We start from the raw sequence: 144179 nt of genomic DNA, 5'->3' as shown, positions 1-144179 counted from the left end.
TGAGGCCCTCTGTTTTAAGGATGAAACAAAAGATGATGCCATTACTACTTTTATCAACAGCCCTAACTCCATTTCTGATTCAACCCGCAAGCTATTAGAATCTATTATGAGTTGCAATGTTCAGGAAGCCATTAAACGAGAGACTGATGTTGACATTGTTCCTATAATTGTAACCCGTAACAATATTCCTGTAGAAATTGAACCAGGGAAGACATTGAACGTTAATTCTGACCTTTCACCTTCCCAATCTGAATGGTTACTGAAATTCCTTCGGGAACAGAAAGAAGCCTTCACTTGGGAATATACAAACATGAAAGGAATCCTTGCTAACTTATGTACTCATCACATATACATTAAAGAAGAATGTTGACCTGTTAGGCAACCATAGAGAAGAATGAATCTTTATTTAAAGAACATTCTCAAATATGAATTACAAAAACTATTGGATGTGGGATTTATTTACCCAATCTCGGATAGTCAATGGGTGTCCCCACTAGTCATTGTTTCGAAAAATAATGTAAAGTGGTGGATTTGTGTTGATTACAGGGAATTAAATAAAGCAACTCAGAAGGATCATTTTCCCTTACCTTTAATTGACCAGGTCCTTGATGCATTAGCCGAAAAGAAGTTTTTCTTGTTTCTGAACAGATTTAGTGGGTACAACCAAATCGAAATAGCTCTAGAGGATCAAGATAAAACTACCTTCACATGCCCTTGGGGAACCTTTGCATATCGAGTCCTCCCTTCGGTCTCTGTAATGCACCTGCTACCTTTCAATGGGAAATATTTGGAATTTTTTCTAATATAGTCTATGATACTGTTGAAATCTACATGGATGACTTCACCCCATATGGGGATTCTTTTGAAGAAGTTATAGAAAACTTCGAAAAATTACTTAAAATATCTAAGCAAACACATGTTTCTCTTAGTACAATAAAATTCCATATGATGATGAAGGAAGGAATAGTGTTGGGACATCTACTTTTAGTTGCAGGAATTTGGGTTGATCTTGCCAAGGTAGAGGTAATATTAAATTTTCCTACACATAAGACAACGACACAGGTGCGTAGTTTCATCGGTTATGTTGGCTATTATAGACGTTTTATAGAAAAAAATCTAAGATAGATTTTCCACTTTTTCAATTGTTACGTAAGGATGCAAAGTTTCTGTGGACATATGAATGTGAAACAACCTTTTTGAAAATCAAAGAACTAGTTTGCAAAGCTCTGATATTACGTGGTCTTGAATGGAAGCTCCCATTTCATATCTCTACAGATTCTTCTCAGACAACAGTAGGGGCAGTCTTGAGACAACAGGAGGACACGAAACCATATTGATTTATTACTTCAACAAGAATCTGACTCCTGCTGAACTGAACTATACGGTAAATGAAAAAGAGTTTTTGGTTGTTATTTATGCTATTAATAAGTTTTGGCATTACATTACAGGGTATCCCACTTTCGTGCACATTGATCATACAGCCATCAGGTATCTGATGAATAAACCAACAACTCTTGGTCGTATTACGAGATGGTTATTATTAATTCGAGAATTCGATATTACCATTATAGATAAGCCAGGGAAGGATAATGTAGTTGCAGATTTACTATCTAGGCTAGATACTAGTGATGAAGGTGCACCTGTGGAGGATAATTTTCCAGATGAACATATTTTTGCAATTTCTACTCACACTCTGTGGTATGCAGATATTGCTAACCATCTTGCTATAGGAAAAGTACCTCAACACTTACCATATAGAGAGCAGCGAAGGATTATCCATCATAGTGCCCGCTATTCGTGGATAGAGGGATATCTCTTTTATAAATGACCTGATCAATAAATCTAGTGCTACATAGGTGAAGATGACATCTATGATGTCCTGAAATCTTCTCACGATGGCCCCTGTGGAGGTAATTTTCCATATAAAAGGACATGTCATAAGGTGTTACAGATGGGATACTATTGGCCCTCTATTTTTTGTGATGCAAGGAGATATGTATGAGGGTGTGATAGCTGTCAGTGGATGGGACAACCTGGTTGGTCAGATGAGAAGTTGTTACAACCTCAACTAGTTCTTGAGCCCTTTGAGAAATGGGCTATTGATTTCGTTGGGCCATTCAATCCATCCTCACATTAGAAAGTCCACATTTTGGTCTGCACGGATTATGTGAAAAAGTGGTAGAGGTCAAGGCTGTTTTGAAAGCAACAGAACAAGTTGTCTCAAACTTCTTATTTGAAGAAATTTTCACTTGGTACGGAGCTCCTAGAGAGATAGTTTCAGATGGAGGGGTGTAGTTCACATCACATATGATAGAAGGACTTATTAAGAAGTATGGAATCAAGCACATGGTGACATCTCCATATCATCCTTAGGCAAATGGTCTAGTCGAGAGTACAAATAAAGTGCTGGAGGATATTGTTACGAAAATTGTAGCAAACCATTGCCGAAACTAGGCCGAAAATCTTCCTAAGGCATTTTGGGCATATAGAACAACATGGAAAAACACAATAGGATTTTCACCATACGAGCTTGTCTATGGGAAATCCCCTTTGTTTCCAGTGGAATTTAAAATTAAGATTCTCAAGACAAACCTTGAAGTAGGTTTGGATCTTTCAAAAGCCCAGAAACACCGACTGGAATAGTTAAATGAGTTAGATGAAATTCGTTTGGTAGTTGTCCAGAACATTGCTGCAATTCAACAGCAACGAACTAAATGGCATGATAAATTTATCAAGAAAAGGTGTTTCAAAGAGGATATTGGGCATTGCTCTATGACTCTCGATTCAAATATTTTAAAGGAAAACTTTGTTCTAGATGGATGGGACCATATGAAGTTGACACGGTGTTTGATAACAAGATTGTTAGACTCGTAACAATCATTGAGGCAAATACTCCCCTGATTGTAAATGGACATCACCTCAGATTGTATCACCGTCTAGTTTCCAAAGACTCCTTTATTAAACATATCTTTGATAATTCTAGTTTTGAAATTGTTAGTGCAGAGAATTATTCCTTTGCACCTCTTATATATATATATATATATATATATACACACACACAATAAAATTTTGTTACTAATCTATCATTATTTTTCCTACAAGTACTTCGCTGGTGCTACTACTCCACTGGTGTTGTTACTACTCTAGTGTTGTTACTCTGCGAATGTTGATTTCATATAAGTACTTCACTAGTGTTGTTACACCACTGGTTTTGTTTCCTCCAGTGTTGTTACTCCTATGGTACTGTTACTCCTCCAGTGTTGTTACTCCGTCAAGGTAAGTCACCAGGTACATCCCCAACCAACTTCGTGGATTTGATTGACATTTCACCTATGACATGACTAGACATGACTGTGGACGGTCATCCCTTAGTTGGGGGGAGGTATTGTATTAATGTTAAACATGTCATATTTAATAGCAATGATGATCCATCATTATTGTTGTTGAACCTTGCGCCAACTCGTACATTCCACATCATCATTCTGATCCCCACCATACCTTGTGCATTTATCCATATGCATTGGAACTTGAACTACATATGATTGTATTGAATTATGGTCCTTTCCAATGCATTGTAATAATTACCATTATTTACCATAATCCACCATGGATTTTTCCCATGATATCCGTCGGCTTCTCCCTTCACCACATTCTTTGCAACTGCAATCCCTGTCATCGCAACTTTACCAGCTAATGCTCTCCTCAACGGTTTTGTTGCTACTCTGAGTGCTGCTATAGAGAAACTTGTAGAATGGGTGGGAAAGTTGTTAGGCATGAACTTGAAGACACATCACAGGTCCAACGCCATCCAGATGTATGACAGGTTTTTCAGAATGCGGGGTGGCATACCTATTTTGATAGGTTGCAGGGATTCGATGAAGTCGTTCAGTAAAATTTGCATTAAAATTTGACGGGAATTATTCCAGAGTTCGTGGGTTGGACATTCCTGTCACAGAGAAAGTTATCTTGACTGTTAGCAGGTTTCCACAAGGTGGGCAGAAATGGTTCGCCTAGAAATCACCCTTACCAGAATTTTTGGAATTATTCTTGTAGGTAGGAGAAACTGTGGTTCAAAAGGGAAGGAGATACGATCGGAAATCCTTGCCACATCCATGGGATGAGGTCACGTATTTTGTGGTGTGATACATCACTTGTGAAGGTCATCTCGCTACCCTGTTCGAATACCATTTTAAACTTATTTCATGCCTTCGGTTTCATCATGTGCATTCTCTAGATATGCCATATTTCTTATGGAATAACCATCAGTTAATGGCACGGTCTTCTCTTCGATCGCATCAACCATTGGTGGTCCTCACAAACCATGGGCTTGTCAGACTACCAGTAGTGCATGCCCTGTCACAGAATTTCATGTCTTAGCCATAATTCACTGAATTAGCAGAAGAGGAACTTGCGGCCATGATGTCGGTAAGAGAGGAAGAGGAATTAGTGGAAGAGAAAGGAGTCACAGATGATGTTGTTACACAAGAACCAACATTGTTTGCCGAACAATTGGAAGAACTGGTGATAGATCAGGTTGCAGCAGAATCGCCAATAGAGGAAGGGGTCGAAGATGATGTTGTTACACAAGAACCAACATCGACTGCTGACCTGGAAGAAGAGGAAATGGAGGTATAAAGGGGTGCAAGCAACGCTACTACATAGGAACCAACGTCGACTACCGACTTGGAAGGAGGAGAAATGGAAGTGGAAGGAAGTGTAGTCGACATTATTACACAAGAACCAGCATCGACCACTAAACTGATGGAAGAATTTTCGATAGTGGAAGAAATTGCAGGCAATGTTGTTACACAAGAACCAGCATCGCCTACCAAAGTGATGGAGAAACCAGTGGAAGAAGTGGAATTTGTAGTCAACGTTGTTACACAAGAACCAGTGTTGACTACCGAGCAAGTGGCCGAAATGGGAAAACAGGTGGCACGGGAAGAAAAGGAGAAGGAAAGTGCAGAACATCCAAGGGAAGGAGAAGGAATTGAAACAGTAGGTGCAGAAAGGATGGAAATCGAGGAGGATATCCCTCATTCTCCGCTTTCTGCCTCCCTTCCAAGAGGGGCAAGGAAATTTCACACCCCTAGACATTCAATGAAAGAAAATATCTCTCCCCCGATACTGAAATTTGTAGGGACAACTAAGGTCACCACCGTCACATAAGAACCAGTGTCGACTAGTGCACAAATTGGAAAAATTGAAGGACTAGTGGTCGAAAATTTTACACAAAAACGAGTGTCGACCGAGGGGCAAGTTGAAGAAAATGTGGCTAGTGTTGTTCGCAAAGAGCCTTTGGAAGAAAACATTGCTATTGGTATCGACCCGCAAGGGCCAGAACTAATTTTTGAGCAAATGGAGGAAGATAATCAAGCAAAAGAGCAGCCAGAGAATCCATAGAAGAAAGGTTTTGGAAATATTACTTCGCAAGGGCCTTTAGTGACTCTGGAGTCATTTAGGGAAGATGTGGACATTCCAAGACCTGCGGAAGAAGATGTTGGGGCCACCCCCCGAGTTGAGGAGCAGAGAGAGGAAATAAGGGTGAAACAAGAACCAATGGATGCATTTCCTGACATCAACCCTCCAAACCCAACACCGATCATGAGACCAGTGGAGGAGGTTGTTATCAAGCAAGAATTTATTGAATAGTGCACAAATAGAAGGGCCCCCATCTAAGAAAGGTATCGGTCACAATTTAAATAAAATATGCAATTAAAATTGGAGATTATTAAGTTAAGGAAGTAGGTGTTACACTTACAAAGACGGGTGAGGAAGCATAAGAGGAATGTCGGTCGGGTTGTTGCGAATCCTAGAGCCGAAACCACTTTAGCAGTAGTACAGACCGAACCATTTTTGCATCTGTTTGAGTCGCGGGAATTCTTGTTCACCGCTGAAATTTAGAAATGGCAGGCTACCGCATCTTGCCTTCAATGGGGTTCTATCTCTTGGAAGCTCATCGGGAAGGAGTGAGAGGAATTCAAGAACAAGCTGTGAGAGTAGGGTCAAATGTTGGCAAAGCAGAAGTGGTGTGCTAACATGCGTACAAAGAAATTTTTTACTTGTCAGGAGGAGGCTCGAACCGGCTATCAAAAACTATGGGTTTTGTCATCAACTGCAATAATGATACGCGAACCTTTTGGGGCCCCTAATTTTGTTCGATCTTTGGACAGAATACCACGATATATTGCATATATTCAGACCAGTGGGACCCGATGGATGGATATGAGATTTTGTTTTCCCATTGTTTGGTTGCCAGCTGAGCAGCACACACCAACTTACGTGGTACATAAGGATTGGTGGAAGTAAGTCCTTCACAGAGATGATACAAGGTTACTAGGACAAAAATGGCTCCAAAATATTACCTTGCATATCTCCATGCTGACCACAGTGGATCTAACACAAATATGCGCAGGAGAGGAGTTGCATGAGGACATGTAGAAAGGCTCGTTGGGGGGAGATGTTGGTTGCTAATTTTTCCCACTTTTTACCCACCTTTTTGTTGCTTTCCTGTATTTATTTCATGCCTTGTTGGTCAATTTATATTCTAAATAGCGAATGTACACCTATTGTCATGTATTTGTGAATTGTTAATCAATTAAGCATATTCGTAGGGGATTATTGCCTAAAGCAACTTGCTAACTTAAGTTTTCATGCAGATTTGGAGGAATGATGATCAAAGGCATGATTCAGCGTATGATGACTATTGAGCTGGCAATGTTATCTTTGGATATCAGCTGCACCGGTGGTCCAACATATCGACCAGCACAAGTGTTATCTTTGTATTCTATTATATCTCAAGAATCTCTATGTAATTGTAGGTAGACAGTTGTCATAATCTTAGGCACTCTTAGTTGTTAATGAAATGTATAAGTAGTGATTACAGGGTTGGGAAATCCACCGCTAGGAGATGTTTGATATTTCTGAGTTGTAACAACAGACATCTATAATGACATTTTGATTAATATAATAGTTGACCTTTTGAGTATTTTATAGATCTTGATCCTTCCATAGTCCTGATCAGGGAGTTGGGCCCACTCTCCTAAGCAGGCGTTGTTGGATTAGATGTGTGCGTAGGTTTATTTTCTGATGTGCTATCTCTTTGATGTGTAATGATTTCAATGTGTTGTTGTGAGTCTTAACTTGTTGTTACTCTTATTATTGTTATAGTTATAACTTGTTGTTACACATTGTTATGTTATGATTAAATGGTCAATGCTGGGTAGGGAAACTATGGCCTGCATAGACCTTACATGATAGCCTTCAAATAGCCAGTCAAGCCTTGGGTTGACAATTAATGTGGAATTGGGTGAATTGTATGATTCATATCTGAACACCAACACACCCACTCTAACTACCATTTTAAAATGTTGAAAGAGAAAGAGAAGTTTTTTTAATAAGGGAAAAGAACGTTGAATGAAGTGGATTGTTCCATTGACAAAGGTATGTTTCATATCAAGGAGTTACAGTTGTATCACACAGAAATATCAGAGCAATTTTTTCCTTAGGGTGTTTTCCCTAACATTGATAATACACATTCCACCAAGGGGTCGAGTTTCTTCCTTGTTGGATGAGTTATGCTATTGATTTAAGGGGGTCGAGTTCTATTCAAAGTGACTGAGTTAGCTTACCAAGCTGGGGACAAGTTCTGTCACTATTTTTGTGAGTTGAGTTTCATCCTTTGTGGAACAGGTTCATCTTCAATGTGTTGGTTTAGTTTCCTTGTAATTATGGTTGAGTATTCACTTCCCAAAGAGGGTTGAGTTTGGTTATTCAGGACTGAACTGTAGCTGCTAACAGAGGCCACAAATCTCCTCATTTACTGGTTGAATATACCTGTGGGGAAAGAAGGGTCGAACTGTTGCCATAGAGGGGTTGATTTCTTCCTTTGTGGGCTACGTGAGTCCCTATAACCATCAATATTAAGAGGCCAAGTTCCTTGTTGTTAGAATGACTATTGGGTATACATATTTGGGATGAATATTAAAGATTGTTGCTATTGTTATCAAAGGAGGCCAATATCATCCCACTGTTGGAACACACTCAGGTTCTATGTTTCTTTAGTGTGTCTACAATATTTATATCAATTTATAAATCTGAAGTAGAGCTCTTTATTTTCTTCAAACAATGAGTTTATCTCTACATAAAGGCCAGGTCGAGTTGTTGGTTCAGTGGGTATATTTGTGGGTTGAGATCCCTTTGGAAAGAGGGTTGAACACACAGTCATTTGGGATTGATATTTCCAAATATTTTGATGAAGATTAGTATGATGTAACTGCTCATAAATATCTATTATTATCTTCCTGAAACATATACCAGGTTCCATTTTTTTATTGCCCATTGTAAACTCTTACTTCCAGTTGAAGAAATTACTATTTCTCTCAATCGTATGGCTGCTGTAAATGTTTAACCAGTGATATGTTCTATTTATGAGTGTTAAATGAATGTCATAATGCTAATTTAGAGTACTCTTATTAGTCCTTGGACACTGTGTATTACTTTTGGAATTAAAAACCATAACAATGCACCTACAACCATTGGCACTCAAACTGTTTGACAAAATGTCTTAGAGAAAAGACAATAAAAATTAGAGATCTTAGTGAGAAAATTTTGAGGTATCCTAGGAGGGTATCTTTCCTTGAGGTGTTTTCCCTAACCTTGAGAAACTCACCCTCATGGATTATAATAATCTGGTGGAGATTGGAAGATGTCCAATGACATTAACGATTATGGATGTAAGGTATTTCCATGTGTTGACAAAAATAGGGGCATTAGTGTAGTGGAATTGAGGTATATTGATGCATTGGGTATTGTTAAAACTTAAATGGGCTTTCCCTGGATGTGAGAGGGTGTAATACTTCCTATAAAGCATCTCACATAGTTGGAGACCATGGAGTCTCCTAGAAACTTGGAGAGAATGAGGGAGTGGTGGTGGATTGGGGTGAAAATTTGAGCTTATGGTAGATGGTGGTGGTTTGGCTCAAATGGGTAGTGGACTTCTGCAAGAAGAATCAATTATTAATGCTCAGAAGGGTGGCAAGTTTCTAACTCCCCTGCTTCAACCCCTCGTAGCAGTGGAGACTTTAGTTTCAGCTTGTGGCCTTACCAATCTTACTGTGGCTTTGTGATGAGCTCTATTGTTCAAGGAGAAAGAAAGTGCAGTAAACCTATGGTCCAATTGGAAATGAGACATGTTACATGCATGGAGGATGTCACAGTGTTTGTAGCCTTGTCAGCAGTAGTAGATCTAAGTATGGATGCATGCCAACTTTTTTCCAGGAAGTTGAAGAAACAATTATGTTGCATGAATGAAAAATTCTAGAGGGAGAACTATTTTTGATAGGCATTAAAAAATCATATCCAAGCATCAAACTTTCCAAGGGCCAAGTGAGAACATTGGCATCCTTTTTTAGGAGATCATATGGTAACTATATAACCTTGAAATTTTGATAATCACACAAAAGTGATCTACATCAACACCATACAAAGATATGCATTACATTTGGTATCATGTGTTTCACAATGTATGATCTGTAGTTAAATGTTAGCTTTTTTTGTGCTAATTTCAACTTCATATTTATAAAAACATGCTTGTCAATTGCTTCATGTGTAAGGTTCTCTTATACTATTTGTGATTGGAAATAGGTAAATTTTATGTCAAGTTTTATTTGAAATCATGAGAAGAATAGCATGAAAGTAAAGTGCTAGACAAATGTAAGAAAATGAACAGCAAACCATCAAGAAAAACACTTAACACAGTGTTTTGATAAAGGAGTTCACCCCTCCGGCGCTACATCTCCTTGGTCGAGCTTCCATAGCCTAGGCCTCAATATTTGCTAAAATATATATATATAGACATATATATATATATATAGACATATATATATATATATATAGACATATATATATATATATATATATATATATATATATATATATATATATATATAGACATATATATATATATAGACATATATATCTGTATATCTATATATATATATATAGACATATATATCTATATATATATATAGACATATATATATATATATATATATATATATATATATATATATACATATATATATATATATATATATATATATATATATATATATATATATATATACATATATATATACATATATATATACATATAGTTTACATTTCTCTACAACTCCTAAAATCTACTTCAATGGACTCAAAGCATCCCAAAACCTCTAAGATGACTCTTCAAGCTCTACAAATGGACTACAACTATTCTGGGCTTGACCTCCTCCATGGTAGCCGTAGGCTTCCCTAAGCTTCAATGTGGAAAAATCACATATATAAGTGCCCCATTTCCTCTAAAACCTATTCCATTGTGTTCATAATGTCGAAATCATCTAGGAACACCTTTTTATGATCCCAATTTTGTTGAAAATTGCAAAAGTTATTGCCAAAATAGTTCCTCCTAGGAATTCTCCACTAAAACTGGAGGAACTCTAGTTAGTCCCACTAATTTTGGAGGCATCTCTGGATTTGTCTGCTCTGCAAATTTCTTCGCCAATTTAACTGTGGGTTTAATAAATGGTTAAGTGTGTTTAATTAGCGATTAAATGTGATAAGCGCATAATCCATGTTTATGGTCAATCGCTAGTAGTTAAGTGTTGCAGTACTCACATGTAGAGAGGTTAAATGCTAGTGTTAGTGTTAACTCCCAACCCACGAGAAATTAACATAAATTGCTTTTTTATAAACGTGGCCACATGCAATGAACACTAGCAGTTATCGCTAGTGGTTAACCCCCAACCTCCAATGCATTAACATTAAAATACATAATGTGCTCATCATATGTTAAGAAGTAATGTTGTGGTGTAGTGATAAGATGTGTGCGGTGTGGAGAGGAGGTCACGGGGTAAAACCCCAGTACCTACAACAAATTTTTCTCCTTTGTGCGCCAAGCCTGCGAAGGCTATTGGGAGGTTCCACATGGCGGCCTCCTAGCTTGCCACATGGCATTCTCTCATTGGCCCAAAATTAACCAATGAAATTGCACCAGATAACCCACTCGAAAAGAAATCACCCAATGAAACTTGGAGAGCCCTCATTGGAATTTGGCTCTGTTGACTTGTCCAAGTCACCTTCCCAGTCACCTACACGTCAGCAGTATGGACTGCTAACGTGCAACAGTCAACGGGCTCTAACTTCCTCATACAAACTCGGTTTTGAGTGAAACAAGTTGCATTGGGATCGTATCGCCGAGACAGATGCAGTTGTTTAGCTTTTGAGTGATTCTGAGCACTTCTATTTTTGAGCTATTTCTTACCCCTAATCCATATTCTAATCACTCCTTCCCACTGACGGGCTTTTGGAACCACAAAAGTTGATTATCTTATTAGATTTGAATACTCTTCTCCTTCCCAAGTTCTATCAGTTGATTATACTTGAAAAGTCTCCATGACAACCACTTGGGTACACTAACATGCCTTGCATTGCAAATGACAATGTCCCTCAACACTGTTCTCCTTTTGTTGTTGACCCAATCCAACACTTGTTGGACACTTTCTAGCTAGAAAATACCTTTGTTTTACCACATTGATCCCTCGGTTCTTGCAAAACTGATACAATCTGATAGCCTTGCGACTGAGAATCTTGGCGTCAACACATACAACAGTCTAGAATGGCTGCAGATTTTTGGCATCTCGTCCACTTTCACTTCTTGTCTCTATCATCCTCCAGTTCAACATGTTTCTCATGTCATGATTTGAGAATGAAATATAAGCATGAGCATCTTGCTCAAGAATGGACCTTCCAAAATCCTACAACATCTTGTCACAAGAAACACCATTAAATGGAAAAACACATTATGCAAGAAATGCAAATCGATGACCTCTTCTTTTGCTCCTTCAAAGCAACAATTGTCACATCATGTAACATCACCATGTACTATTGCATCTTGGTGTCCAAAACATTTTGGTGTGTTAGTCGATGGTTTACTAAACAAGTTGACAAAAGATGATTTTTCAAGCAACTAACTTGACTTGAAAGCCAAACATAAGCATGTACAGCAACTTGATGATTCTTTGCATAAACGAAAAGAATTTCACGTCTCATGCAATAATCCAACATCTCCCTTTCATCTTTGGAGATAAAATCAACTCTTCCAAGTCGATATGACATACATGTGACAACAATCGACACAAGTCGACACTCATGCATGTATCCAAATACAATGAAACTAGCAACAATTCCACTGTTCACACACACAAACTCTCATGTATGTGTACAATTCTTCAACTCTCCCTCAAGTACAAACACAAGTACAATAAGCCCAAAAACATGTATGGGTACATAAGATCTGAATTGACAAATTTTCAGCAAATGAAGTGAGTAACATGCCCCATTTTCACACACCTTCATGGAAAAAATATGCAACATCAAGAATGCTTTCAAAAGAAATGCATTCACATACAAACTTGTAACCACAAATTGCCTTCTTTGTTGCATTAAAGTGAGTCCAACAAAACTCCACTTTCAACATCTTGCATCATAAAAGTTGCATCATACTTTCAACAGAAAGGTAATGCATTCATAAGGCAAATAAATGCACTTTTAAGGCAAAGAATTTCATCTATCAACAAAAGAAATGCAAACCTTATTTAGATAAGAAATCAAACCACCTCTTACCAAACCATTTCAATGGTGATTCTTTCAGCTACACATCATCTTGTGAATCATCTTGACCCACCTCAATTATGGAATCCTCCTTTCCATTTTTGCCAAAGTCTCTCTCCATCTTCTTCAAATGTCATGGATGACTTGTTGGATGAAAAGTCCGACACTTGTCTATGAGATGACCTTGCTTATGGCAATGAGTGAAAAAATTTGCATCTTCTTTGCAACCTGGTTTCCATTATCCAATGGACCTCTGGTTTTCTATCACGTTCATTTTGAAAGTTTCCTGTAGGTGGTCATTTTCTTCCAACATCTTGAAACATTATGGTTATTCAAACCACAAAAAGAAAATTTAAATCCTCTCCAATTATTATGTGAAGATTTACCATGTTTATCATAATCAAAAGAAACTTGATTAAAGGCAGATTTATAACTTGCACATTCACCTTTGTCACCTTCTTGAGGAGGTGTGTCATGCGGAAAGAGTCAATTTTGCGGACAAAACCGACCTCCCTAGAAGCTAAGGCTTTCTAGTGACGAACAAAACAATCAAGCACTATCTTTCCCTAAATATGCATTTAAAATACAAGCAACCAGGTGTTTAAAGCATACCTTTAGTCCAACGCTGTTTGTAGCAGCCAAGCCTCTCCGATCCAGATGAGCTCCTCCTTCTCTTTGAAACCTGCATTCACTAACAAGCAAACGATTACATAGCACCTGAATAACTCATATAATAAAACATATTCATCATAAATACCAAGGAGTATATGAAACAAATTATATATAACAACTTGTTGAGAAAAATGAACTTAATTGTATTAATTGGAAACAAAAGAAACCATTACAACCAGTGCCTTGGTGTTGTGCAGGTCCCTCCCAGGGTCCAGCAAGAGTTCTCCTTTACTTTGATCAGCTCACCCACTTCCAAATGAAGCTAAGAAAGGATGGGAATCTCTCCTCTCAAGCTCTATAAGGGAGTCCTAATTTCAGCAGCATCTACCCTTAGGAATGTTCAGCTTTCAACCCCCTCTCCCTCTGGCCCAATGCCTGTATTTATAGTGCTTTGGAGGAAGTTAATCAGGTCCACCATCAATGGGATAAGCCCCTCTTTCAATGGGATAGCTCCCCTCTTGATGGGATAAGTTCCTCTTTCATAGGGATACATGAACCATCTGGAGGCGCTCAATACACGTCAAACCATCTTCTAGAATGCTCTAGAATCGACCACAAGTAACTTTTTTGAAGTAAAACTCGCGCTTTTTGACCTTTACAGGAGTACGCACCCACCCCTTTACAGACAGAGCGTACAAGTACGCAAGTATTGTGAACTTGAGGTGCGTACACGCAGGTAAGGTTAAGAGAAACTGCGTAACCAGAGTTATATTGATTTTTAAGGACTTTCTCTCTTTCTTGGAGTTTGACATGAGGAGCAGAGGTATAAGACTTGCCAAGGAGGATAGTATGACAGTTGATGGAGCCATACTAACTGCAAATAGTCATGGTGACAAATTTTAGTGTAACAAGGTGAATTTGATGAGGTATTGGCTCTCTTCAGGATACCAACAATGGCTTCAAGGAACTTAGAGCTTTCAACATCCTCCTGTTTTCCCTTTCCACTAGTTGTATGCTTATGAGCATCTTCTTACAAAGTGGGTATACAACTTTTGCATTTTATGTCAAGTTTTATGTGAAATCATGAGTAGAATAGCATGAAAGTAAAGTGTTGGACAATAGTAAGCAAACGAACAGAAAACCATCAAGAAAAACACTTAACACGGTATTTTGATAAAGGAGTTCACCCCTCCTGGGCTACATCTCCTTGGTCCAGTTTCCATGGCTTGGGCCTCTGTATTTTCTCAAAATGGAAAAAAGTACAGTTTACATTTCTCTACAGCTCCTAAAATCTTCTTCAATGGACTCGGAGCATCCCAAAACCTCTAAGAAGACTCTTCAAGCTCTACAAATGGACTACAGTTGTGTTGGGCTTGACCTCCTCCTTGGTGGCCCTAAGCTTCCCTAAGCTTCAACGTGGTAAAATCGTATACATAAGTTCCCCATTTCCTCTGAAACCCATTCCATTATGTTCAGAATGTCGAAATCATCTAGGAACACCTTTTTCTGATCCCAATTTTGTCAAAATTTGCAAAAGTTATGGCCAAAACAGTTTCTCCTAGGAATTCTCCACTAAAACTTGAGGAACTCTAGTTAGTCCCTCTAATTTTGGAGGCATCTCTGGATTTGTCGGGTCCATCAAGTTAATTGTGGGTTTAATTAACAGTTAAGTGTGTTTAATTAGTGGTTAAATGTGATTAGCACATAATCCACATTTATGGTAAACCGCTAGTGGTTAAGTGTTGTAGTGGTCACATGCGGAGAGGTTAAATGCTAGCGGTTAGTGCTAACTTCCAACCACCGAAGGTTAACATAAATTGCTGGTATGCAGTGAATGCTAGTGGTTACTGCTAGTGGTTAGCCCCCAACCTCCAATGCATTAACATTAAAATACATAATGCGCTCATCATATGTTAACAATTAATGTTGTGGTGTAGTGGTAAGATGTGTGCGTTGTGGAGAGGAGGTCGTGGGGTCGAACCCCAATGCCTCAAAAAAAATTGATCCTTTGCACACCGAGCCTGCCAAGGTTGTTGGGAGGTGCCACGTGGAAGTCTCCGGGCTTTCCACGTGGCATTCTCTCATTGGCCCAAAATTAACCAATGAAATTGCGCCAAATCACCAACTTGAAAACCAATCACCTAATGACACTTGGCGAGCCCTCATTGGGCATTGAATTTGTTGACTTGTCCACATCACCTGCCCAGTCACCTGCCACATCAGTAGTACGGACTGTTGACTGGGCAGTACCTACAATTTTTTTTTTGTTTGGTGAAACGGTCATCGGGCTCTAACTTCCTCATACGAACTCGATTTTGAGTGAAACGAGTTGCGTTGGGATCATATCACCAAGACGGATGTATTCGTTCAGCATTAGAGTGATTCTGAGAACTTTTATTGCTGAGCTATTTCTTGCCCCTAATCCAGATTCTAATCACTCCTTCCCATTGACGGGCTTTTGGAACCACAAAAGTTGGTTATCTAATGAGAGTTGAATACTTTTCTCCTTCCCAAGTTCTATCAACTGATTATACTTGAAAAGTCTCTATGGCAACCACTTGGGTACACAACATGCCTTGCATTGCAAACAAAGATGTCCCTCAACCACTATTCTCCTTTTTCTGCTGACCCAATCCAACACTTCTTGGACACTTTCTAGATGAAAAATACCTTTGTTGTACCACATCGATCCCTCGATGCTTGGAAAACTGATACAATCTGATAGCCTTCCCACTGAGAATCTTGGCATCAACACATACAACGGTCTACAATGGCTGAAAATTTTTGGCATCTCATCCACTTTCGCTTCTTGTTTCTATCATCCTCTAGTTCAACATGCTGCTCATGTCATGATTTGAGAATGAAAACTAAGCATGAGCATCTTGCTCAAGAATGGACCTTCCAAAATCCTGCAACATCTTGTCACAAGAAACACCATTAAATGGAAAAACACATTATGCAAGAAATGCAAATCGATGACCTCTTCTTTTGCTCTTTCAAAGCAACAATTGTCACATCATGTAACATCACCATGTACTCTTGCATCTTGGTGTACAAACCATTTTGGTGTGTTAGTCGATGGTTTACTAAACAAGTCGATAAAACATGATTTTTCAAGCAACTAACTTGACTTGAAAGCCAAACATAAGCATGTACAACAACTTGACGATTCTTTGCATAAACAACAAGAATTTCACATCTCATGCAATAATCCGTCAACATCTCCCTTTCATCTTTGGAGATAAAATCAACTCTTCCAAGTCGATATGACATACATGTGACAACAATCGACACAAGTCGACACTCATGCATGTATCCAAATACAATGAAACTAGCAACAATTCCATTGTTCACACACACAAACTCTCATGTATGTGTACAATTCTTCAACTCTCCCTCAAGTACAAACACAAGTACAATAAGCCCAAAAACATGTATGGGTACATAAGAGATGAATTGACAAATTTGCCGCAAATGAAGTGAGTAACATGCCCCATTTTCACACACCTTCATGGAAAAAATATGTAACATCAAGAATTCTTTCAAAAGAAATGCATTCACATACAAACTTGTAACCACAAATTGGCTTCTTTGCTGCATTAAAGTGAGTCCAACAAAACTCCACTTTCAACATCTTACATCACACAAGTTGCAGCATACTTTCAACAGAAAGTTAATGCATTCATAAGGCAAAGAAAATCACTTTTAAGGCAAAGAATTGCATCTATGAACAAAAGAAATGCAAACCTTATTTAGATAATAAATCAAACCACCTCTTACCAAACCATTTCAACGATGATTCTTTCAGTTGCACATCATCTTGTGAATCATCTTGACCCACCTCAATTATGGAATCCTCCTTTCCATTTTTGCCAAAGTCTCTCTCCATATTCTTCAAATGTCGTGGATGACTTGTTGGATGCAAAGTCCAACACTTGTCTATGAGATGACCTTGCTTATTGCAATGAGTGAAAAACAATTGCATCTTCTTGCATTTCCATTATCCAATGGACCTCTGGTTTTGAAGTTTCTTGTATGTGGCCATTTTCTTCCAACATATTGAAACATTATGGTTATTCAAACCACAAAAATAACATTTAAATTCTCTCAAATTCTTATGTGAAGATTTACCATGTTTATCATAATCAAAAGAAACTTTATTAAAGGCAGATTTATACCTTTCACATTCACCTTTGTCGCCTTCTTGAGGAGGCGAATTTTATGAGGTAGTGGCTCTCTTCAGGATACCAACAATGGTTTCAAGGAACTTAGAGCTTTCAACATCCTCTTGTTTTCCCTTTCCACTAGTTGCATGCTTATGAGCATCTTCTTGCAAAGTGGGTATACAACTTTGGCATTCTTCATGAACACAAACTTCTCAAGATTGAGGGTATGAACATGTAAATAAATTCTCTCTTGTAACACCTTCATGAGCCTCCTTGGCTTTGGAGCATTCTCCATCATATTGTCCATAACCAAGACCCAAATACATAGGCCTTTCCTCAGCAACAATTGGCTCAACTATGTCTTGTGCATGTGTGTCTAACCCTTTACCTTCATAGCCCATTTTCATCAACAATTTGGACCCTATTCCTCTAGAGTGTCTTTCAAAAGCACGAAAACATTCATTTTCAGAGGAAATTGTAGATAAACTTGAATTGCATACCTCATTTTATTGCACATACTTGGCTAGGGTGTCCTTGGCATCATGGAGTAAATTCTCCATCTCATGCATATTTTCAAGAAGCTCTTGCTTCTCCTCCTTCATGGTCGGCAACTACTCTTAAAGTATAGAGTTATCCTTCCTATCTTAAATCATCTCTTGCATCATATCTCTCATGATGAAAAACTCCTGCAACATCTCTTCATCAAAGAATCTTGCTAAGGAAGAGAGATTAGAGACATCACTTGTTGAAGTTGCCATCTCATAAACTTGCACACTCTTAATTCTCCTTTGCACAAATCTCAAGCAATCAAGAAAATAAACCTTTGCTCTGATACAAACTTAATCTGTAGCTGAATGTTAGTTTTTTTGTGCTAATTTCAACTTCTGATTTATAAAAATATGCTTGTCAATTGCTTCATGTGTAGGGTTCTCTTATGTTGTTTGTGATTGGAAATAGGTAAATTTTATGTCAAGTTTTATGTGAAATCATGAGAAGAATAGCATGAAAGTAAAGTGTTGAACATCAGTAAGAAAATGAATAGCAAACCATCAAGAAAAACACTTAACACAGTGTTTTGATAAAGGAGTTCACCCCTCCTGGGCTACATCTCCTTGGTCCAGCTTCCATGGCTTGGGCCTCTATATTTTCTCAAAATGGAAAAAAGTACAATTTACATTGCTCTACATCTCCTGAAATCTACTTCAATGGACTTAGAGCATCCCAAAACCTCTAAGATGACTCTTCAAGCTCTACAAATGGACTACAGTTGTTCTGGGCTTGACCTCCTCCCTAGTGGCCCTAGGCTTCCCTAAGATTCAACGTTGAAAAATCACATACAAAAGTGCCCCATTGCCTCTAAAAACCATTCCATTGTGTTTATAATGTCGAAATCATCTAGGAACACCTTTTTCTAATCCCAATTTTGTCGAAAATTGCAAAAGTTATGGCCAAAACGATTTCTCCTAGGAATTCTCCACTAAAACTAGAGGAACTCCAGCTAGTCCCGCTAATTTTGGAGGCATCTTCGGATTTTTCGGGTCCGCCAAGTTAACTGCGGGTTTAATTAACGGTTAAGTGTGTTTAATTAGCGGTTAAACATGATTAGCGCATAATCCACGTTTATGGTAAATTGCTAGTGGTTAAGTGTTGTAGTGGTCACATGCGGAGAGGTTAAATGCTAGCGGTTAGTGTTAACTCCCAACCCACCGACGGTTAACATAAATTTTTGGTTTATAAACATGGTCACATGGAGTGAATGCTAGCGGTTACTGCTAGTGGTTAACCCCCAACCTCCAACGCATTAACATTTAAATACATAATGCGCTCATCATATGTTAAGAAGTAATGTTGTGGTGTAGCGGTAAGATGTGTGCGTTGTGCAGAGGAGGTCATGAGGTTGAATCCCAATGCCTCCAGAGAATTTTTCTCCTTTGCCTGCCGAGCCTGCCAAGGCTGTTGGGAGGTGCCCCTTGGCATTCTCTCATTGGCCCGAAATTAACCAATGAAATTGCGCCAACTCACCAACTTGAAAACCAATCACCTAGTGACACTTGGCGAGCCCTCATTGGGCATTGACTCTGTCAACTTGTCCACATCACCTACCCAGTCACCTACCACATCAGCATTATGGACTCCTGACTGGGTAGTACCTGCAAAAAAAAAAAAATTGTTTGGTGAAACGGTCAGCGAGCTCTAACTTCCTCATACGAACTCGGTTTTGAGTGAAATGAGTTGCATTGAGATCGTATCATCAAGACAGATGCGGTCATTCAGCGTTCGAGCGATTCCAAGCACTTTGATCTTTGAGCTACTTCTTGCCCCTAATCCAGATTTTGATCAATGTAGTGAAGATAGATTCGTCAAAGTGTAAATTTTTTCTTGATAGATCAACTTCTCAATCCTTCAAGCAACCATAAAATAATCGAGGATGTGTTTGAAAAGTGCAACAATGCAGGGGTTTCATCCAAGTTCAAGTTGTCTGGAGATTGTATGCTTGAAGGTTATTAACTGATCTTCTTGTGAAATCTATAGATGGTGTGGCTTATGTGTTTCCCGTTGTTGATAGTAATTCTTTTCCACATATCACAAAACATGGGAGAGTGATAAAATCTAGCACCAAATGTTTTCAAGCACTTGAAGCCCTATTTACACCAGAACTTATTTTTAAGATGTTATGGTTGATGTGGTTTTACATAGTATTCAAGAAATGAACACAGAAAATCATATGTCTTTGTACCAATAGATTATTCTTAGCGAAGAATGCACTTGAGTTTTGCATATGTGTAAATGGTGAAGAGTTTTGCATGTGTAGATGGTAAAGGGTATTAATGGTGTTTTCCTCATAGAAAATTTCTAATATGAAGAACAAAGCACATGGTGCAGAGTTTGAGTACACATAACGTTTGAACTTTTATAGGAAATTGATGTTGTTTCTGGTTGTCCAAATCACTGAGCTTGAATACGTCATCCTCACTCAGAGGACAAGATATAGGAAGTATCTTGAGGAGGCAATAGAAGTTGAACAGATACCATCCAAATTAAAAGAATATTTTCATAACACATTACAATAGTATAGGAAATATGAGCCACTCCCTGAGAAGAATGTTGATCCTGTATAAGTTGTTGTGAATACTCTACAGGAAATAGTCATTAAATATGATAAAAATGCATGTTGGGAGTTTTATGCGCCTTGGATTGGCCATTACAATAAATTGGTTCCACTCTGGAAGAGGTGGACATTTCTGTGAAAATGTACTCATGTGGTAATGGTTGAGATAAACATCGCAGAGTTCGAAGTTTGAAAGTTTCTTGAATTAGACCTTGAAGGATCACTCCTACTGTAAATCATGTTATTGATGAAAAGGGTGATATATAGCGAGAGTGTGTTGGATGTTGGAACAAAAGTTGGTGAGCAAATGTGCTCGTTATGACTGGGCCAAACCTATTTAGGTCTAAATGTTGATTTGAAATTAAAGGCCAACTTGTGGAATTCTTATGGCAAATTCAAGGGGCATCTTTAGGGATGGTCTTTGACCATAATTTGAAGAATGTTCCCTTTGGAAAATCTCGTTGTCCACATTGGTAGACACTTCAAGCAAAATGTTTTAAGTTTTTTATTTTTTTAGTGAGTTTGAAATTTGTTAAAATGATATTTATTAATTGTTTTAAAGACTTTTCAAGGATTTAAATTCCTTTATGTATTTCAAATTACATTTCAAAAAATAATTAAAAACAATAATATCATCAAATTTTGTATTATTAAATTTTAGTTATTAATTGTTTTAAAGACTTTTCAAGGATTTAAATTCCTTTATGTATTTCAAATTACATTTCAGATAATTAAAAACAATAATGTCATCAAATTTTGTATTATTAAATTTTAATGAAAAAAAAAAGCACTTGAAGATTTCTCTCTAAATTTTATATTATGAAATCTAAATAACCTTAAATTAAAAAATGAAAATTTTAACACAAAACATCTAACACTTTATAAATAAATATTTATTGGTCATATCTATTAGTACCTTTAAAAGTATAAAATATATATATATATATATATTCAAATTAAGAATAAATTAGTACCTTTATGCGCCTTGGATTGGCCATTACAATAAATTGGTTCCACTCTGGAAGAGGTGGACATTTCTGTGAAAATGTACTCGTGTGGTAATGGTTGAGATAAACATCGCAGAGTTCGAAGTTTGAAAGTTTATTGAATTAGACCTTGAAGGATCACTCCTACTGTAAATCATGTTATTGATGAAAAGGGTGATATATAGCGAGAGTGTGTTGGATGTTGGAACAAAATTTGGTGAGCAAATGTGCTCGTTATGACTGGGCCAAACCTCTTTAGGTCTAAATGTTGATTTGAAATTAAAGGCCAACTTGTGGAATTCTTATGGCAAATTCAAGGGGCATCTTTAGGGACGGTCCTTGACCATTTGAAGAATGTTCCCTTTGGAAAATCTCGTTGTCCACATTGGTAGACACTTCAAGCAAAATGTTTTAAGTTTTTTTTTTAGTGAGTTTGAAATTTGTTAAAATGATATTTATTAATTGTTTTAAAGACTTTTCAAGGATTTAAATTTCTTTATGTGTTTTAAATTACATTTCAAATAATTAAAAACACTAATATCATCAAATTTTGTATTATTAAATTTTAGTTATTAATTGTTTTAAAGACTTTTCAAGAATTTAAATTCCTTTACGTATTTCAAATAATTAAAAACAATAATGTCATCAAATTTTGTATTATTAAATTTTAGTGGAAAAAAAAAACACTTAAAGATTTCTCTCTAAATTTTATATTATAGAATCTAAATAACCTTAAATTAAAAAACGAAAATTTTAACATAAAACATTTAACACTTTATAAATAAATATTTATAAGTCATATCTATTAGTACCTTTAAAAGTATAAAATATATATATTTTTTTCAAAATTAAGAATAAATTAATAAACCACTAACTCCTTATTAATTCATGTCAAGCTTGTATGTTATAATTAGTTAATATCATTCTCTCTTTTTTTACTTTTCTTTTTATAATAAAAACTATTTTTTTTTTAGGTAAAAAACTATTGACATTTTATTAAATCATGTTCTTGCCAACAAAGACTATTATAATTAATTCTTATGGATTCTTTTTCTTGTCAAAACCAACTTCGCCTATTTTTCTCTCAAGCTAAACATTACTCCCTAAAATGGTCATACCTCACCTAACGAGTACTCCATGGGTAATACCTCACTTGCCAATACACAAACAACCACATCGTACCTGCCCAACACTCATCATGGACATGTGTTGTCTTTTAAAGAAGTGTCCTTGTGCACATAAATTTTGGTGAAGGGCACAACGACTCATGAGAAGAAAATTGTAGTTTAATTATTCTAAGTTTTGGAGCATATAGGTCATAATTTTCAAAAAAAAAAATATTGAAATTATAAATTTTGGTGAAGGGCACAACGACTCATGGTTGTTGAAGAAAATTGTAGTTTAATTATTCTAAGTTTTGGAGCATATAGGTCATAATTTTCATAAAAAAAATATTGAAATTAGTAGATATATGTTAAATTAAAAGTTCGAGTTATATAATTGGCAAAATTTGGGTGTTTAGAAAGTTTAAACAATCAAAAATTACAAGTTCGCTCCACATGATAGAGTGCAATTCGATTAGGTTGTATTCATGGACATTATATTTCCCGTAATATAATATATATGGTTTTTTTTCTTCTGGAAAAAAAAAAAAAAAGAGTGCAGATGTTGAGGCCCATCGATATGGCATAGTCGCCCGACCACGATCTTGATGCCAAGCAAAAAACGACATCTTACTATAAATTCAATTTTTTGTCTACCTCTTTGAAATTGTCGTTTAAATTATATATTTAAACCATTAGTAAAAGCGACCGGGCGAAAACTAATCCATTCTTTCTTGACCCCTTTCCTAATTTTCCCAAATATCTGAAATGCGAATGCGGTTAAAATTGCACGACGCCGCGCCTCGTGAGTCGTGACTTCCTTTCTAACGGACCCACCCACCGTAAGCATTTTATGTTTGACGTTATATTTAATGAAGGTTGACTGACATGAACAACGCGGAGCGGAATAAAGGAAGTTGGGCGGCCGGGGTTGACTCAATTATCCCCGTGAAGAGAGACAGAGAGGCGGCCACGTGGGATTCGCAGGCTGTTACATTTTTTTGGAGTTGTCTATAATGCGACTTTTTGAGATTCCGGTGACGGAATCCGGCGGAAGAAATTGAGCTGAAATCATGATTTGTTGCAGTTAAAATGGTTTTTTAACTGCATATTCGGATTCAGCACCCTGAAAAACCCCTGGGACAGTTTCATTGTGCAGAAATTAGTTATCAAACTTGGATTTCCATAAATCACTGCCGGATTTTCACCGGAAAAAATCGCCGGAAAGGCCATTTTTTTATCACAAGTGACGCATGCACCACGTAGCAAGGAGCAGTAGCCGTTGGCGCGCAACAGGAGAAACGTGTTTGTTTTCCATTGGTTAGTTATATAATCATATTAAAGGTTTCGTGAATTGGAAAATCTCACAAGATGATTGGCACGTGTAAATATAGTTGTAAGAGTATCCTAAGGGTTTGACATCTTTTTTGAAAGATGGATTTTTACTTCATTTTGTTTGAGAAAAATGGAATCGTCTCGAGGAATTGGAATTGTTATGATTATTAATCGAAATTTAAGTAAAAAAAATTAAAATATTTTGTAGCAACAGTGTTTGAATCATATTTTTGATAGTGGAAATAAATTCAGTACCATAAAAAATCTCGGGAGCACTTAAAATTTTGAAGTTTCACTGTGGTAACTTGGATTTACAAAATCCCTATCATATTTTATCAAAATCTTGTGGGAATTTCCATGATTTTCATGGCAAAAGAGTTGGTTAGATTATGACAATAAAAATTATTGGAATTATAGTTGAATTTATATAATCACACGTTTAAAATGATTTCTAATGTTTTGAATTCATTTTTGAATATTAAAATACAAGTTAGATAAATTTAAAATTACAACTTTATCGAAAAATTACAACAATAAATTCATGTGAAAAAGTCAAAAAATTCTACTATTTAGATCATTTTTATTGTTATCCCAGTTTAGGTCTATCTTAATTCAGGATATACAAAGTTTTATGAGAGATCAAATTTCTTTTCACTTTAAAAGAGGTTAGCATATCAAGAGAAATGTCGAACATCAGAGTACATCTCTACTATAATGGGCTGAGAGCGCCTCTCGGTGCAAAAATGGGCAGTCAAATGATTCTCACAAGTACAACACTATATATTCAAGATGAGGAATATACAACATCCATAATGTCACTTGTGAGAATTGAACCTAAGTGGGGAGGATTCCATTCTTTTTACTCAACCTCCCAAGATAACCCTTCATGACACATGTAACACGTTATATATATATACAAACTAACACAAATTCATCTTAACTTAAAATACATTAGACATTGTGATTTTTTTTTTCATTTTAATTTATTAACATTAAGTTAAGTTACACATCTTATCTACATGGGTAGTGGTGGTGGTTTTTTACATAATCAGATTATGGGTGGTGTTGGTGGCCACAGTGGCCAAATGTATTTACAAGGTTTATATTGATATAAGCATAGTTTAAATGTTTAAGGTTTTCTTTGGTGGTGGCATTTACAAGGTTTATATGACATATTTTCTTTAATAACATATTGTGTAAAAAGAAAAAAGGCTCGGATGTAGCAAAATAACAAATGGTTTAGTAAATGGGGTATTTTCTTGAACACGTGTCCCATTAACAATAAAGAGAAATTTTTTTGTTATGGATAAGTTCCACAAGTGTACTTGGGATAAGGAGCTAGGGAGAAAGAAAAAGTGTTATATTGAAGTGTTTAATCCCACTCATAATCATCAACAAAAAGCATACATATAGGGCAATATTGCTTAGAGGGCCAAAATTCTTATTGCTTAGTTAGGTACTAATTCTCATCAACTCTGTTGTGAAATAAGGCACTAGAAAAGGCCAAAAAAAGTGTGGAAGAAAGAGTGTATTTTTTGTTCTTCTGGAAAAATAGAAACAAAAAAGCATTTCATTTTAGAATACGAGGCCTTCAAAGACAACAAAGAAAGTTACACAGATATTTTGGCAGCTAACTCTTGGGATAATCTTTTTAGCGAAGGGTCTTTCGAGAAGCTATAAGCATTTATTGTGAGGCTTCACAGGAAAAGGGTCGAATACATCAACCAGATGAAGAAGCAATATGTCCCATAGGCTATCTTTAGCCTCGTAGACGTTAAAATAATTTTCTTTTCTTTCTTTATTTTCTATGGGTGTAAGCATAGTTTAAAGAGGGTGGTGGTGTCTTAGATAGTTATGATCAGATTCCCATTAAAAAACAAAAAAAATCAAACATTTAATTTTTTCTTATTATTGTGAAATGGATATTAAGCAATTTGTAGTATATATATATATATATATATATATCAAATTCATATTGTTTGGTATGTTTTGACTTAACAAAGATTTGTCTTGATTTGCAAATTGATATTTATTAATATTTTTAATATGGTTATGAAAAACAACCATTTGGTATAAATTTTATCATAATGATTTTTTTCTTTAAATTAATTAAGATGTATGTAAACAACTCACACATTTGTACAACAATGTCAACAATGTGACGCTGGTGGATAACATATTATGTGACATTTGTGTCAAATACACCGGGATTATTGTTGGTTGGTCATGTTGTCATTCTCTCATTTCACTATGACCTTATGATTTTAGCAAACAATATTTGTCAAGCATTATAGTGTTTAATAATGTGAACATTAGAATATATGTAATGTTGTATATCTTAACATAATATGCATTATTGCGCAGAGTTAGTATGGTAGAGATGTTGTAATCTAAAAGATTAATGCAATGTAATGTAAACATTTTAACTAGGTCAACATAAAATAAAAATAAAAGCAACCTTACACAAATAAAATAATAATAAAATAAAAATGATGCATGGTATTGACCCATGGTATTTATGTGGAATATAACATATTTAAAGGGGGGGATTAAACTATCCTAGATTCATCTTAAATCTAGATCTACCAAGCGTTGAGAGAGATCAAATATTTTTCACTTTAAAAAAGGTTTCCATCTCAAGATATTTGATTTCTCTTAATGCTTGGTAAATTTGGATTTAAGGTGGATCTAGGCTAGTTTAATTCCCCCCTTTAAACATGTTATGGGTCTAGGCTACTTAAATGTTACCACACTCAATGTTTTTTGTTCATGATCTATTATTTCTATGTTGATTGTTTGCAATATCACAAAGTCATCTATAGATGTATGGCTATATGTTAAAGTAGTATTGATATTGTTGTATTAAACGAAAGTGTTGTTAATAAAGGCTTAAAGATGTAATTTTATTAACGGTAGTTTTGCATATGCCCTATTCATTTAAAGAAAATTTTAAGTATATAAATTTATCTTATTAAAATATAAAAAGTTTTATAGATCTTATTCATCTTTAATATACATATTAGCTATTTTTTATAATAAAAAATTATTAAATATATTTACCTTTGAAGTAAAAACTAATATGAGTTACTACATTAATTTTAATAATAATTTATTTTGAAATTTGTAGCAATATATATATAATTTTATTTCTAATTAAAAAAAATAATCAATATGATATAATTGTTTATTATTATATTCGTTTTCTTTTTTGGATTAATGATTTTCACATTTCTTTTATACTATTTAACATTAATAAATATATGGAAAACAATCTGCTTCACTTAACCAATGTGTATTGTTTGCTCAAATGCCATAATAATAACCAATGTGTATTGTTAGCTGAAATGCCATATTAATAACCAATGTGTATTGTTTGCTGAAATGCCATAATAATATTCAATATTAATAACCATGGTGTATTGTTGGTTGAAATGCCATAATAATATTGAGAAAACAATATTGTGGATTAAAAAAATTTATACTTAACATTATAAACAAAGTTATTATTGATAATTATGACAATCAATATAAAAATATAAATGATTAAAATTTTAAATAATAGTAAATAGATCAATCTAAAATTATTTTAACTCAGATTTATTAAGTTCTGAGAGGGATCAAATTTATTGATATGCAAATCTCGTTTAGAGTGAAAAGAGATTTGATCCCTCTAGATGCTCGGTAAATTAGGAGTTTAAGATGGATCTAAACTACTTTAATTTTCTTTTTAAATAGGTTATATTCCACATGAATACCATAGGTCAATATCATGGGCCATTTTTTTTTTAGGGTTATTTTTTATTTTGTTATTTTACTTTGACCGAGTTAAAATGTTTACTTTACATTAATCTTTTTGTTTAATTTAATTTTATTTGCATGTAATATGACTTAGTCAAAATGTTAAACATTGCATTACCACATCTCTACCATACTGGGCTGAGTATTAAATTTTGACTAAAATGTAGTGAGAATAGGTTTTATGGTGTATGTTTAATTAACTAATTAAACAGGTAGATTGTATGTACTAAATTATTGATCAAATTCTTGAAAGATTCAACATGGATACATTCTTAATATTGCTTATGATGAACCTAAATTGACCTTACGCATTGTAACACATTTTAAAACCTCACTCTTGAAATTTGGAAAGTTGATTTCAAATGTTATTGCCCATACAAAATTCTAAGGGCTTGAAGATTGAGAATTTAAAATCGTTATTGAAAAATTGTTGTCATGAAAAAACACATTGTTATGCAACCAACTCACAAAATAGAATAAGAGATAGATCAATGATTTCAAAATTAGCCTCTTCAAGGGAGAAACCTCCTTTACATTACACAAATGAACAATTCTTGGATGATACAAATGACAAAACCTCCTTTCTATATATAAGAGTCTAAGGGGTCACAATATAATCAAAGCCAACATAACAATAATAATGTAAGGGCACAACAATAACAATAATGGGTTTCTATGGAGCACAATAATAATAATATGGGGACAATAGGGGCACAACAATAACAATAAGGGGTTACAATGACAATAATAATGGGGGATACACTAGCATTATAGGGATCTAACATGCCCCTTTCCTTCAGAAAAGTGTTGTCCTCAACGCCTGAGTAATTTTGGATGCTTCTATATAAAATTATCATCCTCCCATGTGGAATCTTCAGCGGGTAAGTTCTTCCACTTGATGAGATACTCCGAAATTGATCGATTTAGTAGCTGTCGAGTTCTTGTTTCTGTGACTGCTTCAGGTTCCAATATGATTTTTACTTCCTCATCAAGTTTTGGCAATATTGTTTAAACTGGGAGCTTGTCACCTATAGCCTTCTTTAAGCATGAAACATGGAAAATATGGTGCACTCGGGAAGATGCAGGAAGCTCCAATTTGTATGCTATAGTACCAATCTTTTTCAATTCCTTGTATGGACCATAATGCTTTGGTGATAATTTATTATCCTTCTTAGATTGTTTGAAGGACATTTTTTTGTATGGTTGTAGTTGTAAAAATACCCAGCCACCTACATCAAAACTTATTTTGTTGCAATGTTGATCTGTCTATTATTTCATTCTATTCTGCACCAAAGTGAGGTTATCCTTTAAGAGTTGTAGAACTTGTTGTTGATGCTCAATGTGATTTTCCACTGCTTGAACCTTAGAATTTTCTCTTAAATATGATGTGATGGACGGTGGATGATATCCATAAAGTGCCATAAATGGGGTCATTTTTGCTGCAATATGGAAGGAAGTGTCATACCACCATTCAGCTAGAGGAAACCACTTGACCCATTGTGTCTGTTTATCAAATACAAAGCAACAAAGATATCCTTCCAAACATTTTTTCACTATCTCCATTTTCCCATCAGATTGAGGATGGTAAGATGAGCTATGAGCTAACTGAGTACCGAGACAAAAAAAAAAATTATGTCCAAAAATTTCCAGTGAAAATGGGATCTCTGTCGCTTACAATAATCTTTGGGTTTCCATGTAGCTTTTGAATTGTTTCCATAAATGCAGTAGCAACTGTACTGGATTTAAATGGATGAGATAATGCACAAAAGTGTGCATACTTGATAAGTATATCAACTAGCACTATGATGACACTCTTTCCTTCGGAATTGGGCAAACCTGTGATAAAATCCATTGAAACCTCCTCCCAACATTGAATTGGAATGGATAAAGGTTGTAACAGACTCGGGATCTTAATTGTCTCAACTTTTGTTAGCAAACCAAACATTCCACCTCAAAATTTTGAATATCACATTTAAGGCCATCCCAAAAAAATTCCTTCTTAACCATGTGGTAATTTTTTAAAAACCTTGAGTGCCCTCCTAAGGGAGAGGTGTGCAATTCCAGAAGAATCTTTTGTTTAAGTCAAGAATTCTTACAAAGGTATAAGTGATCTTTGTACCATAACAAATCATTTTTCCAGCTAAATGTATTACATGTACTGGGATCTTGCTGCAACTTTTGAATGAGTTCCCACGCTTCTTAGTCATTCTTCCATTCATCCCTTGATTCGTCTATCCATTCTGATTGGATGATAGAAATGGCACAAAGCAATGATTTCACATCCTCATCATTTCTCGAGAGTGCATCTGCAACAACATTTTTCTTCCCTTTTTTGTAGATGATTTCAAAATCATAACCCAACATCTTTGTGAGCCATTTTTGCTGCTCTTCTGAAGATAATATTTGTTCTAAAAAGTATTTAAGACTATCATGATCTATTTTTACCTTGAAGTGTCTTCCCATTAGGTAAGGTCGCCATATCTTAAGTGCACGTAGTATTGCCAACATTTCCTTCTCATAAATAGCCTTGTGAAAATACTTTCCTTTGATTGGATGACTTTCAAAAGCAATGGGTCTTCCTTCTTGCATTAAAACAACACCAATTCCATTCCCTGAGGCATCACATTTCATAATAAAGGATTTTGTGAAGTCTAGTGCAGCTAAGACCGGTGCTTGGCACATTGCCTTTTTAAGATGTTCAAAGGCCTTCATTGCTTCTGGAGTCCATGAAAATGCATATTTCTTCAGTAATCTTGTTAGAGGTGTTGTTATTCTCCCATAATTCTTAGCAAACTTGCGATAATACCCTGTCAACCTGAGAAATCCTCGCAAATGCTTTATGGATGTGGGGATTTTCCATTCCTTAATGGCTTTAATTTTTCTAGGGTCTACCTTAACACCTTCATGAGATACAATATGACCCAGATATTCCACCTCCTATACTCCAAAGAAACATTTGGAGGTTTTCGCATATAATTGTTTCTCCTCCAATAGTTTGAGCACCCTGTCAACATGTTGAACATGATCCTTCCAAGACTTGTTGTAGATTAGTATATCATCAAAAAATACTAACACAAATTTTCTAACGAAGGGTTTGAAAATGTAATTCATCAAACCTTGAAATGTAGAAGGTCCATTGGTAAGGCCAAAAGGCATGACAAAAAATTCATAATGAACCTCATTAGTTCTAAATGTTGTTTTCAGAATGTCTTTAGTCTTCATTCTAATTTGATGATATCCTGAACAAAGATCCAACTTGGTGAAGTAAATTTCTCCATGTAATTCATCTAATAATTCATCAATGACAGGAATGGGAAATTTATCTTTAATAGTGAGCTTGTTGATGCCAAAATTCCTAAGTATTCCACATTAGGAATTTTATCTGTATTCTTCTGGTTTATTTCTTCTACTTGTTAAATTCGAACAAGTTATTTAAAACATATAAATAATGAAATAAACACAATACAATCTCAACATCTACAGATCAACAGCTGAAAGAAAACAAACACATAAGCGACATGGTTATTTTTGGACAAATGTCCCTAGAAAAACCCAATGCAGGAAAATCGGTGTAGCTATTATGAGGGTTTATTATTATGCAGTATTTCCTTGAGTACATCTGGGTGCCAAACTAGCTCACGAGATCGAGAAAAACAACCGGCAATAATACCTCTCTATTCAGAAACAGGTATTTATAAAACTTGTCCCACGAAACCCTCTCCAACAACTTTGAAGCACAATGTCAGCCTCTTGCTGCTCTGCGTCAGCCCTCTGGGGCACTACGCATCCTCTGGGACCCTCTACGTCACTCTTGCAGCCCTCTGCGTAGATGACGCGGGCCCTCTGGCCTCTACGTTGTCTCTGCTGGGCTCTGCGTGGCCTGCTCTGGCTACTCCGTCTCGCTCTCTACCTCTGCGCTGGTCTCTCAGCATTATCTATGCCTCTCTATCAAGTACTCACTACCCCTCACTGCTGATCACTGATTAGACTTTTCTTAGTAACCCCGCTCTAGCAAATCGAATGGCTAATCACTCTGGTGTGTCTTCCAACTGACCCTCGAGCCTCCTCTTATACTTTTCCTGTTGGTCGTTCAATGGCCGAGATTAAATCTCTAATCAATGAATAATATTAGATTTGGCTTGGTCCATGACTTTTGGAACCTTCTAACCTAGTTTTATATTAATACCCATTAATATTTTATTTTTCCTAAGTTTAGACTTAGGAACTCCATAAAAAATATTAATTATTTTATTATCTCCCAAACTGGGTACAATCTGTCCAAACCATTTTTGGGTCTTGGAGATCTAATGTGCTTTAGCCTCTTCACTAATTTTCATGGCTAGATCACATCTGATGCTACCCCAAATCAACACTCCCTCTTAGCGAGGATTGTGCTCTATTAATACTCCACACTGAGTATAACTCTGATTATATGACATCAGTACCTATGCTGATGTTAGGCCTCCCTGCCCAACATCTTATACACTACTGCTGCCCATGGCTCTGCCACTAGCATTGTTGCATCCGTACGGAAGCTCCCTCTACATCTATGTTGTTGCTGGTCCTTTCTCCCAACACTGCATCTGCATTGCAACCCCCTCTCATTATGCTGCATCGTGCTATTGTCAACTGCTACTGCACTACAACTTAGTTATTGAGAAGTAAGTGACTAATACACCCAACTTTTGACATCCATGTCAGGCTAGAAACACTCCCGATGCTGAAGCTCTCTTTGTCGCTAACAAGTGCTCCCTCTACTGACCTCTGCGCTGCTACAAAAACTCCCTGCGTCTCACATCGTTGCAAGCCTCTTTGTGCCATCCTGCACCGTTGTAACACTCTTCGTGGATCTCGCACTATTGTAGCCTGATAGCCTTGCGCTGCCCGAGGACTCTTGCACTGTAGCACTCTCTGCCGCTTCATCTGCATCTATCTCTACTGACATCCGCCAATCCTACTACTCTCTCTTCGGGGCTCCCGTAGCAAGGTATAATCCAAGAGGTTTGGTACCTCAAGGATCCTGGCCCTCATCACCTGTAGTCTTCCTGAATACAACACAATTTCTCCCCACCTCTTCTCTAGAGGTACATGAGCACTCATAACACAATCGTCATCCTCCTCTACCTCCTTTTTCGCCTTTGTTGGTGCTGCCTTAGAGTCAGACACCTCTCCCTTAGACTTCTTCTTCGGACACTAGTTCGCATAATGACCCAGTTCCCCACAGTTGAAGCACTTGACCTTGGAGAGGTCCTTTTTCTTCCTCTTCTCCTGCTTTCCCACAGATGCCAGAGTTGCATCCTCTTCCTCTTCCTTCTTGATCTAGACTCCTTTGCTGCTACTTCCCATCTTGCTCGACTGTCTGATCTCCTCTTAGCGAAGAGCCGCCCACAATTCTTCCCAATCTGGAAGATCCACCTTACCCAGTATGCTCTGGACAAATGTCTCCCACTCCTCGAAGACTACGTTAAGTGCAATCCTCACCAACATCTCCTCATCCGGCGTGGCCCCTATGGAAGTCAGTTGGTCCCAGATCCCCTGCAACCGACCGAGGAAGTGATCTATCTTCTCCCCCTTCTACATCTAGTATGACTGCATATGATTCTCAAGTAGCATCTACGAAAGTATGTTGGTATAATTTCTTCAAGGCGTCCCACATTTCCTTTTCCGTCTCCTTCTCAGAAATATGTTGGACCACATGATCCTTGACCCCATCAAGGATGATGCACTTCGCCTTAGCCATTGCCTCCTCGTACTTCTCATTATCAGTCTGATCAACTGGGATCGCCATTGTTCTCAAGGCGAGGGCCTTAATGCGATGTCTATCTAGAATGGACAGTATCCTGGCCTTCTAGACCACAAAGTTGGATTCCCCGTCTAGCCTGTACTGATCCTTTAGCCCATTCATGGCCATCTCTCTGCTCTTCTATCGACTCCTCTGAGTCTCTCTACTTCCCTTTGGAAGTTCTCTCTTTGACTCTTGCTGAGTCTCTCTACTTCCCACCTGGAAGTTCTCTGCTATAATCCATTTGAGTCTCTATTTCCCTTCTGGAAATCCTCTTGCCAAACGTCGAGTTGCACCTCTCCAATATTTTGTGCACCTGCAACACTGATCAGGATCCCTTGGCTAGAAATCTGCCTCAGTAGCAACTCCCTCTACCTCGGTTTTGCCTTGTTAGGTATTGTTCTTCCCACAGTACCCCACCAGCTTCGCTCCTGCAAACTTCCCACAGCTTCCTATGCCCTAACAACTGAAGGAATGAGCCTCTAGGCTCTGCGCAATCCTGGCACTGGCTAAAATTCTCTCTTAGCCAACTGCGTCAACCCTCTTGGTCTTTGCGTGAGCCTTTTTCTGCCCTCCTCAGCCTCTGCGTTGGCCTCTCTTTGGCCCAGATTGATGACGCAGTCCCTCTGCATCAACCCTTCTTCTGTCGCTTTCTGCAAGGAACAACTTCTACACTCGGGAAAATTGTTTCTGCTGCAAATTCTTTGTTTAGCTGATGCCTTCAGCTCTTCGGTGATCTGCAACCATGCTCTGATACCATGTTGAAATTCCTAAATATTACCCGTTAGGAATTTTATTAATATTGTTCTGGTTTATTTCTTCTACTTGTTAAATTCGAACAAGTTATTTAAAACATATAAATAATGAAATAAACACAATACAATCTCAACATCTACAAATCAATAACTGAAAGAAAACAAACACACAAGTGACACCGTTATTTTTGGACAAATGTCCCCGAAAAAACCCAATGCGGGAAAACCAGTGTAGTTATTCTGAGGGTTTATTATTATGCAGTATTTCCTTGAGTACAACTGGGTGCCAAATTATCTCACTCGATAGAGAAAAACAACCGGCAAGAATACCTCTCTATTCAGAAATAGTTATTTAGAAAATTTGTCCCACGAAACCCTCTCCAGCAACTCGGAAGCACTGCGTCAGCCTCCTGCTGCTCTGCATCAGCCTCAGAACCCTCTACGCCAGCCCTTTGAGGCATTGTGCAGCCTCTGGGACCCTTTGCGTCACTCTTGCAGCCCTCTGCTTGGATGACAAATGCCATCTGGCCTTTACGTTGTCTCTGTTGGGCTCTGCGTGGCCTGCTCTAGTTGCTGCATCTCGCTCTCTACCTCTTCGCTGGTCTCTCAGCACTATCTCTACCTCTCTGTCCAATACTCACTGCCCCTCAATGCTCATCACTGATTTGACTTTGCTTAGAAACCCCACTCTAGCAAATTGAATGACTGATCACTCTAGTGTGTCTTCCAACTGACCCTCAAGCCTCCTCTTATACTTTTCCTGTTGGTCCTTCAACGACCAAGATTAAATATATAATCAACGGATAAGATTATATTTGGCTTGATCCATGACTTTTGGAACCTTCTAACCCAGTTTTATATTAATACCCATTAATATTTTATTTTTCCTAAGTTTAGACTTAGGAACTCCATTAAAAATATTACTTTTTTTAATATCTCCCAAACCGGGTACAATATGTCCAAACCATTTTTGGGTCTTGGATATATCATGTGCTTTAGCCTCTCCACCAATTTTAATGGCTAGATCACATCCGATGTTACCCCAAATCAACAGTTGAGCTCCCTATAATTCGAACACATGCGCCATAATCCATCCTTATTGTGCACAAATACTACTGGAGTAGAGAAAGAACTTTGGCTAGGTTGAATTATACCAGCCTCTAGCATTTTTGCAACCATAATTTCAATTTCACTCTTTTGGGCATAGGGATATATGTAAGGCCTGATGTTTGGAGGAACACTTCTTGGAATCAAATGAATGACATGATCATGATCACGAATAGGTGGGAGGCCTTTGGGAGTCTCAAATACCTTTGAATGATTGTCCAAGACTTTTTGGAGATCTGGAGAAATAAATGATTTCGATGTGGGAACCTCTAGTGAATATAATTGTGCAATTACGCCCCGTTTTTCTTTATTTAGAAGTTTTGTCATGTCGTTAAAGCTGATTATCTTTCCCGGTTTCCCTGCAATACCCCTTAATTCAACTTCCTTTCCTTCCCAAAAAAAATTCAAGAAAAGTTCTTGAAAATTAAAAGCTATTGTACCCAAAGATTGTAGCCATTGGAATCCTAGTACAACATCAACACCACCCATTGGAATGGAAAGCATTGGACTATTCAATACATATTCTCCCATGGATAACTTGATATTATGGCACTTTGTAGAGAAATTTATGGTTCCTCCATTTGCAACCATCACTTGACACTCTGATATAGGAAGCAATTTAATTCCTTGGCTATCTTACAATGAATAAAATTATGGGTACTACCCGACTCAATCAACATTATTACCTTTTTCTTCTTGATATGTCCTTCTATCTTGAGAGTTTGAGGACTGGTAATTCCTACCAATGCATTACAAGATATGGTCGGATTCATTTCTTCTTTCTATAGGGTTGGTTCCTGGTGTATATCCTCTTCATTTGACGTTTCTTGTTCTTTTTCTTCACAAATTATGTAAAATAATTTCTTCTCAACACACTTCTGACCTTTAGTGTATTTTATATCACAACTGTAACAAAACCCTTTTGCTCTTTTTTCTTCCAATTGTTGTGGTGTCAACCTTGTAAGTTGTAGAAGGCTAGGGGCAACAACACTTCCATCTTTATAGTTGTGAGTGGTAGGCTTCCTTGTTGCAATAATTTTGCTTTCAATTTTTCTTGCCAACCTAAATGCCTTCTCCAATGAATCAGGTTCCCAAAAGCGAACCTCATGTTGGATGTTATCTTTTAAAGCACCTATGAACACATCAATCCTATGCTCCTCTGGAATATCAGTTACCCTTATGTTCAATTTTTGGAAGTCCTTAATGTCCTTTTTGTTTGAAATTTATCAATTGGCTAAAGAAGGTGTTTCTCTTTGTATCCTCATAATTTGCTATCATTTCCTCCGTAAAAATTGACCAAGTAACAATTTGTTTTTGAGAGTAAAGCCATCAATAGCATACAAACTGATTGGGTTCCAAATATAAAGTTTCAATGCGTACCTTTTGTGTGTTTTGCACATTATGACTATTGAAATATTTCTCCATTTGTAGTACCCATGTTACAGGATCCTTGCCATCAAACTTCCTCATATCGATCTTTGGAACATGGTGAGTCTTCAATCCAATGTTAGAGTCTATGAAGTCATGGTTACATTTCTTTTGTTCTCACCATGAATTTCCTCTACTACCTTTTCACAATTAGGAAGCCTTTCTTGTAGAAAATTTGTCAAACCTTCCATGTCTTTCTTAAAACCATCCATCTTAACTTCAATTACTTTTTGTGAGAGCGAAATTTGTTGCACTTGGTCTCATAATTTTGATATATCATGTTGCATTTCTTCTTTTTATTCATGTGTCATAGTAAAGATTTCGGGTTTCTTACTAGTTGGCTTCGTTTTATTTCTCTGGGTCATCAATTAATGATAATTATGCTTCGCAATGCCCTTTGAATCACTTCAAATTACTTTCTCATACAAAACTTATGAAAATTAAAAAAAAAAACTACATACCTTTTTTTTTTCTTTTTGTAGGAGCTCGATATTGAATCTAATGTATATCTATAATTTTGGATCTCCAAGGTCTTATCTTCATAATTTGTTCTAATTGTCATAAGATGATTGGGCATACTAACTAATTACTTTAGTATATTGATTACATGCATGCTTACATTTTTTAGTCCTACCTCAAGCTTGGTTGATTTAGTTGAATATGCCACTGTATTGAATCTTGGGATTAGTAAGTCTAGGACTCACTTCCTTTAAAAAATTTCTATATATTCTTAAACTCCTTGTCCTAGTCTCATCTTAATAATGACACTTGAATTCTTATTCTACTTGATACCTCATATATAAGAATTGGTTCTCAAAACAAGATTATTAAAGACATCCTATTTTTTAACTTAATTTTCCTTAGTAATAAATGTCCTTGGCATAAACTCTCCTATAACAATGTTTAACTATCAATCTTCAGTTAAGAGAAATAAATCTTCCTAACATCTATCAACCCAATATAATAACTAAAATAGACTTCTAATTTCCTCAACCAATTACTTGGTTAATCAAGGTTCATTTGATCATCATAAAACTTTAATTCCATGTTATCTTTAAAGTTGGAAAAACTCTCGGAAGATCATATACCTAATGAAAAGTATTCTTCTAATCCATTTGTAGTTTGTACCTTTTACTAATAAAAAGAAAGTATTTATTAGTTGTCTCTCAAACACTCTAACTAAATTCAAAGTTCAATATAACAAATTCTTCTATTGCTTACCAATTTTGTAAGTGGCTAAAAGTATTTGTTGCTCAAAGATTTTATTTGTGAATATCCATAAGTGTCAAATATCATGGTTTAGTATTTATTAATTGTCTCTCAAACATTCTAAGTAAATTCAAAGTTCAATATGACAAATTCTTCTATTGCTTACCAATTTTGTAAGTGGCTAAAAGTATTTGTTGCTCAAATATTTTATTTGTAAATATCCAAAAGTGTCAAGTATCATAGTTGAGTTTTCTAAAGCTAAATAATACATGCTCAAATATTTTATTTCTAACCTAGGCAAAAGTGTCAAGTATCATGGTTGAGTTTTATAAAGGGTCAAGTATCATGGTTGAGTTTTCTAAAGCTAAATAATAATACATGCTCAAATATTTTATTTCTAAATGGCTAGAAGCTGATTTTTTAAAAATTAAATAGTGATAATCGTAATTCCAATTTCTCAATAATAATAAAAATAATAATTTTTAATTAAACATCACTATATACAATAAGAAAATATAAATCATAGTGTGAATATGCCCAAACTTAATATATTCGGACTATTATTTTTAATTGACTTTTACATTTTAGTATTAAACTAATCTCATTACCCATTTAAAAACTCATTTGAGCTTAGGTGAATAATAAATGCTAAAAAGTTTAATCAATGATATTCACAGTAACTTCACAAATTCACAAACACCAACATTTTTTCTTATTATCCCAATTATATTAGACGCATATTCCTGATTATTACGCATATTCCTGATTATCAATTTGAAATCTCCACAACTATACCATCTTTAATCATGGTTCCATTTAGCCATATAAATTTCCACAACCATGCAATCTTTAGTCATGGTTCCACCATGCTATCTTTAATCATAGTTTCACTTAGCCATATAAAGATTTCACAAAATGATAACAAGGTCTACATAGTTTACTTTAGGTAAACAATAATATCAAGATATAAAATTTTGTTGTTGAATTGAGGCTTTTGTGATCCATATCAAGTTATGAGAAGAGTTTTCAGTATAAATCACATTATGATATATTTGTCGACACGTTTCGAACCAACGAGTGTGGTTCATCGTCAAGACAAGTTGAAGAATCAGACCATGGTTGCATGTTAAATAGGGAGAGCAGATCTTCCAACAACTAAGGTTGCATGTTAAATAGGGAGAGCAGATCTTCCAACAACTAAGTTTGACTAGAAAATGACTATTTGGGACTGAACTAATGACTATATTTGACCATATAATGGCTAACTTTGACCAGCGAATCAAACTCGATTGAATTTAGGGATAAGGACATGGACCAAAATTCTATTTAATACTATTTTAATTATAATAATTTTATTAGATAAATTTATTCAATGAATTAATACTTATTATTATAATATATTCTGGGTTCTTGAATGTTAAAATAATAATTTTATGAATACTGTTTTAATTATAATAATTTTATTAGATAAATTTATTCAATGAAAAAATACATATTATTATAATATATTCTAGGTTCTTGAATGTTAAAATAATAATTTTATGAATATTATAATGCTTACATGTCCTTATCCCTTAATCTAGTCGACTCTGATTGGCTAGTCAAGGTAGTCGTTACATGGTCAAATATAGTCGTTAGTCCCATATAGTCCTTTCCTAGTCAAACTTAGTTGTTAGAAGATCTGCTATTTAACATGCAACCATGGTATGATTCTTCAACTTGTCTTGATGATGAACCACACTCGTTGGTTCAAAAAACGTCGACAAATATATCATAATATAATTTACACCGAAAAATCTTTTCATAATCATATATAAAATCTTTTTAAAATGCTTAAAAAAAAAACTTTGTCAAGCTCTGGCATGGAACACCACACCAAACCTTGACCATAGGGTCCTCAAGGTAAAATATATGGAAAAATATTCTTGGTCCGTTAACATGTGTTTTACGTAACAAAAGTTCCAAATCATCACATACATATTTAGGCCGATAGGCCTTCCCTTTGAAAGAGACTTTCGTCGTCCCTTTCATTCTGAGGATGACACCTGGTATTTAGGTCGATAGCAGCATTTTTCGTTTTCGTCTACCTTTTGCCTGTATCTTGACACCTGTCACTTCATATGGTCGTCCGATGAGACAAATCTACAGCATGCAAAGGTTTTGAACTTTGTTCCACTTGTGTTATGTCATGGTTTTCAGTTGCGGGCGAAATTACCTCTGTTCCACTTGTGTTGCGTCATGGTTTTCAGTTACACAGTTACACGCAGAATGGTAGGCATTTCAGTTACCGAGCTGAACTCGGACTTGAGGAAGCTTGCACTGAACATGATTGTCTTCATTTTTTCATGATGGGTTTCACTCCCTAGCCTCTCGAGGTTGCTGACTGTTCCAGAGCTCACGCAGCAGATGCAAGACTCTAAGAACATGACTTGAGGAAGCTTGCACTGAACATGATTGTCTTCATTTTTTCATGATGGGTTTCACTCCCTAGCCTCTCCAGGTTGCTGACTGTTCCAGAGCTCACGCAGCAGATGCGGGACTCTAAGAACATGATATGCAAGGAAACCATGTCATGAGCTTTGTTCGTCGAGTGCAGTAGAAAGGAGAAGAGCGTAAGGTGATTGAGGTATGTGTTTTGTCTTGCCTGAGGTAGGATGGAATTTGAGAGGGAAAAATAAGGTCCTAGGAGGGGCCTATACCTCCAGGCTGTTCTGGTTCTGAAAGGGACGTCACTTTCTTGGTTTGTTTAGTTCATTTTATTTCCACCTATACAGTCGGGCAAGCAGGCGTGGGTATAGCCAGCAAGACCCTATATTCTTCAGCCGGGCGAGTAGAGACTGGATTATATATTTCAACAAGCTAGCTGGACTTGGATTGTATAGAGCAAGTTAGGTGAGATCAGGTAGGTTATTCACTTTCATCAACATTTACTACCACCTACACCGATCATTCAATAAAATTTAAAACATATGGGAGCGTTGACATACCGGCGGGATTTGGAAGAATTCGGGACCGGGCTGATGAAGGAAACGGAAACTTTAAAGGATCTGGCGACCCGGGCAGTAAAGTCTTTGCAGAAAGAAGAAACCGTCCGTACAGAGGAAGGCGGGTCGAAGGTTTCAAAATTTTCCGGTGTGAAAAATGCAGAGCAACCTAGGGTTAGGAAGGGTTCTCCATTAAATATAGGAGAATCCAGTGTTAAGTTTTCGAATTGTTCCAAGTCTGATAGAGTGAAAAATGATGCTGAAGATGAGGACGCGTGGGGCGATGCCGCTGAAGATTCGAGTGGTATTGATCCTGTAAAAAAACAGAGTGCAGCAGCAAATTCTCAGGTCCAGGGTTCGAGGGTTGTTGATATTCGGAAGATTATGAGCGCTGCTGCAGAAGATGATGAGGATCTGAGTTGGGATTTAGATGAAGATGCGGATGATGCTAAATCCTCTGAAAATCATTAGAGTTCACCATGTTATGCTTACAGGTTTTTCTGTTGTGTTTTAGGTTTTTGATGTTGGATCATTTCTAACTTTGTAGCAATTTCTATTTGCTATAGCTCTGTGGATTATGTATATATTGAATGCTGCAGGAAACTCCTGTTTGCTACCCAAAGTCCATTGAATATTGCCATAAATAGCTGCCTACATATGGCCTGTAAATTTATTAGAAGCAATCCACCCATTGCATTATATTCCCAAAATATGAAAACAAATAATATTGTTATTGCTGCTGTTCGTTTCAATAAGGCTGATGGTGGATGTGTTGATTTCAGGCCCTTTATTGGTTTAATCCTGGCCATTTACGTGGGATATCATCTATGTTATTGACTTTTTTTAGAAAAGTGTGAAACTGATTGCCATAATTCTTGAAAATATGCTGCATTGGAACATAGGAAGAATTCTCTGTCGATTTGCTTTTACCAGGGCAATCGGCTTACCGATGGGCAACAACAAATTGACCCGCTTCAGCAACGATCAAAGAGGGTGATCACTTTGCAACAATCAAAGAGGGGGGAAATTTAGTAAAACATATTTCCATAAAGGCTCTCGCAATGCGCAAGATACTGAAAACGTATGGCAAGGTCGATCTATATGGACATTAATAACAAGAATTGGTTAATTTTTTTCTGTATAATTTTCAATACTAATGATTAATCTCAAGGCAAAATACTCTGATACAGGAGTTCATGTTCTCCTTCCTCCATCTCTACTTTATACTTTATCGTACAGGGTTAGCTTTTTTGTTTTGTTATTTGTAGTTTTACTAGATGAGATTTTTATTTTATGTATTTTTTTTTCATTTTGAGAGATGCTTCAGGTATCTCCTAGGTATGAGGTTAAACTTCAACTGGGATTATGTCTGGACTCAAGTAGGGGCTACATGACTAGGTCTACATGCTACTCGTAAGCACATGATTCCACTGTAATAATTTAGGTGATGATATACAAAGGATATTGGTTTATGTGCAGATACTATCTATGTTGAAACTGCCTTTTTGAACTACCTTTTTGGTCCTTTTGTAAGGCCGTAAATTGTTTTTGATCGGAAAAAAACGAATGCAGTGCCCACCTGTACTAAGTCTGTGCAAAACCAAACACCTTTGGTAAATGAAGCTCCACGAAAGCCAAAGGCAGTTTCTTCTAAATCCAGAAAATGGAAGTGAGGAAAATACACAGTATTCATGAGCCACATTACCTCTGAAATTCAAGAGAACTGACACTTCCTCCAAAACCTTCTTTTGTGGCTGCAGTATAGAGTCTGAAAATTTGGTGGTTAAAGCTTGTAACCTTTCTCACTTGGATCAAGTCATTGGCATGGCTCCCTACTCCATATTAGATACTTTTGAAATGTCGTTGAAACTATGTTGGCCAACCCCAGATTGTCTAACCTTATTGAATGCCATAACTCTTGCAGAATCCAAACCATGATCCTCAACCAAATATTGATGTTTCTGCAAACTAGGTTTGTCACATCAATATGTCTGAGCACAGTAATGGGGAAAACAAGGATTAAAAACGTTTTTCCTAAATTTGTATGCCTATACTTGTGAAATCCGTGATCTACTAATAGCTAGGTAGCATTTGCAAGCAAATTGAGAGATACACCTATATCATTATTCTCCTGGCTTGCAGTGTTTCGAATTCCTGAACCAAGATTGGATCTACTTAAATTTGATCGACTTCTACTTTTGTTATCATATATATATGAATACTTCTATCATAAAACTGAGTGTTTGCAAGAGGTTGCATAGATTTCAGGGAGCCCATCTATTAAAATAAGAGTAGAATGGGTACGCAGTAAAGAGATAATTTTGATAAACAACATTTCACACATTGAAGGTCGAGATAGAAAGAGAGATTAGCGTTTACCTCAAAGGAATGTAAAGATATAATGAATTCATTTCTGCCCTTGAATTATTTGTAGGGAACAAGTGTTACAGGCCGCCTAAATTGGCCTGTAAAAGATTTGGGACCTTGGTTGAAGAATCGATTTGTGGAGAAGAATGAGCATTACTGACTTATAATCAAGTTGGGGAAACATCCATTTTTGAAATTTGATAAACTAGAATACTACTTAGTCCATTTCCTTACTTGAAGTCTAATGTGGGTGTCAAGCATATTTGGAAATGAAGCATAGTTCTTGCTGTCTATACCTTATGGCATCCCTAGAGGCCTTGATATCATCTTATCGAACTCACAAATTTCTGTAAATGATGAATTGGGCTGCAAGCAAAGTATTCATGTCTAGAAACGTCAGAATTGGGCTGATCTTCGGACTGACCAAAATGTCAAGTTCAGGTAACCATTATTGTTATAGAAGTTGTAGACTAAGAACAGGAATGACATGGGGAAAAGTAGGAATATGAAAAGAAACAAGAAGACCCCTCATGTCTACCTATGCAAGGTCTCAAACACCATGCCCATCTTTGTAAGTATTTCTTTGACTTTAAATTCGTGTTGTAGCTAAGGAAGTTTAATCTATGCTTGTGCTTTCAATAGTCCTAGAAAATAAAGGGAGAAGTGGGCTTCCACCTTTAAAATAATTATTTTTAAAGAAACAATGCCCTCATGTTGTGGATCTATGAACTTTGCTAAAAATGGATAAGGACTAGGCATGGAAGTTATATGTTCCAGGGTACATGTAGGACTTAGCATGGTTGTTACATCTGCCAGGGTATTGTTCTTGTAGCCAAATGAATTGTGAGCACTATGTGGTATTGTTCTTGTAGCCAAATGAATTGTGAGCACTATGTGTAATAGATTGAATTCCAATAGCTGATATGTATGGTGTGAAGAACGAAGATGTGCTATATATATTTCATTGATGGAAGACTTTAAGTGTTGTTTCTGTCCTTTTGAAATTTCCAGGAAATATATTAAAAGAAAAACAAAAAAATAATACAATGTACACATTTTACTATGCCTTTTCATTTCTTTATTTATAAATTTTTCCTAACATACTCGTGGGAATTCTATTTAAAGTATTACTCGTGGGAATTCTATTTAAAGTATTTCACAATGATGGGAAACAATTAATTTATTAAACATAATTCTAAGAAAGGGTTGAGATGGAATATACTGGATGACGCTTGCAAAGTTTTCAAACAAATGCCAGAACGAGATGTTTGTTCTTGGACTACCATGATTGCAACTTATGCAAGGCATGGACTTGCTGAGGAGGCATTGAGATTGTTTCAATTAGTGAAATACAAAATACAACTACCTACACTTTAAGCAGCGGTTGTGAACTCAAATGCCCAAATAACTGCTTTGTAAATGTCCAAAATTGAACAGTGATCACAAATTACAATTATCAGTTTCTTAAGTAGCCATGGTCTTAAATACCCAAATAGCTGCTCTTAATTGTTCAAAAGTGCAGAGTGTTTGCAGTGTCGCTATCAATGAAGGAAGAAGGTGATGAGATATTTATCCCCAAAGCATGTAACCAAGCTCTTCGAATCTTCCATACGTCTAAGAGGGAAAATTAGGTGTTTTCATCACCATTACGGGATGTATTGTGGAGTGGGGATAGATTCCCATCTTTTGCTACTGTTACCAACTATGTGTTGAAATTTCAGTATGTATTTCATGTGGTTTTCTAGATTTAAGCAATATTTGAAATGTCCGTTAAATTTGCCTCTTCTGGTTGATTTTTAATGGAAGATTGAACGTTTATGTAACTCCTCTGGTTGATTTTTAATGGAAGATTGAATGTTTATGAAACTCTAATTTTCTTGTTGCTTAGGACCTCCACCTGGAAATTGAAAACGTTGTTGGTCACATGAGTACAGCGATGAGTAATTGTTTTCTTTCCAACTGATTCTACAAATTAGTGTTCAGAGTCCAACAAGTTGAGCACATTTAAATCAGAGTCTAATGAGCACATTAAATCATGAATGGTTTCAAGGTTACCAGATTCTTACTCCAGAGTTGCAAGCTTTCTCCCACTTAAGGACCTTTACAGTCTCCCAAGTGAAATTAGGATCATCCCAACCCAAATGGCCATATGCAGCTATTTTTTGGAACCTCATATTGCCTCCCCGTCTTAGGTCAAGATTGATAGAAATCATGCTAGGGCAGAAGTCAAAATTTTCCTTGATCAACTGCAGGATTTCAGTATATAGAATCTATCCAATTCCATATGTGTCAACAAATACAGAGAGTGGCTCAGGCACACCAATGGAATATGAAACCTGCACAAGGCAGCAGCGTTCTAGCCCGGCAGCAACAACACTCTTGGCAACTTGTCTAACAATGTAGCCACCACTACAATCCACCTTGGTGGGACCCCTTCCAGAAAAGGCTCCTCCATCATGAGCACCCCAACCACCATATGTATCAATAATAATTTTCCTCCCAGTGAGTCCAACATCCCCATGGAGTCCTCCAATTACAAAACGCCTAGATGGGTTGAAATGGAATATTGTATTTTCATCTAGATATTGAGAAAGAACAATCGGCTTAATGACATACTCCTTGAGATCAACTACAATCTGATCATTGATAACAGTTCCATCATGTTGAGTAGAGATGTGAACAGTGTGAACTCTTAACAGGACCATTTCCCCTCCCTCATTTTTATACTCAACAATAACTTGGGTCTTTCCATCTGGTATCAACTAGGGGCAGGTTCTATTATTTCTTACTTCAGTCAACTGTGCTCCCAGCTTTGTTGCCAGCACATGATTGAGAAGCATCAACACTGGGGTCTCAAATTGTAGCATACCCAAACATGTGGCCCTTATCTCCTGCACAAATCTCTTTAGGATTCTTAGTAAGATGGCCATGGACACCCTGTGCAATGTCGGGGCTTTTTTGTTCAATGTTCACCAGGACCTTCCAATTATCTGCACGCAAGCCAACATCCATTGACATGAATTGAATTCCTCTATAGGTGTTCCCCTCACTATCTTCCTATAGTCTATATTAGCTTTAGTTGTGATTTCTCCAAATATCATAACCATATTTGTCTTTGTGCAAATCTCACATGCAACCTTGCCTTCAGGATCTTGCTCCAAGCAAGAATCCAAGATGGCTTCAGAAACCTGATCACAAAGCTTGTCAGGGTGTCCCTCATTGACAGAATCTGATGTGAAGAGAAAGGTGTCCATCTAAAAAATACAGGCACATAAAAAGATCAGTAGGCAAGAGAAAATATGACCAAACACTTGACTTAACATGCAAGAATCACCATTTAATATAAACTGTTAAACAACACATAGTTAGCCAGAAAACTGAAAATTGACTGTGGAGTGAGAACAACTAGTATTACATAAGTGCAGAAGTGTATATGCAAAATATTTTATGCAATATGTTGATTGCATGGATATCTTTCTTATCACTAGAAAATATTACTAGAGACAAACATTCCTATGGAGAAGTTGTTGCAGACCAAATGGTTGGAGGATACTGTGATTTACTACAATTCTAAATGAAACTTATTGAAAAACATGTTGATTCTTTGGGTAAATTTTTGGCTAAAGCCCAACCAGTCCAGCACCATTTCAATGCATTTTGATTCTTCAGATATTGTCTTTGATAAGGATGCAAGAACAAAAGATGCGCTAATAAAAGGGGTTTTGAATTGGATCCATTTCCTAGGAGATATGAAACTAGGTTTAAACAGGGTTGTAAAGGAATTAAAGGGCTTCAAGAACTTGTACATAGCAGGCAAGGTGAAAGTAGTTAATTGGCATAGATATATGCTGCTAAGCATGTCAGTACCCCTCCAAAAGTGTTTATAGTAGAGTCATCTAGCTTATAAGATGCTTCCTTTGCAAAAAGGAGGATGGATATAAAGGACCCCTCGGCATAAGTAAGGAAAGTATGTCAGCAATGTTTTTTCCAAATGTGAGAATACAAATACAGAGTATTTTATTTTATTTACAGAAATCACCCCATTTCTGGTCCAGCAAGTTGTATACTCCAGAGACATGTTGGTTCAGGGATTCTCAAAGTCCATACAACAATGCGCTGAGAATGTATTTGTGGTAAACTCCGACATATTTACAGATTTAGATCTAATTAATGTAGAAAAAATAAGATCCAGCGTGCTAACCTTTCGAATAAATAGAAACAACCAAGGAAACCTAAAGAAAAACCTAGCCTCAACAGAAGCAGCTTGAGGGATTTAAAAAAAGACAATCAGGGAAAAGTGCAAAAAAATAATTATTTGTGATGTATTGGACAGAGAAGAATTTGTTTCAGCAGGTTGGCAACGGTTGAAACTTCATATAAACATGATGTCCCTAAAAACCTTCCCCAAAATGAGCTCAAATGTTCAAAAATATTAAGTATTCATCTAATTAGTTCGTGTCCCGAAAAGGGAAAAAAAAACAAACAAACAAAAGGTTCATTAAAAAGAGATCTTCGCTGAAATGGTACCTTAGCTTAAGACGTAGATGAATGGTATCCCCTCTTTTCTCCTCCTGTGCATAAGGGCCAACAGATGAACAAGAGAGTGCACTGATAGAAGTAGAGGATCACTTTCTGCTTTTATCGTCATCACTTGTAGCATGAGTTCAATGAATCTGGATGGAATTTGTTGCTACGGGAAACAAGGAAAGGGTCCCTCTGGTAGCAGAGTGGGTTTTCCTCCAATATTGCCACTCCTCCAACCATTCTTTGCACCTCATTCAGAATCGAACTCGCTCCACTCCTCCAACCATTCTTTGCACCTCATTCAGAATCAAACTCGCTCTAGGGATTTTAGGGATTTTAGGCATACACATAGAAGAGAAATAATACACAGAAGAAAAAATAACTGAATGGGAAACTGAAACAAATACATAGCAAGAACACAACAATAGTGTTGAATGCTAGAGTGTTTTTCTTATTCAGTCTTGACAGAGAAAAATCTAAAAACAAAATTACACAACAATAGGACTTGAATTCTGTCGGAGATCGACAGAAAATTTCTGCCTCAATTTCCATGCTTAAACAACTTTAGAGATCAACCCTAATTTCTCTGCATAAAAGTGCCAGAAATCACTTTGAATCTCTTGCAACATTATGTTGTTAATAACAACAATCTGCACTTGAAAGAGGCCAGAATTGGCAAATAGCTATTTTTTTTTTCACGGAAGAGGTCTGCCACATTTTTTCTCACACATGGAAAGATTTATAAGACATATAGTTGGGTACCTGGTTGTCTTGGAGAACTATAAAATGTCTTTAAAGTTTTTTGATAACAGAGAAACCATTTGGATGCTTACGAGGTTCATTGTACGATCCCCTTAAAAGTCATTCAAAAATAAAGTTAGTCAAGCTTGATGGCTTAAAACTTAAACGCTGACAGCATTTAGAAATTTCACTTTTCATTAAGAACTACAACACCTGGATTACTGGTTAAAGATTGGCTCAATCACACTTGTTTTACATCAAGTAAAACAAGAGAATTCATCTGAACTATTGTTGTAAACTTCTTCTATGGCAGTGAGTCATTAAGAGAATTCATTGAGTATTGGTAAGGAACACAGGCTTATTTTTGACATCTGAATTCTCTTAGCAATGAATATAAAACATTATTTTGTTCTTTCTTGTGGCAGATTAGAGACGTCATCTATTCGATGTAAAATCTGAAATACAAATGCTGTTTAAAATTGCATGACACCGCGCCTTGTGACTTCGTTTCTAACGGATCCACCCACCGTAAGCATTTTAAGTCTGACGTTATATTTAATGAAGGGTGACTGACATGAAATGAGGCGGATTAAAGGAAATTGGGCGGCCGGGGTTGACTCAATTATCCCCGTGAAGAGAGACAGAGGTGCGGCCACGTGGGATTCGCTGGCTGTTACATTTTTCTATCACAAGTGACGCATGCACCACGTAGCAAGGAGCAGTAGCCGTTGGCGCGCAAAAGGAGAAACGTGTTCGTTTTCCATTGGTTGATTATATAATCATATTAAAGGTTTCGTGACTTTGAAGCTCTCACAAGATGACTTAAATATAGTTGTAAGAGTATCCTAAGGTTTTGCCTTTTTACTTTTGTATTTTTATTTTTTTATTAAAAGATTGATTTCGGCTCAATTTTTGTTTGATAAAAACTATTGGAATTATAGTTGTATGTTGTTGAATATATATAATCAGGTGTTTAAAATGTATTTTTTTTTTTTTAAGGTTTCGAATTCATTTTTGAATTTTAAAAATACAATTTAGTTGAATTTAAATTTATAATTTTATAAAAATTATAACAATAAATTTATATGAAAAATGTTAGAAAAATTTATTATTTAGATTGTTTTATTGTTATCTCAGTTTAGGTTTATTTAAATTCTAGATCTACCAAGCGTTGAAAGGATCAAATCTCATTTCACTCTAAAAGAGGTTAGCATATTAAGAGATTTGATCTCTCTTGGCAGTTGGTAGATCTATGTTGGTTTAATTTCTCTCTTTAAATAGATTACATTCCAGATGAATATCATAAATATTGAACATTACATTACATCTCTACCATATTACAAAGTACATTTATGACTATTAAATGGACATAATAGCTTACACACACACACACACACACATATATATATATATATTTCACAAGTACAATGCTATATATTCAAGATGAGGAATATACAACATCCATTATGTCACTTGAGAGAATTGAATCTTAAGTGGAGAGGATTCCATTTTTTTACTCAACCACCTAGGATAACCTTTCATGACACATGCAACATATTATACATAAGAGTAGTCTACCAAGGCCACAAATTCACCCAGAAAATAGTAGAAATTTTGACATGATTTTTGTCAAAATCTGGGAAATATGGGTTACAACAATCAAACTTCAAGATTTTGGGTGCCGAGGGATTTTTGATGGTGCTGACTCCATTTCTACCATCAAAAAATCAATTCAAACACTCCTATAAACAGATTTTTTGAAAAAATATATATATCAGATTTTGACGAAAAAAAAATTCTGACCAAATTTATGACCTGCAAACCAATACAAATTCATCTTAACTCAAAACATATTAAAAATTATGATTTTTTTTCATTTTAATTTATTAATTACGCCGTAAGGCGTTTCCCTCTTAGATTAACTCCCCAAATTGCTTTTGTGTCAAAATATGTGCCATTGGATTTTGGTGTTAGACGATTAGGTAATCCTTATCCGTTGATTTGAATTGAGCAAGGCCAGCCGCAACTGTTCGTTCGATCCTGCAATAACTGTCCACTATCTTCCTTACGAACCGTCATTTGAATTGAGCAAGGCCAGCCGCAACTGTTCGTTCGATCCTGCAATAACTGCGACTGTTCGTTCGATCCTGCAATAACTGTCCACTATCTTCCTTACGAACCGTCAACCGACTTAATTTATTATATCGATAATATTTTGCTCCATGAACAAGGGTTTTCTTCATATTTTCAGGTTATGCAGCTGGTATTTCGAAGGCAGAGGCGCATCTATTGCAGATCATTAATCCCCTGCAGCGGATCAGTGGTTTTCCGGGCTCAAATTTGTAAGGTAGATATCGTATTATTGTACTCTTACCCCCTTGCATGTGCATGACTTGCAAATGCCTGAGAGAGGATTTCGATGGAATTCATTCAATTTAAAGCGATTTAAACGTTCAGAAGGCTAACTATATATTTATGGCACTATTTTCAGCCGGTTCGTTGCAGCAGAAGTGCTAGAGAAACTATCCAGGCTTTGTGGAATAGGCAAAGCCAAGTTATGGCTAGAGCAGTTAGGGTAGAATCACCATACCGGAGCTCGCATATTAAAAGAAGGAAATCGCGAATGGGAATATTAAACGAAGTTGCAATACCTCGCACAAGTAAGCTACCTCTCCTAAAACCCTAGCAAAGAGTAACAACATGTGAGTTACTGGTCCTGAACATTTAATTCTAAGAGAATTAGCAATGAACGACTAGCCCAACCTATAATCCCTAAAGCGCAGAACATAAAGTTTCACTTAAAAACATTTCTGGACATTTCAAACAGAAATTAAAGAAAAAATAAGTTTCGCGTACTCATAAGGTTGCTAAGATGAAGGCCTATTGGTAGAGTTGCTCGAAGAATTGCTCGAAGAAGAAGGCACGACCTGTCAACTCTAGGAACTAAGAAAATAATCCTAAGGAAAAGGAAAATTTTACTTGCAAGAAGTTGAATTATCTATGAGAAATTAAAAAAAAAAAAAAAAAAAACTCAAACAACTCGAAGTGAACAACCTAGCAGTAACAGCCCAATGGTTCTGGAAAGAAAAAGACTTGTTACTAGAAAGGCATGGTTATTATTCTGCTGCAAATTTGGTTAGGGTTTGTCGGCAGCTGCAGAGGCACTATGACGTAGCAAGGGTCCAAATGAGACTGAGAACCACCAGATGGTGTGGGGTAGTTACCCCAAAACTACCCTGATGCATGACAACCGTAGATCAAACATCAATTCAACGGTGGATCAGTAGCTAGCTGTAAGATAGTTTAGTTGCCACTTATCCATAGAAGTCTCCAGAACATGTTTCCTGCGTTAGGTTAAAGGCGTGTAATGCCAAGAGAACTTCCCATCACCGGAATGGTAAAGTTGAGCTTAACATTGAAAAAAATAATAATAAAGATTGCAATCAGCGCTCATAAGTTCAATTACACAATTTCCAACGTATGAAATATGCACATGACCAACATCAAATGTATGTTTTTAATATTCATGTTGATAAATTCGAATTGTTAACAATGCCATCCAAACAACCTTGGTAGGATAATTAAGTATTTTTGGGTTATTTATTGTCTGTAAATATTTAAAATTGCTTTGCTAGGGTTCATAATTCCAATAAGCTTACAGAAGTTATTTATTTTTTTGGTTATTTATTGTGTGTTCTGACAATACTTTATTATGGTTTACCATGTACCAATAGCTTTCTTTCTTTTTGAATAAAAAAATATTAGCGATATAAAAAAACAAATAAGATAAATATACAAGTAATTTAATTGTATACATATTTATTCACTGAGCAAGAAGAAGAGAAATAGGGTATTACAAAAATGGAATATGGTGGCATCTTCTTTTGTTCTTATCACAACTATCATCGAGATTCTTGCCATAGGGTTTACCAAAATGTCATGGCACAACATGGCCTCTATGAGAATACGGGAAAAATACTCTACATTATTCTGTCCAACAACCATTTTGTCATCCAAGAGGTGGCCAAATTCTTTATGATGGGTTCTTGAAGCTACCTGTTTCGTTGCATATCACTGTATCACTTGTCGAGCTCAAAATAAGAAGAATGGCGAGGATTGTGGGATTCCCTTCTCTTCTCTGCACCACCATTCTTTGCTCTGTACAAATAAATATTCATATTCAAGGCCATAGGGCCTTCACTCTTTGCTCCCACGTTCTCATGAAATGATAAAATAAAAGAGAATAAATGCGATTATGCAACCCACTCCCCAAAATAGAAATGGAACATCATAAAATAAAAGAGAATAAATGCCATCATGCAACCCACTCCTCGAAATAGAAATGGAACTGGTGACCTCAATGTTGAAGGTACAATCACATTGGAAGTCATTGCAATATTTCCCATATCTATGTATTCTCCCACAAACCTAATTTATTTTGGTTCAATTTCGTGTCAAGTCGATACTTGCATGTCATTGTTCAACAAGAAAAATGAAACTTTCATGTCATTGTTCGGCAAGAAAAATGAAATTCCTCTATCGATATAATAGGAAATGCCTATACTAATGAATTCAAAAAACAAAACATTATTCAAATTTCTAACATGGCTAGGATGGGTGATGGAGGACGTGAGTTGATGGAGATGGAAAACACACAATTGTTATGAATTTTGTAACTAAGAAACCTTTTAGAAATCCCTAATTACATTTGTCCAATTATATACAAGACATAAGAATATTCTCAAGAGAGGAAATCTTAGCGATTCATTTAATAGAAAAAATAAAATTCTTCAACCTTAATTCCAATATAGACTACATCTGTCAGCTTAATAAGTCCACATGATTTTTCATTAAAATATTGAAAATTCTCCTTTGAAATAGAGATGATCATACAATTTGTGACTTCAATTGTAAATCACATCATCATCTTCAACATCAAAACAAGACTATTTATCCACTGAACATTTACTTTCTTTTCTATCTATGCATTAGTACAATATTTATGTGTATGGCATTATTTAATTAGGTGTTTTGATTTGGAAATTTATATCGAACTCTTGTAAAAGAATGAAATGGTTTATCATGAGCATCAGTCGGCTTCAACACCTCTGGCTTAAAGTCTTACCACTGCTAAGATCTCTCCTACAATAGAATTAGAAGAAAAGGGTTTGAGGGTCCTTCAATTTTCTTTTCTTTTTTTGTAGAGCCAACAAGGAAGACATGGAGCACCTCCTTAACTCTTGCAACTTTTCAGAGAACATATGGGATTGATTTTTGCTGCTATTTAGGCATTTTGATAGAAAATATGCAGGCCTCATAACTATTTTTTATCAATATTATCATGGAATGTTCAATAATTTTATCTTTCACAGAGATTGGGTTATGATGCCAGAATTCCTCCTATGACTCATAAGGGAAGATCATAACCTCAAGCTCACTCTATAAATTTTGTGGTTTGGCAAATCATCCTACATAGCGTTCAGGAAACAATTTTATCCTCTCACTAGAATCAACAAGATTGGGAAGCAAGCCTAAATGAGTAGCTCTTTTACCCAGACTTGAGCTCTCCCCTACTATCTCTCCCCATTTGGACCCTGTTTCCTTACATCTTGGAGTTGGTTCACCTGAAATATTTATCCCTTGAGTAGGGATTATCAAATTAAATTTTGATGGTGCTTCAAAAGGAAATCATGGCGTCAAAGGTATCTATAGCAACTATGATGGTAAAAACTTTTTGTTTACTAGTAGTTGTGAAGTAAAAAACAATAATGTAATGGAATTCTTTTCTTTGGAATCATGCATTTGCTTAGCTATTATCAATGGCTTTATAAAGCTTCAAGTCGAAGAAGACTTACAAATGGCTACTAATACTTAGAATACTCTTATTAATAGATCTTCTCCGTCAAATATCTAGCAAATCCAAATGCTTGAAAACTTCATCTCTCACATTAATTCTTTGATTCCCTAATTTCATGTCCTCCTTCCCTCACACTCTTGTCAATATGGAAATAAAGTGGTTGACTATCTTGCAAACCTGGGATGTAAGAACCAAAATATTAATCTTGATTCCCCTCAAAGCAATGAAGTATGCAAAGAGAGGTGTGACCATTCAAACATCTTCATCACCTCTGATCAATAATCCTCGATGTGTATGTTGAATTTCATGCTAAGGGATGGGAGAAGTTGGCAAGCCCATCATCACCTCGTACATTAAATAGGGGGTGTTGTAGCCAAAAAACCCCATGCATTCAAATAATACTAAGAGTAATGACACCCCAAAGCAATAAACTTAGAGCCTTATCTTCCACTTCATCTTCTTGCTTTAGCTAGTGGCTCTTTGTAGTTATATCGAGTCTTTGTTATGTATTCAAACCACTTGTAGGATGTTTCCTCCCCTTGCACTCAAAATTGTTGCAAGTCGATTGAGGAAGGTCTAGGCCCTTTCGGCATGGCCTTCCATTTTCATTCTCTCTTGTTGATTTTACGTTATAACTCTCAATTCTCATTTGTGGAGAAAGTGGATTTTTTTACCTTTGAAGGCATAATGGCATGCCCCAAGTTTCCCTCATGTCATTTTCTGCATTATCCTCCATTAAGTCATAGACACATTATACATTCACATACAAGTAAAAAACATGTTGGGAGCCATACATAGTTGCTATCATAAAATGTGCATATAACCAGCATAACAGGAACATGAATACAAGGAACATATCAGCCATCAAATCCATAAATACATCAATACCTTTACACATGAAAATAAAGGGAATGGATTTATCATTAATGAAAGCAATTAACGAACCAGAGATGGGACTACCACGTTCCACACGACCGTAGAATGGCTAGGCCAAATCTCTCTTCATCCATTCACCCTCGCTCCATATTCCAAGCATGAATGTGGGATCTCATAGAACACATAAATAAGAACTCATCCATGGCTTCCAGAGGCCGTCCACCTAAAGCCATCAAATAATGGTTCCACCTCACGATCGGACATCACCAAAAAAACCATCATCAGATTGGTTTCCATCCAAGCCTTCCATGGCTTCCATAGCATTTGTCCAACCAAGGCTTCTAGAACTAGTAACTCAACCCACAACTTATACATGGCTTCCAGGGCATTTGTCCAACCAAGGCTTCTAGGACTAGTAACTCAACCCACCAAGGGCTTCCATAGTGTTTTTCGAACCAGGGTTTCTAGGACTAGTAACTCAACCCACATCTTAGGAAACGCAGGAACTAGTCAAAACAAAAAAATGAAAGTAGATCCACAATCGCCATGGCTATCCCATAAATGGCAAGGCTAGGCAATCCATTCTCGATCCAGGCAATCCTCCATGCCAATGACAGATCACAACCAAGAAACCACATGCATATGCCATGCATGCCCAAAACTAGTGAAGAAATAATACATGCAACTCAGTACCTGCAAGTGAACTTGATGTAGATGTTGATGTTTATGCCTTCTTACGCTTTCCTACTCTTCCTTTTTCTTCTTGTTCCACGAATCCAAGTATGCCACACCCACCAAGAGTGCTCCGAGAAAACTCGAACTCTCCAAGAGTATGAGAGAGAGAGAGAGAAGGAAGAGAGAGCTCCAAAACTGAACTGACAACAAGTTCACTCTGAAATGAAGAAGCTTTCCAACTCATCCTTAGAAGCCTTTTTATTAATGAGGCCTCTATTTTTTTCATTTTCCATTATTTTCCTTCATTTTCCTCCTCACATGCAACCTATGACCTTTCAAATCCTTTTTCTCCTAATTTTCATTATTTTCATAAATACATGTGCCAAAATACCTTTTTGCCTCTTTAATGCCTTAGCCATTTCCTTAACCATAAACAACCAAATGAACACCCACTAGGATGTCCTGCCCACCATTAATCTTGGAATACGTGTCCCATCATCCGTGGTATTTAGATATTTTTACATGGAATTTTCACCAGGGCTATTATAGAACCCTCCCCCTTGGGGGAACAGAGTCCTCGATGTTCAATGGCACCTATAACCAACATGACTACTGAAAACAAAACATACAACCGATGGAGCTTTATAACACAGTTCCTTGCAATATTTACAGTGAATGACCTGCTCAAAAGAAAAACATCATGACAACATGACTAGATAAAAACCATACCACATATTGGATCTTTATAACATAACTCATTACGTATTTACAATGATATACACATTTTATTAACCAAAAAATAAAGGATACGAGGCCCATATCAATCAACAAGGGAATCCATAGGCTCACACCTCCACCATCAATGTAATACCAGGGTTCACCTCCTTCCGAAGAAGTCTAGAATCCACTACAAAGTCAAATATGCATTTGATATCCAGCTCTGCAATCCTGCACCACTTTTCCTCTCAATGAACAGTTACTAGCTCATTGTTCCAAGGTGCACTCCTAATGTGCATATGATTGCATATGGAAATGATAATGACCAAAGAAAATCCATTGGTTACCTTCCCTTCTCTACTACATAGTCCCTCGGGAATCCAGCCACCCCTTCCGTGCAGTCACTCACCTTCCAAGTTTCGCAGGCACCCCCATCCTAGAAAGTCCATCCCTTAGCAAGGCTTCCTCGCATCAGAAGATACAAAAACCAAGGCATATCCCTACCTTAAAACCATCATACCAATCATAGCATGCTCATGGCAATCAAAGGACGCTATTGGGTAGCACTATCCCACAATGGACCTGCTCCTGAATACTTTACCAGCATGCTGCTGCATGTTCCAATTTCTTTGTTGTTGCTGCTAGTTCTTGTATTTGATTTTAACCACCTAACCAGGGATTTCCGTGCTTTCCGTGCTAAGCACATAAATTCCATTAGATTCAAAATAAATTGAAATAACTTCAAATCATATGTCATTGGTTGCTCGTCAATAAGGTACATTTGCAATCAAGTTTACTTCATGTCACAACAAGTCAAACTAACTATTTGATCAAAACATCATGTATAAACATATCACATATGGTTAGCTCAAAACACAACCATCATAGATCAACATCATAAATCACATGTAACCATCATATACTAGAATCAGGCGTTTCCCTCTGAAATGAACTCCCCAAACTGCTTTCGTGTCAAAATATGTGCCATTCGATTTTGTTGTTAGACAATTGGGTAATCATTACTTGTTGATTTGAATTGAGGAATTCCAGCCGTGACGGTTGTTACTGGGTCGTTGGATCCTGCAATAACTATCAACTATCTTCCTTACGAATCATCAACCGACTTAACTTATTATATCGATAATATTTTGCTCCGTGAACAAGGTTTTTCTTCAGATTTTCAGGTTAGGCAGCTGGTATTTTGAAGGCAGAGGTGCATCTATTGCAGATCATTAATTCCCTTGCAGTGGATCAGTAGTTTTCCGGGCTCAAATTTGTAAGGTAGGTATTGCATTATTGTACTCTTACCCCCTTGCATGTGCATTACTTGCTAATGCCTAAGAGAGGATTTCGATGGTGATTTTCACGTCGGTAATGAGAGTTTTGTTTTCTTGAGCATTTTCCATTTGCTCGAAAGTGCCTCTCTGAGATGGCCGAGGTTTTGTTTTTGGTTTGGTAGATATCACTAGTTTTTTTTGTTTCTGGGTGTCGTAGTAGTCCAGCTTTTGTTTGGGGTATGACAACTCTTTTTATCATAAATCAACTAGGGTTTATATTCTTGTAGTTGCTTTTATTAATAGTAAATACTACAATAGTTATAGAATGTAATCTCCTTGGGTATTTTTTTGAGAGGGATCTGGCATCGCATGGTAACTATGTTATTACATGACAGCAGTTCTTTGGAGAAGGAAAAATGCCAAGTGGTGGGTTTCGTGTGCTGCATCTTGTGAAACCATTTCTTTCAATCTTACTAGAAGTCCAGACAGCTGAAGGAAAAGTACCCTTTAGGGAGAAGGTTCTTTAAATTGTAATATCCCTTTTAATCTTTCTCGTATGCAGTTAGTTGCCTCTATATGGAATACATTCAACAACCAGTGCGGATCCATTCTATTGGATGCGTGTAATTCTGGCATAAATGTGCGCATCAATCAATTTGATAAAAACAGAAAGAAGAAAAGAGGAGTTGGAGGTTATATTTAAGAGTGGATCAACACTAATAAATTCATTAGCGATTTTGGGATAGTGGCAGACGTAAGGAATAATTTAATGACTTTCGAGATACACGTAGTCTTGTATTACATCACGATTGATGCGGGGAGAGGTCATGCTGTCGGAGAGCAATGGCATTCATGGGAGAAGTTTTAATATCAATACCAGAACTGTGTATGCGATAATCTTATCTTGGCATCTTGTTTGTCAAGTTTCGCAATTGCGTGTGTGGACAATATGTTAAAAATGAACGTAATAAAAGCGAGCACTGGTTAAATATTGTCCAAGCGTGACAAGATGCCCTGCATTACATTCCATATATCCGTATATTCTGTATCTTTGAAGTCTGGACAACTATCACAATTTGCAAGTTGCAACTAAGGTGCATTGAATATGCTTCGATGTACTTTTATGGTCATTATCATTAATAAAACAAAACAATTACATGAGATATCGTTGACATCCATGTGGGATAATTTAAAATATAATTGAAAGTGCTAAATGGTGTTCTTAAAAGTTGTTTATTAATGATATCAATAAAAAAATAGTGAACAAGTACATGACATATCGTTGACATCCATGTGGGATAATTTAAAATATAATTGAAAGTGCAAAATGGTGTTTTTAGAAGTTGTTTATTTCGATTTCTGTTTAATTAATAATATTTCATCTATATTAAATGTATTATAATTATTAATAATTAAAAAATAAAATAACAATTATTATAATTTCCAAAGTTATGAGAAACACCATTCAATTACTTTTTATTACACTTAATATCTCATAGTACCCACTCATACATAACTTACTCTATATAATTTGGCACATTATTGCATACGTTTTTTTGTTAGTTTACTACATTTTTTTAAAATAATTATTTTAAATATTAAATTACAACTTATTATAAATTGAAATTTAAGAAAAATGATCTTAGCATGCATTATTTGAACAAAATATTGCAGCTTGAAGACTCTTGTATGTGATATGTCTCAACCCTATTCAAAGTTGTAAAGTGTGTTTTCTGATGATCTCCTTGTTACTAGTGGTAATGCTTCGAAGGACCAGGGCAGTCCTTTGATAGATAAGAAGATGGGGCAAATGAATGGAGAAAAAATGATGGGAATTGAATAAAATCAAGTGGTCAACTGAAGAAGAATGGGGTTCATCTAAGGATGGGAATGCTCTTTTTGATGGCAGGTCACATCCATTGCAACAATTTGGATATAACGAACACCCACTCTAGGATTTCGTGTTTCTTGGCTCCGTGATGAAAATAATGAAGACAAAATACATGTTAATCTGTTACTTGTGTTATTTGATGGAAGTTTTGTAATGAATGACTGAAAAATACACGGTGAGAGAAAAATGCATATTACGCTAATTAAGGAATGTTTTTCACTTGTTGAACTTGTAGTATTGAATTTAACACACTGACACTTTACAACAATGAACTAACAATCTTCATGATGAAAATAGTAATGTGGAAAATTTATTTACATAATGAAAAAGGCAATATGGGATATTCCAATCATGTTCCAAGGCATTTTTTAAAATGTGGATTTGAGAAAAGGTTGTTGTGGAAGGTGTTGTTTGTATATGGGAAAGATTTATCTACATAATGAAAAAGGCAATATGGGATATTCCAATCATGTTCCAAGCCATTTTTTAAAATGTGGATGTGAGAAAAGGTTGTTGTGGAAGGTGTTGTTTGTATATGGGAAATTTCCTGATCATGGTATGTAATCCTAATGTTGATAGATATGTCTACTTTAAAATGTGGATGTGAGAAAAGGTTGTTGTGGAAGGTGTTGTTTCTATATGAGAAATTTCCTGATCATTGTGTGTAATTCTAATGTTCATAGATATGTCTACTAAGTGGTTCCAGTTAATGGGACATTGATGTGAGCACTCAATATATTTTTATTCTTTATCAAAGTATTTTTTTGTTGTATTTGCATAATTCAATTTATGCCTTACAACGTTTCCTTTGCAACATTTAGTGCAAATGCCATTATTATATTAAATTACACATCTTAGTGTTACTTATATATAAGTAATACCACAATGTTAATAAACTAAAATGAAAAAAATGGCAATATTTAATTATGCTGAAAACCGTTCTCTCTGAGCTTGGGGTGAGAAGACACTGTTCACCCCAACCTATCGCACTGTGTTATTTTAGCCTTCCTTCCTCCCATTAAAATTTGACACGTGGACTTTGATCTCTGGGCTTTTCTGTAAGGGTTCCACTTTTAGGGCTTCGATCATCCGGCCTCTACTATCTGTTTATCTCGCCTACGAATTCCCTGTCAATTGGCATTCTTCTCATTTTAATACGCTCTCCAAATGATTATATTTGGTTCTAGGCTTGCTCGGTAGAATCCTGTGTCATCGATAAGGAGTCCCATACCTCCGTAATGTCCTCAACATCGACGACGTTAAGCAGTTGGGCATCAATGTCACCCAAGCCATGGATCTGCCTAGAAATGCGGTAAAAGTAAGTCTTTGCCCTTTATTTTCATATTTATTATATGTCTTCCTCTTTTCATCAGTGACCCCAGGAGTTCCTCTGTTGGCAAAATTCCCGATTCAACTCCCCCTTCCCTTCGCCTCATAAATGCTACTTTCATTTGGTTACTCGTCAACCGCCATTTCATTCTGTGGAGAGAAAATAGGGTTGAAAATTTCCACAGCCGCAAAATCGGAATTTTGTGGTAAACGTCCTCTTTACCACAACCAAAAAGAACGTCTCAAGCACGGTGGTGCCTGTGTCTATGAAAATGTTGACAATGACTGCTTTGGTGTTTGTGAGAGTGGTTGTTGAGCCTCCCCTGCTTTCTGGTTAAATAAAGAAAAGGAAAATCACATTGTAAGAGAACAATGCTAGTTCAGGGTTTGCAAGTTTATGACGGGGGTTTCATTTCATTCTGTCCACAACCTCATTCCTACGGTCTTGTTGCGCCTGAAGCATTTTGTACTTACTTCATTTGTGGATTGTATTGATATTATTGTGCATTGTGTTGTAGCAAAATCTGGTAGAGCTAATTTTTTTTTAGGACAAACTCCAGGGGCTCTAATTTATGAACAGTTAACACTGATGGCAGGTGTGCTTTGCATTATGTATTGGTACAAATAGTTTAACATAGTTTAATATTAATATAAATATTTTTCGGAAAAGTCATATTCAAGATTTTGGTCCCAGGTGTGGTTCATTTTCAAGACACTGGGTGGTTCGAAACTTGTAGACTAAAATCTTTAATGTCACTTTTTCAAAAAAATATTGAATTCTGACTTTTCAAATTCAATATCGTTTAATATTGTTGTTCTTGTCACCAACATATTGCGGAGTTTCCCTCTCAGCAGTGGCACATTGACATGCATCCTCAAAGGCCTTGCACATCATCTATGGGAGAAGATATAGGGGAGCATGAATACTTTATATTTATCCGAGCTTCCAACATTGTTTTGGCAATTTATCTTTTTGCAACAGCTATTAAGGTCTAATATCCAAGGCACTACCGTGTATTTTTTTCTGGATTGGTTGGATTGGCATTTGTAAATTTTTTTGGAAACAATGACTACTTCTTGCCTTCTCCTCATTGAAGAACACAAAAGTCCAATTTCCCATGAAGCTTATTGCATCACTTCCAGATGGTTTATTTCCAAAAGCAGAGGAAGGTTTCATACTCTTTCCAAAATCTTCCAATTTCAATTCTTAGAGTAGGGGGATCGTACTAGATGATGGAATAGAGGTCAGAGCTGATTTGTTGGTATTAGGTACTGGTTATGATAAAAAAATTGAAGAGCATATTTCCAACGTGCTTTGTAGACGTCTTCCAAAAATTAGTTGATCGACCTCCATTATATAGAGGACTCGTCTATAAACACATTCCTCATAAGACAATTTTGGGCTATCCTAAAAGCTTATCAAATCTGTATTCTTCTGGAATACATACTAGTAGATAATCCATTTTCTATCTGGCAAATTTGTCTTTTCAAGGAAATGGAGACAGATACAGAAATTTGCTTAAGCACATTAAGGAAATTACACCCTTTATTTGGAAATCATGCCTTGCCACTTTTCAAATATGGGACAATGATAATCTTTGCAAAGACATGGGATGAGAAAGAACAGCAATTTTGGTTATCGAAAGATGTGGGTGGTGGACTGTCAATGACAATAGATTCATAGAAAGGCATTTCAGAAGAGTGTTGTATGTAAAACACTGGAATCAGTTTGCTTAATTTTCTTTTGATTGTCTGGAGGTGTGGAAAAGCTTTTAACTGGAAGCAAAACTGCATGCTCTTCTTCCTATTTAACGACTACTAATTGAATGATTCTTTAACAATTAACAGTATAAATGCTTCCCAAAGTATTGATTTCAACAATTTGGTCTTCAAACAAAACCCTTCATATCAGTCACTGTGTGCAGCAAGCCTGAGGGGCAAGGAACGTGTGGATGCCAACATGTTAACAATAGCAAATTTATGAAAGCATAATTATTGGTATTGGGTTTCCTTAATATAATTTGCTATATACTCTTCTTCAAAGCGTAAGATATGATATAGCTGGACTTTAATGACTGATGGAGTAGAAATCACCTACTTGAATCGGCTAAGGGATGTGTTTTTTTACTAGTATTTCTACTTGTTACTAGTCTTCAGAGATCAGATTAGCATTGCCAGGCCTGTGGAGAAAGGAATGCCTTTGACTCTAATGGGGACCAATGCGATCTGACAAATCGACATTTCACACACACAATTCTTTTGGCTGATCATTTTTCTCAGGATTCATATGTTTATTGCCACCATAAATATTTTTGAATGAGGAATGTGCTCAAAGCAAGACAATGTCATCAACCTCAAATTTAATTTTCGCAGACCTAGCAGATGTCGAGTGCACGTTTTGGACCATTGGAAGTAAATTTCAGAAAACAGCGACATGGTTTTTTCGCAAAATGATCCCAATTGATTTTCGTACTGGCAGATTTAAAAAATTGTGGACGGTTTGGGAAAATTCGCCCGTTCTTCCAAAGCCATTGTTTGCAAAAAGGCCATGCAAAGATATTGAATGGTGATTTTAGATGTAAATTGCTAGGTTTTTTTTTATTTAATCATTCTTAAGTATATGCGTTATTAATTATTTTTTTATTAGAATTAGAAAAACGCATATATTTAATTAAATAATATCATAATAGATTTTAAAAAGGGTGAAAGATAAATTAATATATATAATAATGTGTTATCAATTGTGCGAATGCTAAGTTAATGCACTTAGGGTAGAGATGTCTAATGTTGTTCGGGGACCATTAATTGATATAGTACTGGTTTCACCAAACTACCAAAAATTGAGAGATATGCAACCAATATTTAAACAAAAATAAATAACATTAATTGCAAATATGTTTTAATTTATGCCCAAAATTTCCCAGTACATGCATTGGGCCCACAGCTGTCCATAAATAGTATCTTAATACTTAAAAGTACAAATCATATTGACCCAATTAGAAAACAGATAAAACCATAAATCCTTCCAGAGTGGTTATTCCAGAAGTACAAAGTAGCAATCACTTGAACGTCCACTCATCTGAACTAGAGCTATGTAGTCCAAATAAATATTCGTACCTGCACATAATAAAAGTGAATGTATGTCAGTGATAACTGCTATGTTGTTCAACATTTAAACTTGTTGTGTTCAATAAATGACACCCAACCCAATAACATTTAAACCCATTGTGTTCAATAAATGACACCCAACCCAATAACTTCAATAAATGACACCCAACCCATTCTATTTCTCATTAAAACATATCAAAGCACATGGATCAAAAAATAACAAATTCCCAACCATTGGATCACATCCAATTAAATCCAGATCACATATTCAAAATGAAGCCATTGCAATCCATGTCCATCCTTACCACCAATTAAATTCAAGTGCAAAAAACTATAAAAGAAGTTCAACCACTGTTGAAGTTGCATGTTATGCATTCAAACTATTCACCAGCCTTGGAGACAAACCATCACAAAACATTTGACAGTATATTTAGGTTAGTTATTTCAATTACAACACATTTTTCTTACAGTTCTATTTTCATTTCTCACAGTTTTTTATTTCAGTTCTTACAATTTCATTTTCATGAAAATATATATTTTTTCTATTTTTCTATATTCTGAATCATTTTAAAGTTGATTGGAAAATATGACACAACCATAATGAAGAGTATTGGCTAGTATGACTAGCTACAGATGAAAAAGAACAGAACCTATGAGACATTAATCTTGTGCTGAATATTTGAATGAAATGTTATGTCTTCCTCATAAAATTATGAAGTATTACAATTAGATTGAACTTGGTCAATTAATGTGCTCATCATTCCCTTCAATATGTTCTCAGGTTGGTTATGGTAACTCAGACCATTACTGTTGGCAGAGGCTAGAATATATGAAAACACCAAGACAAGCCTACAATATTGACACTAGCAATCCTGGATCAAATCTTGCAAGAGAAACTTCTACGCTAAGGCAGTCAGTCATCCCTCACACAAAATATTTTATATAGATAGGAAGACTTGAAAGTCACTCCCTTGACTCTAAGCAACTAAGGTATCTAACGAATGTCTTTTCCTTGTGTATCTCCGCACTCCTTCAATCTTTATTTTCGAACAACTCATCTTTGCAAGCCATTTCTCAGTCAATTGAAAATCATATATCCCCTTCTCAAACTTATGTAACTGAGGATCTATCTCATACAACACAACTGTGAATACCATTGAATGATATCCCACACTACTCTTCTTCACCATTGGCACTATCTGAGCTCCATGGTCTCTAATGATAAAAAGTTTATCCTTCTCCAACAAAGGAAATGTTTGTGTTGTCCTCATAAAATCCAAGCCCAAAATCATCGCATAATCCTCCAATAGTATAACTCTCAAATACATCCTACCAAACACATGAGCCCACTCCCATCAGTGCATCCTTGAGAATACCAAATGTTGACCTCATCTTAGAGTTCATTACTGTGTAGGAAAACATCATTCCCTTCAATATGTTCTCAGGTTGGTTATGGTAACTCAGACCATTGCTGTTGGCAGAGGCTAGAATATATGAAAACACCAAGACAAGCCTACAATATTGACACTAGCAATCCTGGATCAAATCTTGTAGGAGAAACTTCTACTACAATGGAAGTTTCTTATTACTCAAAAGTTCTTTTCAACTTGAAAGCAACATAAGGCAAACACTACTTGAACTACATGATTGACAATGCAGGTCCACTTGGTGAGACAGTGTGGGCCATGAATGAATTCAATTGCGATAACAAACATGAGTCTAAACAAATTAATTCAAACAACAATAACTACCAGATCTTCTCATAGTACCAGAAGAAGGTGGAAACCGACAATAGTTTTCCAAGTACAAATACAGTCATGGTATTTTAAGTGTAAAAACAAGTTATCAAAACAACAATCACTGATAATTTTGAAGACATACAACAAAATGATTCTGTAGATTTGATTTTTCAAGGATACTAACATACATGTTGATAATTGTCTGTAATAAAGTAGAAGTATTTTTGCCTTGTATGAAAGCATAATTTACAAATATTCTTAACTAAATGCATGCAATAATTCTGTAGGTTGTTGCATCTATGGCAAGAGTTAGTTATGTTGCTCATACAAGGAGAAGTGGCAGGAGAGTGACAAGGGGTGCCCAGCTGCGATGCCCATCGTCAGATGAGGACAGGACAGGTGATGTCAATGTCAACAATGCCCCAAGGAATGTTGTTGAGGATGACCATGCGACTGAAGTTGATGTTGTCACACCATCACCCACAAAGCCACCGTCAACAACAGTCCAAGGGGAAAGTTCAACTAAAAATATCAACGCTATAAGAGGATGGAAAAAAGAAGAAATGTTAGTTGCAATTGACGACATAGAGTTTAATGGATACTTAGTTTGGGCATCTGCAAAAAAACATGGTATTCCTCCCTCATCAATACATTATTGGATAAATGGACTGACTCATACAAAATGTAGAGGGCTTCTTATAGTTATGACTGACGAGGAGGAGGCCGAGGTGGTTGAGTGGTGTAAAGAGATGGCCCAATTGGGACATGGGCTAGAGTTGATACAACTCAAATCCACAGTTGCTCAAATCTATCAAGGGAGGCCAAACCCATTCAAAGATTGGTTTCCTGGTAAATCATGGTGGTTTGGGTTTAAAAAAATGCATCCAGACCTTGTATTGCGTACAACTGAGGGCCTTGACAGAGACAGAGCATTAAATTTGCGCCATGCAGTTGTGCAGAAGTTCTATGACACTCTTTCTAGTGCGTACAATAAAAATTCTTATGGAGCAGACCATATGTGGAACTGTGATGAAGCAGGTTTATAGGCAGGGAGGAATTGTGGCATGCGAGTAATTTCCACGAGAGGGAGCCGAAATGTGCTAAAGATTTTGCCTAAGAGTAGGGAGTGGATAACTATTTTATGTTGTGTCAATGCAATTGGTACTTCAATTCTAGGATTTTATCTATTCAAAGGTAAAAGTCAACTGAAAAACTTTATACAGAATTGTGAACCAGGTGCATGCATGGATTACTAAAGAACTGTTTTTAAGTTTTCTTTTTCACTTAGCTACATCGATACCAGGTGGCGTATCACCTAATAACAAACACCTATTGATATTAGATGGCCATGAGAGCCACATGGTTGTACAAACAATTGAGGAAGCAAACAATTTAGGCATCGACCTGTTGACATTGCCCGCTCATACCACTCATAGATTGCAACCCCTTGATGTTAGTGTGTTTGGCCCTTTCAAGAACTATTTTAGGTCAGAGCGTGCTGCATGGATGGCAAAGAATCCAAGGGTTGAGGTGAAAAGGTTCGAGCTAGCAGAGCTTGCAAGTAAAGCTTTTAAAAGGGCTCTGACACCATCAAATATGAAGGTTGGCTTTAGGAGGACAGGAATATGGCCACTGAATTATGATGCTCTTATGCATGATACTGGTTGTAGCCAGGCGTTTCATGTGGATGGTCAGGAAGAAGGGCATGTCCAAACATGTGTTGAAGTGCAAGAAGTAGATGAACAAGATGATGTGGTTGCAACTAGTAATATGATTTCCCTCTCTCAAGGACACTTATATGATGAAGATGATGAAATTGTATGTGAAACATAGTATAATCATGAACAAATTCACAATAACATGGAGATCGTTCTACCAACTCAAGAACATGAAAATCTTGTTGTTGATATTGTTAATGACATTGTTGAACATGCAGTTGACAATGACCAATTGACATTGCCAAGCCAAGTAACCCCACCGTCATGGCTGGCAGAAGCCATGATTAATATGAATGGACATAGTGTCTCAACAACCAATTAACAAAGCATGAACATGCCCTCACAACCAACATAATTGAATAGTGAAATTGTTCAATTTTTTTTTGGACAACAGATCAATGAAAGAAGATGAAGCACATACTGAGGCATCAAATGAAGATAATGATATAGTTCAATCAGTGGTCTTAGATACTGAAAGGGAAGTACCAAGAAATGAAATGCAGGTGGGAGGGGTGGAGAAGATACTTGGTTGATTCCTAAAGTTACCAGTAGAGAGAGTATCAATGAAAAAAAAGCAAGGTACACTGGGTAGTCTTCGTTTGGGCCGAAGTTCACAGTTACTCACCTCAGAAGACTATATAAACCTGTTAGTTGAGTCTGAAAAAAAGAAATTTGAAATGCAGGAATTAAAACAGAAAAAGAAGGATCTAGTCAAGGAGAAGAAGGCAACAAGGATTGTTGCAACACAACGTCGAGCAGATGAAAGGCTTGAAAGAGATAAATAAAGGAAAGTTAAGGACCAACAAAAACAAATGGAAAGACAGGAAAAGGAATCAAGAAAGACACAACAAATGCTTGAAAAGGAACAAGGGATGATCAATATGGTTGACAATGATGCAAGCATAGCTGATGAAACCAGGATTATTTCAAACTCATTGGACAATATTGCAGATAATACACCATTATTCCAAGACCTCATAAACATTCAAGTGCCTCACTATCAAACTGAGGGTTTACCCACTTGCCTTATTCCTACTAGAGGAGGTGTCAATTCTATGTATGCTCATTACACACCTCCACTTAATGCAGGGGTTAGTAGTGAAAATGTGAGGTATGGGTACTCAATTCCTCCATGGTTGGAAGGTGAAAATTGGACTCAATCATATGGCAACAATCAACCATTTCCTAATCAACCCTTTTAGGTAGGCCAACCTACCTGGCTCAAGCAAGTAACTCAGGGAGTTTTGGCACTCAAGATTCTCAAGGCCATAAAGAATAGGGGTGTCATATGTTTTTGGTTGTAACCACATTATGATGTGGATTTTGGATGGATTGTATCTTTTTCTTGTCACAGAAATATTTTGGCTTACAACCTAGGTTGTTTTATTTCATATTGTTTGTGGCATTGTAACCAAAATCCATTTTAGAAGGAACATCTATAGTCTATTATAATGTAGAAATCTTACCTGAGAATGCAAATGGGATTTTTTGTTATGCCTCTACACACCAAATGATTTACAATACATTTATAACTGAGTTGTAAATATGATGACAATGAGTGAATAATGAAATCTTGAACAAGTCACTTATTTTAATATGAAAATTTCATAAAACAGTGAACAACAAAAGTACATAGCTATTAGTTTCATATTCACAAAGAAACTAGCATTCCATACATCAACAAATATGTCAAAGAACCTAACATTCCCTACATCAACAAATTTGGAGACATAGCAATAAAGAAGCTCCTCAACATGGCAAGTTACAAAAAGACAACTTACTTCCAATTAAAACATAATACAAATGGGTAATGCACTCTCGACATTGAATTTCCCTTTAATCCAATTTACTTCGAATCCAAACACAATGCAAGGCTTCTCTTACAAATCAATTTACCTCCAATTCTGCCAACTACGAACATTGAATGACTCTTATAAATGAATATACAATGCAAATGGGCTGGTAGACTAGCCCACTATGAGCATCAGTTTACCTTTTTAAATCAATGCACTTCCAATTAAAACACAATACAAATGGGCAATGCACTCTGGGCATTGAATTTCCCTTATAAACCAACATTCAATACATCAAAAAATATGGAGACAGAGCAATAAAGAAGCTCCTCAAGATGGCAATTTACAAAAGGACAACTTAGATCCATCTGATATCAACTCAATAAGACAACAAACTAAATTTGACCAGAACCAAAACCATTTCCAAAATGACATAAAATCCAGATTTCTCCACAAACCAGATGCCACAAAGGAATGAAACAACAATACACAAGTACATTCGTTCCAACTTAAACATTTTTCAACTATACATTCATTCCAACCCAAACATTAAGTGCAATTACATCTTTTAATTGTAAGTGAATCAGAAAATAAATTTCACAGATTAGTGCGCTCACTGCATTTAAAGTATCTATCTAAGAAGTTCGAATGTGAAACCTCTGAATGTGAAATCTCTGCATATTATCACAGAATATATTCCAAACAATAGATAATGAATTAAACAACAATGCAAATGCGCTGGACTCCACACTATGAGCATCAAAATACCTTTATAAATCAATGTACCTTCAATTAAAATATAATACAAATGGGTAATGCACTCTCAACAATTGAATTTCCCTTGTAACCCAATTTACTTCGAATCCAAACACAATGCAAAGTTGCTCTTACAGATCAATTTACCTCAAATTCTACCAACTATGGACATTGAATGACTCTTATAAATGAATATACAATGCAAAATGGGCTGGTAGACCAGATTTCTATGAGCATCAGTTTACCTTTTTAAATCAATGCACTTCCAATTAAAACACAATACAAATGGGCAATGCACTTTGGGCATTGAATTTCCCTTATAAATCAACATTCAATACATCAACAAATATGGAGACAGAGAAATAAAGAAGCTCCTCAAGATGGAAATTTACAAAAGGACAACTTAGATCCATATGATATCAACTCAATAAGACAACAGGCTAAATCTGACGACAACCAAAATCATTTTCAAAATGACATAAAATCCAAATTTCTCGACAAACCAGATGCCACAAAGGAATGAAACAACAATACACAAGTACATTCGTTCCAACCCAAACATTAAATGAAATAACATATTTTAACTGTAAGTGAATCGGAAAACGAATTTGACAGATTAATGTGCTCACTGCATTTAAAGTATATGTTTAAGAAGTTCGAATGTGAAACCTCTGAATGTGAAATCTCTGCATATTATCATAGACTCTATTCCAAACAATACATAAATGAATTAAAACGCAATGCAAATGGGCTAGACTACACACTATGAGCATCAAAATACCTTTATAAATCAATGTACCTCCAATTAAAACATAACACAAATGGGTAATGCACTATTGACATTGAATTTCCCTTGTAACACAATTTACTTCGAATCCAAACACAATGCAAAGTTGCCCTTACAAATCAATTTACCTCCAATTCTACCAACTATGGACATTGAATAACTCTTATAAATGAATATACAATGCAAAATGGGTTGGTAGACCAGATTTCTATGAGCATCAATTTACCTTTTTAAATCAATGCACTTCCAATTAAAACACAATACAAATGGGCAATGCACTCTAGGCATTGAATTTCCCTTATAAACCAACATTCAATACATCAACAAATATGGAGACAGAGCAATAAAGAAGCTCCTCAAGATGGAAATTTACAAAAGGACAACTTAGATCCATTTGATATCAACTCAATAAGACAACAAACTAAATCTAACCAGAACCAAAACCATTTCCAAAATGACATAAAATCCATATTTCTCCACAAACCAGATGCCACAAAGGAATGAAACAACAATACACAAGTACATTTGTTCCAACCCAAACATATTTCAACTGTACATTTGTTCCAACCCAAACATTAAGTGAAATTACATCTTTTAACTGTAAGTGAATCGGAAAATGAATTTCACAGATTAATGCACTCACTGCATTTAAAGTATCTGTCTAAGAAGTTCGAATGTGAAATCTCTGCATATTATCACAGACTCTATTCCAAACAATAGATAAATGAATTAAAACACAATGCAAATGGGCTGGACTGCCCACTATGAGCATCAAAATACCTTTATAAATCAATGTACCTCCAATTAAAACATAATACAAATGGGTAATGCACTCTCGGCATTGAATTTCCCTTATAACCCAATTTACTTCGAATCCAAACACAATGCAAAGTTGCTCTTACAAATCAATTTACCTCCAATTATGCCAACTATGGACATTGAATGACTCTTATAAATGAATATATAATGCAAATGGGCTGGTAGACCAGCCCACTATGAGCATCAGTTTACCTTTTTAAATCAATGCACTTCCAATTAAAACACAATACAAATGGGCAATGCACTCTAGGCATTGAATTTCCCTTATAAACCAACATTCAATACATCAACAAATATGGATACAGTGCAATAAAGAAGCTCCTCAAGATGGCAATTTACAAAAGGACAACTTAGATCCATCTGATATAAACTCAATAAGACAATAGACTAAATCTGACCAGAACCAAAACCATTTCCAAAATGACATAAAATCCAGATTTCTCCACAAACCAGATGCCACAAAGGAATGAAACAACAATACACAAGTACATTCATTCCAACCCAAACATCTTTCAACTGTACATTCGTTCCAACCCAAACATTAAGTGAAATTACATCTTTTAATTATAAGTGAATCGGAAAATGAATTTCACAGATTAATGTAGTCATTGCATTTAAAGTATCTGTCTAAGAAGTTCGAATGTGAAACCTCTGAATGTGAAATCTCTGCATATTATCATAGACTCACATCTTGTAACAATGTATTATGCCTAGTGCTACAATTACATATAACATCATGCCCAACCATAAATACACAATGACAACATTTTTAGTTTACATTTCATCAGATTGTAGCAATACTTCATGATGAAACAACACATAACATTTACCCAAAATATTATTGTGAGACAACACATGCTGGAATTTAGACAATCATGCATAGGTTATGGCAATACGTTATGATTGCGCAAGATGATAATGCCATTAAAAGATACATGCACGAATTTCTCTTGCTATCTATGTAAGAAAGTTATGTATAGTTACAACTATTAATTCGATACGAGCTTCCCTACTCTACTGCATACATATGTATGGGAAACTAACAATTGCATAGTCCTTAGAGAGGGCATATGTAAATAGAATAAAAGTTGAATACTAAGAAAAATAGTAGTAACAATAGAGATTATACAAGGAAAGACCAGAATAATAAGCCACAGACAATGGCATAAGCCACAATTAGTAGCATAAGTCAAAAAATCTTATACAAAGGAATACTAGGGTCAGAGTTATAGTAAGCCATAGTCAACATGCTAAGTTTGTTGCATGAACCAACAATGTCATTCTATATGTCATCAAAAAGGGAAGTTCCACCGTGACACCAGCTTGAAGTGGATAACCAATGATACCATGAGGTATTTTAAAATTCCAAATCAGACTTAAGGAGGAATGAGACCTCCATAGAGCTTGCATCATAGCAAGGAGATCTATACACTATTTAACTAGGGTATGCATAGCGATCAACTTGGGGATGGTATATTATTTAACATCAATGTCCAACATACAAAATTCTATTTTTAAATCCACATACATGATTGCAATATCATATCCATTATTCCACCCCTTTCTACTATGCAAATTAGTAACTATACACATCACTAAACTCTTGTAACTGTGCACAGACAGACTTGTGGTGTATAGGGAAAACATACATAGTGTTGTAATCTAGCAACCATGTGCAGGTAGGTGGACAGTCCAAGCATATTTGGGACATCAAAGGTAGTAAGGCTACTAAATGGTCATTGGTATAAGGTCAATAATTCTCCTCTGGACCATTGACAGACTGCCAACAATGCTGCCACCCCTAGCTTATGAAGCTTGTCCCAATGACTAGACCAGGGATTCCAGAGATCTATTCCACCTCTACCCTGCATATTGTGGTCAATTGTGGCGTGTACTGGTTTCCATAGGTAATCCTCCTCCACCCATTAGCGAATGAGGGATTCCAGAGATGAAAATATCCACCCTTTCTCATTTCATGGATTCCAGAGATTGCCCTCCCCCTGAGGTTGCTCAACAACTCCACCTAGTTCTGGGAATCTAGAGTGTACTAAATCTGAGCACTCAGTAAGTAAACTAGTCTAGGGAAGCTAGAGGCCTCCACCCTTTAGCCTATGAGGGACTCTAGACATGAAAATTCTCCACCCTCAGTCAACTCGAGTACCCTAGAGAACTTGAACGCTAGTTCCATTAACATAAAACAAGCAGAATCGACAAAAATCATAAGAAAATGTAGAAAACATGCGATAAGAGCTAATTTCCCAGCAGATTCAAGTGTTCAAAAACACAACAGTGCAGCAAGAGAAAAAAGAACAAAAATCCCAATAGCAAGTTTAGGTGTTGAAAAACATAGTGGCTGGTAGGATTTAGAATCCTATCGGATAGACGCAGAAGCCACCACCGTGTCCAAACGTCCCCTAGACCTCGCCAGACCTGCAACCAAAACTTGTAAAACATGAAAAAATTAGCAGATGGCAAAAACATACAAACACGTTACAGGCAATTAAAAAAAAACCATGTATTTATCAATTTACCTTCAACCTCAAACTGGTTAGAATTTCGCATTGGCTCCTTCCCAAACAACATGTCGCGAGAATGAAACAACAACCAAGGTATTTGTAAACCCTCAACAGTGCAGAATGAACAAAAAAAAACGAAATTTGTAAACCCCCACTGATGCATAGCATTTAACAATAGCATTAGAGTTAAACCCCCCTCGAAAGAGGTAAAGCAAAAAAACCCTAAAACCTGAACAACAATGGCAAACACAATCAAACAACCACAACATAAACCCTAAACCACTAACGAACCACTAGAAGCAACCTCGCCAGGTGAGCGGCTCAAGAATGGCAGACAAGGCGCACAAGTATTGGAGCCGTCCCAAGCCATTGTCGGCAGAGTGCATCGCCCACACACCAAACCCGAACAAAACAACACAGGGCAGAGAAGACATCGGAGAAAATAGCCGGAATGAAACCCTAAACGGCGATGTATGTTGTAAGTTAAATGCCCCCACCCACCACAACATGTGGTGGGCTCCACTCGGCAGGTGTCCATGTGGAAAAGCTGAGGTGGAGGGGAGGGCGCACAAGTAATGACGTCCCTCCCCTAATGAGTTACCAATATTTTGTTATAAATTATTTAAAAATAATAATTTGTTATTAATATTGGTTACAATTTATTTAATGGTTAATGATATTGTTAGATCTTAAACTTTTGTGATCTATATTGATAATGAAAATGTCTTTCGGATTAATCACATTGCTAAGATTTGGTCATATAATTTGACCAAATCTTAGCAATGTGATTAATCTGAAAGACATCTTCGTTATAGTTAATGATATTTTTTATGACTAAATTTGTTAGAAATATTTATTTAACCTTTACAATTATTTTATGTTTTAGTTGAGTAAATTTGTTAGAGATATTCATTTAAGGCATAGCCTACGATCATTTTAATATTCTTATTCTTAATTTATTAAAAATGAATGGTAGAGATGTTTATTTAATGGTTTAGGATTATTTTTATGTTTTTATTTTCAATTTTATTAATAGATAAATGGTAGAGATATAGTGATGGGTAGATTAGTTCTTTGTTAATATGTGAAGAATATTTTTTATGTTTTATTACTAGATAAATAATATTATTAAATAAATGGTAAAAATAATAGTGATCAATAAATTAGTTTTTTTATTATTAATATGCCTACTATATTTATGTTTAAATTTATAAAATTTTATTGTTTAATAATAATTTATTATTTTCAAATACATTTTAATTATAATTTATTAATATAAAAAATAAAAAAATAATTTATTTTATATCATTTAAGATTATTTTATTGAAGAACTCTATAAGTGCTTCAGTTTTTTTTTGTTTTTTGCTTTTATGGTTTACATAATCATTAGATGCCTTAGTGTCATTGCATTTATGTTCCTTTACCTAGTTCGATAGATAGAGTCAACTTAATGAAATACTACTAGCTAGATAGATAAAGTCAACTTAATGAAATACGTCGACAATATGTCTAGCTATAAAAGGATATCAAGTGTTGTTTATTAACTGCAAAGTGTGTTATTATTATACCTGCCCATGTAGGTATATAGCGATCGCTATGCGGTTGACTGTATATTAATTGGGTTGACTTGTTTTTCATATTAGTCATTTAACCAAACTTTTCCATGCCACCAAGTAGTGCAGGAAGGATTGTAAAGCTTAACCAAAGTTTCCTTACTGTTTGATTGGGCAAGCAGATGAATGTCTTATTGCAGCCTCTCTATAATTACCCTGAGCAATGTATTATTTTTTTTTTTTATCAAGTAAGAGTGGGACCTTCTATTAATCTAGAAAAAATACATAATGTACATAAAGAAGCACCAGCTCTATGAAAGTTCAACAGGCAGCTGGCCTGGCAAAAACCAGAACAAGACTACAAAGGATCTGTAGACAACACATATGCTTATCCTAGAGTGCAGAGAAACCAAGGAACACCCATGAACAGTCCGCCCTCAAGGCGTCACTCTGGACAACTGGCGAACTAGAAACCTTCTATCTGAACTGCCGAGCATCAAATAACCTGCCGTGCATAAAAAAAACCTGAATGCCTTTGTTGATGGGGCCTACCGTTCCAAAGGCCCACAAAACTGCAGCATGTGACCATCCGAAGGCCCACAAAACTACACCAAGTGACCAACCTTAACCTCCGGTAATCTTGTTAACCCAAAGACCGTGCGATCCAACCTTCATTGATCCAACGGTCAAGAGGTGATTTCGGGCCGACACCATGCCTTCACTTTATCCCTTCAAACGGACCCGAAAAGAAACATAGGCCACCTCTCTAAACTATTTCGGATTCGATTGAAGAAATAATAAACGTGCAATTTATATGCCCGAAATCCATAGGATGAAGGAGATCCATAGAGGTCTCGACAACTACCTGCGCTTTAACTTTCCTTACAGACCCGAAGCATAAATAAGTCACTTCTTTAAAGAATTTCGGGTCCGTTTGGAGAATTAACAGTCATGCAGTTTTCTGCTCGAAATCCATAGGATGAATGCGATCTCGGCAACTTGCCCACACATTAACTATTCATACAGACCCAAAGAGTTAATAGGCCACCATTCTATGTTTTTCGGGTCCATTCATAGAATTAACCTACATGCAGTTTCCAGCTCGAAAACCATAGGATTATGGAGTTCAGGGCAAACTTTGGTCAGGTGCTTGTCATCCTACTCGCTATTTACCATTTGCTACTTCCCTGTGTTTGATCCATTCTCTTCTATTTCCATCAGTCTTCTCTCTGCTTATTTCCCATGCTTTGAAAGTACTCCTTATCTATGGTATCCTGTCTGTGACAATCTTCGGCAATCTTCCTAGGGGAGTCGACATCCAGTCATATCTTTTATTACTTTTTGAACAGAGTACTCCTTCATTTGCCAAAAGATCCGCTAACCTATTGGTTGTTCAGCGCACATGAACAAAACTGAGGGTTCTCAGGGCTCTCAGGTGGGATTGTATATGTTGATAGACCTGCAATAACCGCCAGTGTTTCGATACTCTTTCTGGTGTTGTACCATTGCATATTTTCTTGACCGAATTAATTATCAATTCAGAGTTAGCTTCAATGATGGTATTATGTAAATTTGAATCAATCAAGATTTCTAGGCATTGCTCTAGGGCCATGAGTTCTGCCATATTATTAGTGGCCTTCCCCAAATGACTATGAAAGATGACTTTTATGTATCCTTGCTCATCTCTTATTACTCCGCCATAACCAGCCACCCTAGGGTTTCCTTTAGAGGCTCCATCTATATTGAATTTCATAAAACCATGAGGAGGAGGTTGCCAAAAGTCCTTATCTGCTGTTATATGACTTACAATCTTGCTTATGCCCTGGGGGAAAGGCACCTGTAGGCCCAAATGTAATAGTATTTGCGCATCCTGGTCTTGAGGTGGGTTCTCAGGGGGTTTCTTTAGAAGGGTGCCTACAATCTCTTTGAGTTGTCTAATGATCTGAGCTATGATGCTTTGGGATGAGCCAGTTCTGTTCTTGAAAATCCTATTATTGCGTTCTTTCCAGACATCCCAGATTAGAAAGCCTGGAACCAAAGTCCAAGCTTTGTTGATTATTTCATTTTCAGAGAAGTTTCTCCTCCAATTCTTCAAAGTGCCAGCAATACTGCAATTGTCCTTGTCCGTTTCTCTGAAGATTGAAGCCACCCAATTCCACAAGGTGGAGGTGAATGGGCAGAGGTTGAGTAGGTGTTCCATTGTTTCTTCTTGTAATTCACATAACTGGCATCTAGATGGACCGGCTACACCTCTTTTCCGAAGGTTTTCCCAAGTCATAATTTTTTTATGTTGCACCAACCACATGAACAGTTTGATTTTCATCCAATGTTGGTTCTGCATAGGTCCTTCCATACCTTATCAGGGTTTGGAAATTCAAGCCCTAGGTCCATTCTCTTGGATTCTTTGAGGTTGAAGTTGCCTTCGTTGTTTCTTCCCCAACTCAGTTGGTCTGATGATGTTGATGTCAGAATCTTTCTCTGTTCCATGATAACTACAAGAGCTTCTGCTTGGGCCTTCAAAGGGCTGAGCAATGTATTATTATTACAACATTATCCTAAGTTTTAGCTAACATCCGGGACAACTTTACAACATTATCATATCCTTTTGGACTCACGCTAGCCTTTATGTATCATATCATAAGTTTAAAGTTTTATATTCAAGTCAGCTGTCGTGTAACCTACTGTTGGCATGTTAGCCATCTGTCAAGATTCACCCACAACCCACTATTGGCATTTTGGCCATTTTTCAAGCTTCCCACAACTACTAAAACAAGCTTCAATTCTTTGCTCCTATCTTCGCTTTTGGTCTCGGATCAACGAGCTCCAGTACTTGATCTGCAAGTGCACTCCCTTTCTTGATACTTGATCTACAAATGCATTCTCTTTCTTTCTTTGTTGCAAGTGCACTCTCTTTCTTTGTTGGTGATAGAGGTAGAGGCTTTTTCCACAAGAAGGAAACCAGGTACCATATCCCCATTGCGAGATACAGTGAAGAAACATCGTAGGAGGCATTGTCAAATACAACATTTCTAGGTACCATATCCTCATCACCATCACCAGATACAGTGAAGCAGCATCGTCTGATACATTGAAGGAGCATCGTCTGATACGGTGAAGCAAGCAACATTGATACAGTAAAGCAACATTGCCAACACAATATCCCTTGCGCCCTTTCACCCTGTACATTGAAGCTTTCTCTTTCACCCTGTGCATTTATAATTTTCATCATGTAATCCATTTACATTGAAGCATCCTAACTTAGTATTACATTTAACATAGTATTACATTGAATAAGAAACAACAACTTCTTCACATGGCTAACCTCAAAAATAAAATATTTTACACAAAATATTACAAATTTTGGTATGTATGTACAAAGCATTTAGCGTTTATGTATGTACAAATCATTTAGCATTTTCCATATCTGTTTGTTTTCTGGTTCTTCAATTTTCAAAAATACTGAAGCATTATAAATTTAGTCTATGTTGGGTCTAAAATCTCTTGTTTGCTCTTAATTTTCCAAAATAATGAAGCATTATAAATTTTGTATATGTTATATGCAGTAATTTCACCTTTATATGCATAAGAAACACCAATTTTAGCATAATTTCACCTTTATATGCAGAAGAAGCACCAATTTCAGTAGTAGCAATTTACCGGGGACTGGTTCTTCCATGAATGGCATTGGAACAATGTCAATTGGATATGGGTATTGATCTCGATTAACTGAATTTCCAATTGATGGGATTTTTGTTTGAACTTGATCTCCATCTTGATCCATCACTACTAATGCTTTTGCAAATAGTGAATATAATAATTGCAAATCCTCTGGCGTCTTTAGGTAAATAATAAGTAGCTGTCAAGAAGTCGGAAATAAGGTAAAATGCTCGGACTATAACGGGTGGGATATATAGGCCTTTGCCTCTGCCTTTTATGCTCCCACCTATGACTATGCCTTTGCTGATGGGTAAATTGAAATGGGTTGTTGCTTCTTTTACAAAGGCTGAATATAATAATTGGCCAGAAACTGTACAAGAGTGAGAGCGATTCCCATATTAGGCTTCGATACAATTTCACAGGGTCCTATATGTCTGGCCCAAATAAATTTGTTTCATCCTCCTTAGGTCGTGGTGCACTACTTTGCCTCGACAACAGAGGCTTGACCAACCTGTCCTTACTGTAATCTAAAGGAGGCATGAACAGAGCAGCTAGTTGATCATGTAGAGGCTATGGCTGATGATGCAACAATGGCTATAGCACAAAAAAAAATTGACTCCTTATTCGAGCCAACAGTGATCTGCATAGATGTCCACTTGTCTCAATAATGGTTTGCATGGATGCCGATCAACGATGTTCTGCCTGGATGCCCACCTGTCAATCTTTTAATACAATGGATACATTATAATGTCAATCTAATTTCATAGGAATCCGTTAAGTAACAAGATGGTGTTGCGATATATTATAATCCCAATCTTTTATAGGAATCCGTGAAGTGACAAGATGGCGGTGGTTTCTTTTTCAAGAGCGTTCAATAGACCTTTCGAATAAGTTACAAAATTAAAAAATCAACGCTGCGCTTTCTTTTTCAAGAGCGTTCAATAGAGCTTTCGAATAAGTAACAAAATTAAAAAATCAATGCTCACTAAAAATCAATGATAACCTCCATGCCCACGTTAGGCTCTCCAATAACACAAAATCCATCTAATTTGATGTCTTTCATTATGAATATCAAATTCATGTATTTTAGAATGAACAACTAATTCAGTAACTATATCGACCATCTTATTTTCTGTCTTTCATTATGAATAACAAGTTCAGCCTCTTATATCATGTATTTTAGAATGAACAACAAATTCTGAACAACGAATTCAGTAACTTGTATTTCAGAATGAACAACAAAGTTTAGTGTCTTATATAACGTATTTAAGAATGAAAAACTAATTCAGTAACTATATCATGTATTTCAGAAAGTTTAGTGTCAATGAAAAACTAATTAAGTAACTATATCCTGTATTTCAGAAAGTTTAGTGTCTTATATCATGTATTTCAGAATGAAAAACTAATTCAGTAACTATATCCTGTATTTCAGAATGAACAATCACAGATATCGTGTCTTTCAGAATGAACAACAAATTCAGTTATTAATGTGGAATGTAAAAGGACATAAACTAAAATGAGAAGAGTCAGGGGTTACTACCTTGGATTTCTAAATTTCAATTTCTCTTCATTGGCATCATTGGCAGATCTATTTAGGTTTTCCAATTCATGGTTATACCACCACTGCTTTCATGATGGAAGATTACAGCAATAAGCAGACATCTCTTTATTAAAAAATTAAAAATTGCTTCTCTTTACGATTTCAAAAAATTAAAAATTACTTCTCTTTACGATTTCATCATTGTAGTCGAGCTGCTAAGCTTTTGGAAGGTGGACTGCGGGGGAAACATGCAGAACTAGGGTTTGTAGCAAGGCATCAATGTTGGGCACCATGGAGGGGCGAGAGGGGGGGAGTTCCACTCCCTCCTACAGTCATGCAGTCTCAAACTACTTCAAGAAGCCAATGGAAGCTGAAACCGGGAGTATAGACAGAGAAAAACAGGAAAACAGTAGATCACAGGGGCAGGCAGAAAATCAAGAGGAAGTCAGAAGAGAAAAGCGAATAGGAGGAGGTAATCAGAAAACTGACCACAGGAATCTGACAGGACTATGTAAACCTAGGTCAACCATCACACCCCGAGTGGTGTTAAGTGATCCAGCGCTACAGGCGCATAGGGATCACATGGCGACTTATGCAGTAATATGCAAATTTATGGGGATTTGGCCAACGGAGAAGGCTTTGCATGCATGGATAAAGAACCATTGGAAACCTAAGGGAGAAATAAATCTGCACCTTGGATCCAAGGGTTTCTTCACAGTAGTGTTCACAAACTTAGAGGATAAAGACAGAGTGTTCGAAGGAGGACCATACTTCTATGTTGCTACAGGCCTCTATATGCGGCCATGGGTGATGAATTTTGTCCTGAAACGAGAGACATTCACATAAGTGCTGGTATGGATAAGACTCTACTCCCTACCTTTAGATTATTGGCTGCCAAAATCCTTAAAAGCCATAGGCAATAAACTAGGGCATTTTTTAAAAATATCAGATGCCACACTGCGCGGAAAATACACCTCCTTTGCCCGAATATGCGTAGAAATGGACCTTTCTGGAGCTCTGCTAGATGAAATCATTCTAGAAGTATATGATGAAGAATGGGTGCAGGCGGTGGACTACGAGCATGTCCCTTTCAGATGTCGCAAATGCCATGAACACGGGCACCTCTTCAGAGACTTCCCTTTAAACAAAATGGAGAGCAGTATTAAAGCCACCTCAGGGAAAGATACTGAAGGCTTTACCAAAGTGGGAGGCAGAGGGAAAGGAGGGAGAAAGAACCAAAAGAAAATCAATGAGGAAAAGCAGCCTAGTCATAATAGATTCAAAATATTAGAAGAAGAAGATGGGAGCGATGGAGCGAACTAGGGACGGGAGGACAGTCCTGCAGAGAAGAAAAATGATGAAAGCATGGAGGATAGAATTTAAAACAACCAATAAAAGGAGGATCTGCCAAGCACTATGGAACTTGACAGGGACCATGAGATGACCCCTAGCAAAGTGGGAACGGAGGATCATGAGCTGCAGGAAATTCTTGAAAGGGAGCATCTCGATCTAGAAAAGTTCCTGGAGCAAGGAACTGCCAAAGGGGTGGATTCGCTACCTCAAGAGGAGTTTAATAGAGTACAACAGCTCTTCCTCTAGAGATCTCAGGCAAAGGGTTCTGGGGTCAAAAGAAACCATGATAGTTAGGACAACAGAGGGGTAAAAACGATGGAGGCAACATTGGGACAAGCTACCAAGAACCCAGGTAGGAAAAGAGGAAGGAAAAGACAGAATGAGTTGTTGATAGAGTGTGGAAAACTCATGATCAACTCAGGTAAGATGAAAGACCTTACTAGTTACTCATTTACTAATCTTTCTTAATGAAGCTTACAACATGGAATATTAGGGGTCTAGGAAGTAAAAGGAAACAAAGAAATCTCAGCAATAGAATGAAAGAAGAAAAACCAGATATGGTGTTTATCCAGGAAACAAAATGTTCAATAGATAAAATAAGAGAGATACATAGCAAATGGCTTATTAAGTATGAATATCTAGAAGTTAAAGCAGACAACACAGTAGGAGGAATTCTCACACTTTGGAACCCCCAAAAACCAGGAATCCTAGACGCTAAAGAATCCAAGAACTACTTATCAGTGGTTATCCAACCTTTGGGTGATAAGGAAGTTTATTTGATCACAAATGTCTATGGTCCACAAAAACTTGAAGACAAACTTAGGCTTCTGACCTCACTAGAGGAGCTAAGAGAAAGATATCCAGTTATCCCCTGGATTCTGGGAGGGGACTTTAATATGATCAGATCTCTCTCAGAAAAAAAAAGGTGGGACCAGATCACTAGGCAGAGATTCCATAGCATTTCAAAACTTCATAAACAACATGAGGCTAGTGGATACAGAGACAAGAAATGGTACCTTCACCTGGAATAATAAGAGGGGAGGGGCTTCTCAAGTTGCCTCTAAACTAGATAGATTCATTATCTCTGAGGACCTCATCCTCACAGGCCTTGACTTGTCGGCTATAATCCTCCCTTTTGGAGGCTCGGATCACTGGCCTATTCAACTTGAAGCTTCCTTTATAGGCACTCTGAGAAACAGACCTTTCAAATTTGAAAACATTTGGCTTAACCATCCTGACTTCATCAGCAATATTGAAAAATGGTGGATAGAAGATATGCACGTTCAAGGAACTAAAATGTTCCTTCTGCATCAGAGATTGAAACACATCAAACTCAGGCTTAAAGATTGGAATAAGAATGAGTTTGGAAATATCTTCAAAGCCAAAAAAGTAGTTGAACAGAAACTACAGGGAATTAACCAGGTCCTCATCACAGATGGCTTCACTGAGGAAAGTAAAATACAAGCTGACTCTCTTCAACAGGAATGGGAAGGCTTATGCAAGCAAGAGGAGATCTTCTGGAGATAGAAATCGAGGGTACAATGGATAAAATAAGGAGAAAGAAATACTAGGTTTTTTCACAAGTCTACCATGGATCATAGGTCTCATAACAGGATTTCAAAACTCAAAGATACTCAAGGAAAACAGCTCAACACCCACAAAGAAATAAAATCTGCTCTGGTTCAACATTTCCAAAGCATAGCAGAGGAGCCTCTCATAGACAGATCACAATTCATCAATGACTTCACAAAGCACATTCCTAAGCTTGTGACAAGAGAAGACAATTATAATCTTAACAGGCCAGTGACTGAAGAGGAGGTCAGCGAAGTCATCAAAGAGATGCAAAATGGGAAATCTCCAGGTCTGGATGGTTTCAATGTCGACTTCTTCAAAGCATGTTGGGAAATAGTCAAGCAAGATATCCTCGATGTGGTGGAGGACTCGAGGAAAAACAAAACTGTTTTGAAGGTGCTCAATACCTCTTTCATATCTTTGATTCCAAAGTAGGAAAATTCTATGACACCTGATAGATTTAGACCCATAGCATTATGCAATGTGGTGTACAAAATTATTTCCAAAATAATTGCAAACAGGCTTAAGCCCCTTCTTCCAACTCTTGTGTCTGAGGAGCAAACTGGATATGTGGAAGGAAGGAAAATTCTAAATAACATCATTCAAGCTCACGAGGTGGTTCACTCACTCAAGAGCAATAAGCAGGCAGGTATGATCATACAACTTGACCTAGAGAAGGCTTATGATAAGCTAAGTTGGGCATACATCAGGGAAGTACTAATAGCATATGGCTTTGACCATAACTGGATAAGATGGGTAATGGCCCTTGTTACCACCTCAAGTTTTTCAATCCTGCTAAATGGCTCACCATCCAAAACCTTTAAACCTTCGAGAGGACTCAGACAAGGAGATCCGCTCTCACCCTTCCTCTTTATTTTCATGATGGAAGGTTTAGGCAATGCGATCAAATCTGCCAAAGCAGAAAGCAAAATCCAAGGTCTTAAACTCACCCTAAATGGGGATGTCTTGACTCATCAACAATTTGTGGACGACACCATGCTGCAGGGTACACCCACGGTCAAGGAAGCTCTAGCCTTCAAGCAAATCCTGATTGACTTTGCTATGGCTGCGGGTACAGAGGTAAGCCTTACCAAATCAAAGATTTTCTTTTTTAATACTGACATTGCTATTCAGAGAAACCTTACCAGAATTCTAGGTTTTCAAAGAGATCAGCTACCCTCCAAATATCTGGGAATACCTCTAACAGACAAACCTCTAAGCAACGCAGTTTGGGAGCCAGTTATTAATAAACTCCAGGACAAAATCTGGAAATGGACAAACAGGTCTTTGAATTTAGCAGGACGACTAGTGCTTACAAAAGCTGTCCTACAAACTATCCCAATCTTCATGTTTTCAGCCCTTCCAGCTCCTAAAGGAGTTGTGCAACACATCAGAAATATCCAAAGATATTTTCTTTGGGGCAAATAGGAAGAGAAAAAGAAATGGGCTTTGGTAGCTTGGGAAAAGATATGTAAACCTAAGACACATGGATGTTTGGGTCTTGATGACCCTGAAACCCTAAGCAAAGTTTTGGGGGCAAAATTATGGTGGAGATGGCTAAAGGAATCGGTTACCCCTTGGGCCAAGGTATGGAAACAGAAATATGTAAATAATTGGCAAGAAAAGGAGCACATTCGAATGTCTAGGCTCATCAAAGGCTCCCACATTTGGAACAAAGCTTGGGAGAATAGAGCCATTGTTCACAAACACAGTTTCTGGGAAATCAGAGATGGAAACCTAGCTTAGTTTTGGGAGGAAAATTGGCAACAGAAACCTAACCTGTTAAGAGAAGAATTTTCCAATCTCAAGAATGATACTGACGACAAAGGTTTACTCAGGGTAAATGACTTCTGGGATTAGGATAGAAGCGATGGAAAATGGAGAATATGGAAGAACCTGGTATATAGTGATGACTCCCCTTTGAAGGCCCAGGCAGAAGCTCTTGCAGTTATCTTGGAACAGAGAAAGATTCTGACATCAACATCTTCAGACCAACTGAGATGGGGAAAAAACAATGAAGGCAACTTTAACCTCAAAGAAGCCAAGCGAATAGCCCTAGGGCTTGACTTTCCAAACCCTGATAAGGTATGGAAGGACCTATGGCAGAACCAAAACTGGATGAAAATCAAATTGTTCATGTGGTTGGTGCAACATAAAAAATTCTGACTTGGGAAAACCTTCGGAAAAGAGGTGTAGTCGGTCCATCTAGATGCTAGCTATGTGAATTACAAGAAGAAACAATGGAACACCTACTCAACCTCTGCCCATTCACCTCCACCTTGTGGAATTGGGTGGCTTCAATCTTTAGACAAACGGACAGGGACATTTGCAGCATCACCAGCACTTTGAGGAATTGGAGGAGAAACTTCTCTGAAAATGAAATAATCAACAAAGCTTGGGCTATGGTTCCAGGCTTTCTAATCTGGGGTGTTTGGAAAGAACGCAACAATAGGATCTTCAAGAACAGAATTGGTTCATCCCAGAGCATCATGGCTCAGATCATAAGACAACTCAAAGAGACTGTAGGAACCCTTCTAAAGAAACCCCCTGAGAACCAACCTCAAGACCAGGATGCGCAGATACTTCTTCATTTGGGCCTACAGGGGCTTTTCCCCCAGGGCATAAACAAGATTGTAAGTCATATAACAGCTGATAAGGACTTTTGGCAACCTCCCCCTCATGGTTTTATGAAATGCAATATAGATGGAGCCTCTAAAGGAAACCCTGGTATGGCTGGTTATGGAGGAGTAATAAGAGATGAAAAGGGTTTCATAAAAGTCATCTTTCATAGTCATTTGGGGAAGGCCACTAATAATATGGCAGAGCTCATGGCCCTTGAGCAATGCCTAGAAATCTTGATGGACTCAAATTTACATAATACCATCATTGAAGCTGATTCTGAATTGATAATTAATTCGGTCAAGAAAATATGCAATGGCTCAGCACCAGAAAAAGTGTCGAAGCACTGGCAGTTACTGCAGGTCTATCAACGTATTCAATCCCACCTGCAAACCATGAGAACCCTTAGTTTTGTTCATGTGCGCCGAACAGCCAACAGGTTAGCGGATATTTTGGCAAACGAAGGAGTACTCTGTTCCAAAAGCAATAAAAGATATGACTGGATGGGGACTCCCCAAGGACGATTGCGGGAAGATTGTCACAGACAGGCGACCTTAGATAGGGAGTACTTTCAGAGCATGAGAAGTAAGCAGAGTGAAGACTGATGGAAACAGAAGAGTTTTGGTCAACACGGGGAGGTAGCATATGGTAAAGTGTGAGCAGGATGACAGGCACCCGACTAAAGTTTGCCTTTGGTTTTTGGGCGGTAAACTGCACCCTGAACTCTATAATCCTATGGTTTTTGGGCGGGTAACTACATACAGGTTTAGTCTTTGTATGGACCCGAAATACTTTGACTGTGGCCTATTAATTCTTTGGGCCGGTTGCTTAGTTAATGTGTGGGCTTGTTGACGAGATCGCAGTAATCCTAGGGATTTCGGGCGGTAAGCTGCAAGACTGTTAATTTTCCAAACGGACCTGAAATTCATTTAGGTGGTGACTTTTTTATGCTTCGGGTCCATAAGGGCAGTTATGTTACGGGCTAGTTGCACTGACCTTTTTGGATCTCTTGCATTTGGTGGATTTCGGGCGGTTAAACTTCTCATGGGTTATCTCTTAATTCGGACCCGAAATAGATTAGAGAGATGGCACATTTTTCTTTTCGGGTCCGTTTGAATGGATAAAGGGTAAGCATGGTGGCAACCCGATATAGCCTCTTGACCGTTGGATCTTTGAAGGCTAATCGCACAGTCTACGAGATTTCATGTTCTTTGGAGGTTATGAGTGGTTACTTGGCATCGTTTTGTGGGCCTTCGGCATGGTTTGTGGGCCTTCGACAAGGTTATAAAGGTTGTCCCGATTGGCACCTTAAGGGTGGGTTGTCCCTTAGTTTCTCTGCACGCTTGAATAAGCGGTTGTGTGGGCCACAGCTCCTTTGTAGCTTGTGCTGCCTTATGTATATTATGTACTTTTTTACAGATTAATAGAAGGACCTACTCTCACTTGATCAAAAAAAATATTTCAGCATTGTAGTCTGACAAATACAAATCATTTTAAAAAAATCTGCAAAAATAATTTAAAAACAATTTCGCCAGACATCTCTTTATTAAAAAATAAAAAATTACTTTGGCAGGTATGTCATCTGCAACATAGATCTTGTTGGAATGATGATTTTAAAAGTAAAATGCAAGGTTTTTTTTAATCATTTTTAAGTACATGTGTTATTAGTTATATTTTATTAAAATTGAAAAAAAAAATATTCAATTGAATATTATTTACTAAATGAATTTTAAAAGTGTGAATAACAATTATATATATATATATATATATATATATATATATATATATACATTTTTTTTTTTCTTTCTTTCTTTCCGTAAGAAAAAAATACTGGTTTTATTATGTATATATAAAAACTAATATATCTAGTCGAAATGTAGGCGCCCTCAAAGAAAAGGCAACCATCCTAATATGTAATTCTTCCAACATGTAGCGCCACTTGGCCACAAATCCACAATGAACCACATATTAAGCATAGATATCATATAACAAAAATTAATAGTGTAAAAAGTCCATCATCTAGCTCAACACAACAAAAATAAAAGAGTGTTTAGTCATATGGAAAGTAAACCAAAATAAAGAACCCGACATTGTAAAAGCATAGCATCAACAAATGTGCATAAGCCAACAGTGGTCCCCTTTAGGGGAAGGGAAGGAAACCAACATCGTAGGAACAACCCTCCACCTCCAGTGCAATATGCAAACCATCTTGTGGAGCAGTGATACCCAACTTGGACATGTCATCAACAATGGAGTTGTGTTCCCTTTGAATGTGCTAAATGGAAACCTCCTGAAATGTGCCCATGAGATGTTTGATGTTCCAAAGCCATCCCTGTAGATGTGGGTGATGTATATTGGATTTTCCCAGCACATGGTTTATGATGCATTGTGAGTCCCCAAAGATCTTCAGATTTGGAATATTTAAAAAATTTGCGAACCATAATAGCCCCCATAGAGCCATCACTTCAACTTTCATATTGGTACCTCTGCCACCTCCCCAATGTATCTTATATTGCTGGTTATTTTCCATGCAAATCCAAACCTTGCATCCACAATTACCACTATGTTCTGCCCCATCAAAGAAACCCGCAGGGTAGGATAAAATCAGGCTCGTAGTCCTGAGTGAGTCCCGATATGGCCCAGGTTTGGATAGCAAGAGTGGTCTCACCCATGTTATAATGTTGTTGACAGTATATTCCACATTGAGTGGTTTCCCTTCAAATATAATAAAATTTCTAGAACTCCAGATTTCCCAAAATGCGACAAGTGGAATTGCCCTCCATGGTTTAGTTTTTCTACTCCACCATAACAAACAAGAATCAGTCAACACATAATCAGTATAAGAGAAAGAGAGTTTACCAGAGATCTTGTGCCAAATCTGGACAACCATCGAGCAGCCTAATAAGATATGTGAATTTCTCTCTTGTGTTTTATGCAGGAAGGGGGATGACAAGCTAATATACATGATAATGTATTAGCAATGGTGAGAATGACAAGTTAATGTACATAATGAGTTATCAATATTTTGTTACATTTTATTTAAAATATATAATTTGTTATTGATACTTTTAAATGACAAGCTAATATACATGATAATGTGTTAACAATGGTATTCTCATGTGTTAGCAATGGTGAGAATAAAAAGTTAATGTAGCTATCAATATTTTGTTATATTTTCTTTAAAATATATAATTTGTTATTGATATTGGTTACAACTTATTTAAGGGTTAATGTTTTTTTATCCGAATATTTTAGTTGAGTGAAATTGTTGGAGATGTTCATTTAATGACTTTATGATTATTTTTATGTTTTTATTCAAATTTATTAAGAGATAAATGGTAGAGATGTTCGAAATATTTTAGTTGAGTAAATTTGTTAGAGATGTTCATTTAATGGCTTATGGTTATTCTTATATTTTTATTTGTAATTTTATTAATAGATAACTGGTAGAAATGATGGTGATTGGTAGAGTAGTTCTTTGTTAATATACCAATAACTAGCAATTGCCCCAAATGGTGCAAAGAGACACGGATAGGATTCTTAAATTGAAAAAGTTGTATTTTAATTTTCATAGGATTTTTGTATCATAACTTGTAGAGTGAAGATTCTAAGAAAAAAATAATTGGTTAAAGTGAAGATTCTAAAAACAAAAATGATAGGTTAAGGGAACTTTATGATTATCTTTATCTTTTGTGATCAATAATCATTTGGCTTTATTAAATATTTGGTAGGTTATGGTTGCATTAAATATATGGTGAGATTAAATATTATTTCACTGAGTAAACTTTTATGAAGGTTATCTTATCCTAAAGTTGAGAACCCAACATATTGATGTATTGTAGTACTTATCTGCAACTTCACAAATTGTTTGGTTTATTCATTCTCAGAAAAGTCCCTTGTCCCAAATTATGAAATTGTTTAAACAATTGTGTAGCCAATAGCAGCTCTGTACAAACTCAAATAGTGCACAAGCCCATAGAAACATATTTTTGTTTTACTTGAGAATTATTAGAAAAATCAATTATGATCCCTTGCATATTTGAAAAGTTTGAGCAATTTAATTGTTTTTTTTATTAATTGGTATTGTATTACCCGCTTGAAAGGAATATAGTATTGAGATGATGAAATTTAAAAATGTTGGACCAAATGTGTTATCAAGTAACATTCATACCAAATCTCTTTATATGAGCTCACTAATATCAAAAATGTTTCTTTATGCCATCCTCTCTTAAGTCTTTGGTTGGTTGTTAACTTTCCTAAGAATGGACTAAGCAAATTGATTGAAGAGTAAAACATCTATTATCCAACAACTTCTTATAGACCAATGTTAATGTTATATATTCCAAAGTGTTAGGCACTTAAGAATCAAGAATTAGGGAAATGGAGTGGAAATCTAGGTCAAGATTACCTATAGAAAGAAACATGCACGGAGCCTTGGTTTCAATTGAGGCAATATAATGACACTCATAGCTACAAAAGTGGGTTTAATCTAGCCTTTGATCCTTTGTGAAAAATACATGAAAATTATTAGAGTGGGTTTGAATGTTTTTCTTCATTTTCTCTCGATATTGAGTGAGAGGTGTTTGTGTGGGGGTACTTCAATAACTAAATCTACATAAGGAAATTATGTTGGTTTCCAATTCATGAAATTGAGTAACGCTTTCCTTCATTTTCTTTGGATTTTGGAGTGTGATGTATTTGTGTGATGGTCTTTTAGTAACTAAAGTTTCAAGAAGAATCAATGTTTATTGTCAAAGTCAGATTTGCTCAATGTATGCAATTATTTATTGAAGATTACTTCAACCTTCCAATACAAGGAAAGATCGTGAACAAGCTTCCCTCGCAACTTCCGAAGTTAAGATGGATCTATGCTAGTTTAATTTCCTCTTTTAAATAACCTGGAGCTCAAAAACCACGACTAACTTGATCAAGTCAAGTTTACCGTATTATTTTAGTTTAAAGTTATTTTTGTTTTAATGTAGAGTTATTTTTAATTTTCTTTCTTTTATTTTTGACCAAGTAAAAATGTTTAAGGTAGAGCTATTTTTATGTTTATTAATAGATATAGTTATTAATTGTATTATTTTATTTTATCTGGCAAAGTAAAATGTTTCAATAACATAACATGAAAAGACAACACATCTTCCATATTTGGCTATAACATGACAAGACAACACATCTTCCATATTTGGCTAGAGCACCTCACGACGCAATAATTAATTCGAATTATACTCTTTAAATAAATGAGTATATAATATTTTATTTTTAATTTAATTAAAGTGAAATTATTTGTACATTCTTAAAAAATAATTATAAAATTTTGAATGATTATATGTTTTTGAAGAACCTCTATAAACTTTTCGTATACAAAATATTATTGAATAATACAAAATTACCCATAAATATCTAATAAATGTGATTAATGTATTAAAAACTAAATATGGTAAGTGTGTTATTTCAGTTTTGCTTTATGGTGGAGATAATGATGTTGTAAATCCAAGAGATAGATGTTGTAAATCCATTATATAGTAACTTATGTCTTGACTTGTTGTTTATGAGTTTGAATGAGTTAATGAGTTTTATTTGCTATGGGAGTTTGCACTAGAGTTTTTTAATTCCTCTTGACATGTAATAGACCTTGAATTAAGATGAAGTATGCTAATGATTATCCAATATCTTCTTGAGATATATATTTTTCTATTTCATTATTTGTAGTATGTTGTTATCCATAATTAATTTGTCATTGGATGATTAACATGACTAGGTGTGTTTTTGTGTTTGTTTTTGTATTTTTTTTTTTTTTTTCCTCTAAGAAGAAATTTGGGGAAGGTTTGATACTTTTGGATTATAAATTGAAGGTTCCTTGTTGCACTGAGAATCATGTATTACTTTAGGAGCATGGACAAATCGTTACTAAAATATCGAGCTAATTGAACATAATCTAGGCATATATTGTAAACCAAGTTATATGTAGGTTTTTTAGGTTGGGAGTTTTAACTTCTTGAAACCATGACATTCAATCATTCTTTATGACTCTATTATTGTTTAATATTTGTCGATTCATTCATAGTTATGATAGATGTTAATATTTGTCTTCATGTAGATTCATTCATAGTTATGATAGATGTTAAGTATTTCCCTCTTGTGTATCAACATCCCGTATTAATGTAGACATTTTATTATCATTGGTCTTCACGTCTTTCCAATGTTATCATAGATGATGAATTTTCTCAAATCTACTTGTTCGTGCCGATGTGATTATTTTTATTGAATGCTATAACATGAGCATCAAGAGAGCAAAATCATTATTTCATTTCAATTTTTTTTTTAAGAAAATCTCTTGGATTTAGTCTTTGTTCTCCTTTAGCTAAATATTAAGTGTTAAAACAATTTAGTTGATAATGTTTTGAGCTAAATATTAAGTGTTAAAACAAATTAGTTGATAATGTTTTGTTTAGGGTATCAAGATTTGCAAAAGAACACCGAGGATAATGCTATACTAGATTTGCAAAGCATCAAGTACTTGGATTGCAATTTCATAGATGGAGAGAGGTTTGAGAATATGGCAAAACCTCTTTGTTTTTCAAGGAAAGAAAGGTCCAAAGAGGTTAGAGTCACATGCTTATTAGCCAGTGCTTAAGATTGAAATGCTGATGATATGCACTGATTTCTATGGATAAATAAATTATTAATGGATATGCTTTTAACACATGGTTATAGACCTCACATAAAATCTCCCATGCTGATGATTTAGTTATATGAATCTTTTTTGCAAACACAGTGGAATTGGATTTTTCTAATGAAGTGATGCGCTCCATGGTCCTACGGCTCCTTTCTTATAAGATTAACTTTGATGGAAGGAGGTGATGATGGATTAGATGAGATTCATCAGTAAAACATTCTTGCATTTACTTTCAATTAGTTTCACTTTAAATACTGACATTTTATGTGTTTGGGAGAGTTATGAATATTTTCTTTCTTTATTTTTCATTTCTGGCTCAAAAGTTGACTTTTGAAAGATACATGGTTGCACATGATGACATCATGAAATGTAGTAGACTACATTTCTTGGTTAGCATTCCTTGTCAAAGAAGGTTGGGAAACATGACATTGAAAATAAATAGTTTGTTGTACATTTCAACAAGGTTTGCCGATTAAATCTTCTTCTTTAACTCTCTTGCTAGATTCTACTGTGAATGCCTTCTAAGTTAATATTTGGGAAATAACTAAGAATAAGTAGTGCTAATAGTGCTACTCAAGCATTAAGGGTGCACAATGATCAAGTTTACCATTGCCTACTTAGTAGCACAACGCATGCTCATTGCTAAACTCAAGGAAGATACACACTTTATATTCACTTCCAATTTGCTCAATGTCATATTGCACAATTGATACAAATTATGGTACCAAATTCGTTTCAAATTTGGCTATTGAGCACAAGGATATATCTCCCATGAGAAAAACAATTTACACCAGAACATATACATCTTATTACAGAATAGGGCATGCATTTAAAAGGGTATTACATATTCCCATATTTTATTTAGTGACCATTTTGTTTCCTTTTCCCGAAGTAATTCTTTTAAGTCCAGAGGGTTGGAGCGTAGTTTTGTTGAAGATTTATGGTACCCAGAACCCTCTTGAGCCATTTTTCAACTTATACACTCGATGTTTTCTCTTTTTGCACGAAGCCATGACATTGTTGTATGTACAATTCCTTCTCCAATTCTCCAATTACAAGGCACTTGCAAAGTCCAATTGAGTTTCCATAGCTAACATCAATCTTATTGTCTTCATATTTTCCACAATGGCAAAGGTTCATTTATAATTATTGTCGTCCTTCTTTGGAAAACCTTTTGCTGCTAACCCTTGTTTTGTACTCACCAATTGAGTGACTTGCTTTATACTGTCTTCTAGATTCTTTTCACTTTTCCCTTATTGCAAGTACATAAGTTCCTATGTTTCCTATCCCTCTATGGAATCATATTCCTCTTGGAATGCATTCCTTCTTTACATGTGCATCCTCAAATGAAAGGGGTGCATATGAATACAATATTATACTTATTAAGGCCATCTTTACTCATGATAAATCTGATTGTTGTAGTCTTCTTGAATTTTTGCTTCCTTAACTACTTTCAAGCAGTTCTTGTTCCTTGTGGCTTTTTTCCCTTCAATGTTCATAAATACTACTTTGTAACCCCCAAATCTGCATAGATAAATTCAGGTTTCAAAATCAAACATACATATCATATTTTAAAGGTTGTTTCCAACAGCAGCAGAAAAAGAACTAGTTCGGATCTTTGGGGCACTTATCGAAAACATTTCTAATTATATATGGCTGGATTCCAAAATTATGAACATCAGTCTCTGCACCAACACCCACAACAAATCTGGGCTCACTAATTGCGGGGAACGAACAATAGGAGGGCGTACTATTTGAGGTTAATTGCACTTCCCCAGGCTTAATAGACAGCATTATGGGCACAGTTACAACAAGGTGGGTGCTGCATGGACACTTATATGTCTGATTCTGGTCCTGTTCTCACTGGCTATATTTAGGAGATTTCAGGCACTGGTATTTTTGGTTAGTGCATTTTCCTATTTCAGATATACAAAAATTTGAATTAGTGAATGGATTTACTTCCCGTTTTATCAATTTCAATAGTTCCAATTTTGTTTGAGAAATTAAAGCCATTAACCTGAAGCTTTATAGGTATTCAATATCAAAATTCATTAAAATGGAAAAAAATCCAAGCCACAACCCTATAGATCAAACCCTCCGATACTGAAATTCACCAGATGAAAACATTGATGAGGGATGGCATGATCTCAGTTCCCTTGCTCAAGTCTTCAACTTTCTTGGCTTCATACTTGAATATGGATATCCAGGCTTCATTATTAGAATAGTCAAGAAACTATACAATCAAAACCAAACAAAGGAAACAATGTTTTCTATGGCACAGGTGTTTGGAACAAAGTAACCTGCAATGAAGGTAGACTTTTCCTCTTAATACAACAAATTTATCCAGAAGTATCAATCATCCCAACTTATCTATTGATATTTTGGGAAAATACACCAGCTGTTGTCACCTAACTCTGCAAATTTTCATTGTGTTCTGTCTCTTTGCAAACTCGATCAATATCTTGAAAACCTGTGATGAACCTGAGATCTAGATTTCACACAGCTTTCATGATGCTGACTCTTTCAAAATATCTTGCACTAAAATAAATAGTTTTTTTCCCCTTTTTCAACTGATGCACTCTAGCATATTGAAGGATAAACAAGCAAAATTATGACAGCTTGTGAAATTGCATCTAGTTGAAGGGGGTTTCATCAAGTGCATTGTGGGCATCTTTATGCTTCCACATTCGGCATACATGTCTACAAATGTGTTCCTCACACAAGCATTGCTAACAACACATCGATAAATGTCAGAATGAGCAACCACTATGAATTAGGTGCCACATCAGTTTCGAAATAGTGGTCATGGAAAACGACAATTTAAAAAAGGTAAGAATTACTCAGAACTTAGAAGTTCAGAAATGCATGTTAAAAACTGAGTATAAAAAACATTGTACTTACTACTTATGGTATTACTACAACATCTATAACCTGCATTAGAGTAAAATTGGATTTTAAAATCTTTAAATCTGACCTTTAAAAGATCTGTTTATTTAAGGCAACGATACATATCCACGATCCTCATCTTCCAGAAGTTTCCTTTTCCAAAAGATGTAATTTTCTCAGGGTTAAACAAAGAAGTCAAGTTCAAGGGCTTGCTTCACTACAGATAATTGGAAACTTCCAGAGAAATGAGGCACTAAAATTATTTAAACAGATAAACGATATATATCATGTCCCTAATATGATTACATAAAGCCACCATTATGGATGCACTATGCACGGAAGGCACATCCAAAGAGGCAATAGACAACTGCATGAGATCTTAGAAAAGGTTTGACACTGAATCAATGACGTATTCAATAGTAAGTAACAACCTATGTAAAGATATCGCCAAAATGCACCAAGCATGATTCAAGGGTCATTTTCAATCATTGAAGTGCAAGGTTGAATTTAAAAACGGTGCACTAGGCAAGCTATCTGAAACAGATTTGGAGGTTGAGTAAGAGTTCACCCATTGTTTGATCTAAAAGCATATTTTGTTTGAGGCTTGTACAATCTAAAAGCACATTTTGGTTTGAGGATGTGCATCTTGATTAAATGCAACAATTTTCTAATCTAAAGTGTATTGTCTAGTGGTCAGTATGTAGTTCCAAGAGATAAAGTGCCTCAGGTAAATTACAATGAGAATGATCACATATATAACCTAGAATTGTTTTGTTATAATGGTCAGTGAATTATCATTTGACATTGATAAAATAGACCTTCGCATCATAGGAGAGGTAAATTAGGGGATTGATCCGGTGTGCTGTTAGATGGCTAGTTTGCAAAGACTGTCAAGGCTTAAAAAATACTGGACATATTACAAAGTGACCAACTTTGTTGCAGTCAATTTACATTAACTGAATGGTCTGTCTGGAGTTGTCACGCCCACGAGTCAGCGTTGGGGATGTGCGATGAGCTGGGGACACAAATCCCAGTTAAACGCGACGAGTCACGGTGCGATGAGTCGAGTGCGACAAAGGACGAGTCATGTGCGACGAAAGATGTGACGATGGGACGAGTTTATACGAAGGGCGGAAATCCACACGGTGGGGTGAGGCTGACCCATGAGTTTGACGAGCCGACTTGAGGAGAGGGTGACCGAATTGTATGGTCAGCCTGGGTAGGCCGACCCATCATTAACCATGGCGAAACCATATATATGGATGGAGGGCACATGGAGTAGAAGACAATGAACAAGTTCAAACATCCAAGCGAGTTCAAACTATAAAGGGTGAACGACCTAGGAGGGCGAAAGAAGGGGTTGAAGGTGCAGGCGGACTAGTGGGCCGCAACACTTGGCCGAAAATTGGAGAAATACAAAAAAAACCGAGGTGCAGGTTAGCGGGCGAACCGGAGGGCGGAGGTGCCTGGGCGAGTTGGGCGGACTGCCACAGGGCGAGCTATCGTGGGCGTGCCTACCCGTACTGCTGAACGGATGAGCGGGCGGGCTGCTGAACGAGCAAGCCGGGGACACATTGGTGAACAAGCAAGCTGCGACGAGTTGGTGAACGAGCGGTCAGGCAAGTCAGTGAACTCAGGTGGTAGGCGAGTCGAACTGGGTGGACGAGCGAGTTGAGACTCGGGCGTGCTGGGCGATCCTGCCCACGAGTTGGGTGACCCGACGGTGAAACTAACGCGATAGGTAAGCGAAGTGCGGGCAGTTGGAGACGAGTTGGGCGTGTTCGAACGGAGAGTCGATTACGCAACCCGTTGGCGCTCTTGCCAGGGGCACGAAAGTGGGGCAAGTCTGCATGATAGTGGGGCGCAACTGCACGATAGTGGGGTGAGGCTGCACAAGAAGCTTGGGAAAGCCTGAACGATAACCAAGGTCAAGGCTGAATGACAACCAAGCTGGAAAGCAAGTTTGGCAGTTTTGCCAAGTTAAATTTGGGGTTGCCTTGAGAGGCTGATGTTGTACATGAACTTATAAAAATTGGATTATTATATATTGTTGGGAAAGCTCAAACCATGGAGTTGCCCCTCCCTTTGAAGAATATTGTACTTGTGTACTTTTATATGAATGATGATAAAGATGAATGTTTCCATTGTGTAAAAGAATGTGAATGCTTGGTGAAGTAGAAAAATATTCTAAGTATTCAATGTTAGGCGTAGTCCGTACTTGAAACTATTGGTGAAAAGAAATCGAGTAGCGGTGCCGCACCTGCGTATGTACAGTTGAAAGACCATCGCCAAGATAGGTGCGTGACAGGTGGTATCAGAGCCCTTACTGAATCCTTGAAGAAAAGATGATCCCACTACACTTCGTGAGTTGGTATCAGAGGTTGATTCAGTTGAACCAGATTTACGGAAGAAGTGATACGACTGCACTTCGTGACAGTTGGTATCTGAAATAATTTGAAGAAGATACACTTGCACTTCATGACAAGCGATATCGAAGGTTGATTCAGTTGAGTTTGGGTTTTTGAAGTTGATGACTGTTGAACGTAAAGCAGGTATTGAAGACTTGCCGAATAGATGAAGATGGTTGAAAGAGAATTTCAAAAGCTTGAAGACATGACTAATTATTAGAAAGATGAAATGCAGAAATGCTATGAAGCTCTTGTGCAAGAGTGGGAACTCTTGATACATATGGGAGACATGATAGTGGACATGCGGAAGGGCTTGAATAATCTTCATGGGAACACTGATGAACTCAATGAACTTGATGAGAAGATACCACAAGGTAATCGTAGAATCCAAGAACTCATGGATGAATGCGTTCGACTAAGGGAGAAGAGCACTAAGTCACAAGGTTTGGCGAACCTAAAGCTTCAGGTTCGAAATTCGCCGAACCTGTAAAAACAATTTCAGGTTCGTTCAAGTTCACCAAACCTGAAATTCGAACCTCAAGGCGAACTCGAACCTGATCGAATTTTATCAAACCTCAATGAACCTCACGAACCTGATCGAACCTAATCGCGAACTTCAACGAATTTGTTCAGGTTCGACGGTTTTCCTTAGACGGTTTTGTTGACGGTTTTAGAAGAAAACCAGGGGCCGCATACCGCCTTTTAGCAATTGTTCCCGCCAAATTATTTTTTATAAACCATTGCTGGCTAGCGTTTTGGCACACATTGTCGGCTGAGCGTTTGTTTGTGCCATTTGTGGAGTTCAGTTTGCGTTTGCAACTTTGCACTTGCAGTTGCAGTGAGTTTGAAACTTTGAAGTTTGAAGACGTGCCTGAGGCAGTGGGCAGTGGGCCGAGGCTTGCCGCGTGAGGACTGAGGCCTTGAGCAGTCGACGCAGACCACCGACGCACCGCGGGCGGCGGCACCAGTGTCACAGTGTGCACGCAGTGACGCAGCACCTTCAGTGAATCAGTCTAGTCTTCTCTGTTCAGACTCCAGAGGTATTTACAATTTTAACATTCACTCTCGAGTCTCACAGTCACTCGTTGTTTTTCTGCACATAAGTCTCGCGGGTTTTGCAGCTTTGCTATTTTTGGTTTTATTAGAGTTGTGTTAAGAACCAAACATATGTTTTGTTGCTGGTGGTTTCCATCCCTATAGATTATCTGTTTTATGACATGACAGTGGGCAACCAAACATAGTGTTGTTTTCAATAAAAATTGTCTTGCAACTGTCGATGAAGAATTCAGGGACTTGGCATATTCTGTCAATGTGATGTACAACGGTTGTGCTTTGCTTTTCTCCATACCATCCATGCTAACTTAGTGTTCTGTTGTTTTTGGCCCGAGTCTTAAATAGACACTTGAATGTTGCTGTGATTTCCTAGCTTGTTTGTATGATATGGCCGGTAAATTTTCTTTCTTTTTTCTCAAAATAACTGATTCTTATATTACCAATTTACCATTGGTGAATGCAATTATCAGCACTTCAAACAGTAAATGGTCAGCCACCATAACTGTTGGACACCTAATCCTCAATGGGTTAGTGTGGAAGCTGAATAGACAAAGTAGTCCAAGAGACCTTGGGATGTGAAACCCAACGGTCACATAATGTACTATAAATGTGTATCTCCTGTTAATAAAAAATGTACTGCATGTTTTATCTTTCCTATTTTATGTTGCTGCCCATGTGTGTTTGACATGGTATCAGAGCGGGCGATTGCTGGTCCTGCTCCAATTTCAGCCATTTGTTTTATGGCTTTTCTGTGCAAGTCAGTTCTGCATTTCATGAATGTTTTATCAGCAATTTAGCTGCATTCTCTGCGCACAATTCCCCAAATAAAAAATTCTGACATTATTCTCCTGCTCTGACGCTTCCACTGGCCTGAACGCTGCTCCTGTAGCTGCTCCACCTGCATACAAAACGCTGCTCTTTGCATACAAAACGCTGCTCTCTGCATACAAAACGCTCCTTCACTCAACGCTATTTGTGCCATTCTTTACCTGCACCCTCTGTCTTTTACAGTCCTGACCCTTGAAATTAGACCTGCGCTCTCTGTCTGACATTCCTCTGACATGGGAACGTTTGCGCTGCCCTTATACCTGCGCTCTCTGCCTGACATGGTATCTCTGCGCTGAATTAGGTATTAAGGCGATGGTCATAGTAATAACTGCGCACTGCCTGGTTTGAACGCCTGACATGGTATGAATGCCTGACACTGCGCACTGCCTGGTTTGAATGCCTGGACATGGTATCAGTCTCATATGCTTGAACAATTGAAATTTCATATATCTGAACACTGTTACGCATATAGTTTCTTTTTCAATAAAAACGCTGCTGTTGTTAATACGCCTGAGACTGCGCACTGCATATTTGAGACAGCATGATATGCCTGCTCATGTTTTGTTAATAAATCTGATATGCTTGGCTATTGTGGTGATAAGACCTGAGAAACGTGGAGATGTGCTGCTGGAGTGTGAGATAACTCCTGCGTTCTCTGCTATTTTTCTGTCCCAATTTTGTAAGACTGTACAGAGACTGTGCATTGTTTTTAGATGAGCGTTTCCCTGTATTTTTTTATGAGCGTATCTTACAGTTTCAGCGTTAATATCGAACTGAGCTACAGAGGAAACTTGCTGCCTCTATTCCGTGCAATTTCTCCTCCATGAAAACTGGTCAATGTCATATTTCTGCCCATATCCACATAAGAGCATAAAACAGTTAAATCTGGTTCCGTTGCCCACATTCCAATTAACATAATTAAATGTTGTGTTGAAAAATTAGATAGATATGTTTGCTTGAAGTCTAACATATCTGCTGGAATGCACATGACTGAGCGCACTCCAAGTCGAGTCATTTGCAATCATTGACATCTGTAATCAATCCACATGGAAGTCCACGGCTCGAAATGCAGCGATCTGAGAATGCACACTCGTAATCCGCCTTCGGTTTGAGAGGATTGAAACATTGTAGGATTTTCTGAGAAATTGAAGCGCTGGATATGATTTGAGTGGAAGCAAATGCCTCTGGTCCGACTGTTGGTTCGTGAGGTGTGACCAGTTTCAGACCCAAGTTTCATCGCTGCCTCAATACTACATTCGACACAACGGTTTTAGCAGCCTTGAATAATATGTTGCCATACTTATTTCTTTTAAAGTCTGGTCAATTCAATGTAAGCACTGGAGAATTCAATGTATGATAGCGTTGAATGCTGAGTTGATAATGCGTATTGCGAGTTTGAATAAGAAGAGGCTCTGTTAAGGACTCTGCAAAGGAGGAAAAACTGAAGGATAAGCCAGGTTATGAGCATCTTAATGAACCTCTGCATGTATTGATCGAGGCTGAATTGCCTGCCAACATTATTGATGCCCGCATGAAACAAGCATTTGAAATTATAGATGATCTTTTGAAGCCTGTGGATGAGTCTCATGATTATTTCAAAAAAACAACAGTTACGAGAATTGGCCATGCTGAATGGTACTTTAAGAGAGGATAGTCCTCATATGAGTGGAAGTGTATCTCCTTTTAACAATGCTGGCATGAAGAGAGCAAAAACTGGGCGCTAGTGGCTAAGATTGTATTATGATCAATGAAGGGATTCTAGTGTTCGTGGAAAACCATTTCTTTTGATTTGCTGAGTTGGTGCCTGTAGTTTATGAAGATGACAATTGATGATGTTCAACAACAATGGAGGTGTAGACAATGGCTATTTTGATGTGATAAAAAATGCCACTTCTGTATTATTTTTGCCTGTCAAAATACAGTATATTTCAAGACTGAATTGCGGCTGGATTTGGTATCCTGGCTTTTGTAGTGAGCAGCTCCGCGACACTTCGGTCTCCCTAAGGCATTTCGGCTGAGTTTGGTGCCTTACTCTGAGGCAATGTGGCTACCTCCTGAGGCAGCGTGGGTGACTTTCTGAAGGTAGTTCGGGCCGAACTAATGTAAGGCTGCTCGAGGCACATTCGAGGCAAGTGGTCAATCTCTGTGGCAGCTCGACCACATTTCTGAAGCAGCTCGTGTATTGCTGAGGGTAAAATTCGGTAGAATCTTTCCTGAGAGTTCGGTGAAGCAAGAATGCATATGCGGACTTGTCACAGAAATAATTCCAAGCTACAGTACTCCAGACAATGAATTAAGAAAATTAGCCTAGGCTCTGTAGGCTGTAGTGGAATCCAATTAAGCTAGTAACTTTTGATTTATTTAGTCGGCAGTATTGTAAAGTATTGCTTGAGCAGATTGTTGTTATTGAACAATCAATTCTGTGCATTGTGGAATTGAGTAATATCACATTAATGTTGCATTGAATAAATTGTTTTTTATTAAAAAAAAAAAAAAGAGGGTGTAAATCTAACATTGAAGAAAAATGGCTAGAATCAGTGAAGTATTAGAGTTCATGAAAACTCTTATACAATCCACTGTTGATGACACATTACAAATCAGCATAGGATCTCTCTCAGAAATTCAGACATGTCTACAAAATGCATAGGAAAATATTGAGTTTTTGCAGCTGGAAACAAAGCTACAGCAGGAAGAATTACAGCAGTGGATTCATCATTCTGAACCTGTTTCTGTTCAAAGGATTGAAACAGAGTCCCATAAATAGCAAGTCAATAATGTTATTGTTCATTCAAATAAAGCAGCAGTTGTAAATGCAGATGCAGAAACTCAATCTGCACTTCCCAAGCCCATCATCAGACCTTGGGAACAGCTTGTCCACAACAAGCACAGAACTGGTCTTGGATATGACAAGGATTTGTCCTTTCATATTTCAGACTACTCAAAGCCCATTCAGTTTCAGAGTGCTGGATTCATTCATGACAGTTCACCTGCTCCTCATGACAGTTCAGCTTCAGCTGTTCCAGACTCTGCCCCTCTTCCACAGCAACAACAACAACAACAACAGATCGTGAAATGCCAACACTGTGACCGAGTTGGCCATCTGAAAGATCACTGTTTTGATCTTCATCCATGTAAGCACTGTCATAAAACCAGTCATTCTTCAAACATATGCTTCAAAAACAAACGTCCTGCAAGAACAAAGATTCATCTTGGATGGATCGCTTCTTGGCAATGGGCATCAACAGCCAAGAAGATATTCCAAACGCATGTCAGAACTTGTTCTAGAGTATTGAACAGTCTTGCAGTTGAGTTTTCTCCATCATCTCACCTTGTATCTGACAGGGGGGGAAATGATGGTCATCTACAAGCTTCAAAGCCACATCAAGCGAGCCTGAGCCACAACCTGCCACACCAGTTTCAGAGTTGTAGCCAGAGACAAAGATGCCCGTGAACATGCCTTCAGTTGGCAATCTTGGACACTTCCTCTAGCAGAAGACTTCAGCTTCTTGCCAGTGTTGGAAGAATTCTAGGAACAAAATTGAGAACACTTCCTCTAGCAGAAGACTCCAGCTTCTTGCCAGTTTTGGAAGAGTTCCAGGAATTGCATTAAGCATTCCAGAGTTGTTGGTCATCCTTAAACCATCATAGGTTGAGACTTCCCTTTTCAGGTTGAAGTTCTCCCTTTTATGTGGGGTGAGACCTCCCTTTATTGGTTGAAGGTTTCCCTCTTCAAAACAATAGGAGCACTTCCTCTAACAGAAGACTTCAGCTTCTTGCCAGTTTTGGAAGAGTTCCGGGAACTGCACTAAGCGTTCCAGTGTTGGTGGTCCTTTTTAAACCACCGCCCTTTATACCAACATTTCAGAGAGCACATTCAGCCTAGTGCTGCCATGCAATTTTTGCACATTTTGTATTACAGCTCTCTTCTTGGACTCATACATAACCCTTCGGATTTAGGGGGGGAAATGTTGGACACCTAATCCTCAATGGGTTAGTGTGGAAGCTGAATAGACAAAGTAGTCCAAGAGACCTTGGGATGTGAAACCCAACGGTCACATAATGTACTATAAATGTATATCTCCTGTTAATAAAAAATGTACTGCATGTTTTATCTTTCCTATTTTATGTTGCTGCCCATGTGTGTTTGACAATAACATCAAATTGATTCATTTAAGGGGAACCATGAAAGCCAAGTTCCAACTCATTTTATATGAGCAAATCATACCCATCACTGAGTCCAGTCCCAAAACAGAGTTGCATATATCTGCCATACAACTTGATGTGACTACACGTGAAGGTCAGAACAGTAAGACCTCGCCAATTTTTAGAGAAGAGTAACTTCTGTCCCCCTCTTTATAATGCAATATATGGATAGAAGAGGAAACTATGGTTAGTCAAGCTCTTTGAGATCATTAAGACTTGGGGATCCCTCTTGCAGAATATACCAACCATGGGATTGAGGTCACTATAGCTTTCTGTTGAGAAGATTGTCACACAAGTTACAACACAATGTCAAACTAATTAGAGTCCATGGTTATCGGAACCATCCAGTTCTAGTTCAGACCATTTTCAGGTTTTCTGGTCTGGTTTGGTGTTGAAAGTTTGTATCCAAGGTGTTTGATTTTTAAGCCATGTCCATTCCATACAGATTAGTAATTACATATATTTCATAAGCTCTAAATGATTTTAGAGTAAACGAGGGCATAGTTTTGTACGCAATGGACTACTATTTTTTGTTGACTATACAAATTGCGTTTTTAGATTCCCAAAAATAATGGCGTTCAGGTTCACCACCAAAAGTCGCTGAGATTCTGGCTGGACTCTCACTCAACTGGAACTTCATGGACTGCACTTCAGTGCTTAACACTGAACAGTAACTCTGTATTCTTCTGTCTCAGCAATTTTCTTTCATTATCTATCCGATCATGCTCTCTTTGTAGCTCTGCAACAGTGCTTTCCAAATTTGACTTTTCAGCATTCCACAAATGCTGGTATTCTTCAATTTTTCCATGTAATGTCTTATTATTTTTCTCAGATTTGTCCAGTGAAGACAAAAGATTCTCCTTGTCATCTTTCCATGTTTGTTCTGTCATTTGTTTAGCTTTATTGACCTCTTCAACCTCCTCTCTTGCTGCTGCAAGTTATCCATAGTGAACATTAACAGCGACTACTGCATTTTGACCATTATAGAAGTGCATGTTATTGACGCATTCAGACGACATAGTCTTAAACAAAGGTTTCTGAGGATAAAATTTAAATAACTGATGCGCATTGCGCAGTAGTGTCACATCTCCCACGTCGATTTGTTGCATAGTATCCTATTGCTTGCCTTGAATGCTTTTCAGATTGATATAGTGTTCTTGTGGCAAGATTCCGATTTGCAAATGGGATGAGTGAATTGTGGATACTCAGGATTCTGTTGAGCTTTTCGTAAAATGTCAATTCCACAAGCTATTTGAGCGTCTTCTTCTTCAACACCCAACAATTCTATAATGCCAGTTTGAGCAACCTGTGACAAAAGGTCATCCTTTCTGGCTTTTGTTTTTGTTTTTGCTTGTATTTTTGTTTTTGTTTCTATCACTGCCTCCACCTACAGCCTACAGGCTACAGCCATCTTTGTTCACCAACCGGAAACATCTGCCATAAACAGAGGAAAATGCAGTCCTTCAAACTTGTATAATTTCCTACGTTACCGGATCCGGCAGCTGAGGGTCCGAGATCTCCGTATCCACGGATCTGGTACGGATCCGGATACGGAAAAATACGTTGGAAAAACGGCACGTGGCGAATATCAGTGTTTGGAAACGGCTCGTCTTTCCTGGAAACGTATGGTTAGTCAATGCCGGAACCTGCATACCTTAAAACCGAAAAAGTAAAAGCGTTGTTTGCGTGGCAGTTTAGTTTAGGGTTTTTGCTTTGACGTTTGCGTTAAAGTGAGGTGGTCCCCCATTGGTCGGCAGTCAGGCGGAACAGAAAAAAACAGTGGAACAGCAGCGTTTTGGCGTTTACGGTTTTACCTCTGAGTTTCTTGGCGTCAAGGGGGCCCAGCGTTCCAGTTGTGTCGGCTGGACCAGAAACCGGGCAAGGTATTTATGATTACAGCCGCATTGTTTTATATTATAACCATTATATATTATAATTTATAACCATTGTTACAACTTACAGGTCCACCGTCCACGGTTCTGGGTTTAGACGCGTCCACGGTTCTGGGTTCAGTCGATATTCATATATATTATAACCTTTATATATTATAAGTTTATAACAATTGTTACGGGTCCACGGTTCTGGGTTTACCACAGCGGTCAGCGTTTACAAATTAGAAATACGAGCTCTGGAATCAAGCCACGGGAGCGTTTATAAATAGCTGCGCGCTGCCCTTCCATCGGATTAGCGTAGAGACTATAGTCTATAGGGGTGTGAAATCATAAATCATAACCGTAAAAATTTAAATATATAAATATAAATATATATAAATAATTGAAAACATCGGCCACCGTTTATCCTAATGTATTATTATTTTGAAAAGGCTGAGATTTTAATGAAAATACTTTCACCTCACCTACGGTCGACTCATAAAATTTGTTCAATAAAAATTCTTTAATGAATTACACATCTCATAATGTTAAAATTATGAAAAGACTATACATTATTATAACTCTAATACATCTACGAAACAACAAAACAAATATTCTAACTAATATTATATTATTTAAAGACAACCAAATCACGTTCTCAAAACGATATTCTAAATCTGAGATCAGCGTTAAGGTATCAAGGTTTATAAATATAAATTATCAGAGTTTATCAGATACCTGTTAAATTATCAGAGTTTATAAACTGATACCTGTTAAATTATCAGAGTTTATAAATATAAATTATCAGCGTTAAGGTATCAGGGTTTATAAATATTAAATATAAATTATCAGAGTTTATAAATATAAATTATCAGCGTTAAATCTGATACCTGTTAAATCTTGGCGTTTGTCTATATATAAATATATTAGTTATTTAATTCAAATTGTGTATGGATAATTAATATTATTAAATTTTAATACATTATATTTTGAATTTTATATGCAGTTGTGAGTATCAGTAACGTAATTTATATATCATTATGGAGCCATCACAGCGCGAGCAGAGTGAAAGAGAAATCATCAAGACAGACCCAAAATCTCCTCTATGGCAGTATGTGGAGATTATTGGAAAAAATCCCGGAGGTGGTTCATTTAAATGGAAGTGCAATGAATGCCAAGATATAAAAAATGGCTCATATACTAGAGTGAAGGCCCATCTCACTGGTCAAACTAACACAGGGGTGCAAGTATGCACCGGACCAAAAGATGCAAATGGCAAACTTGGCAAAGGTTTGAGTCCTGGAAAAATGCAATTCTATGCATCTTTGCAAGACGTTGCTGATAGGAAGCATGCTAAGGGAAAGTACCCTATGCAAAGCTCTACAACTAGGCCTCCATTGCCATCTAGGCCTATTGCCACAACTAATAAAAGGCCCACTCTAGGCCCTCTTGAAGCATCATTCAATAATCAAGGTAGAGAGATAGCTGATGAACATGTAGCTCGTTGCATCTATGCAAATGGGCTAGCATTCAATTTGGTGCGTTCCCCTTATTGGCAACAAATGATTAAAGCAGTGAATGAAGCGCCGAAAGGGTACAAAAGCCCTGGATATGAAAAGGTCCGCACTACTTTGTTGGCATCAGAAAGACAATCTGTGGATAGAAAACTACAGGCAATCCGGGATACATGGGCAGATACAGGGGTGTCCATCATTTCTGATGGATGGAGAGATCAAAGAAACCGTCCATTGATTAACGTTGTTGCAGTATGCCCCCAAGGGGCAATGTTTTTGAAGGCTATTGATTGCAGTGGAATAGAGAAAGATGCATCTTTCATATCCACAATTCTTATTGAGGCAATAGAAAGTGTGGGGCCACATAATGTTGTCCAAGTCATTACGCACAATGCACAAGTTTGTAAAGCTGCAGGTTTGATTGTGGAGAGTCAATATGATCACATCTTTTGGACTCCATGTGCAGTACATTCACTGAACCTTATGCTTGCCAAGATTGGTGAGATTGAATGGATTAATGAAATATATGTAGCAGCAAAGGAAATCCAAATGTTCATAACCAATCATTCAATGTCCCAGGCCATTTATAGAGGTTTTGCAAAGTTGGAGCTACTAAAGGTATTCTCTTTTAATCAATATTATTTGTATTGGAAATTCTTTTAATTGCAAATTTATATATGATTTCTCATTTCAATTTGAGATTTGACTTTTGTACTTTTTGAAACTTGTAGGTTGCTGAAACTCGTTTTGCCTCCCACACTCTTATCATAAAGAGGCTTGTGGAGGTGAGACAAGCATTACAAGCAATGGTCATTGACCCTCTTTGGGAATCATGGAGGACTTCCACTTCTGATAGAGGGCAAAAAATCAAGTCCATCATTCTTGATGATGCATGGTGGGACAAGGTCCAATATCTTCTACGGTTCACTGAACCAATCTTGACCTTGATCAGGGCATTTGATACAGATACACCTTGCTTGGGGGAAGTTTATGAAAACATTGATAGTATGTTAGAGATGATAAGGGAAATTATCAGGGCAAGTGAAAATGACCCTGATGAAACATTCTATTATTTAGTGAAAGACATAGTTACAGAAAGGTGGAACAAAATGACCACACCATTACACCTTCTGGCATATGCATTGCACCCTAAATACTATCATTCCAAAGTTTTGTCTTTACCAGGTAGAACAGCACCAAACAAGGATTCTGAAGTGGTACAAGGATACAAAACAGCTTTGAGGAAAATTTATAGAGATATGGGAGTTGCAATGGAAGTCCGCCAAGAGTTTGGAGGGTTTGTACAGTCTACAGGTAGCTTTTCAGATCCAGTAGCTATGGACGATCGAGGACATCTTGATCCTATTACTTGGTGGGGCTTCCATGGTGGGGATAACATTCATCTCTCTACTTTAGCCACCAAGTTATTATCACAGGTTGCTAGTTCCTCATCAGCTGAGAGGAATTGGAGTACATATGGCTTCATCCATTCAGTGAAGCGAAACAGGCTGGGAGCAGCAAAGGCTGAGGATCTTGTTTATGTTCATTCCAACCTCCGTCTTCTATCACATGTTGAACCAGAGTATAAAAAAGGTCCGAATAGGATGTGGGATGTGGAGCCTGAGATCTCTGACTTGAACCTGACACTAAATGCCATGACTCACCTCAACCCACTTGAGGACATTGTTCCACCACCAGTCCAGCCTACTGATGCAACTTCCTACATTCCAGGACCCCCATCATCTATTCATGATGTAGAGTTGCAATATGCAGAAGATAGAGATCCATTTGAAGATATGTAAATGTATTTACTGTTAACATTTATGATATTATGATCTTTTTTGTTACTTTGTATGACGGATGATGCATCATTTCAGTGTTTCAGTCTTCCTATTCATAATATATCTAATGGTTTCGGTTCTAAAAGTGTTTGATGGTTCAATGGAGTAATTGATTTTTGAACTCTAAAGTGTTTTTTAAAATTTTAAAAATATTATTATATTTTATTTTTTTGTACGTGACGTATCCTTGCCGTATCCGGATCTTGCATTTTAAAAAAACTAGCGGATCCGAATCCGAATCCGTATCCGTATCCGTATCCGTATCCGAATCCTGGTAACATAGATAATTTCACACTAGAAATTGTATCCCGTCCAGGCCTCATGAGCAAATACAATTATTAATCTTCAATTCAATTCACTTTAAAGAACGTGGTGCATTTTCTGTTCTCTGAGTCTGAATGGTTAAGCAGGTAGTGGAGCTGAAGCCTAAGTTGTGTTTAAACTTTACATTGCCTGCAGTATACCCTAGGGCCCACAGCAAGGGTTTGCATACTTAATACTAAATAGAACTGTTTTCTGTTGTATCATTGTATGAACAAAAAGTATTCAAGTACTTGGTCCACTGCTCTTTGTTTTGGGTTTTATGAATCAACCAACCACTTTTTTTATAAAGAAAAACGTTTCTCACTTTAGATGGGTCGATGTTTAAACTTTACAACAGCCTATTGAAAAAGTAGTAAGGGCATTTATCCAAATGCAGTAAGAATGAATGGAATATAAATTCATTCATTACAGCCACCATAATAAAGAAATAATCTAAAAGTAGTATGATTCAATAGATTTTTTTACTTTTTACTTTTTAATCAATTGAAAATTGAATTTCATTATTTTATCATTTATTTAAATTTGAATTTTAATATGCCATTGCCAACAAAAATGCAGAGATATTTGTCATGGCACCTCCAAAATCAACAGCAGAAGGATGGAAATATGTGGAGAAATTGGACGGGCCTCATGGGAGGCATTTGAAATGAAAGTTATGTAATAATGAATTTTTTAGATCTTTCTGTCGAAAGGAGGTGGTGTTGAAGGTTGCAAGAATGTGTCTGCAGAGCTCAAGGAGACACTTCAGAAAGATTATGACAATATACAAAAGGCTAAGAAAGTGAATGAAAACAAAAGACAACGTGTTCAAACAGAAATTGCAATGAATTAAAATTCATTATCTGCACTTTCTTCAAGCACGGTTGGTGTTGGGAGTTCATCTCAGTCAAAGATGAGTAAATCAAGTGGGACAGCCACATTAAATACTCTTTGGAAGCCCATGCAGAAACAAGAAGTTGATGATGATGTAGGTGATATGTTTTTTGAATGTGCAATTCCATTTAATGTGGCAAGAAGCCCTTACTTCATCAACGCATGTAAGATGATGGCAGGTTTTGGTAAAGGATATGTCCCTCCTAGTTCTGAGACCTTAAGGACCACTATTTTGAAGAGGCCAAAAGAAAGAGTTACAAACAATTTGCAGAAGATCAAAGACTCTTGGAAGGAAACAGGGTACACAATTTTATCAGATGGCTAGTCAGATATGAATCATAGACCTCTTATTAATGTGTTGGTTTCTTGCCCTAAAAGGGTACTTTTTTTTAAAGTAGTTGATGCATTAGGGAATAAGAAGACCTCTGAATTTATTTTCAAGATTTTAGAGGAAGCTATTCTTGAGGTTGGAGAAGAAAATGTGGTCCAGGTTATAACTGATAGTGCTTCAAATTGTGTTGGAGCAGGAAAAATGGTCATGGATAAATACAGAAAAATATATTGGACACCTTGTGCTGCCCATTGTCTTGACTTATTGTTACATGACTTGGCAAAGTTTCCATGGATTAACGAGACAGTTCGGAGGGGGAAACAAATTTCTCACCTCATATTTAACCATCAACTCACATTGAGCTTGTACAGGAATAATGCATCTAGAGAGTTGCTCAGGCCTTGTGACACCAGGTTTGCCACATATTATATTAATATCAAAAGGTTAGTTGAAGAAAAAGGGAGGATAAGAGGTGTTTTTTGCAACAATGAGTGGGAAAAGTCTCATCTTTCAAAGGAAGCTAAAGGAAAGGAGTTGGAACAGGTGATTTTAGGGAATGCTTTTTGGGACAATGCTCAGGAGGTCTTAAAAGTATGTGAACCAATTGTTGATATGCTTCGCATGGTTGATAGTGATACCCCTTCCATGGGTTTTGTTTATGAGGGCATGGATCGTGCTAAAGAAGCCATTGCAAAATCTTTTAATAATGAGGAAAATGAGTACATTGCAATATGGGAGATGATTGATGAAAGATGGAAGATGTTGCATAGTCCTTTACATGCAGCAGCTTGTTATTTGGATCCTAGACTCTTTGGGATAGAAAGAACAAATGATGCAGAAGTCATGAATGGCCTTTATGATGCAGTTGAACGGTTGGTCCCTGACCAAGAAGAATGCAGGAGACTTAGAGAGCAGCTCCGAGCATACAGGTTGGAAGAGGGAATATTTGCAAGGTCTAGTGCAGTACAAGATAGGCCCAATATTCCTCCAGGGAGATGGTGACAGTTTTATGGATCAGAGACTCCTGAATTGCAACGTTTTGCAGTTCGTATTTTGAGCCAGGGATCAAGTGCCTCTGCTTGTGAAAGGAACTGGAGTAGCTTTAACCATATCCAATCCAAGAAAAGAAACAAATTATTGTCTACAAGGTTGGAAGACCTTGTTTATGTTCGCAGTAATTTGAAGTTGGCCTTGAGTAGTGTGGCCAAAGATGCATCTAATTCCTTCGAGCCATGGTTTGATGCTGATTTAGAGGCAGAAGAAGATGATATTAGCACTGATGGTGATTCACTAGATGATCCAAATGTTGGAATTCCATCTATTGATGACTTTGATGATCACCATTCTAGTGCCTTTACTATGCCATATGCACATGATGATTGAGAGCTCTTTGATCATACTAGAGTCTAGTAGGCCATAAGTTTAGATTATCTATGTTTTTTGAATTTCCTAGAACAATTTTATGGATTATAACTATTTGGCAATGGTCTTTATGACTTCCTTATTATATTAGCATTGATGATGACTCACTAGATGAGCCAAATGATGGAATTCCATGTGTTGATGACTTTGATGATGTTTAAAATTTTGAAATTTGAAGATGTCCTACAATGATGTGTATGTTTAAATTTTGATCATGTGATTTTTTAAAAGATTACTAGTATTTGACATTCATTTAAATTTTGAAGACTGAAAATTATGTCATTTCTTTTTGCAAACTACTATTGTGTATGTTTACATTTAACTAGATGTTAGAATGATTACATTATTCATGTATGTTTACTAATAAGAATTTGTGTTCATGTGTTTATGGATCGATTTTGAATTTTCTATTATTTTGTCATATATAGATATATAAATAAATATATATAAATATTGAAAAATATGTATAGTCGAACCTAATGCCGAACCTCATTCGAACCTGATCGGAAAATTCGAACTCGAATCAAACTTAATCGTTGTCGAACTCGAACTGTGTGACATAGGAAGAGCAACATGGCGCAAGAAAAAGTCAAGGAACTTGAGGGTGAAATTGAAAGGGACTTTCTTCGTAGAAAGCCCGTTGTGATAGAGCAAGATGAACTCGATTACATTGATAGACTTGGGGACTATCACCGAAACATGAAGCAAGATGTTCGGAAGATTGGTTCACTTCGAATGGAAGGAGTCAATGTGTGCTTGATTGGTACACTTAAGTAGGATGCGATGGAGGACAAGCTTGAAGGAACTCAAGTTGAGCCAGGGTCGAATTTCTTAGATGAACTAAACAAGGAATTGAAGTACCTTAAGAAGGAAGTCAGGTCAAAGCATAAGTCGAAAGACTCTTCTGAGGTTGAATTATTGAAGAAGGTTGTTGAAGTAAGACGCAAGATCAAGCCTAAAGAGGATGGTGATGCCTTGAAGTTGAGTTTTGTGCAGGTAACCGTACATGGCAAAAGGTTTGCTGCATTGGTGGACACGGGGGCTACTCATAGCTTCCTTAGCAGGAAAGCAACAAAATCTTTTGGGAAGAAAGCTGAAGTGGGAAGAGAGTGGAGTGCTTTCAAAGCAGTGAACTCTACCATGAAAGTTGTGACTGGTGTATTGAAGGACACTTAGGTGAGAGTGGGTTCATGGTTTGGAAAGTTGGACTTGAGGATCGTTGACTTGGATGATCATACTATGGTGCCGGGGCAAGACTTTTTGAAGGTTGCACAAGCCATACCCATGATGGACCGAGACATTCTCTTGATTACAACTAAAGGGAAAACTATGATGGTTCCGATGAATAGGAGGAGTTGCTTGGGATATAGACCAAAGATGGATTCTATGACTTTGTATCCAAAGGATCCGAATGTGAAGCATGATTATGTGGAGCAAATAGGACTTGGATGTATGACTCAAACAATGAAGGAAAGGAAGTTAGTTGACTTTGTTGCAAGAGCTAGAAGGGAAGATGAAGGTGGAAAGTCAGTTTCACACATCTTGAAACACTTGACAGGTGCATCTTCTACAAAGGATCTTCACCATGGAGTTGCAGATGGAGGGAGTTCGAATACTTCTTCAGTGGCAGTGGTTGGGGAAGATTATACAGGTAGAGATCTGGCTGGCATAGTGGATTTTTGCAGGTATGCCATGGGCATATATGACTTTTAGTTGACGAAAGACAAGCTTGAGAAGCTTGGTTGTACACATGAGGAGGTTGAAGCTGTGCACAAATACTTGAGGATGTAATATCAATCAAATACATGGGTGGATGAGAGTCAGGGAGGAAGCTTCCTGGCCCTCCTTTTTTGATAGACAACCTTGGAGATAGGTGTGTGCAAGGCCTTGATTGTCTAGAAGGATTGCAACACCCTTACAAGGGGCTTTGGAGATGAGGCTTCTTTCTTTGATAGGTTGATGATGCTTGGATGAATGCGACTATATGACAACACATTGGCATTAGCATCATGGGCAGCATGTTGCAGATGGGATGGACATGACATGGACCTGAGCATGGCTTATTTTACACTTGGATGGATTCTTGATCGAGTTGAGATTGTGACAGGATGCTGAGAAACAACCAACGGTGGCATGGGGAGGTACATTCTCATGGGTTGAGCATTACAGTTGGATTAGCTACCCAACTAGTTCGATGACATGGGGGCATGCAGTGCACCAAGTTTGTGTCAGATAGATGTCTTGGTTACGACTAAGATGTTGTGTTGGATGGAGTATTATGCAGTGGTTCACATGATGATGATACATGATGAGGATCATGGATTAAGGAGACTTCCTGTTTATGGAGACATAGACCTTGGCGGTTTATGTGACATTGGAGCAGAGATGGGCAGCATGGGCATTTTTGGATGTTGGAGCTAGCGACACTTTGCGACGATGGATGATGGTGTTGTCGAGGACGACAACCGTTTAAAGTGGGGGAGTATGTCACGCCCACGAGTCCGAGTTGGGGATGTGCAATGAGCTGGGGGACATGACTCTACATTAAACGCAACGAGTCGAGTGCGACGAAATGCAATGAAGGACGAGTTGTGTGCGACGAAATATGTGACGATGGGATGAGTTTATTTGAAGGGCGGAAACCGCACGGTGGAGTGAGGCCGACCCACGAGTTGGACGAGCCGACTTGAGGAGAGGGCGAACCATTGTGTGGGTGACCAAATTGTATGGTTGGCTTGCCCGCGTTGTGTGGGTGACCAAATTGTGTGGTTGGCCTAGGCAGGCCAACCCATCATTAACCATGGTGAAACCATAGATATGGATGGAGGGCGCATGGAGGAGAAGACAACGAACAAGTTCAAACATCCAAGCGAGTTCAAAGTGTAAATGGTGAACGAGCTAGGAGGGCAAATGAATGGGTTGAAGGTATAGGCGGACTATTGGGCCGCAACACTTGGCCAAAAATCGGAGAAACGCTAAAAAGACTGAGGTGCGGGTTAGTGGGCGAACCGGAGCGCGGAGCTACCTTGGCGCGTCAAACGAACTGTCGCAAGGCGAGCTGTCGGGGGCGCGCCTGCCTGGACTGTTGAACGGACGAGTGGGCGGGCTGCTGAACGAGTATTCCGAGGGTGCATTGGTGAATAGGAGAGCTGCGACGAGTTGGTGAACGTGCAGTTGGGCAAGTCGGTGAACTCGGGTGGCAAGCGAGTTGGACTGGGTGGACGGGTGAGTTGAGACCCGGGTGCGCTGGGCGCTCTTGCCCACGAGTTGGGCGACCCGATGGTGAAACGAACATGACGGGTAAGTGAAGTACGGGCGGTTGGAGACGAGTTGGCCGCACTCGAACAGAGAGTCGGGTAGGTGACCCGTGGGCACTCTTGCCCGGGGCACAACAGTGGGGCGAGGCTGCACAATAGTGGGGCGAGGTTGTACAAGAAGCTTGGGCAAGCCTAAAGAATAACCAGGGGTGAGGCTGAACGACGAGCTAGGGCGAGGCTGAACAATAGCCGAGCTAGAAAGCAAGTTTGGCAGTTTTGCCAAGGTAAATTTGGGGTTACATTGAAAGGTTGATGTTGTATATGAACTTATAAAAATTGGATTATTATATGTTGTTGGGCAAGCTCTAACTAAGGAGTTTCCCCTCCGTTTGAAGAATATTGTACTTGTGTATTTTTATATGAATGATGATAAAGATGAATGTTTCTGCTGTGTAAAAGAATGATGAATGTTTAGTGAAGTAAAAAAAAAATAAATCGAAGTATTGAATTTTATGCGTAGTCCGTACTTGAAAGTATTGATGAAAAGAAATCGAGTAGCGGTGCCACACTTGCCTATGTGCAGTTGAAAGACCACCGCCAGGATAGGGGCGTGCCAGGAGTGGTCGTGAGGGAGTGCTTTATGGAGGTTACTATATAAATTTCTTCCATGATGTGCAATTTCTATTATGGATAAAATAGATGTACTAACCGTAATAGTAAGTACTAGTATAGGACTTAGGAGTGGTCATATTAAAATACCATGAAGTCAGCTTTATGAGTGACAATTCATTGGTTTGGTCTACTCATAGGTTGCTAGTGAATTTCTATTGCTGAATTAAGTTTCCAAAAATAATGCAAGAAACATATAGACAAGCTCTGCCAGAAAGGAAAATCAATGAGATGTTGGGGTTGTAGTCTATTGTGCTACACAAGGGCCATGACCCTGACACAATCACATTTACGGTCTTTGTGGATCAACTATGTTAAGGAGGTAAGCTCTAAGAGGCCAGGAAACTACTGTATCATATGTCAAAGACAGGGTATAAACCTAATGTTGTTACATTTACTGTTCTGATTGATGGTCTTTGGGAAGAAAGGAAGTTGAATGAGGGTATTAGGCCCTTTTGAAATATCCAACAAAAATATATATGGTAATGTTGTCACCGACAGTGCACTTGGCGATGGTTTCCGCATGGAAGGACAGTTGGAGCAGAATCTGTAACATAGGCATGTTGGAGGAGTCACTGAAGCAACTAAATGCACAATATGACAACCTATTATGATCTGATCATTATAACAACATCACATCAATTTTTAAACACAAAGAGATTCAGAGAGATTTAGAAATCGTTATGACAAAAATGGTGCACATATAAATTGTTAATACCTATAGGCCTACCTTAGCTGTGATGGATGATCCATTTGCCAACTCTGGAGTTATGAAAGGAGAGCCAGTTGTTTTGTGCATGGAAACAAGCTTAGCGTTGAATATAATGCTTCCATCAGGATTTAATTTTATCATAGTCTTGGAAACACCCGATCTATGATTGGAAAATCCCCAAGGATTTCAAACGGTAACCCTTTGCGGGGCCACCTTCCTAAACCTAAACACAAACAACCATGCAGAAGTAATGATTCACAACCTTGTAGAACTAATGATTAAAATCCAGAAAGAGGGGAAATGAATACATTTTCCAAAAAGGGTTTGGGAGAACCATAACAGAGCTATTTAGTTGGGGTTCACACAATCGATTGCAGACATAGTAAGAAGATTCATACTATCTGAAGCAGATTATAGGTTATTTAAAAATTTACCATACAAAATTGAACAACAAAATTGAACAAATTTGAATTTAGGAAAAAGCTTCGCACTCGCCTACCTTCTCTGGTTTCCGTGGGCTCTGTGTATGAGACTTTGGCCTGGGCCATTCGTAGTGCACGTTTCTGTTTTCTAAACAAGGTTACTCAATGATTCAAAATGAGGAAAAAAACACAAACAGGGAACTGAGAAAAAGAGATAATACACAACTAACATTGCCAACGAACTTACTCTGACCCGACATGGTAGGGAATTTTTTCATCGCGTGTCATGGAAATACGAAGATGTTTGTCATGCACCATAAATAAAAATCGACAGTATGGACCTTGCACGAACACCCTCGAAAAATGCAGTTAGTGAAATGGCAGGTTTATCGGTGGTTGCCGCTATTTTCAGAAAACTGAAAATAAGTAGCCTACTATAGGGCATGCCCACCATTCGACAGTATGGACCTTGCACGAACACCCTCGGAAAATGCAGTTAGTGAAATGGCAGGTTTATCGGTGGTTGCCGCTATTTTCAGAAAACTGAAAATAAGTAGCCTACTATAGGGCATGCCCACCATTCGACAGTATGGACCTTGCACGAACACCCTCGGAAAATGCAGTTAATGAAATGGCAGGTTTATCGGTGGTTGTCGGTATTTTCAGGCAACTGAAAATAAGTAGCCTACTAGAGGGCATGCCCACCATTCGTTTCAACGGTGGGCATATACAATTGTCATTCATTTAATGCCCTATAGCATCTTGAATATATTTAGACAGACACAGAGTGTACAAAATGGACAGTATGGAACTCGCACGAACACCCTCGGAAAATATGCCAAAAACCAGATGCGAAGAAATATGCTGGGAACCAGATGTCAAGCGGAGTGGGTGCCGGATGTTAAATGGAGACGGGATGTTATATGGAGACGAGAAGGGCAGAAGAAAAGCAGAGATTTTTAAAAAATGCTTATCAGCGTAATTATTGACTATTTTTATGTTTTATCTATAGTTTTATTATTAGATAAATAGTATTATTAGCAATTGTCCAAAGGTGCAAAGAGAGGCCGATAGAAATGTTAAATTGAAAGAATTGTATTTCGATTGAAAATAATAAATATTATAAGGTGACGTAAAATTTGTGCATAGATGTCAAGCAGGACTATACCCAGAGGTCGAGTAAGAAACCATGTCAGATGTCTCAACGAGAATGAAAGTGTTGATGACAGTGGCTTGCCTTTAATGCGTCTAGGCTCTCCCATTGATTTGTGAACATTCCATCTTACTTGCAATAGTGCACTGTATCGCTCTTATACTTGTCATTTAAATTACTTGCTCATTGACCTTTGATATTGTTCTATTTTTTTGAGCATCTCTTCAAAGTACAAGTTTCATTTATCTTGCAAGTTCTATCTCACTGCTCATATTTCAATATTGTGCTATCTCTTGTACTAACGCTTGTCTTGCAGCATTGCCATCCTTGTAGCTTGGAGTATCATCTTCTGCAAGTATTATAATTTTATTTGAGCATTATATAAAGGCACTGGTCTCTCACATTTTACTTTGTTGAATGCCATATTGATTTAATCGAAATCTATCAAGTTACACTGAGTGGTAATTTCTTTGTCCTTGATCTCCTAGAACTTGTTGTTTTCAACAAGTTTTCTTTTCATAATCATCTTTAAGGACTACCCCCATAGCTTGCCTAGGAGAGAGTTTAAACGGAAAGAGTTGGGAATAGGTGACAGCCCCTTCTTTGAGCGTTGCGCCTTAAAGACTATACCTTGTGGGGTTGAAAACTTTTCCCACACTTAGGTGTAAATCTTAGGTGACAACAAGGACTACATCCATAGAAGCACCAGAGATTGAGTACATCATAGCAGGGAGAAATGTAGATATGAATACTTGACAATACAACATAAGGTAGTTCTACATCCTAGTCATGAATACTTGACAATACAACATAAGGTAGCTCTACATCCTAGTCATGCCAAGTACAAGAATTTGATTCTCCATTAAGATCCTGACAAAGGAGCTTGTGATTTCAGTAAGGAACTTGTGACCACAATATTTGATAGCAGTAGCCAACTAAATATCACCTTAAAAGATAGTGAAAAGGCACAACTTACCTACAATTGCACACCCTATATGCTACACTTTGGGTTGGATTAGAAGAACAAGGACTTACACATCCAATGCAAGTGTAATGTAAAGTTTGTTGATTATGTTGATAAAGTGGGGTTTTGATACTGGTCGTTTGGATGTATGGTGTGATTTTTGGCAAAACCGTACCCTTAATTTTTAGCAATTGTCCCAAAAGGTACAAAGAAAGGCCGATAGGATTATTAAATTGGAATTGTTGAATTTTTCTAGAAGAGTTAATTGGTTTGTGGAAAACCTTGTTTTCTTGCACTGGATCATTGTGCAATTACTTTTCTTTAGATGTTTGTTTATGTCTATATTACAAGGAACACATTGAATGTCTTATTTCATTTTAGAGTAAGTTAATTACCCAAAATCAAGAGGTTAAGTTAATTACTCAAAATCAAGAAACCTCTATAGATGGCCAAGCATATACGAAGCTTGCTAGTGACCAAGGCAATAACCACCATGACTATCCCCTACCAATATATTTCATTGAAAACCATAATTGTATATTGCATTTAGAAAGTCAAAACATAATATTAGAAAACATGTTGATACATTGCTATTAAAAAGTTAATTCCATTAGAAACCATGATATTATTATTATACTTTATAAAGAATAATATACATATATAGAATGATACTACATCTTGAAGGAGTGAAATTCACCAAACCCCACCATCTTGAGGGAGTGCAATTCCCATGCCCATCATGTTTCTCTTCACACCTTCATACACTACCTTCAACAGGGCGTGAAATTTTGCACAACTCAGCCCCCACGCCCACCCGACACCTTGCTTCTCTTGTGCAAAAATAAAATAACTCAAGGTCAATTAAGGTCTGAAAAATCTGAGTGAGCTACCTTTATTCAGGCGAGTAAGGCCCTCTCTTTGACTGAGCAGAGCTCACAACCAGGACCTTACCTGAGCTCAGGTAAGACGTGAAGGTCCGGAACCTTCCTCGACCAGAAGGAACGAATCACAAAATTGAAGGGAAAAAAAACCTGCCGATGATATGTTGCGAGAATCCATGCAAATTATGAGAATAGTTTGATGTTCATTGAAATTTATTTACATCACAAAGGGTATTAGGCAAACTTTGAATACATAGTTTAATTATTATATATATAAAAGCCCTGAACATAATTTCAGGAAATAGCATACAGAATCCATCCCTAGACAATAAACTACAGAAACTTTAAACAACATAGTACCACGAAATTAACTTATTGCTTGCACCTGCATATGAGCTTGTACGCACACGCAAAAACACCTATTTGAATTCCTCTGCATTCGCCTTAATGTGATCGGCTGCTGTGGGCAAATCCTCGTCCAGAAATATATCCCAATGCCCATCCCATCTGATGAAAAACTCAGTATCCGTGAAATACTGCACCCTGTGCACATCAGGCACAGGAGTATAGAGATATCCCCGGGGCCCAAATCGAAGCACTGATTCTTAGTGAAACATTCTTGTGTTCCTCCACATGTATCTGCCGGAAACATTCCAATGCTTCGCCATGAAACCCATTATGCACAAGTCCAGCAATCATAGCTGTCCATGTGACCACATCTCGATGGCGCATTTCCTCAAACACTTGGTTTGCATCCTCCACAGAATGGCACCTGCAATACATATCCACAAGCACACCTCCCACAAAGACATCAAGCTCATAACCGGTCTTGATAACCTGCCCATGAATCTCCATCCCCTGTTGCAGGTCCATTAAGCTTCTGCATGCCTTCAGCATGATTGAGAACGTAAAATTATCGAGCTCCGTGCCAGATAACTTCATCTGATTATAAATCTCCATAGCCTCGGTTTCACAGAACCCATTCTTAACATAAGCTCTGAGCAGAGCATTCCACATAAACATAGTCCGCTCAGAGGCTTCATCGAATGCCACCCGCGCATCGACAATGCTTCCACAGGCAGAATAAAGATAAACAAGCTTGGCAGCCAAGTAGGGATTCTGATGAGCCCCTGTGATTCTCATGTGGGCGTGGACCTGCTTGCCTTCTTCCAATAATTTCTGGACAGTGCAACAATCCAGGAGTATATGGTAGATTTGGGTATCCACAGGGATTTCTCTACTGAAGTCCATCGAGTGCAGAATGCGAAGAGCTTCATCAACCAGCCTTTCTCTGCACAAAAGAACAGTGCTTGCCAAAAGCCAGGGAAGAAGAACAGCAACAACAACTGGCAGGGAAAAAGCAGTAAAAATATCTTCAATAGTGACATAAAAGAATGGGAAAAAGCATGGGAAAAAGCAGTAAGGCAACTCAACTGATATTTGGAAAAAGCAGTCACACTTCAAATCAACGGTTAAAAGTGTGTCACCTGATCCAACGGAGCAGAGTAAAACTTCAAAGCAGTTAAAAGTGTTGACGATTGTTGATCCATACCCTTAAAAACTGATATCCATTGCCATGCATTGATGACATAATAGATAAACTTCAAGGAGCTAAGCATTTTGGTAAGATTAATTCAAATTCACTTGTAAATAACGTGATTAGGGAAATTAGTTGTACAACAAATAACCAGTAATATAAAAGGAGATCTGCCTCATTGTATGCAATGGCCCCATTTGATATAAAGATCATATTTTACATCTCCCATGCATTGTGTATTTGGTCTTTCATATTGACAAACAATACCAAGAAGAAAGAGAAGAACCAAAGATCATCCTTAGTCGGTTAAAAACAAATATTGGTATGTTAACAAAAATGATGACCCATCTAATGACAAAGAAAGAGGAATGCTCAGTAAATTTCAAGAAAGAAGGAAATTCTCATCAAGAGGATACTAAGGGTAAACAGCCTGAAACCTTTTGAATTTTTGGACTTCCTCGTTATCTTCCACCATGCTTTAAGGTGAGACAGCTATATGCAATCTTTGAAGCAACAAAGGAGACCCTCGATAGTATCATGGGAGACATTCAAAACACTGTTGAAGGATCAGTTCTATGATATTGGATATCAAGAAGATCCATTTAATTGTGATATTTTCACAAACACAAGAAAAATTGTTCAGGGCTACACCATTGAATATAAGAAATCAGCAATCTTGCTAAATCTCAAAGTAGAAGTTCCTCAAACGTTGATAAAAAATTGAGGAGAACTACATGGCTACATCAGAAAGGAATTTACCCCATTTGAAGTAAAGAACCTCAATGATGCTGGTAAGAAGGCTCTATTTATTGAGTACAAGAACAGAAAACCAGCAATAAGTGGGGAAATGGAAAACCAAGGAAAGGTATCTAACATCAAAAATCTCCTAAGCAAACGAACAGAAATAGGACTTTCACCACTGCTCAGTGACTCAAAAGACAACACCAGGAATCACTGCAATCATTGTAGTGCTGATTTATGGGCACACTGAGAAATAATGCTGGAAATTACACCTGAAATTACATCCTACAATTTGGAAGAAGACATCTACGATAATTTTGAGGGACAAAACTGGAAAGTTTCCAGAAGAGAATATAGCTTATATGAGTGCAGAAACCACCAACTAAAGAGGGCACATTATTTAATCCATTGTCACATATTTAAAGGCATATGTCACCTTTTGAGGTGTTTTGGGATAAGGACACATTGTTGAGGTCTTCTCTATAGATTTAGAGGCTAGCTCTTTCCTTATGGAGATGACAAGTGGCATTGTGGGCCTATTTTATTCACTCAAAGGGAAAAAAAGGAGGATACCAGGGTCTTTTGTAACGAAATATTATTTTATTAATCATGTTTTAATTTGAATGTTATAAATAGAAAAGAGGATTCACTTGCTAAAGTCACGGTTGGAGTTGTGGCAGTTCCTCTACAAGCTTAGTTGAAAAACATTTGGGAGAATGCAATTAAGGGGCAAATTCAATGTGAGGTTTTCGCTCTATGTTTCTCTTTTATCGATGACTAGGTTTTTTGCAAGGATTGCCATTGTTTTTCCAACTGATATAAGCTTTGAAGAAGGTCAGTCTTGCTCCAATAAGAGGACGTTAGGGTTTAGGTTTTGCTAATGGCAAATATCTTAAATACTGGCAATAATTCTAGACCTTGCTTTAGCATATCACAGCACTTGCACTTGCAACGATTATATCAGATCCGGTTTAATATTGCTAAAAAAGGAATGGATGTTTTTACTTTGAGACGAATTACAAGGAGTGGGCCAAATGACTTCATTCAAAATTTTCAGTCGACAGTTTAATGGTTGGAATATTTTCTTAAGGCTATACTATTTAAGGGCAGATTCAGTTTAAGGCAGAATCAAGAGAGTAATACTTCACTTGGAATTATTTGTATAGCATTTTAGATTTTTTTGTTTTCATTCATTTGCAATCACTATTTCTTATGATAACACTGATATATGCCATACTTTGAAATATTATCTCATTGCTTATATTGTGATCATACACACGTACTAAGACAACGTTTCAAATTGATAACCACAACTGCTTACAACCTAACACTTTGATAAGCGCTATTTGAGCGTGTCAATACCCACTGGTTCTAGAGATATTGGATATGACTCAAATTCGCTGCATTTTTGTGAATAAGATCACTCTCTTAAGGAGTAATACGTGAAGCAAAAATGATTTATCACAAAATCTGAATAACATTATGCTTATGGTCTTCAGTTGCAATTTTTGAATGGTATTTAAAATTGGACTTTATGGATTACTTGTTGCAATTTCCATACGTGAATGGTCTCTATCTAAACAGGGGTTTTAGATTCAGCATTACCTTGTGACTCGAATCAATCTAATTTTGTAACAAATTAAGCATCACTTGGGATGCTTCACACTTGTTCTCAACATTAATCTACATTTTGTAATCATTTAAGCATCACTTTGGGATTACTTCACACTTGTTCTCAACATTAATCTACTTGTTTGTAACCATTTAAGCATTCACTTCGGGGTATTTCACACTTGATCTCAACATTAGTAATAGCATAAAAAGGATAATGTGACATTCACTTCTCCTTTTGGGATTAATTCAACAATTTACTTGCAAATTCTCACATCTTTGACGAATGAATCGATTTGATTGAGTTAAGCATAAGAGTAGTCAATTCATGCTAGTATTTTCCAATTTCTCTCCCAACAATCTAAGTTTAAATTGATCATGCGGATTCCCCCTGGGATAGGCAGTCTCCTTGGTCGGGCAAGGCCACCAAGGTGACAGTGAGTGGCTTGCCTATTATGCGTCTAGGCTTAATAGGCTCTCCCATTGAGGTTAGAACTTTTCCTCCTAGGTGATAATTTGAGTGGTAACAGTGAGTTTGGGTGATATTTATGAGTTAAACTTTAAAGAATAAGTCGGGATTGATTCAGATTCAGCTTATTAGACTCTGTTTCCTCTTAAAACATAGTCAAACTCCCGACTCCACTTGGACTGCGAAGAGTCTGATAACACTGCCAAGAAGCTTCATATGGCATAAATTGCAGAGCAGTAAAGGCATTAGTGGACTGAGAAGAAAATGTCATACAGATCAACTTGGTTAATAATTTACTCAGTCCATCTATATTTAAGAAGCACATCTATAATAATTGAAAAGCCACTGACCTTGAAGAAGAGGGGATGGTTGAGGTTCTGTTCCTCCATCTGTTTGAGGACTGCAAGCCAATCTACTCTTTTGGGCTTCATTATTCTCGCCCACTTCATGATTAATTCAGATGGATCATCCTCTTCTGATAAAAAAATTATATGTTTCATCAAGACCTTGCTCCTTCCAGACAACTTTGGAGGCAGAGCTTCTGTGACCCTTTTTTGCGCCTTATCCAATACATTGTCTTCTACATCAGCCCACCTCAATCCCTTGCCCTTTACTTGCTGGTTGTCTTTATCTCCCCCAACATCAGAATCTGACTCGTCCTCTGCATCTTCAACCTCAACTTCATAATACTTTTCTTCTTCGGTTATCGTTGTTGCTGCCGTTAATGGGTGTCCAAGGCAACAAGGTCAAAGTGCAGAGAATCGAGAATGTAATATTCTGGGAGGCCCTCCAATAGACCACTGTGAAGAAACAATGACCTTGCATTGAGAAAAATCTGCATTTATTCTTTTTCTTCTTGTGCTGGAGAAGATGATGGAAGGCAAGGAAGAGTGTGGCGGGTGTGTAAGAACTCGTTTGGGACAAAATGTGTGTGTTTGAGGAAAAAAATTGCTTCCATTAATACAGTGATGTACATGAAACAAGCAGTTTATTTGTGCCACATTGAGACATAAACCTTGCACCAAGCAAAATGAAATTGTGCCGCCTAGCGTTGCACTTACAACCCACTGTTCTAACTCTAACTTCCTGGAAAATTTGCTTCGGAACTTCGATGCTCCTCTCTTATCCGTGTAATTCCCTGCCAGCCTCAGTAAATTACCCAATCTTGAGCTCTATTTGCTTTTCAAAGACGTGGTTCCATGGTCAGAAGACCATGTGCCGGCTTCAAGGTCGAAAGTTGTTACCGAACTTCTTTCCTTTCAGAACAGCAGGGAATGGGATTGGGATACCAGACCTTGTACACTGAATACACCTCGTCATGACAGTCTTGATGAGAGGACTGAGATTCTTATCCACCACGGATCTTTTTGTTTCGACGAAACGCCCGCGATCCCCATGGACTGATCCTGCAGATCGCACTCCCCTCCTTGGTCACAGATTGGACAATCCAGCGGATGATTCATCAACAGAAACTCCATCACCCCTTCCCTTGCCTTTTTCGCCATCGGAGTATCAGTCTTTATCTTCATGCCTGACATTTAAACCCCAAAATCAGCATCCTTCAAATTCATATCCTCCGGCAGCATTTAACAGCTTGGGGATTGGAGGAAACCAAAGGGAAAAGGGCGAAAGCAATAAATTACCAGGAAGCGCAGGCATGGCGCAAGATGCCACGGGCTTGGGACTCTTCTCGACCTCGACGAGACACATACGGCAATTTCCGGCGATAGAGAGGCGGGAATGATAGCAGAAGCGAAGGATATCGACCCCCGCTAGGCGCCCATAACAAAAATGCCTACCATTCTGCCTGAAGGATGAAGACCATAACAGAAATGCTTACCATTTCGCTGAAGGACGAAAACCATAACAAAAATGCCTACCATTTCGTCTGAAGGATGAAGACCATGACGAGTAATTGAAGGAGACCATGACGAATATCTTGAAAATGCGCACAGATGTCAGTGGAAAGCAGAGCTTGCACATGCGTAAGTGGAAAGCAGAGCTTGTTCTCCGAAATTGCTGAGAATAAACAGAAATTGCACGACACATATGAACAATTTCCCGCTGAATGTGGACGCCAGGTGTCAATGTCAGAAACAAAAGGACGACGAAAGTCTCTTTCAAAGGAAGGCCTATCGGCCTAATTAGATAAATGGTAGAGATGATGGTGGTTGGTTGATTAGTTTTTTTATTATTAATATGTATATTATATTTATGTTTGAATTTATAATTTTTTGTTTTTAAAAAATTGTAAAATTTTATTGGTAGTACTAGATTTATTATTTTAAAATAAATTATAATTATAATTTATTAATATAAAAAATAAATAAATAATTTATTTCATATCATTTAAGATTATATTATAAAAGAACTCTATAAGTGGTTGATTTTTTTCATTTGTTTGAATTATTTTGATGTTTGTCTTATTATTAAGCTATTGAGAATATAAAAGTGGAAAACTTATAAAATTAAAAACTTATGTTAGGAGAAAACTTGAAAGAACTTTTTTTGCTACACTTAATGACCATTGCCCTTTTCTTCAAAACCTATTAATATGTAGCGCCCCATATTTTGGCCTTAGGTAGCTAGAACTTCAATTTTACCCTTCTTAGTGATTCATTTCTTACTGTGGGTTCAAAAAGATTGATATAAACATTTGGATGTGTACATCTAGATCTATTTATGAGTTTCATGATGTTACTCTTACTATTATAACCTCATAACAATGAATTTATGTGAATTGTTTAAACATGCAAATTAAATGTGGAATTTCAAAATTATATTGTGGTAATAATTCAAAATTATATTGTGAATGTATAGTATATATGAGGAATAGTATAAATAAACATATATTTCTTCATTGAACATCAATACAACTATGGATTATCATATGAAGAATGTGATATGCGGGTTGTTGGTGAGTTCACCTATACTTTGATGAGATTACAGTCTTAAGATGACTTAGGTATTGTAGACATCGAGTATATAATGCATAGTATAAGTTTTTCCCATGATTTAATTTATGATTCCAATTATTCTATGATCTATTGTGGTAAGTGCATATTTGATAAGACATAGTTTGTCCGTAGTGGTAGTTCAATGACGTGACTCAAAGAACAATAGCTAGATAATATGGTTTGATATAGGGTGTTGTCCCTATTGGGAATTAAACCTAAATAGAGAATAGATAACATACTCTAAACTAAATACATGTAAGTGTAATCATGAACTCCAAAATGATGGGTGGTATCTAAAGACACCATTACAACACTTAAACATAACATCGATCACACAAAATTTGGTATGTTGAAGGAATTAAAACCATAATAGATGACATTGGTCATTGGAGAAACATGTGAGGGATGAAATCGTGGATGCCATTTCCAAGAGTACCTCAAAATTTCCTTTCGAATCAAACAAGCAAAAAGTTATTTTACAAAGAGATTCTATAACTCATATATTTAAACCTGCAAAATCTATAAATGAGCATGTTCTTTCTGAAATAGAAGTTCCTGATGTGTGCTCTGAAACTCTTCCTAAGGTAAATCATCATTGTTGTAGAAGAGTTTCATAAACAACTAAACTATATTTTGATTCATAATGACTGCAACCAACATTTAAAAAAACAATATTTATTTTTGAGTTGTTGAAGCTTAGATGTAAAATATAATTGCATGCTTCCAAATATTATTATACATATGATCTATGAATATTAATATAGGAATGGTTTCTAGTATTTTTTTTTTGTCAAGTTGTTTGTGATCCCCCAAGCTTGACCTATGACTTGAGGAGTCGCTACCCAGGGGCATATAATCCATCAAAGTCACCTGGGAATCGCACTTGGCTTGGGCCACACTAGCCCTAAGCTGACTGGATTTTTTAGCATGTCTCCTCCCCCTAACACATGGCACAACCACCCCCTGTGACGTGTGATCCTGGGTCGTCTTGCCAACAAGGCCCATCCTCAACTTGTTGTGCTAGTGGGACTTGACGAAATGGTTTCTACTATTATTTCAAAATTCCAAATTTGTTAATTTTCTTTTGGCACAATATTTCCATGCATTTTGTTGTGAATATTATGTTTCTATGAACAAGGAACACCACATATACTCAAAATATTGCAAATATTTTCATTATATTGAAGTACATAAATATATGTATCAAGAATTGCTTATTGTACCTCAAAAATTCTTGCAGACAACATAAATGGCATGAGGAGCTACGTCACAAAATTGTTTCTTCAAACTAAGTGCAAAATAGAATAGTGGGCACCATGATGCTTGGAGATCAATTTAATTGAGTAAGTGTCTCATTTCTTACTTGTTAAAAATGATGAACCATTTGTGGATTTCAAGAGAGCCATCTCAACCAATATTTCAATCCTTTTGCAAAGGACTATTGTATATAAATGACATATTCATCCAACAACCTTTTCACAAAGATGTAATGTAAGTTTTCTTAAAAGGAATGCCCAACTCACTTGTACCAATCACAAAGAGTTTCACAAGTACTTTCACAATTTTCATTGATACAAAAATTCTATCTATAATCCGATTTTTGTTCATCTTCACAACAATGTACTAATAAAAGTTGTTTCTCCCAAGTGTCAATGATATCTTTAGCTAATATATAATTCATAATTTCCACGTTTAGAATTTATTTCATGCCATTTTAAAAAACCCCAAATAAATTGAACTCCTTTGTTATGTGTAACTTTCTTCTTAAATTTAACCACAAGATATATAGAATCTCTAATTTCAATTGTATTTCATTTGTCCATATATTTAGCTTGATTATTGCCTGCCACATTTCTCCTATCAACATTCCTTTGCACCTCTCGGTGCAATTGCTAGTATATTTTGAGTTAAGATGAATTTATGTTGGTTTGTAAATTATTAATTGTTAAATCAATAATATTTTCCAAACTCTAATGATTAGACAAGTCATATTACTCTTTTTTTTTTTAAATATCAAGGTTGTGTAAACAACTCACACTTTCAAGTGTGTACAACAATGTGAAGTTGGGGGATACTATATTTTGTGTCTAACAATACTCACTTTGTTAGTTGGGCATGTTGTCATTTCCTCACTTCATCATCTCCCCCATGATTAATGAACAATATTTACCAAGCATTGTAGTGTTTAATGATGTGGACATTAGGATATGTGCAATGCTGTAATATCTAATGGTGTATATCCCAACATATATATCATTATTCTACAACATTTGACAGTGATTGTTCATCCATTATTTCTATGTTGGTTTTTGCAGTATCACTAAGTCCTCTAGAAGTGTAGATGACTATGTTAAAACATTATTGGTTTTATTGTTTCATAGCTAAAGTTTTGCTAACAATGATTGTAGTTTACATGTATGCCCCATCTAGGGAAAAATAAAGATAGAGATTTATCTTAAAGTATAGAAACCTTTGTAAATCTTACTAGTATTTAATATGTAACATGTTTGGGTTTGTTTTTGTAAAAATATTCAAGTTTTTAAGGTTTTTATACAATTTCTAAATACTTTTTTGCACTTTTGAAGTAACACAATGTTATCATATAGATTATGGGTGGATTCTTTTTAGAAAAAAATGGGAATTGGTGATTATTTTGTTGGAAATGTTCTCACTAATGAGAAAGGGAGGGTGCAAGGGGTGAATTGGTAGTGACAATTTTTATTTAACTTTTAAATATTTTTCTAATTACTGAATCACAACATGCATTAATCCATTAGTAGATCAGATCATTTAACAAAAGCACATGAAATCCATACAAACAACCAAATAAATATGCACAAGAGGACACAAGATATTTCTGGTGGAAAACTCCCTTCGGGTCAAAAACCACCCTTCTTGTTGTTGTGCTGCTCAAATAATTCTATTAATCATCAAGCAAATCAATTACATAGAATATACAAATGGCTACTATCAGTAAAGAACTCTGATCCTCATCTCACGACTCTACAGACATCCATTCACTAGAAGCCACCATGACCAACGAGCCTCACCCAACAACCATTGGACTATGAAGAACTTTGTCCTAATCTCATGACTCTACGGACCATCATTTGCTGGAAGCCACCACAACCAATGAGCCTCACCTAACTCCGATTGGACTCGTGAAGAAATATATTCTCTATAGTGAATTTTCCGGAACCCCTACTACACCCTTCTAGGTGACCCTGGTTTCATAAATATTTCATATTAGAGCCAATCTGAACTACCAACTAGAACAACACAACAACCTCTAGCAATATAGGATCAAAACAAACATAACAATCTCACTGAAACAATTCTGCACAACTCACTCAATCACCGCAAAAGTCCATCAATAACACATGCTGCAAACAAAAATGTTAATTTAATGAAAACAAAAGAAAAGATGTATAAGAATTTATTTACAATCATTCCATAATTTATCACCTTACTACTGCATAAAATCCTTGTTGAATCATACTTCTACTACCATCTCCTGTCGCTATGAACTGCTGAATATTTTCTATAGAGTTCCCTGCACAACTTGAAAACACCACTCTTCTCACACACACACTATCCAAGCTCACACAACCATCACTTTCTATTCTCAAGAGAACCAACAAATAACCTCATGATCTCCATCTATTTGTAATCTTCTGTAGTGGTTAAATCAATAATTACCATTTTATAGTGGAGCTTTGTTCATATGTTGGAAGTGGTCTGGTTCATTGGTCCTTGACTTAATCTAGCCACTAACTTCACTTAATAATGAATATTCTTCTTTTTAACCATCTTCTAGAAGTTAGCTTACACCTACAACAATTAAAAGATGAATTAACACTTCAATATGCACGAGGAAATCAGAGAAATTCGCAAAGTGAGCAAGGAATCCTAAGAAATTTCCAATTCTATCCAAAATCACATGCACAATTCTATTGGATTTCGGTTGCAACTGCATGGATAAGCCTTCTTCCATGCATTTTTAACCCTACAACCGCATGCACAAACTTAGTTCCATGTGGTTGGGGCAGAGGATGGTTAAAATCAAATTTCCTTAGCTTAGAACCTTCCCAAACTTGCTCCACTTCTTAACAACCTTCTGTAAGACCTTATGGACCCATTGTAACCACTACAACATTCCAAAAAACCGTTGTCACAACTCCATAATCATCATAAGTCAGGCTAAGTTGACTTGAATGCCATCCATCAACTGCACTAACACCTATGCAATCAAACTACTCCACAACTTCTTCAACACCTGCATAACCTTCAAATCATCAATGTCAGGCCTTACAAAACCCTGCAACTGATCATACTAGCCAAAAACCATCCACACACACACCAAATACCATAGACATAACTTGACAGTCTCCAAACACTGTCAACTAGGTGTAGCAACTCCACAACCTGCCAAGCCATCCACACACAAGCCAAATACCTGCACTAACCCTTGCAACCACTGAGCTAAGGTCTACAACCAATGCAAAAACCAAGGACCATCTCACTAGCACCTACAACCAATCATCAATCCCAGCACATGTACCAATCAACCATGTGCATAAACAAGACTCTACATCACATGCTACTAGGTTGACATCAATGCCAACCAACAATACACCAATGCTACTAGGTTGAAATCAATGAAAACCAACAACTGAACCATAATGGCAACAATCTCCCCCTTTGGCATTGATGGCAACCCCGGCTGAACCATCCAACTAAAATATGAAAACGGAACTCCTCACTCTCTCACCCTTTGACATCAATTGCAAAAGGATAAGCTCATAAAAAATGACCATAGCTGAATAGGTAATACTCCCCCTAGATAGTAGCCAGGTCTAATCACAATGAAACAACAAACAATAACCCTATTCATGTCAACAAAACAAATAACAAAAACAATATATCTCTCTTCTGAAGCAGCAACAGTAAACTCTCCATGAACACCACTCTCAACCAGCAAAAAAAACATAATGTGAGCATCAAAATTCTCTCCAAAACTCAATTAGAAGCAACAAAACATCCTTTGATACAATAGGAATAGATACACGATGATTAATGAACAACATGATCATCCATCCTCTCTCAAGTGGCAGCACAATACCCATAACTGATCAACAACCACACTCTAGACTTGTTCCCTCTGAGCATCATCATCATCACCCTACAACCAATGCCTTCTAGCTGAAGGATACACCTCATGGACCAAGGGACTGACTTAACACAATATGAATAATATCCAATACATGACTGAAGTAACACCCAATAGCCCACATGAATGGTTGGTTCATCCCTCATCAATAGATACTAGACACCAATACTCTCTGTCCAAGACACCAATACTCTCTCTCCAACATGACCATGACCAATGATATCCAATACAATGTAAGTACATGGTTGTATAATGAGATACAAGGCTACAAAATGACTATAACATGATATACAATAGCCCAAAAATGGCTGCAACAACTCATAACAACACAAATTTGACATGACTCATAACTCTTCCTATCACCAACTCATGAGAACATGAACCTAAAGACTTGAACACTTGATTATAGGGCCTCATGAACATGATGCATGCCTACAAATGATGAAGTACAATATGAAACTTTTGGTTGTTACATGATGCTCAAAACTTTCCAATACATAGCCAAAAACTCATGCCTCTCTCCAAGGCATACTCAATCAAACTCCTTGACCAACACTACAAAACTCTTAGATTACTAGCAAAATGATGAATGACCAACAATATGTAAATCTCATCATACATATAACCATCCACATGCACAAGATAGATCCATCTGTGTCAAGGCATCATCTTCTAGCAACAAAAATTATGATAATAGCAGCAATCAACCAACATAAAATATATGAGAATGAGCGACAGTAGCACATATCCAGGATAACAATTGGGCAACATAAAATTCAATTTGTAACAACAACATATAACACATAAAGATAACTCATGAAATTGTAGCAACAACATATGAATATCATCTCACATCATCCAAAATGCACAACCAATACATCTATATAGTAGCAACAACAACCATGACCAAAATATGTGCACTATTTGTAGCAACAAGCAACCATCTTCTTATGGTAGTAGAAATCAAGCCAACACATCTCACATCACAAGAGAACCTAAATAACATAAGCCTCAAACTATTATGGCATAAAATAATGGATCCATGAAGCAACAAACCTTGACCAACAAATCCTCCGACAGTTATCATCCACAAGAAGCATGCCATACCACAAGTAACCACCAAGCCTCATAAGCATAATGCCAACAATTACAACAAAAAATAATCTTCAACTTGGAGCAGCACCAAAGAACATAGGTAAGAGATCATGCAACATTGTGACTAATAACTCAATATCTGATGGCAATAACATCACACCATATGTAATAAAACCAACAACAACTAACATACTCTTCTATATATTTCAGTAATGATCTATTATGCCTCACACAAGTTCTAGAGAAGTCAATCATGATGTGCATTTTGTATCATGTGCTCCATAGAGTCCAAAAACAACACCATCTAGTAGCAATATAATAGCCATAGACATGCATATGGAGCATAACACCAATAACTAAATTGTATAACCATCATACATCAAATCAACATGTGACCATATTCCTATTCAATATCCAAAGCAAGTGAAACAGATCATCTCATTTGCATGTGAATTGTGGTTTCTATTCACTTGAACTAATGCATGTTAATGTCTCTTACTAATAACATACACAACTTGTTCATATAAAGGAAATTTTGCATACATGCTCAAAACAACCATCAATATGAAAGTAATGAATTGCATGCTAACTGATACAAGGCTATGGAGAATCATATAAGTCATACAAACTGAAAGCAATACTCCTCAATCTCTAATATCTCCTACAATAGCCAAGGTCAGATAAATGCATGGCATACCAAACTTTCCAAAATAACCTCTTATTCCTCTTGTGATAGCGTGGATCATGATGCCATCAATAAACCACTAGAAATTGGAAGCATGTGAGATGCTCCCCTTGCACATCTATTATCTCTAAATAATCTCCTGCAACAATCAATTCTCAGTGCTACAAAATCATGAAAACCATTTGCAACATAATTTTCATACAAACTCTCTGATATGGCAATGCCTCTAATGATCTTCATGCAACCTATAATGTGGCCATATGCCCCCCATGAGACCATGCAGGCCTCAATTTTAGTGGGAGTGCTTTGTTGTTCCTTTCTCCTCCAAACTTTCTTTGTTTTTAATTGTTGGGCTACACTAACTGTATGTTTTGATCTACTAGATTTGCATGCTAATTCCTTGTGATGAAGGTTACCACACTTGAAGCATTCAACATTAGTAAAATCTCTACCTTGGTTTGCATTCCTCAACATCAATATTTGTTCTCTTGTAAAGTATTTGCATTCCATTGCTCTATGTCCTTTTATTACAGATCCTTGGACCCAAAAATCTTGGATGCTTCCTTTCGCTTATGATGTGTTGCATCTAGTGGCTGTGATTTGCATGTCTTTGTTTCTATTGATAATTCCTTTTCTTTCTTGACTTCCTTTGTTGATGTTGCTTCCTAGGGATTTGCTTGACTTCATTAATGATAGGCTTATGAATTTTTTGTACATGGTTGTCCTCTGCTTTCTCCTTTTCCTTCATTTGGCATGATTATCCTTCAAAACACAATTTGTTTTGATAAGAGGAGATCTTCGACTGATACGGATCTCATCCAAAATTCTGGTGCTTTCTCCAGCTTTCGATATTGAGATAGTTGATTATTTTCTTTTCAAGCTCACATCTCAAAGAGGCTAGTTCAACTTCTAATCTTGCATAATAGGCCTCCTGGTCTTGTAGTTGATTCGATAATATCTCATTTGCCTTGATGACATCTTCATGTTGTGTCTTTTGATCAATGATTTTCATGTCAATAAGCTCATGGTTTCTCTCACTAACTCTTTGAGAGGATATTGGATATGCTACTGCTATGAATATGGAGTCCTCTATAACATTCTCCTTCTCTTCAAGAATGTAATAGGGTTCTTTAACAATTTGTGAATCTAGAAATCATTTTCTTCCATACATAATATGTAGTTTGTCCATGATTTCTTTTGTAGTCTTGCAGTGTCTCACTTTAGCAACATCATGATCTAATAGGGTCTTCAAAATGATATTCTTGGCTTCCCCATTGGATTCATCATACATATTATATTCTAATGAGAGAAAAACATTCTCATCAAGATAAATGAAGTATGCTTCCAATATCACCTTCCGTACTGCATTATTTGATCCATGAAGAACAAGAACTGTAACAAAATCTCCTTGATTTCCCATTATCTACCTTCCAAGGGTGAAGCTGCAACAAAGGCACTGACTCTGATACCAATTGTTGGAAATGTTCTCACTACTGAGAGCGGGGTTGAATCAATAGTGATAGTGTTGATTTAACTTTTAAATCTTTTTCCAATTACTGAATCACAACATGCATTAACCCATTAGTAGATTAGATCATATAACAAAAACACATGAAATCCATAGAAACAACCAAATAAACATGCAGAAGAGGACACACAATATTTCTGGTGGAAAACTACCTCTGGGTCAAAAAAACCCTTACTGCTACTATGTTGCTCAAATAATTCTATTAATCATCAAGCAAATCAATTACATAAATTATACAAATAACTACTATTAGTAAAGAACTCTGATCCTCATCTCACGACTCTACAGACATCCATCTGCTGGAAGCCACCACGACTAATGAGCCTCACCTAAAAACCATTGGACTATGAATACATTTGATTCTCATCTCACAACTCTATGAACCATCATATGTTGGAAGCCATCACGACCAACGAGCCTCGCCCAACTTTGGTTGGACTCATGAAGAAATATGTTCTCTGTACTAAATTTTTCGAATCCCCCACTTCACTCTTCTATGTGACCCTTGTTTCATACATATTTCATACTGGAGCTAATATGAACTTCTCAACTGGAACAACATAACAACCTCTAGAATATAGGATCAAAACAAACATAACAATATCACTGAAACAATTATGCACAACTCACTCAATCACTACAAAACTCTGTCCATAACACATGTTGCAAACTAAAATGTTAATCCGATGAAAATAAGAGCAAATGTATAGGAATTTATTTACAATCATTCCATACTCTATCACCTTACAACTGCATAAAATCCTAGTTGAATCATACTTATGTTTCCATCTCCTACCGTTGTGAACTATTGAAGATTTTCTGCAGAATTCCCTGCACAACTTTCACACACCACTCTTCTCTCACACACACTCTCCAAGCTCACACAACCATCACTTTTTCTTCTCAAGAGAACCAACAAATAACCTCACGATCTCCATCTATTTGTAATCTTCTGTAGTGGTTAAATTAATAATTACCATTCTGTAGTGGAGCTTTATTCATATGTTGGAAGTGGTCTGATTCATTGGTCCTTGACTTAATATAGCCACTAACGTCACTTAACAATGAATATTCTCCTTTTTAACTATATTCTAGAAGTTAGCTTACACCTACAAAAACTAAAATATGAATTAACACTTCAATATGCACGAGGAAATTAGAGAAATTCACAAAGTGTGCGAGGAATCCAGAGAAATTACCAATTCAAGGCACAACCACATGCACGATTCTACTAGATTTTGGTTGCAAATGCATGGATAAGCCTTCTTCAATGCAGTTGGAGCCCTACAACCACATGCACATGCTTAGCTCCATGTGGTTGGGGCAGAGGATGGTCAAAATCAAATTTCCTTAGCTCAGAACCTGCCCAAACTTGCTCCACTGCTTAACAACCTTTTGTAAGACCTCAGGGACCCATTGTAGCCACTACAACACTCCAAAAAACCACTGTCACAACTCCATAATCATCACAAGTCAAGCTAAGTCAACTTGAATGCCAACCATCAACTACACTAACACCTAAGGAATCAAACTGCTCCACAACTTCTTCAACACCTGCATAACCTTCAAATCATCAATGATAGGCCTTGGAAAACCCTGCAACTAATCATACTAGCCAAAAACCATCCACACACACACCAAGTACCATAAACATAACTTGACAATCTCCAATCACTATCAACTAGGTGTAGCAACTCCACAACCTGCCAAGGCATCCACACACAAGCCAAATACTTGCACTAACATCTGCAACCACTGAACTAAGGTATGCAACCAATGCACAAGCCAAGTACCATCTCACTATCACCTGCAACAATCATCAAGCCTAGTACCTGTACCAATCAACCATGTGCATAAACAAGACTTTGCATCACATGCTACTAGGGTAACATCAATGCAGACCAACAATACACCAATGCTACTAGGTTGACATCAATGCCAACCAACAACTTAGCCATAATTCCAACTTATTTTCACAAAAGACATGGAAATTTAGCCCCTCAACTTTTCCTTAACCCCATGCATAGTAAATTTTTTAAAGTTGATGCAATTTTAATGGTTAATGATAATTATTAATGTAGAAATGGGGAAATGTGGACATGATTGTTGAATGAATATATGTTGAAATTGCTTAAAAACCATGGAAAATTAGCCCATAATTTAATTTAGCCCCTCAAGTTGTCCTTGGCCCCATTCGTAATAATTTTTTTAAACATTAATACATTTTTTTATGGTTAGTGGTCATTATTAATGTAGAAATGCAAACATTATTGTATAATGAACACATGTTGAAGCTTCTTGTTTCCTATTGCTCTCGTGGTATGATTGCCGAGTGCCAAAAATAAGGTTTTTCCATTTCACATGGAACTCATCCATAGAATACGCACACATTTTCCTTCTACACCCTTGAAACATTGATTCGTACAGAAACTTGGCAAAAATCATATGTAGCTTCAATGTGTGTTCACTGATATTTATATATAGATATAGATATATGATAAATAAAAAGCCTCAATGGTTAGCTTAAAATTTTGAATCACTTATCTGAGGAAGCTTTTTTATATGGAAGACATAGGTCACAAGTTCAACTTTAACTAGAGTCTTTTGGGTTGTTTTTTTATGGTTAAGATTTGATCCTATCCTGCTTCTAAATAATTTCAAAAATTAAATTTTTATGGTTAAGATTTGATCCTATCTTGCTTCTAAATAATTTCAAAAATTGAATATATATATATATATATATATATATATATATATATATATATATATATTCAACTTTATTTAATATTTCATTTTAATATTATTGTTTTAATAAAATTGACTTAAATTTTCAATTTTACTTTAAAAACACTAAAATCAATTTACCAAAATTATATATTATATATTTTTTTTCTAAGAATTTGATACCCCTAAAACCATTTTCAATATCAATAACATTCTTTTGGATTTATTTTTACATATCTTAACATGAATTTTGCCAGCAACTTTAATCATGTATGATCAAATAGACTCAATCATATATATATATCTAAAACTATCTTTAACATCAATAATATCTAATCAAGCAATTTATTGATTTTTTTTTTGTTTTTCAATTTGTCTGAGTTTTCTAGAGATACATCTGTGAAACCACGACCCAAGGGCATCTAAGTCGTCAAAATCACTCAGGGATGACATCTGGCCTAGGCCACACCAACCCTTAACATGGCTGATTTTTGCCCACAAAGTTCCAAGCCGATGCCCTTCACATCACAGAATGACTTAACAATACACCCCATCTATTCTATACCCCATGAACATTTTAAAATAAATTTAACTTAACCTAACTTTAATAATATACAATCAAACAAAATCAATTTATTATATGTGTATATCTAATTTCATCCATATATTAATCTAATTTTCAAAAATTTCTATTAATTACAATTTATCCAACAAAAAAACAAAACCTAATGCCTTTCAAACCCATTCATACTATTTTCATCACCCATACATTGATCTCAAAAGATTTTCTTTGATTAAAATTTATCCCAAAAATAACCATTTCCTTTGATTAAAATTTATCCCAAAAATAACCATGAATGCCTCAACCTCTTCCTACTATATTCAAACCAAATATTAATTTGGAGCAAGATAATGTAGAGTTAGAATTATTATAGAGAATTTCAAAATACTAAAAAGATGAGAATATATTATGACTAGTTTCAAAATATTCAAAGATAACCTAAAATACGAACGATATTTCATGTTTATCTAAAATCCAAAGTTACCAGCATTGCCGAAGTGGTGAGGAGTATGCATCTTGCTATTTCCAAATGCAAACACAAAATGGCATGGCCATTAAGGCGAGCCCTTGCGAAATATAACGTTCATAGTTCCGAAACATCAGTCCATTTGAAGTGAAAAAAGAAGAAGTGATATTAAGTTGAATAATAATTTAATAATTTAAATTTATATATATTATTTTATTATTAGTTTAGATTTATTTTAATTTTGAATTTACCAAATTTTTAGAAGGACAAAAAATAGAGTGAAAAGAGATTGATTTTCTCAGAAAAAATTAAGATGGATTTAGGCTAGTATAATATATATGTAATTAATATAGAAACATTTTATTTATAATTCACTTTCTCCACATTAAAATATTGAAAGATGTCCCCTCATATTTTTTCATATATGCGTACATATAATTAATATTTTCTAAAATATTACGTATCAAATCCATATCAAGCATTGAAAGAATTACAATCTCCCTCATAGAATGAATTAGAAAGCAACTATTAATGGACTAGGAATTCTCTCCATCTTTCTCTCTCTATGTTTCATGTTAAAATATTTTACTAAACCTCAATATTGAAATATTAACCCACTTTAATTTTTCTTTGTTATTGATAGTTTTAAAATCTTATATATCAACTCCATATTAAATATGAAATAAATTATACATCTCCCTAGTTGTGAAAAGCTAAAATATAAGTTTTTTGTTTTTGTTTTTGTTTTTGTTTTTTTGTTTTTTACTTTATTTTTCTCTATATAAGTAAAATGAATCATCATGTAGTATCAATATTACTATTTCTTGTTATCTCCATATTAAGTAGTGAAGAAATTACATTTCTTACTTGTAATAAAAAATACATTTTTTTTTACTCATCTTCATATTAAGTAGTGAAGCAATTACATTTCTTTTTTATACTAAAAAGTAAATTATTTATTTTTTACTCATTTCCATATGAAGTAGTGAAGAATCCTCATACTAAAAAGTAGGTTTTTTTGTTTTTGTTGTTTGTTTGTTGTTTGTTTGTTTGTTTTTTTTTTAAATTAAGATGTAAATTGAAGTATTTTAATAATGGGCAACAATAATTTCTTTTGTTATTTCTACTTTAAAGTATTATTTTACTATTTTTAAATGTAACGTTACTGACAACATATTTCCCATACCTCAGAGCAATTATATATATATATTTAGTTAATTAACATTTTTTTTTTATATCCATTCAATATCAATAATCAATGTTAAAAATATTGATATATTGTCATCACTGTTGTTGTAACCATTTTAAATAAATATCATAAATACATGGAAAACAATGTGCCTAACTAATGTGCATTCTCTTTTGATATGTCATAGTAACATTATAACTAGCAATTGCCCTTAAAAGGGAAAAAGTACACCAAAGGAATAAAAGATTTTGGAAGTTCATTTCACCATGAACAAAGCCCACTGCGAAATGCATGTGCATAAAGTTTTCCAAACTCTCAAATGCAAGCGCCATGAGGTGTGTCATTTCTCACAACCTATGCATGAGCACAAAGTGTTGACAGACCTTGCCCCAAGTGTATTATGCCCAATTACTTGTCTTTTCTTTGCCAAATGGTGTTGCCAGTCTCGGATTTATGCCAAGGCTCAAGATCAATCTTCGTTGAGGTCTTAGAGCTCAACGAATATTTCCCAAGCCCACACAATGGGTCCTCATGTGAGATTCCACTAGTCATTAACAAGGATGCTATAATGCATTTACTCTTAAGCCTTTTGAAGGAGCACTAGGTGTCAATGCACCCTCCACTCCCCAACCATATTCCTCCAAGAATGCAGTAAAGTCTAGGTCATTATCATTTTATTAGGATTTGGAAATTTGTGTTAGCACTTGGTGGGTGGTTGAATCAACCAAGACTCTTAATTATGAGTTCCTTCTCTAGTTCAAGGTTTTTTTTTTTTAATTGCATTTTTTTATCCCAGAGGAACCCAACAGTCTGCTTAACATGTAGCTACTAGTAAACATCTCGAGGTCTATGACCTTTCTTCCTCTCTGTAAATTGGGTCACAACCAGGGGGATTTAAACCTTGGATCTCTCAGTTTGCACATGCTTCACATTAGTTCACCAATTGAGTTGTCCCTGTGGGACTTTTTAATTGCAAATTTTAAAACTATGAAGGATCTTCCAAAAGTGTCTGATGAAGAACCTTAGTTTTGGAGTAGAGCAAGTCTCTTATTTCAACCATGGCTCCTAAAATTTGACCAACCTCCATCCTTGTCACAACAACTCTAGTATGTGTAAGACTTCCAAATCTTCCTCATCATTTGTGGTATTTAATATTTACTTGAAGTTATTGGAAACTCCCTAGATTACTTTTTTAGAATAGATCGATATTGTATTTCACAAGGTCTTGTCACCTTTGTTGATAATAATGTGAACCTCAAACATTGTTTACCCAACAAGATACTCATAGAATGGGATGATCTCACGTTTACCCAATTATTAGATTATGAAGGCATAAATTTCAAATATGGATCATTCTAGCAAACCAAACACCTTTAGGAAGTCCAATCATCTTTTTATGTCTCTTATCCATCTAATGGTATTAGGAGAAATCCTAGAGGGTGCAAATTAATTAAAAAAACATATTTGAACCAAATTGTAAACAATACTCAAAGCAACCATAAACCATTTTGATAGAGAAGATTCCCTAGTTGAAAAAAAAGGAGCATATTCTATTTCCACACCCCTCCCCCGTGGTATCTATGGAGAGAAGGATACAACTTAATGTTATTGGATCCCTCTAGGGGTTTAAAGGACATCCATCATGGACAATTTAGATGAGGAAAGGGAGGCATAATGTATACCTGTTAGGTCCCTATAATACTAGTGTATTCCCTTATTATTATTGTCATTGTAGCCCCTTATTATTATTTTTGTGCCCATGTTGTCCCCATACTATTATTATTGTGCCACATAGAAGCCCACTATTGTTATTGTTGTGCCCTTACATTATTATTGTTATGTCGTCTCTGATTATATTGTGACCCCTTAGACTCCTATATATAGAAAAGAGGTCTTTTCATTTGTATCATTCAAGAATTGTTCATTTGTGTAATGTAAATGAGGTTTCCCCCTCGAAGAGGCTATGTTTTAAGTCATTGATCTATCTCTTTCTTCTATTGTGTGAGCTGGTTGCATAACAATTGGTATCAGAGTTTTGGATTTTAGGGTTTCGCAGCTTCAAATAGGTCATCATGGAATGTTTGCCATAACATTTTTTCTACAAGGTTTCAGAAGCTTAAATTAAAACCCATTTGAGCCGAAATTGTGATGAACCTCATAACGTATTTTAAGATCCTGTCTCGCTATATGTTCAGAGATATGAACTAAGGAATTTAGGGTTTTTTCAGGCTCTCGAATTCGATCTCAAATTGGTCACCTTGGGAAAATTGTCATAACTTTCTCTCTAAGCATCAGATTCAGATTTTGTAAAAAGTGACAGAAACAGGTCAGATTATAGT

General features: G+C 36.7%; 2 protein-coding genes, 2 long non-coding RNA genes and 1 pseudogene across 6 annotated transcripts; 1 reads left to right on the top strand and 4 right to left on the bottom strand.

Annotated features, from left to right (window-relative positions):
* Positions 1-44667: 44667 nt before the first annotated feature.
* On the bottom strand, positions 44668-46649 carry LOC149234936 (S-adenosylmethionine synthase 1-like; annotated as a pseudogene).
* Positions 46650-60877: 14228 nt separating this feature from the next.
* LOC149234935 (uncharacterized) lies at positions 60878-62604 on the top strand. Its single transcript, XR_016268243.1, has 2 exons — positions 60878-61271; positions 62135-62604. It is a non-coding gene; the product is annotated as an uncharacterized LOC149234935 (long non-coding RNA).
* Positions 62605-64206: 1602 nt separating this feature from the next.
* LOC149234934 (uncharacterized) lies at positions 64207-118941 on the bottom strand. Of its 3 annotated transcripts, none has more exons than XR_016268240.1 (3): positions 118356-118941; positions 118186-118256; positions 64207-64399 (listed from the first exon to the last, which is right to left on the bottom strand). It is a non-coding gene; the product is annotated as an uncharacterized LOC149234934 (long non-coding RNA). The 3 variants fall into 3 exon arrangements; XR_016268242.1 differs by lacking the exon at positions 64207-64399 and adding an exon at positions 94522-95018; XR_016268241.1 differs by lacking the exon at positions 64207-64399 and adding an exon at positions 94522-95018 and having other exon boundaries at positions 118186-118249.
* A 2584-nt stretch (positions 118942-121525) lies between these two features.
* Positions 121526-122357, bottom strand: LOC149234933 (pentatricopeptide repeat-containing protein At1g71460, chloroplastic-like). The gene is made up of 2 exons (XM_089368412.1): positions 121750-122357; positions 121526-121649 (listed from the first exon to the last, which is right to left on the bottom strand). The coding sequence occupies exons 1-2, from the start codon at positions 122355-122357 to the stop codon at positions 121526-121528; spliced, it is 732 nt and encodes a 243-aa protein (XP_089224538.1).
* A 4408-nt stretch (positions 122358-126765) lies between these two features.
* On the bottom strand, positions 126766-127258 carry LOC149234932 (NADH dehydrogenase [ubiquinone] iron-sulfur protein 1, mitochondrial-like). Its single transcript, XM_089461274.1, has 2 exons — positions 127108-127258; positions 126766-126995 (listed from the first exon to the last, which is right to left on the bottom strand). Exons 1-2 carry the CDS (start codon positions 127172-127174, stop codon positions 126781-126783), a joined length of 282 nt encoding a protein of 93 aa, XP_089317400.1. The 5' UTR covers positions 127175-127258; the 3' UTR covers positions 126766-126780.
* Positions 127259-144179: the final 16921 nt, after the last annotated feature.

Source organism: Pinus tabuliformis, chromosome 8, assembly GCF_031772625.1.
Source record: "Pinus tabuliformis cultivar Carrire ecotype Pingquan chromosome 8, CPIR1, whole genome shotgun sequence".
NCBI lineage: Eukaryota > Viridiplantae > Streptophyta > Pinopsida > Pinales > Pinaceae > Pinus > Pinus tabuliformis.
Note: the sequence above shows the minus strand (reverse complement) of the source record. Positions and strands in the feature narration are given on the sequence as shown.

What these genes read in the sequence shown, in the direction of transcription:
- LOC149234933 (XM_089368412.1), bottom strand. Translation starts at nt 122,357, where the DNA reads ATGGACTTCAGTAGAGAAATCCCTGTGGATACCCAAATCTACCATATA. An exon ending in GAAGCATTGGAATGTTTCCG is followed by an intron (nt 121,650 to 121,749) that starts GCAGATACATGT and finishes TGATGTGCACAG; the next exon opens with GGTGCAGTATTTCACGGATA.
- LOC149234932 (XM_089461274.1), bottom strand. Translation starts at nt 127,174, where the DNA reads ATGTGTCTCGTCGAGGTCGAGAAGAGTCCCAAGCCCGTGGCATCTTGC. An exon ending in CGCCATGCCTGCGCTTCCTG is followed by an intron (nt 126,996 to 127,107) that starts GTAATTTATTGC and finishes TTTAAATGTCAG; the next exon opens with GCATGAAGATAAAGACTGAT.